We start from the raw sequence: 144,179 nt of genomic DNA on the forward strand, positions 1-144,179 counted from the left end.
CAGCATTGGTTTTATAAAATAAAATTAAATGCATTTGCTAATGTGAACACTTTCTGTCAACAGATCTATTAAATAATTATTTTATGACCCACATTCTTTGAAAAAGGAGCTCTTGGAATGGAAAGAACAATAAGAAGGGACTAATAACAGTAACTGCATATATAATTTTCTTTTCAAGTACTTGGTAATTTCTTTTGTAGAAATAGTTGTGGTGCACCACTTTAATTACATAGACATTAAGATGTGATTATACATTTCCTTTATCTGCATTGTTGTCTTTAGTGTTCTATTTTTTCTGCTTGAGCTTTGTCATGCTTAGGTATAAATTATAGCATTTACTGCTGCTGTTTGCCAGGCATAGTGCTACTAAATTTCACTCTGTATTACTCTGTTAAGCCAGTTTTACTACGGATTTATTTTTCTTGTTTGCTGCGCATTGCCTTATATTAGTTGTAATATTGCATTTGCTTTGCTAATTTATGCTGCTTGCTTTGCCATTTGTATTTTTTTATCATTGCTGTTTGTGTTAATTGTTTTGTGCTGCTGCATTGCCTCGTTCCTTAGTTTAGCATCTGAGCTCAGTAGATTTAAGTTAGCTTAAGATGGGGTAGGCTATATAAGAGAACGAGTTGTGATGAATTGGAAGAAATGCATTGAGAAGCTATAAGAAAATGGTTTGGCCAAAAAAGTATTTTGAAAGAGGATATGAACAAAAAAGTAGGGTTTAGGGACAACAGGTTTAGGTAGGATTTTGTTGGAAATAAATGATGAGGTAAGATAATGGAAAATAAATAATGAGGTAAGACATATGTGAACACATAAATACAGAAAGCATGCTTGGATAGGATTTTTTTTTTTTTTTGGTGGAAACAAATGTTGAAATAAGACGAAAGATCTATGGAATGAAGTTTTGGGTTGGACTGCAGTACCAAATGTTACACTGAGAACAAACCCTCCCCTTTCCTTTAGTGTTATCCCACTATGTGTTTGTGTACCCTTGTGTATTTGTTTTCTTCCTGTCTCTGTGTACTGTTTCATAGAATTTTTTCTCTTCTAATACTATGCTACATTCACTATGATGAGGAATACTGTTATCCTCAAATATAATTTGCATTAATAATATGTTACTTACTTCGTAAAGATGTTTAGACATTACTTATTCTGTTTTGTTTTAATGCTCATGTGTGAAGTTGATGTTTCAAAAGTTATTCTGATCTTTATGTATGTACTTATGTCATAATTCCTGTAACAATGATGTATCTGTTTATTTCTATTCTTTTGTAAAGCCTGTACTACAAATGTTATCTGTATTGTTATGTTCTTTAATGATGTATTTTGTACCTTTGTAATTGTATTCATATGTTATAAAATTGTAATTGACACCAGTTCATCATATTATTAACTTGTAAGTTCCATGTCACTGCACACGTTTCTGTTGGTCATGGTATATGGACAATATGTGAGAGGTAGGGACTGTTAGTGTTTGCACATGTGTCAATAATTCAGCAAGGGACTGGATAACAGCATTGATGGTTCTAAGGACAATTCCAAAAACTTTGTGAGTGCACAAGTGGTGGTCATTGACTTGCTATATTGTCCACAAGACTCTTCGATGGTGATTGTGGCACCTGCACAGTCGCAACAGATGGCTGTTGGTTTCTACAAGGACTACAGTGGGTCTGCATCTTTGATGGCCTACCAATACCATTATTTCTACAAGGAATACAGTGGGTTTACACCTTTGATGACTCACCAGTACCATTATTTCCACAACGACTGCAGTGGGTCTGCACCTCTGGTGGCCCGCCAATACCGTAATCTCTACCAGGACTACAGTGGGTCTGCTCTGTGATGACCTACCTACCAATATTCTTCAAAACGTCGAATGATTCTGCTGTGGGTTTGCTCTGTTGTGGCCCATTACCTGTCAGCATGTCAAGAGTCAGCACTGTCTTTCCGTTGGAAGGACAACACTACTTCTTCAAGACTGCATGGAAATCCACTACTTCCGTGTGCATTTTCTTTTACTGTTCAAACTTTGAGAAAAACACTGCAATTTTACTGTGATGAATAATCAGGACTGTCGTTATTGACTGTGAGAAAATTTTAGCTTTTGGACAACATTATATCAATAAGTTTGTGCATTTCATTTCTTTGTTATTGTAATTATGAAAATTTTTTTTCAAATCTGTATTGGCCACTGCCCAAAACAATTTGTAAATTTTTTTGTGGGGAGCATGGGGGCTATGTAAGTAGGCTGTTTATGTTTTCTTTTTGGCAACGTTACGTAGCGCTCTGTATGAAAATCACTGGCTGTGCTGTGTGCTGTCTGTGGCCAGTTTGCATTGTTGTCTGCCATTGTAGTGTTGGGCAGCTGGATGTGAACAGCGCGTAGCGTTGCACAGTTGGAGGTGACCCGCCAGCAGTGGTGGATGTGGGGAGAGAGATGGCGGAGTTTTGAAATTTGTAACACTGGATATCATGAATTGCTATATACATTATGACTTTTGAATACTATTGAGGTAAATACATTGTTTGTTCTCTATCAAAATCTTTCATTGGCTAACTATGCCTATCATTAGTTAGTGCCTTCCGTAGTTTGAATCTTTTATTTAGCTGGCAGTAGTGGCGCTCGCTGTATTGCAGTAGTTCGAGTAACGAAGATTTTTGTGAGGTAAGTGATTTGTGAAAGGTATAGGTTAATGTTAGTCAGGGCCATTCTTTTGTAGGGATTATTGAAAGTCAGATTGCGTTGCGCTAAAAATATTGTGTGTCAGTTTAAGCACAGTCATGTATAATTCTTCTAAGGGGACGTTTCAATATCAAGAAACAGTTACAGCAGTTGGGCCCAACTTGCATCAGGAGAGCATGCAACAGCTCCATGACGCACGTCTTAATAGAGTCGGTGCATGCACCCAGACCAGAAGGGTGGCTCATACTGCCAAATCCTTTGTAAATTTGGCACGATTTTGTAATCACCGAAAAAACATCACGTACTCTCAACCTATTAAGTTTTATTTTGTTTTCTCCTTCCCTTCTGGGTGTTTCACTTTTTTTGTGAGACAGTGTAAATTATCCAACTAAAGCACTTTGGTGAATCTACCACTTTCTCACAACTCAGTCTCTCGTCAGTGCATCATATACAAACTACTCCGCGAATTTCTGAGTAAGCAAATTGACAAATTTAAAAACACTAATAATTTGGTATCTGAAACTATTTGATGGACACTTGCCGAGACAAAAGTGGTTCTGTTGACTGGGTAGAGGTGCCCTGCGGTGATGACCAGTTGCTGCTGCGCCCGTAATATGACGATCGCCAGGGAGCGCTTGAAGCACTGGCTGGACTCCACCCACTGGCAGCTGTAGGCCGCCATAGACAGCCCCTCCGCCTGTCAACAGCGAGCAATCTGTCTGCCTCGCAGCGAGTACAGAAACTGTGGAGGAGCTGTGTATGCTGAGCAAAATGTCAAATGAAGTGAAACCTTTCGTAAGTTATACCATGTAACAAAAAAATTCTTCTCATGTATGTACGCAGACTGAAGCGCAAAATGAAAAGGTCGGGATTCGAACCTGTGTCTCCTGCTCACTAGGCAGATGCGCTACCCACAACGCCAACCTCGCACGGTGGCTCTGGAGACTACCACAGCACGTCTCCCACCTCAATCAAAATTCCCATTCACGCCTCAGCACACTGGGTATTCCTTCTAAACTCAAACAGCATTGCAGAGGCTCTCCATTTGTATTGGGCCAACACCTCAGCACCGAATAAAACTGGGGATCCTGCCGTAAACCCAGGCATAGGTGCTTTAATCATTCGAAACTATTTAATTCCAGAGCTCTTTTCAAGCCTCCGACATCTACGATGTATATATGCAGACCGAAGCACCTGCGCGTGGGCTTCAGGCAGCATCCCCCATTGCGTTCGATGGTTAGGTGTAATTCCAATACAGTTGGAGAGACTGCAATGCTGTGAGTTTAGCGGGAATATCAAGTGGGCTCAGGCGTGAATGGGAATTGAGGAGGAAGACATGCTGTGGTAGTGGGAACAGTTGTGTGAAGCCTCTGTGCCAGGGTGCACCTGTATGATCAGCAGGAGACTCAGGTTCAAATCCTAGCGTTGGTACCAATTTTCATTGGTCATTTCGGTCTGCATATACGAGGTGCGACAATAAAGTAATGAGACTGATTTTCTTTGCAGGATGAGGCAACCCTGCAGGCTTTGTGATAAACCTTTTGCATTTCCTTTATGTTTTCGTCTTCCTTAAAGGCAAAGAGACAAGATGAAGCGGTAGCCCATCATAGAGCCTATGCCTACCGTCATGTATTTTTTGACTTTCAGTTGTTAATAAACAGAGGATTTTTTCTGGTACTGGTAGGAGGAAGGAGGGATTCGCGCTCAGCTAGTGAAAGAGTGAGAAGCACGTCAATTTTTTAGCGAGTAATTGTAGACCGCCATTTTGGGGTCGCTATGAATAAGTGAGGAGTGTGGATTTCATATGTGCACCGTTTAGAAAAATACAGTATTGTTTTATTAACAGAAAGGTCGTGTGAGTTGTTATTTCAAATGGTACAATAATTACAATCACTGAAGCCCACCTGTGTACTTTGGAAAATTACGAAGATCCGATAAGCTTAATAGGAACACGGTCAAGACTTCAAAGGTGAACGCGGCGACCAAACATAGTATTATAAAGAATGGTAAGCACAAATCTACAGCGGCGAAAGAAACTACTCCGCCCTGCAAAATAATATGAACTAATACGGACTTATTTCCAGGCACAGCTCAGCTTATTGTGCTTGTCATTCACGCCGAAAAATTAATCTCATTAATTCAATACATTTTAAGAAGCCACGCATTTTATTATCATCTATTTCATTATTTTATTATACTATAAAGTGGCGACAGGTGACAGGCACGATACGCAGTGGGCAAAACTGTGAGTACTAGTATTGTTAGGAAAATGAATATACATGTATGTTAACGATTTCTTTATGTTCCATGTACGCTGATGATGTGACGGAGACGATGATGTGGTACTGAAGAAATGCTATAAAAAGGAAATAATAAATAAATTAGAAGGAAAAAAGGCGACAGTACCGAGAGCACACAACAAAGCACAATAGACGAAGTACGATTTACAAGACAACAATCAGGTAGGACTGCGCAATGCATATAGAGAATGCGTTCCCAGTAGACCTATTAGAAAATCCATCCACCTATTTCCTAAATTCCAGAACCTAAAGCTTCAGATATTAACGCTATTGTAGTCAAGTGGAGATAATGACATTTCTTTATTAGTATAGAAAGTATATTGACTAAAGAATAGCTGAGACTATAATTACATACAACTGTATATGCATTTTTTTTTCGCGTGAGAAGTAGCGCGGAAGTAAAATCTTAAAAAAGAAAATTTTTATTTTGATAACTGCAGTGGTATAAGGATTTCTATAATGGAGGGTCAAAACAATAAGGAAATGTCATTCGAAAATCATAATGCGAATGTAGTGGATGTTCATTTGCAAAATGCAACAATGAGTGGTTTGGAACTGTTTAACGGTGATTATTTGGATGCTGGGCGCGACATGCCATTGTTGCATTCGACGCCCGTGAATACAGAACATTTAATTACAAGCAATACGTTAATTACAGTAGACGTAACTAATGGCACCTCGAGGCACGATAATATTTTAAATGAGAGCAGTACGCGTAGTACGGACGCAGATGCTGACAGGCGTAGGCCGGAAGTGAATACGGAAGATATGCAAGCCTTATTTCGAGCCTTAACAGAATCCATACAAACAAGCATGAATGCAATGAAAGCAGACATAAATTCAAAAATGTCGGGCTTAGAGACTAAAATGTCAAGTTTACAAACGATACAAGCAGACATGACTAACATGAAAGCAGATATGACCACAGTGAAGTCCGAGATCGAGAAGGTTAATACAAACATGACACACATTTCAGACGACGTAAAAAATTTGCGCACAGAACTCAATAGTCTGGACACGAAGTTCACACAGCAGATTTCACAAATCTCCACGGAGGTGGATCGTAAAATTAATGAACAAGTACAAATTTCGGTTCACGATATGGGTGAGAAGTTAAAAGGCATAGTGGGCGAAAAATTTGAAACACTAACACACACGTATCGACAGGAGCTATCCGGAATTAGAGAAACCCAAGAGAATTTACAGGCAATGCAAAAGAATACGCAGGTCAACTTAGACAATGTATAATCAGATGTAGCGAAACTACATTCTTTCTGTAACGACTTGCCAGAAAATGTAGAAAAAATCACATTGGAGGTAGGATTACTTAAGTTAGAACACAAGAGGATCAACTCAGACATTGTGCACCTTTATGAATCGGTAAAGAGCAATGCAAAGGACGACAATACAACGTTCGCAGAAAAATGCGTACGTGAACAGCGTACCTATGTGGAAGCAGTAAAGGAAGTAATGGGGGACAAGGAAGAAGAAATCTTAAAACGCGTAGAACATGATATCAGGCAGTTAGAACAACGGTTAAGAGACGAAATAGTTAACAAACAAAGTACGGTAATATCATCGCCTGGGGCGGTAAGCGGAGCGATAAACAGCCATCCGCCAATGGGAGGAATCAGTGGCGCGGACAACAATGCCCAACCCACGCCGCGCGACCGCATGTCGACGCGCGACGCGAGCAGCGGGCAAAACTTTGCTGAAACAAATATACCATCACCGCAGGGAAATGCTGTTCCGCCGTGCTGGACAGCGTTGTTAATGGATGAGAGCTTAATAAAACATCGACAGTTTCCCGTATTCTCAAATGAGAAAAAGCGAACGCACCCAGTGGTGTTTGTCCGAGCCTTTAGAAACGTACTGCCCAGGACTTGGACAGAAGCTCAAAAAATTAAATATGTAGTAGGACACACCGAGGGTGATGCCCTTTTGTGGGCTACGGAGATGTCAGAACTTTGCGAGACATATGAGCAGTTTGAGAATGCATTTTTAGATAAATACTGGTCAACAGCTATCCAGGAGAGGTTAAGACGAGAGGTATTTAACCCAGTACCATATCATTCAAAATTCGGGGGGCTAAGAAGCTATTTTGAAAAATACCTAAACAAGACCCGTTACTGGAATAATCCGATATCTCATGTCGATGTACTGAAAATCTTAAAGAACAAGTTACCTGCAAATGTTAGGGAAAAATTAATAACTGTTCCCGAATATGATCTGGAGTATTTTCTTTCAGTGCTCGACTCAATAGATCTGATTCATGAGGATGGGCAAGCCACACCTAGTTATCGTAACGGTAATGAGCACAACCCAAACGGGAAGAACTACGGTAACGGCAACGGCTTTGGAAATTATAACGGTCGTGTGCGTATGAATGAATGGCATCCGTATGTACCGCCGCGCCACAACGGAAATCCGTACAATCGGTCTACCTACCAGCCACAGAGTGGCCGAGGGTCGTACGAAACTAAATATCAGCCGTATAGGTACGGTAATGGCAGAGACAATAGAAACTCGAGGGAAAACTTCGACAATGGGCGACAAGGAAATGCAAATTACCAGGAACGGAATATGCAACACAGGGATCCGAGAGATAACAGGCAGCCCGTACAGTCAAATCTCATTCTGTCCTTATCTGTTGCATCAGTAAAACGCAAGAAGGTAGGAGGTTTGTCGCTCTTTGACGAATAAACCGACTGGCGCTCGGTTCCTCTCCAGGTAGGGGGTACAATATTTATATTTCCGGTGCCCTCTCCCTCTTCTGCTATCCTGCTTAATCAATAAGGAATGTTCAATCTTCTTTTACAATCTAACATGCAGAGAGTGAGATTCAGCCTAGTGAAAATAAACTTTTCTTGTATTTTGATATTGTACTTTCTTAAGACTTAATTCACAGCGCGCGAGCTTTAAGCGAGAGGCAAGAGCGAGGGGGTATACTGAGCCGTGCTGCCGCGCTTAAAGCAGAGCGTACTTCAACAATTATATACGGAGCGGCTTAACAGCTGATCGTAGGGGCCAAGTAGGCAAAAATCAAGGTTGAGTTGTGTCCCCTGTACGATGCGCAAAGACACACTGCGCACCGCGACGGAAACCATTCTAGAATTTAAGCTAATCGGCATCCACACCGCCTAACCAGCTGGACAAAATAGGAGCAATAGGAAATAGAGTACCTATCAGCTAGTTACTCTGACGTAGGTGAGCAACACAAACTAAACGAACAGAGACATTTATTCCTAAGTCGGTGACTATACTGTAAAGAGCATTAATGTTAAGAGTAAATCATTAGTTTAAGCATATGCAGCTTTAAGAAAATGAGCACATGGACGCAAGTAAGCTATAAGGAGAGTAGAATACGCTAAATTTGTGAACTCAGCATATTCTATTGAATGTACATAGCTAGGAATAAGTATAAGTATTCGAAGTAGAAGAGAATATATACAGGAAATGACCTATCCGACTATATACAACAGGACTAAGACAAGTTGAAAAAGGAAGTAACAACATGTACACTTGAAAGAACGCGATTAGCACATAACTTAAGAACTAAGCGACTTACATACAACACATACGCGAGCGACGATGTGAAAGGTAGAATGAGACATAAACATAGAAAAATGCGTGTGACTGAGACGTGCGTGTGACTGAGGCATAAACTATAAAATAACATATCGTAGAACTACACTTCTTTACAGACAACATTAGAAGTAGTGAGCTTAATGTACAGGGAGAATACATATCCACAAATTTGTTATTACAAAGCTCACCTATGTTAGTTGCTATTAATTACACGATACCTTATAGTATAAGCAGCAAAATAAAGCTGTAAACATGAATTGAACAACACGCGGGAGATAAGCTAAGTAAATACAAACACCAACCAATACGCACACAACGTAATTGCATGAACTTAAAACAAAAGAACTGAGGTAAGTACTGTATGTTTACAAAAGCGATATGGAGAAATAAATGAAATTTCACTGCTGGATAATATTTTGAAGTAGAGAGAGTGAAAGGTTTTATTAGATTCGATTGAAGGTATTAATTAGTTAACCTACGTTTGTGGTGACTTACCGTGCATGGAGTGAATCTAGGAAGAGAATGAAAGTGTATTAGAGTAATACGAGTTTATTTATATTTGTGGAAAGAAATAAATAGTGCGGTGGTTCTAGTGTGAGAACCCGGTAGGTAGTACATGAGTATAAATGGCGATTTATGTGGAATATTTTTAATGAATAATTATATGGGTATACGGCGACGAATATGAAGATTAATGTTACAAGGGTACCTAGGAAAGGGCCACGAAGCTGACGTAAGAAAGAATACACTATATAGTTTTAAGTCTTAGAATGAATGGTTGTGTGAGTGGGGAAAGCAAAGTATGATGATGCATGTACGGTAAGTAATTATGAAAACGAACATCACGAAGAAGCAGTGAGTAGTATAGGAGAAACAGTGAAGTCGATAGTAACAATGGTACATGGTAAACATTTAAAACACACCACAGCACAGTGATTTGCTACACAGACATCAGAATGTAAAACCACCCAGTATGAAAAATATTTCCTTAGCGACTAACTGTTACAGCTCGAGAAACTATAAGGTTAATATAAATGAAAATATGATACACGATTCGTATGAGGAATGAACACAAAATGCAGCGAAACAATATTTTCTACACTGAGTTCTTGCACGCAGAAGCGAAAGCATCATTTTAGCACGTGCGCGTTCTTATCTATCGGTAATGAATTATGAGTGGAGCAACACATGACAAAAATACGGTAAAATTATCGGTCACACGTCACAAAGGTAAACATGTACATGTCGTCGAATCAATAAGGCAGAAATATGGCTTGAAATATATATTCACGAATGTGGAATATTACGACGATTAACAAGCAGTGATGAAGTCAGGTTTGTCAAGGGATAAAACATTCACCACACTCGCTCACAAACGAGCATTTGTAAATATTATACGTAGTATGAAGATTTATCAAATGCCAAGGATAGAATAAGTACACGACCGACGCACTACAAATAGCAATCCTAGAAGTAGCTTGATCTCTGAAGCAGACCTTAGCAAATCCTGTTTTCCATGTAGTGAGTAGTGCTGGAACGTATTTTCTATGTGTATTTTTGATGCTAAAAAGACGCAGGAGGTTGGACCTGCAAGTCAAGAGAAAAACAAAAATTCAGAACAAATGAGAGATTCCTTCTAATTTACTTATTAGTGTGTAAGATGGATGATGCCTAACATGGAACCCATATAGGAAATGTGAAGGTGACTTGTACATTTATGTGTCAACTTTGCTATTGTCAATGTCGATGTCTATGAAAATATGTATGTAGTATTGGATGTAAAAACGCGCAGGAGGTCGGTCCTGCAAGACAATAACAAGAAAGAGCAAACATTCAGAACAAATGCAAGATTCCTTCTAATATACTTATTGCTGTGTCAGATGCTGCTTAACATAGAGTCCATATACGAAATGTGAATGTGAATTGGACATTTATTTGCCAACTATATAATTGTTAATGTCGATGTCCATATAAAATGTATGTATGTACTCTTTTCTTCTTTTCTATGTGTATTTGTGGACGTAAAAACGCGCAGGAGGTCGGTCCTGCAAGACAAGAATAGAAAATGCGAATGTTCAGGATAAATGAAAGATACTTCCTGATTTACGTATTAGTGTGTAAGAGGGTGCATGTCATGGAGTCAGTACATGAAATGTGGATATGAATTGCAAATTTATGTGTCAACTCTATTATTGTCAATGTTTATGTCTATGTATGTACTATTATCAATTTTATGTGAGATTTTATACTTGAAGAAGAACAACTTATGTATGTATGTGAAGTGCAACGCGACGGACGAGTAAAATACTCGCACGTGTGAAGTGATACAAAAATATTAAGGCGTAATAATATTGAAAATAACGGCTCAGCCGTAATATGAGTAAACGCTGCAGTCTAGCAAAGTGAATACAGAGAGTGTGATGCGTGTGCGACGGAGATATCAGAGGAAATCAGTATGACCACGAGTTGAGGTGTGAGAACCGCTAACTATAATGCACGACGGAAGATAATGCCGTATCCTGCAGTGCGGCTCTTACCTTCAATGTCACTGGCCGAAATCCTCGCCCAGGCGCGAGATGAGGTATTGGTGTTCTTCGGTTGAGCGTTGGAGCTGAATCCGTCGTATCCAGTCTCCGGACTGGAGGGCAAATACAACACCGACTTCACGAGGCTGGAGCGACATTACAGTGTGTGCGCGGACAGTGCTGCTGCTCGCGTGGCGTTTGCGTCACTGAGTAGGGCGCGTTAAACAATGAGCTGCTGCTGGCCGTAAGTGCAGCGAACAATGAGATAACGTGTGTCGAAAGGGCAGCTTATCAGAATGGCTAATAAACCAAACACCAAGGAGAAAAACAATTATTAAAATATGGTGAAAGGACAATGTAAGAAATGTAACATTTTCCTCCTGATAATACTACTTAATAAATGTAAGGAGAAATAAGAGACTACGACGTTAGCACGCCATGGACGTGCGATATGTAATATGAATATATGTGAATGTAATTACGTGATATAAGTATATGTGAATGTATTTATATGTATGAATTTGTAATGGCCAAGAAAATGAGCTTTTTAGATATATTTGTAGTAACATAAGGGTATTAAAACTCCATTGACGTGCACCAAGTGACTGAACTATGAGCCCCAAGGTTAATAAGACTACTGTATACTGTCTCCCTAAATAAAGAGACTTATTTCCGACAGTATACAGTAGGGGGGCATTTGTGATAAACCTTTTGCATTTCCTTTATGTTTTCGTCTTCCTTAAAGGCAAAGAGACAAGATGAAGCGGTAGCCCATCATAGAGCCTATGCCTACCGTCATGTATTTTTTGACTTTCAGTTGTTAATAAACAGAGGATTTTTTCTGGTACCGGTAGGAGGAAGGAGGGATTCGCGCTCAGCTAGTGAAAGAGTGAGAAGCACGTCAATTTTTTAGCGAGTAATTGTAGACCGCCATTTTGGGGTCGCTATGAATAAGTGAGGAGTGTGGATTTCATATGTGCACCGTTTAGAAAAATACAGTATTGTTTTATTAACAGAAAGGTCGTGTGAGTTGTTATTTCAAATGGTACAATAATTACAATCATTGAAGCCCACCTGTGTACTTTGGAAAATTACGAAGATCCGATAAGCTTAATAGGAACACGGTCAAGACTTCAAAGGTGAACGCGGCGACCAAACATAGTATTATAAAGAATGGTAAGCACAAATCTACAGCGGAGAAAGAAACTACTCCGCCCTGCAAAATAATATGAACTAATACGGACTTATTTCCAGGCACAGCTCAGCTTATTGTGCTTGTCATTCACGCCGAAAAATTAATCTCATTAATTCAATACATTTTAAGAAGCCACGCATTTTATTATCATCTATTTCATTATTTTATTATACTATAGCTTGCGTAGGCACAATATCTTTGACCTTTGTATATAAGCTGCTTCTAGTCCAAGCGACACGTCGATGCAACTACTCAGTCGTGAGTTGTGCTGTAATAAGTTAACACGTGTTTGTGTCTCTCGTCACGGAAATGGAACCGCATAATATTACGCAATGGTGTGCCGTTTCTTTTCGCGCGTTAAATTTGGTGAAAACGCGACGACAACTTACGGTAAGCTTCAGAAGGCTTTTGGAGAGGAGGTTATGTCAAGAGCTCAAGTTTTTCGTTGGCATAAAATGTTTAGTGAAGGCAGGACAAATGTTGAAGATGAAGACCGCAGTGGACGACCATCAACCTCACGGACGGATGTCAACTTGGCCAGGTTGCGTGAACTCGTATGATCTGATCGAAGATTATCCGTGAAAATGATTGCAGAAGAACTGAACATCAATCGAGAAACGGTTCATCTAATAACAACTGAAGATCTTGGTAAGAGAAAGATTTGTGCAAAAATGGTCCCCAAAAATCTCACACCACAACAGCGAGAAACACGGAAAAATGTGGCAGCCGATCTGTTAGCGTAAACGGAAATCAATCCAGAATTGTTGAGCCGTGTTATCACTGGTGAAAGTTCGTTTTATCAGTAAGATACAGAGGCAAAACGCCAAAGTTCGCAATGGTTCTCAGCGGGATCACCCAGACTAAAAAAAAGCTCGCATGTCAAAGTCAAAAGTGAAATGCATGCTTGTGTGCTTCTTTGGTTCCAACGGAAATGTTCATAAAGAGTGGGTGCCTCCTGGACAAACAGTTAACCAATATTACTGCAAAGAAATTTTAGAACGACTTCGTAAATGAGTTCTTTGTGTCCATGCCAACATTGCTGATAATAATTGGATTCTGCATCACGATAATGCGCCATCCCATACTGCTCTGCTAGTGTAGCAATTTTTAACCTCAAAACAAATTTCAGTACCACCACAGCCACCTTATTCACCAGACATCGCTCCGTGCGACTTTTCCAAGAGTCAAAACGGCGGTCAAGGGACACCATTTTCAAACAACACAAGATGTCCAAAAAGTTGTGACGAGGATCTTGGGGGATATTACAGAACATGAGTTTCTGAAATGTTACCATCAGTGGTAGAAGCGCTGGAAAAAGTGTGTGGAATCAGAAGAGAACTACTTTGAAGGAGACAACACTAAACTTGACTAAAACGGTACGCAACATGTTTTTTCACATCAGTCTCATTACTTTATTGTCGCACATCGTATACATCATAGATGTTTGAGACTTTAGAAGGTCTCTGGAATCATAGTTCCAAGTGAAAAAAGTCTGACAACAGATTTCTATTAGTTTCAGGTTATGTCGCTCTTAACGTGCTCTGAAAATATTAATACTACAAGTTGCTTGGTTTTTATAGAAACGATAGCGCATTTCAGAAAAGCCTTCATTTCCTTATAAATAACTATCCATTCCGCTCAACAGGTCTTCCGAAGTCCTTTGCTGCTCCTGACAACTACGGTATTATCCACAACGTCAATGTTTTTACTTTTTCTACTTTACCTTCAATTCCCTTTCCAAATTTATTCCTGGTTTCCTTCACTGCTTGCTCAATTTACAAATAAAATAATGTCGGACAGAGCTTCCCTTTCATGTCTTTAGACCCATAACTGCAGTCTGGTATGACCATCCACTCCCTATACTTAAAACTTGCTACCTTCAGATTTTCGAAGTGTATATTACGGTGACCATTGTCAAAAGCCGTCTCTAAATCTACAAATACTGTAAAGCAGATTTGACTTTCTTCTGTTTCAGGTTACATCACTCTTAAAGTGCCCTGAAAATATTAATATTAGAAGTGTCTGTTTATACGGAAACAATTTTTATACAAGCGGTAGCGCAAAAACCTGTTCTTCCATTTCTCTGGAACCAACACTGATCTTTCCCGAGGAAGGATTCTACCAGTTTCTCCATTCTTCTATAAATAATTCATGTCAGGGTTTTGACATTAAACTGAAAGTTCAGTTGACAAAACTGAAAAATGGGTAAGAAGGAACTGCTAAGAGACATCTCCAAGTCTGTGGAGGCATGCCTAACTAGGAGGAAGATAGGTAAAGCCTAAAGGAAAATTAGAGAGACTTTCGGAGTAACAGGAAGCAGCAGTATGAACATCAAGAACTCAGGGTCAAGCTAGTGCAGAGCAATGAAGAGAAAGCTGAAAGGTAGAAGGAATGTATAAAAGGACTGTACAAGTGAAATGAATGTGAAGGCACCTGAAATCCCTGGGCTAGCAGGACAGAGCGGATGAGGTTACATTTGTGGAAAGGGGGCAAAATAAATTACTGTCAGTTGCATGCAACATATAAACTTTATTTGTTAAAACACACAATCACACAAGCAAGAATGGAAAAATCTCAAGGTTTTAACGAAACACCTCCTTTGATTTAATTTAATCGAAAATCCAAGGTACAAGGCCTAAGCAAGGAATTGAGGTACAGGAAGGCTGGAAGTCTTAGCTTAATTTTTTCCCCTAGAACTCGGCTGAAGGCCGCATATCAACAAAACAATTTAATGGCTTAAGGCCTAGGAAGAAGAGCTTTCAATTTGAAAAGGCTGAAAACCTTACCTTAAAATATTTCGTGTAAAACTCGGCTGAAGGCCTCATACTAAAGAATGACAATCTTATCACTTAAGGGCAAGACAAGGATTTTGAATTTTTAATTCAAGAGAGATTAAAACTCTGCTGAAGGCCACACACATTAGAGAAAACAATTTTACGGCATAAGGCCTAAAGGGAAGAGCTTCTAAATTTCAACTAAAATAGGCTAAAGGCTTTATCCTAAAATGCTTCAAATAAAACTAGGCTCAAGTCCGCATACGAAACCCAAACAATCTCACGGCTTAAAGCCCACACAAAGAAATTTCTAATTTTTAATTTAAGCTAGAAAACTCGGCTGAAGGCCCAATACAAACTAGAAAATATTTCTTACAGCTGAAAGCCTAAACAAAATTTGATTTGAAAAGGCTGAAAACTCGGCTGAAGGCCACATACCAAACAAGAAACTTTTTTTTACGGCTTAAGACCTAAGAAGAAAAGCCTTGCAATTTTAATAAGCTGAAACTCGGCTGAGGGCCACACAGAGTACTTAAGACTAAAAGGAAATCACTATGTAAAACACAAGGAGCGGCGCTCAGAAGGTTCCTAGTGTCAGCCTGGGAAGGTAACACTAACACACGTTTAGGTGAGACAGGCAGCCAGACCGACAACCTCTTAATCGGAAGGCAACCCAATCGAAAGCCAGCCGACGAACCAACCAACCAACCAACAAGATCAGTTCTGCTCCACCCAAAAAGCAAAACGACAACAAGAAGTCAGTAGCACTACATACTGGATACTGGTGCCCAATCCAGCCAAGTCAGAATAAACACCCAAAAGTACCAACAATACCCCAGCTGTCGAACTACACACCGTGCTGGACAGTATCAACAAGACAAGGAAAATACACTGTCAAAAATTACGTCAAGGACCAGGGCAGGTCACCGGAATATCAACGGTCACAAGGCAGAAAATACTGCTGGTACACTTCATTAATGAAGGAATGAATTAAATTAAGTTAAACAGCACACGAGAAGACAGCTGCAATTCCAGCTGACTTCAATACGTTGTTGCTCGCAAGAATCTCTCAGAAAGTGACAAACAGGATCAAACTAAGAGATGTGATAGCAGTTGAGGCTTGACAGTAGGGTAAGTGAGCACTCAACTTTAGTGTCCAGGATCGTTCGGCGACGAACTTCGTAACCCTCACAAGAAGCGCCTCACAACTCCAACCACACGTGCACGCCGCCAGCGGCTCCGGCCAGACTGTGCGCCACGGAGACTCCCTCACTGCTATGCCCCAAACGACCAACTGCCTAGGCCCGGAAACGGTCAAAGGACCAAATACACGTAGGCCGATTAGACTACCGACCGAAAGACCAAGCAACGGTCGTTCCCGCTCCAGTCTCCTTCCGTCGGACAGCTCAAGTGCGTCGCCAGCGGTCGGCGAGCACTAGCTGTCCGCGCCTCACCTTCGCTCCGTCCCTGACTTCACTGCTGCTGCGTCCCGACCAAACTCCAGACACACGACGACCCAGTAATACTATCGGTCGCTCCAGAGATGTTACTACAGTGCACTTTTCGATAAGCGCTGCTGCTGCCACTCACGGCAGGTAAGGCAGGAAGTTAGCGACGCCAGTAAATGGAATAAGAAAACGAGGCGGAGGTACCATAAGAGAAGATGACAAACAATCAGCGGCACGAACACGAGCCGCGCACGGCTCAGCACCATTATAATAAGGCAGGAGGAAGCGAATAGAGATGGGAGTTACGATACTGCTGGTAGAATCTTAGAAGATGGAAGGCGAGCCTACTTTTAGAGAAGGCTTTAGACAATATTGAGTAGAATGCAGTCTTCGCAATTCTAAACATAGCAGTGATAAATTACAGGGGCGAAAGGTTATTTGCACTTAGTACAGATAGTTATAAGAGTTAATGAAGACGAAAGAGAAGCAGTAGCTGAAAAGGGAGTGAGAAATGGGTGTAGCCTCTTACCGATGTTATTCAATCTGTACACTGAGCTAGCAGTGAAGGAAACCAAGGAGCAATTTGGTTAAGGGAATGAAAACTCATAGGAAGGAAATAGCAACTTTATCGTAGTCGATGATATCTAATTCTGCCAGAGAATGAAAAGGACTAAGATCAGTTGAACAGAATGGATAGTGTGTTGGATCGAAGGAATAACATGAATATCAACAAAAGCAAAACAAGAATAATGTAACGTTGTCGATGTGGAGGAGGTGTTTCTGAAAGAATTAGCTTCTGAAAAGGGGCACCAAAAGTGGTAGATAATATTTTATGTTTGGACAATAAAATAAAGGACGGGGGCCAAAGTAGAGAGTTAATAACATGCAAACTTGTAACAACAAGAAAGCCGTATGTGAGAAGAAAAAATTGTTAACATCGAGTATGAATTTAAGAGTTAGTAAGTGTTTTCTGAAAACGTTTGTCTGGAGTGTAGCCTTGTATGAAAGTGAAACGAGAAATAAAAACAGCTGAGACAAGTAGAGAATAGAAGCTTTTAAAACGTGGTCCAACAGAAGAATTCAGAGGCAAGCTAATAGCATTTCGTTCCCCCTCAGCAACTGAAGGGACTTACGTCACAGCCAAGTTTTCCCATTGTAGGTATTGTTCACGCTTTCGTGGCTTCTTCACCTGCTACGATCACGAAATTTGAAGAAACAGCTGGACTAGGTTGTGCAGCTGGGAGATGGAAGCGGTCCATTACCACGGCAGGTTTTGATGAAGTTGCTGTAGCTATAACTGACCGTGCAGCACATACCTCAAACCCTGCACCCAGTGCTAGAGCTGTGGCACAGGAATTGTCTCTCACCTGATCAACAGTTCAAAAGGTTTCCGCCTCATTTTACACTGGCATCCCTATAATAGAATGAGCGTCTGATGAAGACCTAAGATAGGCTACAACGCCGCGACTTTGCCCTTCATTTTTTAGCATACGTGGAAACGGGTACATGTGGCAAGGACGAATGAGGCATATTTTACTGTGCACAGTGCTGTGAATGCACATAACTGGGGCATATGGATCTCTAATCCGCCACATGTTGTGCAGGGGCATCCACTGCAATGACCTCGTGTGACTGTATGGTGTCTTATTCTTGGTCAGTTTTTCTTCGAGGGACGACACCTCGCCGGTGTCTTGGGTGTAAAGTGTCAGCTGCACGTTATAATGTCGGTCTTGTGCAACACGTGATTCCAGATTTGCAAAGAACGCAAATGTGTTCATACTACTATTTTCATGAAAGATGGGGAGACACCCCATGTCGCTTGCCAGGAGAAAGATTTGCTTCGACAAACCTTCAGTCACGACTGAATCATCTCTAGGTAATTTGAAGATGTGCGACCTTCCAGATCCCCCGACCTAAGCCAGTGTGCTTCTGGGTGTGGAGGTATCTGAAAGCCGAGTCTGTCAATGGTAATCCGGATTCTTCCTGATCTGAAGGATAGAATACGATGAAATATCGCTATGATTATACCGAATATTCTGGGAGCAACTGTCGACGATGCCGTGTTACGGGTGTAGCATGGTGCTGTGTCAAAGACCATCCTGAACATGTTGCAATTTACGTGCCAGAACAACATACTATAACTGTTTTAGAGTGACATTTTCACCTGGTGGCAGAAAGTGAACTTATTTTTCAGCATTCTCCGAGAGCGCGCCGATTAATGCACGTACATTCAATGTTTACTTTCTACACTGCAGCACTCGGAACATCGTCAGTACATTTATAACCAGCCGTTATCTTCAGGGTATCATAACATGACAGCCTGAGAACTGCATTTCACACAGGAAATAGACACATATGACTGGACAGAGCATCGCTGCAAGTTTTTAGCTCACATTGTAGATTGTCGATAAGGGCACCGTTTGCGGTGCAGCAAACGTTAATACATGTGTGCGATTCGTTGAAATCGCTGCTATTTGGTGCCTGCTAAGGCGGGACAGCAGCCTGCTTTGCAACATTGTTCGTTGGGTTGCGTAAATGCAGGCGCATACTAATTCGACCCAGCAGTACGGAGCGAATGATTTCTCTGCGTGTTGCGACACGCCACCTGGTGGTGCACTCTGCAGCTACGCCACAACGCGTTTCATGAATCAAAATTTGTTGAGATGCTCTTTCCATTGACATGTGTCGTTTTCTCGTATGTGTTGCAGTTTTTGATTCCAGAGGACGTTATGAATATCCCTGTATTTGCAATAATGTAGTGACGATGAGGAAGTCTTTTGTGATGGCACTGTTGTATGAAGCATACTCTGACTACGTCCCGCTCCAGTTCAGGATAAAACCCCGAGCTTTCGATGGTTACCTCCAGTGCGTTCGTCGGGAGCAGCAGACTGTTAAAACTCCTGCTGTGGTGGCCTTATATAGCCCACAGACAGCTTCTAATTGGTCGTTAAACTCACAGAACTTTCGCAGATGGTGCCAACGTCTGCCCTGATGGTGCCACCGCTCCCGTCGTTGCGCAAACATTGCGATGAATTTCTCTGGCTTTTCTCTGCATCGAGAGCTCGATAACATTATATCCGCTTTCATGATTGAAGATCTTCTCACACTTCCTTATTTCTATAGCCTCTTTAATTACAGAATGCCAGTATATGAGAGCCTGAGGCAAAACTTTTGTGTCGTGAAACAGTAAACAGTTTTTGATGTTTTTGAGCAACAGTCATACAATATTTTTTTAAAGGAACCTACCGCCATTTGACTGTTTTATTGTTTATTTAAGTGCAACCCAGTTTTCGATCTTTTGTGCCATTTTCAAATATTTGATTTTATGTGTTTAACATATATTTCAAGACACTCAACATTTTGTCATGCTCAAAGATGGCCATAAATTAACAAGGCCAATATTTTTCTTAATTTTCTTAATTAAACAATTAGTGAAAAGAATAATTAAGCTCTTTTTTCTGCTTCAAAGTAGTTGTAGATCATCGTTTTGTAACACGTTTACGTGAAAAACATAATTTCACTTTTTCACTTATATAGTCATGAATATTGATGGCAACTGAAGTTGACAATGGGCACTTAAGGTAACAAATTAAATACATTTATAGATTGATTACAATTTTTATTTTTCGAACTGTTTGGATGACACATTCTAACTTTATCTTTTTAAAAAAAAGGTATTTAAACAGTCAAAACACTTTTGAATCATCAGAAAAATTGTCATCTGAATCTTAGCTTAGGTTTTTCAAAATTTATGAAACCCCTCAAAACTATAAGGATGAAGTGGTACTGGGCATTTGGCAAATATATACACAGTTCGATTTCAGCATACTTGATATCTGCTATACTTAGCTTGTCCTTTGACGATGAGATGATCTTTTCTGTCCTGCCTTATATCATCTAATGAAAGACATCGTTATGATGGACCAGGTTTTGCTCTTGGGGCTCCCTGGGTTATCAAAATTTGAAGAACAACTTGCCTTCGAAACTGAAGATGTGGCAGATCATTTCCCAACCTCCGATATAACAACCATCGCTGTACGCAACATACGTCAATACTCCGCCCAGAGAGAGACCGCCACCATTTTTAATCGTCATTTTTGTCCTATACAGAGCTGTGAATTTATCACTCAGATCAACCCCTCCTAACTGCAGATTACATTGTTTCACAGCATCAGTCACCTTTATCGCTGCTCTCTATCCGTTCTGCTAAATCTTTCCACATTTCGTAAAGATTCTAAATAATCACAGTTGGAAAGAGCTGTCACTACTGCATTGTCATTCCATCTCATTGCCGTCGTCTGGCCTTTAGATACTGAAACACATTTTCCTCTTTCTCGTTTTCCGAACTCATTCTTCGACGGCAAATTCAGTTGTTTTCTAACTCTGTTCTCTCGCATTGTCCCTGCACCGCCCAGGTTTCTTCTCCATAGTTCTTCCAGCAATGGAACTGACATAAATTGTCAAAACAGATTTTTGTTCCACCTGGGATATTTCTTTGCTGAGTCAAACCAATCACTGCATCTCCATCCTCGCCAAGACTAGTTTTAGATATTTTGGGATGTGTGCCACAGTAACGTTCTACATGTATAATGTAGCCATCAAGATTTTCCAAAATCCATAGCTTTAAATCAAATCTAATTGGCTTGCCTTTGATAAACTGTGTAGCCCCATGCCTTCCGTAATATGGTACAGTACTCTCATCGGTACACACTGCACTGATACACACTGCATTGTCAGAGGGAACGTGCTTGATAGCGCCATTGAGAAAGTTGATCAGTGGCCTTACTTTACAAAACCCATCTTCCTTTATGTTTTTGTTGTCACTGAAGTGTATATATCACAAGAGTTCTTCAAATATGTCACCTCACGGATTCTGAAACTAAAGCTACATTGCAATCAGATTCCTCCTGCCAATACATTCTTTTATTTGGCAATTTATGGTAACCTGGGAGAATCCGTATTCCCAGGACAGTGCATGATTCATCATAGGAAACATTCATATTATTATTACCTTTCTGTGTAACATATAAATTTGTCTGAGAAACAATAAAATTTATTAATTCCTCAGAGAAAAACTTGTTAAAAGAATCCAATGGGAATTTTACTGTAGTTGAAATAAAATGTAATAAATGAGGACCATAAGAATCATTTACTTCTTTTAGTTTCCAGCTTGATTGCATTTGGTCCCAAGCTGAACTGATAGGTTTTACATGTGATTTGGCCCTCGAATGTTTGGATAGGGTTGGAGGCTCTGAAGAATTGTCAATATCTTCTACTGCTACTTGTCCTTGGCTTACACCCTCACTGCAAAATTTTTACTTGGCCTCCCATTCTTCTTTCTCTTCGTATTTATAATAGTTGGTGTAGTTGGAGACTCTGCGCAAACCTCAGCTTCTATCTCTTGTAGCCCTTGAATTTCTCCACTCACTGCAAAATTCTTACTTGATGTGCATTTCCTATTTCCTACAGTATTTGAAGCAGGAAGTGTAGTTTGAATGTTTGCGGGATTCTCAATTTCTTCATCTCGTTCACTTCCATCACACACTGCAAAATTTTGCCTTGGCATGCCCTTCTTTCTCTTTGTATTTACAACATGTTCATTTTCCTTTAACTGAATTTGAGCCTGGGCCCTTCTTATACGCACACGGAGAAGACATGGTTTTCCTTGAACTTCATAATCTGACAAATCAAAATCTTCGTCAGTATCTCCACCTTGTGCTTCACAAGGAGGGATGATACCAACCGATCGTATTTCTCTGTTTCGATCTGCTTCAAGAAAATGTTTTTATTTCTTCCACAGTCCACAAATTATCGTCACACCTGAAAGACAACACGAATGCCCAGTGGCAACTAAAGAGGTCAGACATATTTTCCCCCAAGTAAATCATGCTAAAAACAATTTACAAATTATGAAGAAATTGTATGTATAATTTAGACTGTTTATTACAATACAGTAAAGAAAATTCACTTCAAATACTCATACTGTCCTGTACTTACAGTTTTCATCGACGCGGTTTTTAACACGCATACACAACAATAGATTTAACATTCGTAAGCAATAACATTGGACTGAATACCGATCCTTCAAATGTTAAACAACAAAGGAAAGTGTCCATAACTGCTTCCAACAATTAAATTGAATACAGCATTTCATTGTTGCTAACATTAATTTTTAAATTCATTGACAACTTTAGTTGCCACTGGACATTAATGTGTGAAGAAACCAAGCTCAAAGTTGGCCATAAATTAAGAAAGCAAATATTTTTCTTCATTTATGGCCAATTTTGAGCTTGACAACATGTTAACCGTCCTGCAATATATGTTAAACACATAAAATCAAACATTTGAAAATCGCATAAAAGGCCGAAATCTAGGTTGTACTTAAATAAATAAAATACTCAAATGGCGGTGTGTTCCTAAAAAAAAGTATTTTGAGTTTGTTCGTGGGGCTTGCTCAGTAAGTGTAAATTTCTTCAGGTCTCGGTGTTTAATATGACGATGTTGTGCACAGCGGCGCGGACAGACTGACCGATGTAACTGCCCCCGCACTTACTCCTTCGTTTCTGCAGCACTACATCCAGAAAAACAGGAAGAGTTCTGGGAAGAGGAGGCATAAATTCTATTTTCCAATCTCCTAGGAAGATGAGGGTGGTACTTCGCCCTTTTAAGTGCAGTCTCGACCTCAGGATCCCTGGGATTTGCAACACCGTTTGTAAGTTTGCAGTTACTTTGGTCAGTCCATCTGCACCGTTTCCGTCCGCTGTGCGGAATGGCATAGTAAAAATTGATAACTGGAAGAATATGCAGTTGCTGAGCACAGCCTCACAAACAAACACAAAACACTGTTTTACGAAACGAAAGTTTCGGCCCAGCCTCTTAAATACTGGTATTCTGTAATTAAAGAGGTTGAAAAAGTAAGAATGTGTGAGAACATCTTCAACCGTGACAGTGGATATAATCTTAATCTTAGCTGTGCACGGAAGCGACCTTTCGATGCAAAGAAAAGCCAGAGATATTCGTCGCGAAGTTTACGCTATAACTGGAGTGGTGGTGCCACCAGGGCAGAGGCTGACATCATCTGCGATAGCACTGCGTAATTAACGACCAATCAGAAGCCCTCTATGGGCTCTAGAAGGCCGCCACAACAGCAGTTTTGACTGTCGATTGCTCCTGACGAAGACGATGCAGGTAATCGTCGAAAGCGCGAGGTTTTACCGTGAACGATCGCTGCAAGAAGTCAGAGAATGCTTCATACAGATAGTTAAGATACTATTTAACTGTCAAAATGGTCCCCATTTTCGTTGTTTTAGACGCTCAGACATTTCTGCGCTGCTAAATTACAATTTCATAGGACTTCTTACAGCCAAGAAACCCCTTGCATGATGTTTTGCGTGCTTTGCAACATAGGTCTTTGCCATGAAGTTTTCGAAAAGCTCGTGACATACACACTCACTACGACAGTTTGCTTGGTGAAATTTACAGTGCATAGAAATTACAACCGTCTACACAGCAGAGCATTTAAGTGAAAAGAGCTGCGTCAGTGGTGAATTACCTTCTCCGTGATGCGATGAGCGGCCCAGCAGTAGATGTACATCTGGCCGCCAGGTAGGGGCAGGAAAGCCACACACCGAAATACAGCGCTGAAGTCATCGCTCTGGAAATATAATGAAAGCAGTGCTTCAAAAGCACTACTTAAGTACCTAAGTCACATAACCTGCGATACAGAGTGTTCCAAAAAGGTTCTTCGTATTTCACAAGACCATATCTTTTTACATGAGTGAGGAAGTAACTTTCAGTTGATTTTGAACTTATGCATCAGAACTGAAAGGTTATGTTATGTTAACCGGGAACCTAGAAACGACGGAGAGGCTCTGTCCCCGTCGCAGCCTTAGTGGTCCGCAACCCCACGACGACTGCCGCAGTCCACTTCAACCCTCCGCCGCCCGACACCGAACCCAGGGTTATTGAGCGGTTCGGACCCCTGTGGACCCCCCAGGGAACGTCTCACACCAGACGAGTGTAACCCCTATGTTTGCGTGGTAGAGTAATGGTGGTGTACGCGTAAGTGGAGAACTTGCTTGCGCAGCAGTCGCCGACATAGTGTAACAGAGAAGGAATAAGGGGAACCAGCCCGCATTCTTTCCCTCAGCGCTGCTCAGCCGCTGGACTGGAGACATGTCATAAACGAACAATAGCATCGGTGCCCCGGGAACTCGACCAGTAACGTAACTTTCACACTGACAGCTCCTCACGCTATCTGTCCTCTTTCCTGCTAATGCCCGAGTCCCTGCTGGTTGCTCGAGCCCATTTTCTTCTGCACATCGGACATTGCTCTGCCTGTCCAAAATCCAGTGTACACCCTGTTTCCAAGCACTTTTAGAAAGCAAAGAAAAAGACGACCCATACCATGTTAAATACAGTTATGACATGAAGTTAATTAGAGATCAGTACACTGTCGCAGAACTCGAAATTACTTTTCCAAACTATTATTGTTGTATTCGGCCTCCTCACTGTCTTCTGAGTTGAATGTAATTGTCATATTAATTGACAAGGACCACACCAGAAGGCTTGCCGCTTTTCACTTTGCTGTGTGATTTTCTTTGAGAACACAGAAATGCACCTCCTAAAGCTCAAAGCATTCCGTGCTGACGCTTACATTTTCAAGACGCTCGTAGTTAATCACCCCCTTGTGCACATTGAAGACTTAAGTTGCTTTCGACAGTTTTGCATTTGATGCACAGAAATTTGCTTTCGTCATATGCTTGTATCTCTGGCTTGTTTTACGTCGCCATTTCCTTTTCAAATCACACAGAGTTCAGTTGCTACAAGCCCTTCATGATGATGATGGTGAATGAAAATGTGTAGAGGTTTGCGAAGTTATATGGATACAGGAGAATTAAGATAATAATTTGCTTTCACATTTAGTCTTCAGCGATAGTGTTACATTCTATCTAAGAGAACAAATGGATCGTTACAGTGTTAGAATATGGGGAACAGAGCAGCTATATACCACAGCAGAACGTAAGAGACCCTACGCAAACATTATTGTGTTTTTGCCATTTCCTGAGAAAAAATTTACGACATATATTTCTCACGGTATCACATAGTTGTTTACTTTGCAGACCTGGCTTTTTCGCAGTTGTGATAACATGCCAAAAATTCATTTTGCTACTCAATGGAGCACCATCACCTCTGCATGTAAGAGCCATCACATCTGCATTTAAGAGCATTTCTTAGCGATAACCTGCTGAACAATGGATCATCCGTAATGGGATCTCACATCGTACCATTGGCTTCCAAGGTCGTATAATTTCATGATATATGATTTTTTTGATGCAAGACTCTCTAAGTGTTTCGTATGAACTGCTAAACCTCGTAACAACAGCAGTGAATACAGTTATACCAGACTCGTTCGCAAAGGTACCAGACGAATTTGACTGTCGCCTGGATCTTTGTCATGCGTTCAGCAGAGGGCAGAATAAACGTTTTGTATAAAGTACTGGAAGATTTTATATGCATATATAAAAAGATGTTTCCTTCTAAATTTAGCCGGCCGGGGTGGCCGAGCGGTTCTAGGCGCTATAGTCTGGAACCGGGCGACCGCTACGGTCGCAAGTTCAAATCCTGCCTCGGGCATGGATGTGTGTGGTGTCCTTAGGTTAGGTAGGTTTAAGTAGTTCTTAGTTCTAGGGAACTAATGACCTTAGAAGTTAAGTCCCATAGTGATCAGGGCCATTTGAGCCTTCTAAATCTAGATTTAAAAAATAAAAATTTGGCAGTCCCATGCATAAGTTAAAATTAGTATGTTCATTCAGGTAAGTGATATAGTCTTTTGAAATCGGATGAATCCTCCTAAGCACCCAGTAGTGTACACAAATGTACTGTATACTATCCTGCAGTTTATCAAGTTTTCTCATAGTCATAAATTTATATCAAATACTGACACTGAAATGAACAACTGCCTTCGAAGACAGTACGTTTCACTTAAAAATTAATTACGTTAAACATAATTTTGGCAACTCTAACGTAAAATTTTATTAATATTGTTTCGGATTGCTGCATGTTGCGCAGCTTCATCACAAATTATTTTTTTTATTTTTGTAAGATTGACTATGAAGAAGATCTGGAGGAAAAACGGACACTACAGTAGGAACTTTCCACCATGGATAGGTCGACGGATGCCTGGAGAGTATTGAGCGTGGACTTGCTCTCTTCGACAATACTGACACGAAGGTTCCCTGCATCTTATTCTGGTTTCCATTTCAAGACTTTGGAAATTCCCCCATAGAGTGAAATCTAGTGAGTTTTTATCTCGAAAACGTGGTGGCCAGGGCATTGATCCATTCCTTCTTATCCACCAGTTCAAGAATCTTATTTAGAAACTAGTTTAGTAGCTTCCATATTTTACGGACCTAAACCTAGCATTATTTTAATTGTAGGAGCATTAGAAAGCTCCTGTGTATCGAACCTACGTAAAGCTTGCCGAAAAATGTCCATGTCCGTATTGCGTAAGGCTGCGAGAAAGTGCGCAGTGCTTCAGATCTCTTGAGAAACTTTTAGAATTACATTAGTACAAAAACATAAAATCACTTTGTCTTTACAACACACAAGTACAGACGTAGCTGTATGTGACTGTCTACCTTTCGGTTTCCTAAACCTGTAAACTGGAGTATGAAAAAACGGAGAACATTGTACGAAACGTTGCGGGGCTACAGGGTCAGTCGGAATAATTATCCACTAACAAGCTTGGCTTCCACCGTTCACAAGCGATATTAATCATCAAGAAATGAGCTCAACAACTGTGAAAAGTAACATTACAGGCAAAAAGTTTCATTGACCACTTTAGAACTGATTACAGCCCGTATATTATCATCACAGAAATGGTCACTAAAGTTGTCAACGTATGAATAATGGCGCACAAAAATGGCAGCCAGGATTGCGAACGAAATTGGTTAATGTTTTTAATAACATATAACAATTTTGGAAAAATTAGTAATCAAAACCAGGAAGAAACCCAAATTAAAGAAAATATTATAGACAATTGACACAGGGCTAGACCAAGGTGCAGGATTCCCTCAATATAGGATTACTGGTGAATTCAGAGAATATACGAGTCGGAAGCTAATGAGAATTGACGCAAAAGCAGAGGAGCGCGAATTGAAAATTAGTGACAGCTGATGCGGTAGCAGTGGAGTGCGAAGTTGTAATATTTTACCGACCAAATGCAGGACTAGGCTTCCTGTTTTAGGGGAGGAGATCTCTGTGTCTCATCTTGAAGTTAACAGATTCGAACGCATAATCTAAATTACTAAGAAGTAAATACCATCGGAGACAGCTTGGCTACCTCAGCTCATTCGACTTGGAATTTGCGTTCGCCAAGTCCATAACTAGACAATATGGCTTCTATAATTTTGAATGAGTCTTCTAGCGAGCTGAACTGAAGAAAACAACCAAATAATGTGAGTGAACAACAAAAATTAGAGATGTAATTACCGCGTTCTTCGCTTAAATAATCTTAACTCCAACCATAAGCTAACTATAAGCGAGGGGACCCTATTTTCTGTGTCTAACGTAGCGAGGTGTAACAGAAACCTCAGTCCCTGTCAAGTCAAGTCAAATGAAGAAATGGTATAAGGAAGTTAGCCAACTACTGCGACATTCCGTCGCCAGTACGACTCCGGTATTACAAATCCCTGTGCTGGAAAGGAAAAGTAGCCTTATAAATACGCAGTTACATCGATTGTGCATTATTTCGATAAAATCAGTACTTTTCAAGTCAGCAGCAACAGCATAAAACAGGAATTTTACAAATTTTCATCGCTACTAAAGGAATTAAGGGAATTGACGTCAGTACTCCGTTCTCATGGGGTAACACACAAAACTGATCTTAAAACCGAAAGTGTTATCTGTGTGCGTACAGAATTCGCGCGAATTAAATTCGAGAATTTTCCCATAAGCGTTAGTGATGTGAAAATCCCTACGTCACGGCAAGTGCCATAGGAAGTACGTGAAACGTACTCGCAGTTGCAAGTACGAAAAATGGTCAGCTGTATAAGGGAATGACGACAGCGAAAATTTCTGGCGGACCGGGACTAGAACCTGGATTTCCCGCTTTACGCGAGCGGTCGTTTTAATCGCTTTGGCTATCCGTGCACGACTCACGGCCAGCTCCAATCTTCCATATGTCGCCGTTCCTACGTCACAAAATTGTACTCTCACACGCATTGTGTAATTCCCGCACAGGGGTGGACATTTTAATTGAATGAAATTACAATGAAATCCAGACATTAGCTGCTTACAGGCCATGATAAATGTGCGCCCCGACCGGGACTCGAACCCAGGTTCTCCTGCTTACATGGCAAACGCTCTATCTCACTGAGCCATTTTTTTAATGACTTGGTACTGTCATGACACTTCAGTAGACCACAGTCAAATAGTCGTGAAATATAAGCTGCAAATGGGAGAAAAAATTAGGATAACAGAATAATAATAATAATAAATAATAATAATAATAATAATAATAATAGTAAACCAAGACTGTGGGCGACAAACCACCACCAAGCTCACATGATATGTATCCACAATTTTTATATGGTATTTTAGTAATTTTTTAATTTTTAATTTTGTGTTTTCATTTATATTTATAGTTTGTAATGTAATCTAAAGGTAGAAGGAAAACGAAACCATACTACATTCGAAATAGCAAACTAAGAAAAATCGCAATTTGATTGCAAGGATTGGAGACGCTCACGGGTGTCTACACTTCATCTCTACAAATTTCGCAATAGAACTGGAGCGATGCTGAGTCAATAAATAGAACAAAACGAACAGAGAATCCAGGAGAGGACAAGCCGAAGCAAATCAGATGGGGACATACATAACAAAGAAAAACACTTCTCAGAAAAATCAAATTAACCAACACCTTGCCGACGGAAAACAAGAGCCAACATGTTGGCGAAGTTGTCTCGATATCGAGGCATTCGCAAACATGTACAATAGGCAGTGATCATGTACTGCATAAACTTTGTGTGATCTTCTCCCTCGATTTCTACAACATAATGAACGAAGTGTCACAGCAACCATATAACGGCATGGGATTTCGACCGTGAAAAGAAAGAAGAATCTGCACGCAATATGATGTCCGTAGTGTATGCAGCCTCAGAAGATCGAGTAAGGAAGGCCAATTGTTTCCTGATCCGTGACGAGTTTTTCATATAACCACAAGTAAAGCGATGTCATATCTTAATGGTTCAAATGGCTCTGAGCACTATGGGACTCAACTTCTGAGGTCATTAGTCCCCTAGAACTTAGAACTAGTTAAACCTAACTAACCTAAGGACACCACACACATCCATGCCCGAGGCAGGATTCGAACCTGCGACCGTAGCGGTCTCGCGGTTCCAGACTGCAGCGCCTAGAACCGCACGGCCACTTCGTCCGGCGATGTCATATCTTATCTGGAGACGTACAACGCCTACATAAATCCGTGTCACTAAGCCCAATACGGAAAAGTCGCTCGTTCGTTGGAAAATGGTTCAAATGGCTATGGGCACTATGGGACTTAACATCTGAGGTCATCAGTCCTCTAGAACTTAAAACTACTTAAATCTAACTAATTTAAGGACATCAAACACATCCATGCCCGAGGCAGGATTCGAACCTGCGACCGTAGCGGTCGCGCGTTTTCAGACTGAAGCACCTAGAACCACTCGGCCACATCGGCCGGCTGTTCGTTCGTTGGAATCAAGTTATTTCCTACCTTATACCACGAGGACGCCGTGCGGTTCTAGGCACTACAGTCTGGAACCGAGCGACTGCTACGGTCGCAGGTTCGAATCCTGCCTCGGGCATGGATGTGCGTGATGTCATTAGGTTAGTTAGGTTTAATTAGTTCTAAGTTCCAGGCGACTGATGACCTCAGAAGTTAAGTCGCGTAGTACTCAGAGCCATTTGAACCATTTGAACCACGAGGACGCTCCCTGCATCGGCAAAAATCAGAAGACTGAAATTGAACCAAACTGTCGTGCAGGTTGTATGCGGTGATTCTCTTTCCACGAGGTTCGGGCAAGGGACTGCTTCCCATCGAGCCTTTAGGAATTTCGTGGTGGGGATAGGTCTCCGTAAGATGTCAGTCCCTAAATAGCTCACCGCAAGATAGAAGTCACGAATGTGTTTTAGCTTATAATTTATTGGACCAACATCAATAGGGGTGCAAGACTAGCAGGAAGGACACAGAAATATATGAAACGTGAATGTGTGAGTTTCTTGAGTCAGCGTCAAAACAGTACGTAGAACATATAGCATCCGCTTCTTCCATCTTGTATCATTCAGGCCCAACTCCCCCAAAGGAACAAGGCTTCGTGATCACCTCATACCGTAAGCGAAATATACGTCTCTTCCATAAGAAACGACTAGACAATTAATTTTGTAGTTTCTTCGTCACCATAGAGAGAAGCGGATAAACTTGGACCACGTAATAAGCTTTACGTAAGACATGTATCCATTATTCAGACTTTCTGGAGCAAAGTAAGAGAACGCCTTTTGTGCTCTAGTATCGCTGCCTGGATTTTTTTTCCGTAACGGACTTCCGGTTGAGCGTCACCATTTTGAGTGAGCCGCGATCAATGATGATACCGAGACGCGTATGCGAATGCACCAAAACCTCGCAAGACAAGAAGTTTGCATTTACCTTCATTAATTTTTGCTCCTGAACTCCGACAAAAATCACCGATTACAGCCTTCAACAGGATTGCGAAGTAGAACCACCTCTTCTTCCACGTATGCACTAACAGCTGTAATCTTGCCGGAAAGTGTCTAACCTGTCAACTGGGATTCCAGAGAAAGGACAGCGAACTTACTTGAGCTACTCCCCTATGGCAATTTACTGGGGACGTCAGTTGCCCTTTAACAACCACCGAAGGCGTAATACCCGTAAATAGATTTGAGAGAACTCGCCGTGTGTCAACAGTGAAACCAACTACCTCCAGAATCCGAGGCAAAAAGTCGTGATTAACACGATTAAATGCTTGATGCCTTATCGAAGTCTAGAAAAGCAAGGGTACAAGGAACGGATGTTACAGCAGCAACCGAAACCACGTCACGACACTCCACTATAGGGGTAAGAATGGAACGACCGGGTACGCAGCTTTGATGTTTTGCAACAACTATCTCCATCAAGGCCGACATCCTACTGTTAACTGCCCTCGTCACAGTCTTTTAATACAAGTTTAACAAAGTGGGCGAAAGCTATCAGGGGCAGCCGGTCCAGGGAGTTTCTGCATTAAAACAATTTTTCCCACTTGGAACGAGGTCGGCACTACTCTACCCTGTAAAACTTCATTCAAAAGGGAGGTAAAGGTAGCACCCAACAACGGCCAAAAGCACACGAAAATTCCTTTGGAAGTCCATCTAGACCTAGGGACTTTTGAGAAAGCGATCCCACAGTAAGTTTATAAACTTCCTTAGGCTGAAAGGCAGCTAAGAGCGTTGCATTCTGTTCAGATAATTGTCGTATCCAAGACGCTGACAAGTGGGTCGTAAAAGTTTTCATTGGACTCATCGATGTCGTAGACGTCAACATAGCATTGGTGTAAGATACGCACTGTATCAGCCTGCGCCGTTACGATACGTCCGTCATTTGTCGTTAGAGAATGAATACAAGAGCGTCGGCGACGGGTCTGATGCCGAAGCAAATGATATAAGGAAGTCAGTTCTTCTGTCACCAATGAACCCGGCTTCGATCGGATTTTCATACGTTCCATTTGTATTCTCTTCAGGGTCAACAATTCTGCTTTTACACCCCTAACATCCGCAATTCTGAGAGAGGCGGGATCCGAAGCAGCATAAAGTTCTCACAGGACGGAATAGTAATATTCATAATTTCTCCGAAAGTATCGCGCTTTGGCAGTACAGAAAAGTATCAAAGTTTGCCTGAGCCTTGGTTTTGCTAGCTGTGTCCACCAGTGAAGGGTGGAAAAGTATTTCCCAGTGGACCGTAGAGTACGCTCCCACATGACTCTCATCACGTCATCGAGAGAGGTGTCAGCTAGCTGAGCAACGTTTAACATCCACGGCGGGCGAAACAATTTGACTGGTTGCCGATTGAGAGTTGTGGCCACAGCACAGTGATACATAAAGGAAGCTGAGATGACTTCAACATTAAGAATACTATCGCTCAGGCAGTCTGATAAGTAAAACCTATCTAACCTGCTACTAGAAGTAGCAGTAAAGTGGGTAAACTTCATTAACGTCGGGTATTTACATATCCAGACGTCTTTTAGGCGTAAGGAGCTGACCAATGCATGTATTTCACAAGAGAAATTAAAATTAGGTGACTTATCTGCAGGACGCAATACACAGTTAAAATCACCATCCAACAGAATATCCGGAGAACCCTTAAAAAAACGCGAACGATCCACTGCGGGACCAGTGCCAGAAGAGGCATATAAAAGAACCAAGGTAAGACTAAAAAGGTGACAACCTATGCCCCTGCCAGAATCCAACATTTCCACCTCAGCAATAGGAATGCCTTCGCGAAAGAATAAGGCGGCCCGCGTAGACTATCATATGATCATATGAAGACCAGATAAGGAGAAATTGCTAAACATCTCCCGTAAGAAAACTATGTCTGCACATGAATCATAAATGAAGTGACGCAGCGAAGCCAATCGTAACTCTGATTCCACGCGATTAACGTTTAAGGAAAGGAACGTGTAGGCTTGGGTCACTGATCACAGCTGGACAGGGATGTACGGAACCTTCGTGTGGACTTAAGTAGACAGCTGAAAGTCAGGGTCGATTGCGGAACCCACAGAGAAATCAGACATCGGGAAACCAGAACCCCTGTCATCACAACGTTTCTTAGATTTCTTACGTGCCTCCGCAAGGTCAGTTTGTATATGCTGTTTCTGAGGGCTACGTGGGATGGCGGCCTCTGCAGACGGAGGAGTGGAAGGGTAGGGGTCATAGGCACGGCTTCTTCCTCCCCCCCCCCCCCCCTCCCCTCCGTGACTAGGTCATGTAATGCAGTTCCAGTCGCTAAGGCGGAAGCATTCTGTGGAACTGCCAATGAACAGGTGGTACTTGGTCGGTAATTTTATTATCCTTGGGAGTTTCTGTTGTCGGCAAACGCAGGAAACCGTCGGTGCCTGAAGACGAAGGAACAGGAGGACATTGCATCGTCTCAGACTGTAACGGAGGACACAAGGACGAAGGGGGGAATCCGCTCCCTCTCCACACACACACACACACACACACAGGCAGCTCAGAAGGAGCCACTTCGCGAGCAGGAGGGATGCTGGAAATAACTTCTTCGCCACTCACCGTACCACTGACGGGAGGTATAGCAGCATTGAGAGGAGCAGGGGACACAATTTACGCGCAGGTTGGCGCGGAAGGCACAGCCAAATCCTCACCATCATCATCCTGAGCGCGACGTCTCTTGTTCGTCGGCGTTATAGGATTCTGAATCTGTCGCGGAGGTAACGGAGGAAATTCATTGACATGATTATCGGGACTGTCTGTTCATTATAATCCGAAGCAGAAGTAGGGCCGACTGCGGCAGTAGAAGGAACAAGATCAGCAACCGTCAATTTGCAACGCTGCTCTAATGACGGCTTTAATACAAGAACCATACGCGGAGAATTAGATCGAACGTGTCCACTTTCATTACATAGGAAGCAGGTTCCCTCTTGACCAGTATACATGTCACGGGCGCGATAACCACAGACTTGAAATTGTGATGGATATTGCATTTGACATGCATTTCCACGGAACAAATTCCACTATAACACTGAAATCTGTGTTGAGTTGACCAACGTTCACGACGGACGTTTTTCAGGTTATCATAAGGAGTCAATGCGTCCTTTAAAAAGTTTGTCGTCATCCTCCGGAGGGAGGCTGAACACTCGAACATTGGTATATTCGGTTTCGGCGTCTGCGAGTGACACCGTACTAACGAAATTATCACGATGCTTGAACGTAACTTGAGAATCATGTCGCGACAGTAATCTTTCAACGTGAAGGGGATCCATAAATTTCGCGTAAAACACGCACTCGTCTGCATCAAAATAAGCGGTGTGGACCTGATCAGAGTTCACTTGAATTGTATCGACAAGCCAATCGTGGATTTCTAGAGACCCGGGCTGCACGTGTAGCTTTGTTTTATCGCAAGTAAGGCTCATAGTACCTTTTCGTGGAATACACGTGGAAACCATGGTAGCCATAGCGGAGCTGCCGACGCCGCTGTAAGTAGACGGACACAGACAATAAAGGTCGAGCGGAGGCGCTACGACTCCCTCGGCAGACAGAACAACACTAACGAGGGAAGCTCCACACAAGCGACGCTGCTGCAAGTGAGATAAACAAGAACGTTCCCGCTCGCCGCTCGAAGCGGAACTCTCCATCGAGGACACAGAGGATAGTGCGACTGCAGGGACTTATCTCTGGCACGCTCCCTGTGAGACCCACGTTTCCAACTTACTATCCACGTACTACAAATGTAGTGCCCCCACCCACTACACTAATTACTCGCGGCAGTCAATCTACACCGATTCTCGTAAGAGTTTGAGCAATGTGAGAGCATCCGCACTGAAGAAGATCATTGGCCGGTAAGCCTTTTCTATGTGAAGATGGTATCTGTTTTTTCAGACATGTCTGAAAGAACAGATAGCATCTTCGTATTTTAACTGCAAGTTGCTACTTAATGTAGGTGAATAAATACGATATTCCAGTGCCTGTTCTTGAGGGTATTTTCGTTCTGTCGTTGAAACTACAAAAATGCGTGATTTTTTTTTTCACCAGACGCGTTTCTCTTTATTGAGGTAAAGCGTCATCAATGGTGGTGATATTCGCTTGACTTCTCGCTTACATCGGGAAATGCCGTCTGCTAGCACATTGTTGTTTTTCTGCTTTAGACACTGATAATTGTGGTCTAATTTTTAGTTGTTCCGCAGAACTATGCATGTCTTATGTTTTTCGCAACACACTTTCATGCACACAACTGTATTCTATTGTGTATATAGTGGTGTGCATAAATGTGTGTCATGAAAAACATGAGAAAAGCACAGTTCTGAGGAACAGCTAAAAATTAGGCCAAAATTATCAGTGTCTAAAGCAGAAAAACAGCAATGTGTTAGCAGACGGCATTTCCCGATGTAAGCGACAAATCAGGCGAAAGTCACCTCCATTGATGACGCTTTATCTCAATAAAGCTAAACGCGTCTGGTGAAAAAAAATCACGCATTTTTGTAGTTGCAACGAGAGAAACAAAATACCTTCAAGAATTGTAAAGCAACTACGGACACTATGGCCACACAAATGAAGAATCCACTGCCTGTGTTGTTAAGAAGAACTATGTAATTTTCCTTCGGGTATGCGTGCATGCGAAGGCACTGCGGAGACTACAGCCCTTATGAAATACATAAAATGTATTCGCAGTTGAGGATACGAAGAACCAACAGTTGTATAAGGGAATGACGACAATGAAAATTTGTGCCGGAGTTGGACTCGAACCCGGATTTCCCTCTCGAACCACACGTTAGTATGCGCTTGTATGTAATAAAAGTTAATTGTCATTTATAAATTAAAAAAATATTTAGATCAATGAATAAATAAAGAATAAGAAATCACTGTTTTACTATGCATGTGGATCAGAATAAGCAAAATTTCGGAAAGGGAAGTAGCATTAATCGGAGAAACAAAAGTTGTCCGAAAGTTGATGTATATTACATGGTTGCTCTTTAAAGACTCCGCAAACGAGAAGGAACTTATCGAAAAGCAAATGCTAATCACTTTAGATTCCGACTCCGATGCTCAGAATCGCCTTTAAAACAAATATTAGCTTTTTGCAAAATGAATCTATAAACTGCTTCTGCTGGGATACCCTGTGTAAATCTAAATGTATCTAAAAAAAATTAGCAGTCCTACAAACCCGTAGAACTACGTACTGGAAACACCAGAAGTACAATAAACACCACCTCCAGTCGTAATTATTTATGTTACCTTGCATTATACTAAGCGTTTCGGGCTCTGTGGGTCTTTATTGAGGCGTAATTCGATTTTTACATTATTTTTGTCGCCGTTGAGCGACATGGATTCATGCACAAGTGTATTTCCATCATAGAAAGCTTAAATGTTACACTTCGCAAATTAAAAATCTAAGGAAAGCAAAAACGAAATGAAAATGAGCAACTAACGAGAATTTCGTCAGATAAGACAATGGTAACATTCTTTGACATTACACTACCGGCTAGTGTAGCGTACCCCATGTCAGTATAACCAAACATATCTCCTTGAGCGGAAGGAACAATCTTCAACACAGTTGTCTCACTCGAGGTCGAGAAAAGTAATTTAAAAGCGAAATCACACCTGGATGCATATACATGGCTCGAAAGGCATAGTAGAATACCATAAAACACGAATGATAGTTACTAAAAACTATCCGTGTGACGCCTCATGTTTATAAATCTCGAGTACCATCAGAAGTACGGCACATCTGATGTAATGCAAGAATGGTGGCTAGAATCCGTGGGTCTTGACTCATTCGGTAAGGTGGTGTTGTATCGCCCGTTCAGAGTAGAACGGAAAGTTGATTTAAAATGTCTAAGCAATTAAGTTAACGTAAAAGTTAATGCTTCTCATCTTAAGCAACAATTTGGGTAGCTGTAACGTAACATTTGTCACATAGGTTTCAAAATACGACAATGAATTGAATGTAATATTGCGTGATACAGTAATGAAATGTATTAAAGGCGGCTTACATATGTGGCCTGAAACAGCAGAACGCAGACAGACAGGACGCTGAACATGAATTGCGTCATTGCGATGGGACTCATAGTTTCTTCCAGGTATCTGGTAAACCTGTAACGCAAGTAAAACGAATGTATTAGTAACTGGTACTAGACTCTTCCGTTTAACATCGAGTGCTACAACAATTTTTATACTATTTTAAGAATCTTCTCATGGGTTTCCGCCGACTGTTGATTGTTTCTCAGATACTTTGCTACCATGAAGCAGCAAAGAGTCATCCCCCCCCCCCCCCCCTTGCGCGTAGCTTATTGCTTGTACTGTAATAACCTACAGTGGTGTGGTCCACAGGTCTTTCTCTGACATATGCTAGCGTGATATCCTGCTTGCTACTTGTAACGAAAGCTCACTGAGAGGGGAAAATCTATGGTTCGGGTTACTGATATATTTTGTTCAAGTTGCTGTACTAGTTGTGTATGTCACACTAGAAAAGGTTTCAATCCACTACCAGTGATTTAGGTTAAATCTTAGACAATACCAACCAGTCGGTTACCAAACCGTCAAAATAACTATAAAACAACCATCGTGTGGAGTAGCCGAAAGGAACAAATACAGGGTTCATCATGAAGCGTTGCTAGGAATCAGACAGGAGGTATTACTGTGAGCGAGATGCAAAAATAAGGCATATACTTTCAGCGACACAAAATAAAGGAGACTGCTCGAACCACTGAGAAACTATTTCACAAGGAACATTACAGCGCGACTTTTTCCTAACTTTGAATTATTTCCTACCTCTGTTACAATTTTTTTATCAAAATGTATCAACTTATATACATATACTATAATACAAAACAAGCCTCCCTACTTTGAACTTTTTCAGTATCATCCGTCAGTCCCACCTGATACGGATCCCACACCGCAAAGCAGTAATCCAGAATAGGGCGGACAAGTGTAGTGTAAGCAGTCTCTTTAGTAGATCTGTTGCACCTTTTAAGTGTTCTGCCAGTGAATCACAGTCTTTGGTTTGCTCTACCCACAACATTATCTATGTGATCGTTCCAATTTAGATTATTTGTAATTGTAATCGCTAAGTATTTAGTTGAATTTACAGCCTTTAGATTTGTGTGACTTATCGCGTAATCGAAATTTAACGGATTTCTTTTAGTACTCATGTGAATAACTTCACACTTTTCTTTATTCAAGGTGAATTGCCACTTTTCGCACACCCAGATATCTTATCTAAATCATTTTGCAATTCATTTTGGTCATCTGATGACTTTACAAGACGGTAAATGACAGCATCATCTGCGAATAATCTAAGAAGGCTACTCAAATTGCCCCTATGTCTTTAATATAAATCAGGAACAATAGAGGGCCTATAACACTTCCTTGGGGAACGCCGGATATTACTTCTATTCACTCGATGACTTTCCGTCTATTACTACGAACTATGACCTTTCTGACAGGAAATCACGAATCCAGTTGCACAACTGATGCGATATTCTATAGGCACACAGTTAGACGCTTGTGAGGAACGGTGTCGAAAGCCTTCTGAAACTCTAAAAATATGGAGTCAATTTAACGTCCCTTGTCGATAGCATTCATTACTTCGTGAGTATATAGAGCTAGTTGTGTTCCACAAATCCGTGCTGACTATGTGTCAATAAATCGTTTTCTTCGAGGTACTTCACAATGTTCGAATACGTATATGTTCCAAAACCCTACTGCAAATCGACGTTAGTGGTATGGGCCTGTAATTCAGCGGATTACTCCTACCTTCCTTTTTGTGTATTGGTGTGACTTGAGTAACTTTCGAGTCTTTGGGTACGGAACTTTCTGTGAGCGAACGGTTATATATAATTGCCAAAGCCGGTCCCAAGCCCGGTTGAAAAAGGAGGAGGGGGAGGAGTAACACCTCGTTAAAAAACCTTGGTTCACCTGGCCCGGGTGATAGTACCTCGTGAGGGTCCCTAGCCAGGGAAACGGTGAAGACCTCAACGGCAGTGAAGGCGGCGATGAAGATCATCAGAACGGCGGAACTGGCGGAAGAGGCAGGCTTTTGCATAAAAGCACCAGACTGTAGCGTCTGTTCCCACAGTGGGCGGCTGCAAAAGGCGTCTGTCCCACATGTTAGTGGCGGCCTCACTTATAATTCTAAGCTAAATGCTTGAATTTTTATCATCGAAAGGTTCAACTACCTTTCCCCAAACCAAACTTTAACCTAAGACATAATGGTAAATTTCAAAATGGAAACTACTCCAGGAAGTAACCAATCTTCCATCGCTATTCATGGCGGTGCAACTAGGCCTTTGGATTCTGGAGAGCCTAGAACATCATGTAAGGAAGAGTCGGAGCTTCCGAGTACTTCTTCAAAGATAAGACCCAAGAAAAAACATCTACTGGGGACTCTGAATATCAACACACTTATGAAAGTTGGAAAACTAAAACGCCTAACGGACGCTCTCAATCAACGCAACATACTTATATTAGCTCTTCAAGAAACAAGGTATCTGGATGAAAATGCATTTGAATCAGGTGGATACAGGATCTACAAAGGAAAACCAGCCATTAAAAATTCCAATAATACGACTATATTAGGGACCGCATTTATGGTCAAACAGCAACTTACGGAATCAATAACTAATTTTAGCTCCCCATCAGAACGAATTTCTTTTCTGACGTTCAAGTCAGGCAATAAACGCTACACTATTATAAATGCACATGCACCTATTAACCAACATAACAGAACAAATGTTGACAAAGTGGAAGATTTCTGGGAAATGCTTGAACACGAAACATCCATGTTACCAAAAGAACATATAAAAATTTTAGTGGGAGACTTTAATGCACAAGTTGGCAAAGAAATAAAATTTAAATCAGTAGTTGGAGATTATCCAGCACATGCAAGAACCAACAGAAATGGGGAAAGACTTATAGATTTTTGTAGACAGTTTAATCTAAAATTAATGTCGACATGTTTCAGGAAACTTGCAAGAAAGAAAAAAACGTGGGTATCACCTAATCCAAATCAAGGTGAATATCAGTTGGACCATGTGGCAATAACGACTCGCAACTACAAGGAAATCTTGGATGTCAGAGTGAGGAAGGGCCTAAACATAGACTCAGATCATTATCTGACAGAAATAAAGACCATGTTCCAACCAAACAAACCTAAACCAAAACCAAGAAGATTTCCAAGAGTAAACACTTAATTTCTCCTGCAAAAGCAGGACAAATTCTGTCATATACTAAACACAAGAAAAATGGATAATTGGGAAGAAATTAAAGAAACAATGATAGAGTCAGTTAAAGAAATGGGACAGCCACGAAGAATACCAAAACACAGATGGTGGAATGAGCTGTGTGATGAAGCAATTGACAATCGACTAAAGGCATGGAAAAAATGGAACAGCAATAAGAAACACGAATACTGGGAAGAGTTTAAGGAAGAAAGGAAAAAGACAGCAAAAATCATCAGATCAGTGAAAAGAAAATATGACAAAGACAGATTAGAAGAAATGGAGTCTGATTTCAAAAGGAACAACACTAGAGACTTCTATAAGACTTTCAGAGAAGTTTTAACAGGATTCCAGTCACCAAGTTTACATTTTAAAGATAAAAATGGAAAAATGGTTTTAAGCAATAAAGAGAACTGCCAAATCTTAGCTGAATACTTTGAAAATCTATTAAATTGTGAGGAGCCTAATGACAGGTTACAATTTCAAAAACCACAACATGAAAATCCACCGTCGGAACCACCTACAGTAGAAGAAATAGAAAAGATTATCAAAGCATTGAAGAATAACAAAGCACCAGGTGAGGATGGGATAGTGGCAGAAATGTGGAAACTAGGGGGCTTATCCGCATGTCAGAAAATTCACAAAGTAATTAAAGACATTTGGACAAAAGGAATCATACCCAGTGACTGGAAACAAGCATTGATCCGCCCTCTCCATAAAAAAGGAGATAAAACAGACACCAACAACTACAGGGGCATATCCTTGTTACCAGTGGCATACAAAATACTTTCTAAAGCACTTTTAAATAGAATAGAGGAACAAGCAGGACCTAATATAGGAGATTATCAAGCAGGATTTAGAAAAGGTAGATCATGTGCAGAACAGATTCTTAATTTAAAAACAATTTTGAGAGTGAGAGCTATACAAAATAAAAATACAGTAGTTACTTTCGTAGACTTCAAGAAGGCCTACGACTCAGTTGACAGACAAACACTATTCCAGATACTTTATGAATCAGGGATAGATGAAAACACCAGAAGACTTGTTGAACAAACGCTCACAGATACAACATCAAGAATTAAGTTCCAAGGCGAAATTTCTGAACCATTCAAAATCAAAACAGGAGTTCGACAAGGTGACGGACTGTCCCCAATTCTCTTTAACTTGGTTTTAGATAAAGTAGTAAAAACATGGGAAAACACATTAAAAAACAGAGGCACAAAGGGTATAAGCATGGGCCAAGGAAAGAACAAATTTGAAGTAAAATGTTTAGCCTTTGCGGATGATATGGCATTGATAACTGAAAACCGAACAGACGCAACAGTTATGCTTGATATGTTACACGAGATTGCTGAAAAGACTGGGCTAAAAATATCCTACGAAAAAACCAAGTATATAGAACACAAACATAATACAGAAAAGTTTATGAAAACAAAGTATGGAAAAATTAAAAGAGTTGATAGATTCAAATACCTGGGGGAGTGGATCCAAGCCAATGGACTGGATAACACAACAAATAAAGAAAGAATAAAAAAGTTGGAATTTGCATATAAATTAACGCAAAACTACTACAATAAGAAATCAATATCCATACAAGCAAAGATTAAACATTATAATTCAGTTATTAGGACACAAGCAACATATGGATCAGAGTGCCTAACATTGAATAAGAAAGGCGAATTAAGAGATTTAGAAAAAAGAGAGAGAAAAATATTAAGAAAAATTCTAGGTCCTGAGAAAAACAAGGAAAACAGGTGGATTAAAAGGAGAAATGAAGACCTATACAAAAATACAGAAAAGATCACAGACACAATGAGGAAGAGACGGCTAAAATTTTATGGACATTTAAAAGAATGGAAGAAACACGAATTACAAAGAAAATTTTTAATTACGTTTGTAAGCTGAAAAACACCGTAGGATGGATAGAAGCAGTAAAGAAAGACGCCAACAAAATAGGTGCTACAGAAGAAATAATACGTGACAGGAATAACTTTAGGCTACTTATAGAAAACGCAAACTATGAAGAAGATGCGCCAAAACCTCGACCCAAGAGAGTGTGGACAGATGAGCAGAGACGAGCAGTTGGCGAGAAAATGAAGAAGTACTGGGAAGAACGGAAGAAAAAGAAGCACCGTAAGTCTTAAGTTGTATGCGGTCCATAGCTGGCCAAATTCATAATTAAAAAAAAAAATAATTGCTAAATATGGAGCTATTGCATCTGCATACTCTGAAAGGAACCTGAGTGGTATATCATCTGGGCCGGAAGCCTTGCCTTTATTAAGTGACTTAAGCTGCTTTGGTACACCGAGGATATCTACTTCTATGTTTCTTATCTTCGCAGTTGTTCTAGATTGGAACTCTGGAATATTTACTTCGTCTCCTTTGGTGAAGGAGTTTCTGAAAACCGTGTTTAATAACTCTGCTGTGGTGGCACTGTCATCAGTGACTTCACCGTAGTTATCGCGCAGTGAAGGTATTGATTGCGTTTCCCCACTGGTGTGCTTTATATATGACCAGAATCTCTTTGGGTTTTCTACCAGATTCCGAGACAGAGTTTCGCTGTGGAAATTATTAAAAACGTCTCGCATTGAAGCACGCGCTATATAATGTCCTTCTGGTGACAAACAGACCCGAGCTATTTGAAACAGTTAACGCAGAACAGGGAATCAGCGATCTTAAAGCGGTTCCTGCATCGATGATTTCAGCCGTAAATAAAAATATTAAAAAAGGTAGGAAGATTTTTCTATTTAGCAAAAGTGTCAAAAAGCAGATTACAGAGTACCTGACGGCTCAACACAAAAGTTTTGTCTCAAGTACAGATAGTGTTGATAGTGTGGACAAAGTTCAAAACCATCGTACAATATGCGTTAGATGAGTATGTGCCAAGCAAGATCGTAAGAGATGGAAAAGAGCCACCGTGGTACAACAACCGAGTTAGAAAACTGCTGCGGAAGCAAAGGGAACTTCACAGGAAACATGAACATAGCCAAAGCCTTGCAGACAAACAAAAATTACGCGAAGCGAAATGTAGTGTGAGGAGGGCTATGCGAGAGGCGTTCAATGAATTCGAAAGTAAAGTTCTATGCACTGTCTTGGCAGAAAATCCTAAGAAATTTTGGCCTTATGTCAAAGCGGTAGGTGGATCAAAACAAAATGTCCAGACACTCTGTGACCAAAATGGTACTGAAACAGAGGATGGCAGACTAAAGGCCGAAATACTAAATGTCTTTTTCCAAAGCTGTTTCACAGAGGAAGACTGCACTGTAGTTCCTTCTCTCGATTGTCGCACAGATGGCAAAATGGTAGATATCGAAATAGACGACAGAGGGATAGAGAAACAATTAAAATCGCTCAAAAGAGGAAAGGCCGCTGGACCTGATGGGATACCAGTTCGATTTTTCACAGAGTACGCGAAGGAACTTGCCCCCCTTCTTGCAGCGGTGTACTGTAGGTCTCTAGAAGATCGAGCGTTCCAAAGGATTGGAAAAGGGCACAGGTCATCCATGTTTTCAAGAAGGGACGTCGAACAGATGTGCAGAACTATAGACCTATATCTCTAACGTCGATCAGTTGTAGAATTTTGGAACACGTATTATCTTCGAGTATAATGACTTTTCTGGAGACTAGAAATCTACTCTGTAGGAATCAGCATAGGTTTCGAAAAAGACGGTCGTGTGAAACCCAGCTCGCGCTATTCGTCCACGAGACTCAGAGGGCCATAGACACGGGTTCACAGGTAGATGCCGTGTTTCTTGACTTCCGCAAGGCGTTTGATACAGTTCTCCACAGTCGTTTAATGAACAAAGTAAGAGCATATGGACTATCAGACCAATTGTGTGATTAGGATTGAAGAGTTCCTAGATAACAGAACGCAGCATGTCATTCTCAATGGAGAGAAGTCTTCCGAAGTAAGAGTGATTTCAGGTGTGCCGCAGGGGAGTGTCGTAGGACCGTTGCTATTCACAATATACATAAATGACCTTGTGGATAACATCGGAAGTTCCTGAGGCTTTCTGCAGATGATGCTGTTGTGTACCGAGAGGTTGTAACAATGGAAAATTGTACTGAAATGCAGGAGGATCTGCAGCGAATCGACGCATGGTGCAGGGAATGGCAATTGAATCTCAATGTAGACAAGTGCAATGTGCTGCGAATACATAGAAAGATAGATCCCTTATCATTTAGCTACAAAATAGCGGGTAAGCAACTGGAAGCAGTTAATTCCATAAATTATCTGGGAGTACGCATTAGGAGTGATTTAAAATGGAATGATCATATAAAGCTGATCGTCGGTAAAGCAGATGCCAGACTGAGATTCATTGGAAGAATCCTAAGGAAATGCAATCCGAAACCAAAGGAAGTAGGTTACAGTACGCTTGTTCGCCCACTGCTTGAAAATTGCTCAGCAGTGTGGGATACATACCAGATAGGGTTGATAGAAGAGATAGAAAAGATCCAACAGAGAGCAGCGCTCTTCATTACAGGGTCATTTAGTAATCGCGAAAGCGTTACGGAGATGATAGATAAACTCCAGTGGAAGACTCTGCAGGAGAGATGCTCAATAGCTCGGTACGGGCTTTTGTTAAAGTTTCGAGAACATACCTTCACCGAAGAGTCAAGCAGTATATTGCTCCCTCCTACGTATATCTCGCGAAGAGACCATGAGGATAAAATCAGAGAGATTAGAGCCCACACAGAAGCATACCGACAATCCTCCTTTCCACGAACAATACGAGACTGGAATAGAAGGGAGAACCGATAGAGGTACTCAGGGTACCTTCCTGGCCGTGCGGTTCTAGGCGCTACAGTCTGGAACCGAGCGACCGCTACGGTCGCAAGTTCGAATCCTGCCTCGGGCATGGATGTGTGTGATGTCCTTAAGTTAGCTAGGTTTAATTAGTTCTAAGTTCTAGGCGACTGATGACCTTAGAAGTTAAGTCGCATAGTGCTCAGAGCCAAAGGGTACCCTCCGCCACACACCGTCAGGTGGCTTGCGGTGTATGAATGTAGCTGTAGATGTAGATATTTCGAACTTTTGCAAAACTTTGTCAAGCTTCGGGATTTTGAGTTCTTTTAAATTTGGCGTGCTTTTTTCGTTGCTTCTGCAACTGCTATCTGACCCGTTTTGTGCACCATGGGGGATTTATGTGGTACATGTCTCTCAATTGCCGTCGACACTATCTCTCTGTAATCATTCCACATCTTTTCTAAGCTTACGGGATCAGATCTGAAGGAGTGGAGACAGTCTCTTAAAAAGGCGTTCAGAGCATTTTTATCAGCTTTTTTTTAAATAGATGTGCTTTGCGTTTCTTTTTGATGGTTGTGGGTGTTGCGGTATTCAGCCTAGCACCAACTGCCTTGTAGACGCTAATCCCTGTATTCGTCATGATACTCGCTATTTGTCCAGGATTATTTGTTGCTAAGAGGTGAAGTATACTTTCGCAACCACTTACGCTTCGAGTAGGCTCATGAAATAATTGTTCAAAATAATTATCTGAGAAAGCATTCAGTACAATTTCGGATGACGTTTTATGCCTGCCGCTGGTTTTAAATGTATAATTTTTCCAGCATATCGTGGGTAGATTGAAGTCGCCACCGACAATAATTGTATGAGTCGGGTACCTTTTTGAAATGAGACTCAAGTTTTCTTTGAACTGTTCAGCAACTATATCTTCCGAGTCAGGGGGTCGCTAAAACGATCCATTTAGTCCGATAGTCCATACTATTTCGCAGGAACTATCTACTTCAATTTCACTACAAGGCAAACTACTTCTGACAGCAATAAAAACTCCACCACCAACTGTGTTTAATCTATGCTTTCTGAACACTGTTAGATCGTATGAAAAGAATTCGGCTGAACTTATCTCCGGCTTTAGCCAGCTTTCTGTACCTGTAACTATTTGAGCTTCAGTGCTTTCTATTACGGCTTGAAGCTGTGGTTCTTTCCCAACACAGCTACGTCAATCTACAACTACAACAACGATCTTTCGACAACTCCCTTTTAGACGGACGCCCTTCCTGTGGTTTCCTGAAACCCTCTAACCAAAAAAGACCGTCCAGTCCCTTCCACACAGCCCCCGCTACCCGTGTAGCCTCTTCCTGTGGGTAGTTAACTCCTGACGTATTAAGCGGAACCCGGGAACCCACCACCCGATGGCGCAAATCAAGGAATCTGCAGCCTACATGGTCACAGAACCGAATGGTTCAAATGGCTCTGAGCACTAAGGGACTCAACATCTGAGCTCATCAGTCCCCTAGAACTACTTAAACCTAACTAACCTAAGGACATCACTGACGTCCATGCCCGAGGCAGGATTCGAACCTGCGACCGTAGCCGTCATGCAGTTCCAGACTGAAGCGCCTAGAACCGCTCGGCCACTCCGGCCGGCGGTCACAGAACCGCCTGAGCCTCTGATTCAGGTCCTCCACTCGGCTCTGCAGTAATATAGGAACAGCCATCTCTCGATAGCCCTATGGAAGATTTGTACAAATAGCTTTAGCAAAAGGATTTGACATCAGTATCTGTTACTAACTGAGCTTTCTACCAATCATTCAGATTATTAAGAAAGTTATAAAAGTAGTTGTGAGTATTATTAGATATTATAGCGGAAGATAGCCTACCATCACGTCTGTGAAACTAAGACGGAACAGCTGTAAGGCAACTAAATAAAGTTGCGTGTTCATTTACGAACTAACAGCTAAAACAGCTGTCTACAGCAAGCAATTCAGGCACTTAGTACATCAGCTTAAGTCCGCTGGGGCAGCAGGTGAAGACAAACAAACACGCAGGCGATAGTAGCACAAGAGGCGAGCACACTCAAATGCAGTAGCATAGTAAACAACTTACATCAAAATGCGTGGATACAAAACCCTATGTCAAGATCGCTAAAACTGCTTTATTGGTAGTTTCAGGACAGAGACGAACCATCTTCAGATCTAAAATATAGAAAATTGCACAAAAGAGGTGAACAGTAGTATCATATACTTTATTTTTAAATTTCCATTCTGTGATACGTACCAATCAAAATTATTAATTAATTAAGTGTGTATCATCCATCAAGCATTACACATCGTCGTAATCTGTTGAAGTGAGTCGCTCCTGTTATCATGTACACACTGAAAAGTTTTATAGACCGAGACAAGAAAGGACATACCATATACATTTGGTAAGTGGTATAAGGCTATAATCTCCCTATATTATTTGATAGGTTTCATAATAACGACCACACGTAATGCTGATTACAATTTGCACCTACATCTCAAGCACATTTGTAACTTCAACTGTTCACTTCCTTTATAGGAAACACTAGAACTGAGTTATGTTCCTCAGTATGTATGGATTGTGTGTTTAACACCCAGACTTTACGTTCCATTTGATTACACATATGTCCACATCCTCAGGATGCTGGTACAAATATGACTGTCTCGCCAACATGTACTACAAAACAAACAGAAATAATGCTTATTGTTCATTTATTGACTTGTATTTTGACATGCATCATATGTGGTATTGTCTGAGGGTATAATCTATAGCAGATGCCTAGGTGTAAGGAACTATGATTATATTCATGAAGTTCGATCCTCGTAACCCTGTTTACTGTAACATCTAATGGCTCTGTACCACTTAGGTTTTATCCGTCTATTTACTCGCTTGTAACTGAAGCACTTGTAGCACTGAGTATAATTGGCACCTAGACTTCGGATTACAGTATTACTCGCTCTGTTATTCAATATTATGGGTTTATAATTTTTGAGCATTGGCGCTGTACATACTTTCGAGTATCCTAAAGTACTGTATTGCTTTCAATTGTAAGCATATTAATTTCCTTCTTGTTTACGATGTCCTGGTTTTGCATTATTTAACGAACAGCTTAATTCATTATATGGTTGTTACAGATTGTAGTTTAATTCGGTATATGGTTGTTAGAGATTGTAGAAACTGAATATAGTTCCTTGCATTATAAAATGCAAATCTAATAGAAATTTCTTACTTTACAATTCGTTACATGATTATAGAGGCACGACTTTGTAAAACTTTGTTAGTCAGCAGCGCCATCTGGCAGTTAGTGTTTACATGTAGCACTAACGCTAGATATGTGGTCTGTTTTCCAACAGATACTTCCTTGTTCTATCTTTGTGTTCACACGTGAATTGTATGATAGTTACCACTATCAGTCTCCTTGCATTTAAACACAAGAGTGGTAATATGAGCACTGGAGACATGTATGACTAACGTTGTAAATTATGTAAACATGACGACCTACTTTAGATAAGATCATATCTTTATACCACTTACCAAACGTGCTTTGTGTGTTTTCTTTTTGTCACGGTCTATAAAATTTTTCAGTGTGTACGTAACAACAAGAGCAATTCAGGTTAACATATTACGACTGTGTATAATGCCTGGTGGCTGATTTACACTGAATTAAGTAATAATTTTGATTGGTAAGTATCACTGAATGGAAGCTTAAATGTAAAATGTATGATACTATTGTTCACTTTTTTTAAGCAACTTTCTGTATTTTAGATTTGAAGCTGGCTCATGAATGAGCTGAACTTGTAATCAACAAAGGAGTTTTAGCGATCTTGACATAGAATTTTTTATCCACACATTTTAAGACAACAGATCACCTGTCTTCCGATTTGAGAAAGTCAAATAACCTACAGTAAAGATTTGCAGACCAGCTCTTTTCAAAAGGCATAAGATACCGCTGTACAATGGTGTGCAAAGAATTAGCTCTGGACTTAGTTCCAGGGGCACACAGAACGATACATCAAGACTTTCTTCCACCTTGAATCCAGTATATAATAATGATAAAATGACCATTAGCTCCCCTGCATCGTACAGACTGCATTAATCGTAGTAGCACTAAACGAAGGAAACACATGCAGCAACCAGAGGGGTAACGTTGGTGAACACAGTAAATACAAATGCCAGTAAATTTTTGGAGCAATTACTCGACCATCCATCTCCCTAGACTGTATACAATAATGGAATTTATACAGACATAAACGATCCACACCACTCAACAGTATGACAATTTAATGCCAAAATGGCCAATACTAAATTTAATGATCTGCCCACGTTCGCCACAAGCCGCGAAACGTGCTCATAAAGTCTAGAGACAGTCTAGTACACAAACAAACAAGTGCATACACGCCCCACAGTATATCAGGACAGCCACAGGAAAATTACTCACAATGTAAAACGATAACCAGAACGTCCGGAGCCACAACACTTGTTCATCAAATTCAAAATTGCTGTCCATAGCTGTAAACGGGCCCTCACCATAAACCCCATAGTCCAGAGGAGCGAAAGATTGACAAATCAAGATTGCTGCCTCCATATGCTTCACTGGCTGAAGACATCCAACTGACGTCTCGGTGCCAACAACACTCCAGTGTGCCAGGCTATCGACACTACGCCATATTCAGCCCACAGGGTTGTCATCACGTCTGCAGCGCAGCAGGCCCCGAACTACACGAGCTTCCACCGACCATGCAAGAGTTAACGAGTATTCCACGCTCTTCCATACAGTGCCGCTCGGCGCCAATTCCCTGCCACCTGAGGGGAAGACCTCCTTCGGTTACCCAGCAACTGGTCAGAGACAACTGCTGCGAAAGGTTGCTGTCGATATAAGCGAGCAGCAGCGATATGGAACACGCACGTCTCAAAAAATGTTTCAAATGGCTCTGAGCACTATGGGACTTAACTTCTGAGGTCATCAGTCCCCTAGAACTTAGAACTACTTAAACCTAACTAACCTAAGGACATCACACACATCCATGCCCGTGGCAGGATTCGAACCTGCGACCGTAGCGGTCGAACGGTTCCAGACTGTGGCGCCTAGAACAGCTCGGTCACTCCGGCCTGCTCAAGCACGTCTCAAATATCAGTACAAATTATAGGCTTATAAAACTGCTACTGGCAAAAAGAGCAAAAAGTTGTGAATATACAGAAGAAAGAAGAGCTTCATTCCCTACATCTGCAGAAACTCACAAATGAAGACACACGGAAAAGAAGCGGGACTATTAAGGAACGGAGTACAACCCGTCAGCTTCGGTAAGTCCTTTTAATCAGGAAATGAGTTTACGGCACATTCTGATGGCTAGTCGTCGGTGCTACAAGACAGTTGGAATGACCCAGAAATAAAGTGGCAAGTCACCGGGGTACAAAAGATTTCACATTTAGTTATAACAGAACGAATGCTCTAAGTCGGTCTTTTTACGGAAAGAGTGGGGCAATTCCATGGTTTCGTTCCACTGTTCAAGTTACACCTGTTATATCAGCTGGGTTGGAACTGCAAACGTGATCGGTTGAGTTTTTACTCTATGTTGTTTCCTTATAGTATAAGTGTTTAGTTTGAAGTATAATAGTAGTGTGGTCCTCTCAGGAATTTCAAAATGTGTGGATCATTGCAAGACAATGAGAAACCATCTTTTAATAATCGGCCGGCCGATGTGGACGAGCGGTTCTAGGCGCTTCAGTCCGTAACCACGCGACTGCTACGGTCGCAGGTTCGAATCCTGCCTCGGGCATGGATGTGTGTGATGTCCTTATGTTAGTTAGCTTTAAATAAAGTTCTAAGTTCTAGGTGACTGATGACCTCAGATGTTAAGTCCCATAGTGCTCAGAGCCATCTGAACCTTCTTTTACTAATCAGCCAAAAACGGATAACTTATGGCAGCATGAGTATTGTTTGTAGGGACCTTAGAGCAATGTCTCCAGAGTTAGGCAGTGACTCCAAATGCTGATTGTTTGAGTGTTTCAAACAAATGAAACCCCATGAAAAAAACCGCTTATCAAGAATTTTAATTTGTTATGTAACTGAAATAATCACTCTTCCTATTTAACTAGCTTCATTTCTGTGACATTAATTGTAAGGTATCACGGTTCCAATGCCAGAGACTGCTTTTTCAAATGTTCAAATGTGTGTGAATTCCTAAGTGACCAAACTGCTGAGGTCATCGGTCCCTAGACTTACACACTACTTAAACTAAATTATGTTATGATCAACACACACATGCTCATGCCCGAGGGAGGACTCGAAACTCCGGCGGGAGGCGCCGCGCAATCCGTGACATGGTGTCTCAAAGCGAGCGGCCACTCCGAGCGGCAAATTGCTTTTTCTGACACATTGTGAGAATCAGACGAAATTGTACTATGAGTGAAATACCTGCTTGCTTTCTGTACTTTGTTACTTCATGAAAAGCAACGAAGGGCTTTTGGCTGACTATACTGTCGAGTACGACGAATGTTGGAATACCTCCCAACGACAAAAGAGGGATACATGTTAACCGCCCTTGGAAACTGTCCAAAGAAAAATAGTCAGCCATTATAAACTACATTGGTGCATTTAATGGAAGAGAGACTTACTATGACAAGGGAATGACAGACATAACGTACCTTCAAGAAGGCCTATCAATACGAAATATGTCCCTTGATTTATGTAAAGAAAAATATCCTGAAATTCTTATTCTATATGGGACATGCCGGAAAATATTTAACAGCAACTTCAACTTCTAATTGGGCTACCTGCATACCAATACCTGCCTAACATGTGATAAAGTTCAAACAGAATTGAAAGGTTTGAATTCTATGCCTTCGCAAAATACGTCTGAAAAAGAGAAATTGCAAATTAGAAACCAAATTAAAATACTTAACACTGAAGAACAGGTTCGTAAGCTAATGGCTGTTACATTTTATTCAAGGTAGCGGAAAGCAACGCAAGAAAGTTAAAAAATCCTGGAAAATGAAGCAGTATGCATGAATTATAAAAACAAACCTTCCCTTGCCAAGCATCAGTTTTACTGATGTTTATTACAAGCGTCAAATATGGTTTGACAGTTCCAATACCCATCAGATGTCCAAAAGTGATGCAATATTTTATACTTACACTGAAGAGGTAGGGAGTAAATGAACGAATGAATTTATTAGTTTTTTGCAGAATTATGTGAGTGAAATCCTTGATCGAAAATTAAAGATTCTTGTAATGTTCTGTGATTCGTGCTGAGGGCAGAATAAGAACTATTCAGCTTTTTACATCTTCACTATGTCGTTAACACCACTAAGAGATTAGGTAGTACCAAAATAGTATTTCCAATAAGAAGACTCTCTCACGTGGAAAACGATAAAAACTTTAGTTTGGTGAAACAGAAAATTACTGCAGAGTTACCAAAAGATAGGATTAAGGCTTTTGGAACCACAAGAGTGAATCCAAGATCTTACAAAGTCATTCCTGTTCAACAAGAAATTATACGAGATTGGACGATGTTTCTAAAAGCGTCTTACACACTCAAGTGTTCTTTGAAGATACGACCGCTGATAGAAACTCTGGCCGTGAAAGAAGAAAAGTCGTTCAAATACAGGATTGCTTACAATGGGGCCTGGACACCAATAGATTTGGAATATTCTGGTAGTATGCACTCACACGTCAAGCCTGAGTATCAACTGCATGGAGCTGACGAATTCTTATGGTCTCATTGAGGATATAATGATACGTGCTTTCTAATATGAAACTTTTTTAAGACAAATCATGACTGTTCTACAGATAACTAATTCTAGGGGTATACTTTCAGAGCTCCTGCCTATATCTTTAAAAAAAATATGCAGATCTTCAAGAACTTAAACAATTTTGTGGCCAAGACACAATAAATCTCCATTTTTGTGGTCAAGACGCAAGAAATTTCTATTCTAATCTACTACAGATTGAACCAAATTTAACACCAAGAAAACAAAACTTCTAAAACTAAACAACACAAAGAAGAGATGAAATCCTACCAAAAGGTGATGGGTTTCCGCGTTCTTATCGTGGTAAACATGAACTTTCTTTGCCTGCGTTGTCTTTTTTATCATATAATTACAACTAATGTTTTTTCCTAAGGTACTTTCTCTACAGTTATTAAATTTGGCATCGTAGTTATATTGTTTCCACTCGACTGGAGTGTTTTAAGTACTTTTTGTAGCCTTGAAAGTTTAAATTTCCTCTCCTGAATAATATACTAGATGTGACTTATCCCATTTTGCCGTGGGCTTTTTAAATGTATTACATAAAATTTACTCATCCTGATAATTTTATGATGTTTAAGAATACTTGATGTCTTAGGAATCACAGTAGATGCGTGATCTGCAGATTGTTTTTAGTCAACCGGTATCAGTTAACAACCAGCGACTGTGGAATTCTGTTGCGACCACAGATATTAAAATTTGTAACTCATAAAAATAATTATCATTGGTGTTGAAAAGGAGTTGATGCAGTTGAAAACTAGTAACGTGCCGGGTCCTGACAATTCCTACTCTATTGCACAGAGACTATTTTGCAGTACTAGACTCATTTCTTAGGTCGCATTTATAGTGAACTAGCGATCCGCCCTATCTTTGCTAGGCTCGTAAAACTATAATAACAACTTATGTACACAAACCTCCTCATGAATCAGACTATGTGTTAGTAAAATAGTATCAAAATCCGAACAATAAGTCCCGGGTTAGCCTACACTTACAGACAGAAAAAGAACTTGGGGGACTATAATTTATAAATGTAGATAGAGGATATGCATAGATTCTGACCAAATCTCATAGCCCTCTGGAGTTGTAATGATTGTTAACTTTACTGTATTTCCTCCAGATACCGCCTCCTCTATAGTTTGCCGGCTCTCAGCTACCATCATTAGCATGTTACTCCAAACGTCAAATAATTATGGAGTTGACAACAATATATGTACACTCAAGATTGCTACAATTTTAAATTACATACACTGATTTTCTTAATCAATGAATCCATCTATTATTGAAAACCATATCAAATTCTCTACAGTTTCTTAGATTAGTCTTACAAGGGAACCTCCCCATCGCACCCCCCTCAGATTTAGTTGTAAGTTGGCACAGTGGATAGGCCTTGAAAAACCGAACAAAGATCAACCGAGAAAACAGGAAGAAGTTGTGTGGAACTATGAAAAAAATAAGCAAAATAGGCAAACTGAGTAGTCCATGCGAAAGATAAGCAACATAAAGGACTGTCTGCGCTTAGGAGCGCCGTGGTCCCGTGGTTAGCGCGAGCAGCTGCGGATCGATAGGTCCTTGGTTCAAGTCTTCCCTCAAGTAAAAGTCCGATGCGAGGTAACTGCGTCGTAATATGAGGACGCTACACCTAAACAAACATCGAAACAGACGACGTCAGTCGACTACAGCGCACATTCTTGCTAACGAAGCTCCCTGGCTGGCAGTTGACTGTTCGCTACTTTGGACGAGAGTTTCATCACTTATTTGGGAGTGATTATCACATCCACAAGAAAACATAAATCGGGCAAGGTAGAAGAATCTTTTTACCCATTCGCCAAGTGTACGTGTTAGCTGGGTCGATAACATACTCCTGTCATGTGACGCACATGCCGTCACCAGTGTCGTATAGAATATATCAGACGTGTTTTCCTCTGGAGGAATCGGTTGACCTATGACCTTGCTATCAAATGTTTTCGGTTCCCATTGAAGAGGCACGCCCCTTCATCTACTAATCGCACGGTTTTGCGGTGCGGTCGCAAAACACAGACACTAAACGTATTACAGTGAACAGAGACGTCAATGAACGAACGTACAGATCATAACTTTGCCCAAAAAAAAAAAAAAAAAAGAAAGTAAACTTCTCACTCGAGGGAATACTTGAACCAAGCAGCTATCGATCCGCTGCTGCTCACCCTAACCTCGGGACCACGGCGCTCTTGACCTGACGTTGTCCTCGTTGTTGCCTATCTTGCGCATGGACTACTCAGTTTGTATATTTTGCTTATTTTTTTCATAGTTCCACACAACTTCTTCCTGTTTTCTCGATTGATCTGTGTTCAGCTTTTCAAGGCCTATCCACTGTGCCAGCTTATAACTAAATATGAGGGGGGTGCAATGGGGAGGTTCCCTTGTTAGAAACGCAGCAAGGGACTTCATTCAGTTAATAATACGTAGGGATATCTCTTACAGCTAAGACACCTAAGCGACGAGAAGAAAAAAATTCAGAGGCTTTCCACATGGAAAAAAGACGGAAATGTTAAATTGTAGGTCAACAGCTTCAACGTTTGTTTGCTGCGGGATCCTGGGAGCATTTGCTAATATCGAAATCGATAACTTTACTAAAGAGAGAAAAACCTTTTGTACATAAATCAGCGTGTATGTGAAAAGCGCCGCTCGTGCGAAACAAGCCTTGCACTTTTCGACCATGATACCTTGCTAACAACCATGGCTGTAGACTAATGTGATGTTTCTATGTTGTTAGATTTTCGGGCCGGCCGTTGTGGCCGTGCGGTTCTAGGCGCTTCAGTCTGAAACCGCGTGACCGCTACGGTTGCAGGTTCGAATCCTGCTTCGGGCGTGGATGTGTGTGATGTCATTAGGTTAGTTAGGTTTAAGTAATTCTAAGTTCTAGGGGACTGATGACCACAGATGTTAAGTCCCATAGTGCTCAGAGCCATTTGAACCATTTTTTAGATTTTCGAAAAACATTCGATGCTGTACCGCGCCATAGACGAAGTATACGAACAGTCTCTCAGATATGTGACTGGTCGAAGACGTTTTGCGTAATAGAATCCAGTTTGCACTTCTAGACGGCGAGTGTGTGTCAGTGCCTCAGGAAAGAGTAAAGAGTGTTAGGTCCGCTTCCCCACTTTCCTTGCACATAAACAGTCTATCGGATAGGGTGGGGAAAAATTTGAGACTGTTTGCTGGTGAAGCGGCTGTGTACGGAAAGATATAGCTCATTAAACGAGCTGTGTGGTCATTTACGGTGACTGAGAAAAAATTTTATTTTGGGCACTGAAAGGCCGCTTGTCTTAAATTTAGCTAAAAAAAGCATTCCTGGAAGTAGTCTATGTCTGAAGGATATTTCAACCTCATTTGGGAACATTGTTCTCTCATACTAAGGTCAGCAGTAAGATAAACTCCCTCTGTCTCCTCTGCTCTCTCCCAGGCATCAGGCGGGGTCATCCATTCACAGTGGAAGTTATGGAACAAATGAGCTATTGCTCTCGTACGCCGAGGTCACAGGATCTCATCCCCTCTCATCTGGGGCGATAGTAATCCAGTTTCCCAACCCTCGTCTTTTTTTGATTTAGTACTCCAGTTGTGCGAGTTTTACCTTTCGTTTGTGTTCTTTAGTCCATAGTGAAAGGAGCATGTTTGTTTTGGGGATAGTTCTAGTAAACAATAATAACCAATTAATTTCAGGTTTATTATTAACAATAACTTATCGCAGCCCCTCTCCTCCTCCTCCTCCTCGTCAGTCGAGGTCTGTCCATCACGGCTATGCTACTTAGAAAATGGCGGTTAATATTACTGAGATAAGCCACTCCGGCCCTCCAGAATACAGTAATAAAATGACGCCACGACATTTTCTGACCTCCAGTTGCTATCTATTGCAATTTTCCGTAATACCACCACCTCCATTCTAACAATAACAACACATTGCTACGGACGGGAAGACGTGGATATCGTACAGCAAAGCGGAATGAAAACAACAGCCAATGCAATGGCGGCATTCAACTTCGCCCAAACTAAAAACGTTGTAGCATTCTCCGTTCTCGAATCGAAAAATGATGGCTACCTATTTTTGGAATGAAAAGGGCGTAACTTTGATTGATTTCATGGGCCGTAGGTCAACAATCACAGCTGATGTATGCTGTAAAACGCTGACCAAACTGAGACGTGCGATCCAAAATCGACGCCGTGGGAAACTGTCGTCTGACATAATTCTACTTCGCGACAACACCGATGCCAAAACCAAGGAGAAGATTCAAGATTTTCGTTGGGAACTGTTTGATCGCCCTAAGTACACTTACTATCTTGCTCCAAGTGACTACTTCCTCATCTTGCATTTGAAAAAGTGGCTGAGTGGACAACGATTTCAAAACGACAGGGAGCTCAAGACAGGCGTTACCAACTGTTTCAACTACAGGCGCTAGACTTCAGTGTAGAGGGTTTAAAGAAGCTGGTATGTAAATGTGAACGCCGATTATGTGGAAAAGTAAAGTAGATATGTATTAAAATATTACTGTCAATAACAATCTTTTTCCATGACCGTATTTTTTTATGACCAAACAGGCCGTAGTTTGGAATATACTTCGGAAACCATTATTCATGAGAGACAACATTATAATTATACTGCCCCAACTTTTGTTTCCTATAAGGGTACTATGTACGAAGCAGGGAACAGTAGGGTTGGTACTATAAGGGGGTTGTTTGTGTTGTTGCCCCGGATGATAATTACAGGAAATATTTTGTCAGTATTTGTAGGCAGTGGGTCCTTGAGGTACGGCAATACGTGAACACCGAGAAGTAAGTCTAAACAGTTTTATTAACAAAGCAGGATTATAAAACTCAGACACTACGCGCACCCATCATCACTGTATCTGTCGTCCTAACAACGGCTAATTACTGTCGTATCTAAAGGCTCCATGGTGAGCTAAGAAGAGACACTCTAGTTAATATGGCGCGCTGCGAACGGCGGCCAGTGACTTACTCACTGCATCGCACTGCGGCCGGACACACGTGTACTGACCAAGCAAATTGTCAGCATTCCAGATAGGCCGGCTGGCGAGCGCCTGTTACGTAACGTACAGCTGCCTGCAACCCATAGACCCTTACAGTACAGAGGCATATAGGCCATCGAGTTTCCCTCGCTTCATTTGCGAGTATACGCAGAAGTGGAAGACTAGCAGTGGCACGAAGCATCCTAGATCATGCACCATTGGCTGCGTAGTTGATTGCGTAGCACTCATGCAGATTGCGTAGGCGGACCAAAGGCTTACTGTACCCTCGAGTTTTGGGAGTTTCGGCGCTGCAGCTCACCACTAGGATTATGCCAGCCACATAAGGCGACCACCGTTGCTACTATTCTCCAAAATCTGAAGAGAGATGGCGGAATCACCCCGATAAACGCTCCAAGAAGCTTTACCTGTTACAGATAACATTTCCGCAAACATATAAATAAAATTTCGTTAGTCTAGTATCAGGTCCACAGAGAATCCTGCGACACGACCACGAGCGCCACATGAGTAATTTGTGAGCATGCTGCACGCAATTGCATACGTACCTTAATGATAGTTGACATTAGCCCAACAACTCTCTCGTCTCGTGATTGCAATAGCTTCTGCATACGGATTGTCCGTATCGTTTCTAGTCGCATTATCTTGAGCTCTGAGTTGTAATATTTGCCCTCATACTACAAGTGACGTCAAAGACAGACTGAAAATTGAAACACGATCACGAAATAACACACATACTTTGATCTCCTTGCTCTCCAGATTTCGGTATTAACGGATCATTACCATTAAATTTACAAAACAATAAAATTCATGTTACGCTTTCCATCAACCTGAAAATGAAATAATTTCCTTGCAGGGAATTGCGTAACATTACCATTTTCATCAATCCATAAGAAAATCCAGGCAGCACCTAGTGCTAAAAGTGGCCCTGCACCAGTTACACCATTTATCTTTGGTGCTTCTCTATAACTGTTGGTTATACCTGATGATCTCTTGATGCCTCTCAATACAGAGACACAGCTCCCTGTAGGCGCTGTCGTACCCTTTCGTTGCCTGAACTGCACAGCCACGTCCGTCTTTCTGCTCGGTGGTGCATAAGGCCGCATCCAGTCGGAGGCTTCTGAGTCGTAAGGTTAGTAGGTCGAGCTGCGCTCCCAAGAACTCCATGATGCCCATGAAGAGGCAGTCGAAGCCTAGTGTGACGTTAGCGATGGTGAAACTTGACATGCACTGCAGTACGTATGATAACTCGTACACTGGCACCTAAAAAAGAAACATTGACAAGAAGTTCAGGGATTCACCTTTCTTGTCTTACTTAACCAACTGCAAAGAGTACATCATATTTGTTAACGAACACTAAGCAGGAAAAGCAGATCACCTGTTTTTCGGTAATATTAGACATTGATAATGGGGTCTTTTTTTATCGAAATTACAGTCATCGATCTGTTACAGATCATACCCCCGAGGGCTCTCATCCTCATCGTACAAGTCCCAATATTAGTTCCCAGGATCACGTTATAAGTTCTGCTTCGCTTTCTACTTTTCCTCTTGTCTTTATCTTGTATTATAATTATCATCTAATAAGTCTGATCATTACTATTATTTAGATTGATACCAACTCTCATTCGTCGCCGTTAATGGCTGCGAAAACATATTTATCTCTGTGACGTAAAGTTGAAGGTATCTGGACCGATAACATTTTCCGTTGATTCTACAGTAATGTATCGTAATGGTGATGGTAATTATTTGAAATTAACACATAGCTAAGATTCTTTGACAGCATCGACGACGTAATAAAACAGTGTCATCATTGGCCTCAAAACCCTTTTCTAAACCAAGGCTTTCCAGATTCTATGATGTGACACTAAAATCGTGTTTCTTTAATTTTGGTCGGTGTACGAGTGTACATAATTTGTTAGAGATCGTTTTATCGTATAATTATGCAGATTTTTTTGTTTACTCCACCACAGGATCTCTAATGAAAAGTAAACTATACGGAATATCTGAAACACATCTTCTATGTCGGAAGTACCATGAGCATGTAGCAACATCTTGGAAACCATTATTTTTTCTGCACATCAAGATATGACAGCTCTTCTTTATCAAATACAGACATCTTGAATCCCCATTTCGTATTCAGATTTTTTCCCATATTTTATATATCTTTCTACACTTTCCATATTACTCCGTAATCTATGTATAAATGTACGACAATATTTGTGCTCTTACTGCTTACTCTACCATGTTTCTTTAGCATCCAGTAAGTGATTTGGGTTCCCCACCAAACCTGAGAGAATCTACAAGGCGTCTGCAAGGTCAACTGTTACTCTTTGTCTTCTAAATGCAACCCCAGATAAAAAAATTTTGTCTACACACAGTTCTAACTGCCAATGCCAAACATTGTATACTCTAAAACATTACTGTACAACAGTGGAGGTGGAGTGCTGCTTTAAATACAGCTTGATGTTTACTGATTCTTACAAAAGATCTATCTCCTAAGAACGTAAAAGAGAATAAGAGGGTCTAAAAAATGAGAAAATGAGACTGACAGGAAGAAATGGCTAAGAAGTAATGGCTAGAGGACAAATGTAACGATTTAGAAGCATATTTCACAATGGAAAGATGGATACCACGTACAGTAAAATTAAAAGAGGCCTTTGGAGAAAAGTCAAGAAGCTGTATCAGTATTAAGAGCTCAGATGGAAACCCAGTCCTAAGCAAAGAAGGGAAAGCTAAAAGATGGAAGGAGTAAATACAAAATAGATGAACTTGAAGGCAGTATTACATACACGGAAGAGGACGTAAAGGAAGATGAAATGGGAGGTACAATACTGCGGGCCGGCCGGAGTGGCCGAGCGGGTCTAGGTGCTACAGTCTGGAACCGCGCGACCGCTACGGTCGCATGTTCAAATCCTGCCTCGGGCATGGATGTATGTGATGTCCTCAGGTTAGTTATGTTTAAGTAGTTCTAAGTTCTAGGGGATTAATGACCTCAGAAGTCCCATAGTGCTCAGAACCATTTGATTTGAACAATACTGCGAGAAGAATTTGACGCAGCACTGAAAGACCTAGCTCGAAACAAGGCCCCAGGATAAGTTGACATTCTGTCAGAACACTAAGAGCCATGGGAGAGACAGCCACGACAGAACTCTTCCATCTTGGCAACAAGATGTATGAGACAGGCGAAGAATCCTCAGAGTTTAGGAAGAATGTAATAATTCTAACTCCAAAGAAAGAGTTGCAAACAGGTGCAAAAATTACCGAATTATCAGTTTAATAATTCATGGCTGAAAATACTAACACGAATTAGTTACAGAAGAAAGGAAAAACTGGTAGAACCCGACTTCGGGAAGATCAGTTTGGATTTCGCAGAAATGTTAGAACACACAAGGCAGTACTGATCCTAAGACTTACTTTAGAAGACAGGTTAAGGAAAACCTACATTTATAACACTTGTAGACTTAGGGGAAGACTTCGACAATGTTGACTATAATACTCTCTTTGAAATTCTGAAGATATCAGGGATAAAACATGGGGGACGAAAGGTATTTACAACTTGTTCAGAAATAAGACGGCAGTTACAAGAGTCGAGGGGCACGAAACGCAAGCAGTGGTTGAGAAGGGAACGAGAAAGGTTTATAGGCTATCGCCGATGTCATTCAGTCTGTACACTCAGTAAGCAGTAAAGGAAATCAAAGAAGAATTTGGAGTAGGTAATGAAGTTCAGGGAGGAGATATAAAAATTTTGAGATTTGCCAATGACACTTATTCTGTCAGAGACAACCAAGGTCTTGGAAGGGCAGTTGAACGGAATCGATAGTGTCTTGAAGGGGCGGGGTGGGGGGGGGGGGTGGGGGGGGGGGGGTGTTAGAGGAACATCAACAAAAGTTGACTGCAGTGGAATTCAGCCAGGCAATGCTGGGAGACTGGCAGTGACAAAAGAACGCTTTGTGAAGAAGAGAAATTTGTTAACACTGAAAATAGACTTAAGTCTTAGAAAGTCCTTTCTGAAAGCATTTCTCAGGAGTGTAGCCATGTATGGAAATGAAACATTGACGATAGCCAGCTTTTGAAAGGTGGTGCTACAGAAGAATTCTGAAGATTATATGGGTATATCATGTAAGTAATGAGTAGGCACTGAATAGAGTTGGGGAGACAGAAAATTTGAGGCAAAACTTTACTAAAAGAAGCGATTGGTTGATAGGACACATTCTGAGACATCAAGAATCACCAGTTTAGTATTAGACGGATGTTTGTGGGGGGGGGGGGGGGGGGGGGTAAAAATTGCAGAGTGAGACCAAGAAATCAGTACAGTAAGCAGATTCCGAAGGCTGTAGTTTGCAGTAGTTATTCAGAGATAAAGAGGTTCGCACACGATAGAGTTGCATGGAGAGCTGTAGCAAACTAGTATTCATATTGAAGACTGCAACAACAACAACAATCACCACCTAATAACAATGAGATCGATTAATACTTTCTCTTACATTGATAAAACACTTACTGTCCAACTACAGTTGTCAAAGCCCCGTATATATTCTAAAGATGAAAGATGTATGTAACACATGAAAATAATGGTCAGAGTACTGGTCACAAGCTACTTTCAAAGCTTCTATATATGGATCGTTGCAACCCCTGGAGCTGAGACCGCATTGTGTGCAGGGGGCTTGGCATGGAGTGTGAAAGAGTGGTTACAGTTTATGCTGGAGGCGTTAGTGACACAGAGGTATCTGCAACAACATTTATTTCGCAATTCATAGAGTTAGAAAATGTCATGGGGCACTGGACGGCATGCCTCATCAGGAAATCAGGACATAACTGCTGCAGTCAGTGAGCCATAGCCATGTGCTGTGCTGGTGGCAGCGTGGGGACAGGAAAGTGTCACCCACCCAGACATTCTGCAGTGCTGTGCAGCTTGTACCTGTGTTATGAACAGATTTTTTCGTATATCCTCTAACGCAGTAAACATAAAATGAGTTTACTACTTTATTCATTAAAGTTGCTGATGTTTGTAAAGGTTTAAGTCAGTCCTCTGCAGAGTCCAACACACTGGTAATTCGTAACCACACTGCTCTTTCCTTGATAGTTACCTTGCTTCAGAAGCCATAGTTTGATGATACACATCCCCATTTCTCATGTCAATGGCAGAGAGCAAGTAGAATGGATATAACTTATAACTGGTCATAGAGAGAGTCTGTAAGCATAAAGCTTCTTCTGTACTATAAATATCCAAGACGTATGTAACATCTGGAAATGATGTTGTTTTGAGAAAACATGGAAAATGTGTTAAATATGGGAAATAAAAGTAGATACGAAATGTGAAGACAGTGGTCATATGATGATGGACAGAAGAAAAAATGATGGTTTTGAAGGTGTTTCATACACGTACATGATACTTTACACTTACAAAATAATTATGCGATTTCAATATTCTACAGAGTTTAAGCTGCCTTAGAGATACTAGGATGCAGCTAGCATTCTCAAATGGTGTGGGTGATTTCTGTTGAGTCACCACACATCGACAGTTATTTAATACATAGAGACAGATAGCATGTAGATAGGATAATTCTTAATATGATTACACTGTGATCTTAACATCTCGTTCTACAGTACTACTAATAAAATCATATTCAGGATTGGTTATGGCTACTAGGATCGAATTAGATAGGTATACTTCAGTCTTTATCTTGCAACCCCTGGAGCTGAGACCGCATTGTGTGCAGGAGGCTTGGCATGGAGTGTGAAAGAGTGGTTACAGTTTATGTATTTTTCATACTAACGAGTAGTATTTTGGGTTACGTTCTAAATGCGACCAGAATAGCATACATTTAGAGGTTGGGAGGCAGTCTGATAAAGTACCCTGGCTAAAGCAGAAACTTCGATTCTTAACCGCACCATACGAAAAAGAAACGGTAATAAAGTGCCAGATACAAATCCAACCAGGACCTTCAAGCATCCAGTCACGTCATTATAGCGAGATGCTACACAGAGTCCTGTGCCAATCCATATACGGGAGGGGTTTTGCAACACAGAAAGTAAGTTGGATGTGAACAGCGCTTTGCGTTGTGCAGTTGCAGGTGAGCCGCCAGCAGTGGTGGATGTGGGGAGAGAGATGGCAGAGTTTTGAGAGTGGACGATCTGGACGTGTGTTCCGCAGAAAAAGAAAATTTGTAAGACTGGATGTCATGAACTGATACATATATTATGACTTTTGAACACTATTAAGGTAAAGCCATTGATTGTTCTCTATTAAAATCTTTCATTTGCTAACTATGCCTATCAGTAGTTAGTGCCTTCAGTAGTTAGAATCTTTCATTTAGTTTGCAGTATTGGCGCTCCCTATATTGCAGTCGTTCGAGTAACGAAGATTTTAGTGTGGTAAGCGATTTATGAAAGGTACATGTTATTGTTAGTCAGGGCCATTCTTTTGTAGGGGTTATTGAAAGTCAGATTGCGTTGCGCTAAAAAAAATATTGTGTGTCAGTTTAGTGTTGATGAGAATAAGTAAAGAAAGAAATGTCTGAGTACGTTCAGTTTTGTTCAGCTGCTTGAAAATCAAATAACTTAGAGGTTTTCCAGAACTGTCATTTACAAATTTTTCTGAGGGGGTGTTTCACATGTTCCCAAATAACGATGGAAATTTTATGAATGACAATGCGCCATGTAACTGGGCCAAATTGGTCGCGATTGGTTTGAAGAATGTTCTGGACAATTCGTGGGAATAATTTGGCCCCCCAGATCGCCTGACATGAATCCCATCGAACATTTGTGGGGCGTAATCGAGAGGTCAGTTCGTGCAAAAATTTCTGGACCAGCAACATTTTCGCAGTTATTGACGAATATAGAGACAGCATGGCCGAATATTTCCGCAGAAGACTTCCAACGGCTTGTTGATCCATGCCACATCGAGTTGCTGCACTATGCCTGGCTAAAGGAGGTCCTACATGGTGTTTTGAGGTAGCCCAAGACTTTTGTCACCTCAGTGTATCAACATAAGATTATGATTGTTAATGAGTAGCTTGTGACAATGTGAGACGGCGTGGTCTCCTGACCTTCATTGCTTACATATTCCGCCCTCACAATCATATTCTGCACATCAAGACGCTTCGTTCGAACACAAACTCGATAATATAAAGTCAATGTTGTATGAATGCATGTAAACGATTGCAAATAACAAGTAAGCTCACCGTGGTTGAAATACTCGAGGCTGGCATACACACATACATTCCAGACACGACGGTCACAGGAGCTTTTAGTTCGAGGGAGTCAGACCACACACCGGGAGGCGGTCCCTTCACAGGACGAGTCAACCTCGAACGCCCGTGGAGCGGACAGCGTTTGCCTGAGTGAAAGGAAGAATGACCCCGTGTTCAGCTTAAAAGCAAATTCCACTACATTGTGTGGGAGTGCCCAGCCTACGCATTCTTTACAAATATAGCATGCAGTTTCAGAGATTTTCACAGGGAGACAGCAAACGCCAAACGCCGATGCTACAGATTTCTGGATTGGTCGCCTTAAACGAAACGTCATTCTTCCATTTTAGAAGGGCAATGCTGATTGGCAGACAATATTTCTGATGCCTTGAGCTGAAGGAGTAATGGAAGAGACTAAAAGATACACCCCTTCACGTCTGGCATGGAGAGTGGCCATTCCGTTGTCGCTCTTGGAGTGAGAACACGTAACGAGAGCGGGCGCGCTCGTACGTGTACTCAAAGAGCGAGGAGCAAGTCTCTTCTCAGTACTTCACTGGGAGAGTACCTCTGTCAAGAGCGAATCGGAGTGCGACTCTATATTGAGTCCTTGCGATTAAGCGTTGTTCACTGTGTTGGCCGACACACTTATTGTGCAGTGTGAATGGACAGAGTTATAGTTAAATGCCTGCAAGCGAATTTTTGAATGGCATCACGGTGGACTGGTTATCTGACCGGTGTACCACGCCAATAGTTAGACTAGTGGCGAATAGGAGTCCTTGACCTCATCAAGGCGTAGGGAGAGTTTGATTGGCGAATGACAATCCAGATAGAACGAGAGTTATCTTATTTGTCAGCAGTGAGCGGCGCAGACAGCAGTCATCGCAGCTTACGGTATTGTGCGCTACAGCTCTTGCGAGCCCCATATTTCCTCCACAACAGTACACTTCACTGCATTTCACACGCGACAGCCTCGACTGTAAGTAGCAACATTCTAATGGATAATTATTCAAGTTGATCAGGCACGGCTCTCAGCCATTCTGCTAAGTCAATAACAATCTTAAACTTTGTATAGAAATTTCATTAGCGACTCCTATCCTTAAGAGGTAACTTCACATTCCGGAAAGAACCTGGAAATAACTTGTTCAGTTCATCACTAAAAGTGCCATTGTGATTTCTCAGAATTTTTGCAAAATAAATAATAATTTTCGTTAGTTTCATGTTTTTCTTACACTAACTAGCACTACTCCAGTACCCAAGTATCCCACTAGTTGCGTAAGAAATTTTGTGAATTTTTGTGTCATTTCCTTACAGCGGACGACTCCAGAAGATATTTATTGTTGAAAGTTTTTCAGGCATTTCTCATTAGAACGTTAGGAGCGTCTGACTTCTGTAGGAGTGTGGGAGTGGAAATTGCAGCTAGCAGGAGCCACAGGGTAAAGGGTACATCTCAGATTAATCCGTTGCACAGAATGGCAGAATAGCACCCACACGCTCCCAACAACATTTTAAATTTTTCATGTCGGTCAATAATAATATGAAACACTAAAAACCAAATTTTTGTTGTCGTTTGAAACCGTTAGAAGCCGACGGCCTTGCCGCAGTGGTAACAACCGTTCCCGTCAGATGATCATAGTTAAGCGCTGTCGGGCTGGGCTAGCATTTGGGCGGGTGAGCATCCGGCCTGCCGAGCGCTGTTGGCAAGAGAGCTGTACTCAGCCCTTGTGATTCAAACTGAGGAGCTACTTGATTGAGGAATAGCTGCTCTGGTCTCGCAAACTGACAAAACGGCCGGGAGAGCCGTATGCTGACCACATGCCCCTCCCTTTTCGGATCCAGTGACGCTTGGGGCCTGAGGATGACATGGCGGCCGGTCAGTACCGTTGGGCCTCCGTGGCCTGTCCGGGTGGAGTTTAGTTTGAAGCCGTTAGGTGGGCAACTTGCAAAAGGAATCGGGTCATCGTTTTAGCCATTTATTGCTGTAGATGCTCTGTAACAAACCAACCTGCGTGTAATTGGTGCTGGGTAGCTGCCCAAACGGCAGTTTCCTCTCGCCTGGGTAGGCGATAAGCGGCATGGGGCACCAGACGGCGCCCTGGACGCAGATGAGAGCGACCACGAACAGAGCGAAGGCGCGCACGCGGCGGCTTACGTCACGTGCACAGGCTTCAATGGCTCCTCCTGCCACTTCCTCCTGGGACATCACCAGTCGCTCCGTTCGTCGCACCAGGGCGTAGTAGTGTCGGTGGTCGCGCAAGAAGAAGGCCAGCTTGACCACACCGCAGGCCGTGGTCAGCGTGTTGGGCAGCACCAGTGTGATCTCTTCCATGCTGCCCTGTCCGAAGGCGATGCCCACGGCGGCTTCGGCCATGTTGGCGAGGCTCGCCAGGAACACGGCTGCGGTGTAGACGTAATACAGGGCGGACTCTGTCAGTGGCCACGCACCACTGAAGAACAGTATACGAATGTTCACTTTCAATAGAGAGCGCGCAGTCTCGCTCCAAGTAAATGTTGCCGTCTCATCACTGATTAGTAGCTCTCTCTGCTGCAGGCCGCTTTTCACCTGAGAAGTAAACGGAATGTCTGTGAATACACTGCTCTAGGAAATTTAAGCAGGAGCTAGATTAAGTAACGTTGAAACGTCGCCTATGAAAAATTAATGAATTACTGTGCTGATAAACCTCTTACATTATTTGATTTTCAAACAGCTGAGCAGAACTGAACGTACTCAGACATTTCGCTCTTCACCTATTCTGATCACCACTAAACTGACACACAATATTTTTAGCGCAAAACAATCTGACTTTCAATAATCCCTACAAAAGAATGGCCCCTGACTAACATTAACCTATACCTTTCACAAATCGCTTACCTCACAAAAATCTTCGTTACTCGAACTACTGCAATACAGCGAGCGCCACTACTGCCAGCTAAATAAAAGATTCTAACTACTGAAGGCACTATCTACTGATAGGCATAGTTAGCAAATGAAAGATTTTGATAGAGAACAAACAATGTATTTACCTTAATAGTGTTCAAAAGTCATAATATATATAGCAGTTCATGACATCCAGTCTTACAAAATTACTGTCTCTGATGGACACACGTCCAGATCATCCGCTCTCAAAACTCCGCCATTTCTCTCCCCACATCCACCACTACTGGCGGCTCACCTCCAACTGCGCAACGCTATGCGCTGTTAACAGCCAACTGCCCAACACTACAATAGCAAATTCCAACAATGCAAACCAGCTACAGACTGCACACAGCACAGCCAATGATTTTCATACAGAGCGCTACGTGGCGTTACCAATATAAAAACCTAAGCAGCCTACTTACAACGTAACATATTAACTACTCGGCGTAAACAAACCAAAATGCGGGAGTAAATTTCCACAGGTCTCCCAGTCCTACATAGAAAATTTGGCGTCAGGTGGCGTGAGGTCAGCGTCACTATAATACCCAACAAGAAGCAGATGACCGAACGGAAAAAGACTGTGTATCAATCAGCGAGCAGTTACGGCGCATTGTGGTAGTGTTCATTACAACATGGTCCAGAGACAGGAGACAACACTGGAATGACTTCGACCTGGGGAAGAGTCATCGGGAAACTGGAAGAAAGACGAAATGTAACGAGAGTAGCCCAGGAGTGTGGTGTGGTGTGGCTCACGGTACTGTTTCATGTGCAGCGGGAGCATTCTAAACCACAGCCGCTGCTGCCCAAATGAGAAGTTGTGGTCGACTGCGGTCAGCTACAGCAACAGACGTGGGCTACGTTGTAAAACAGGCAAAAAGGGAGACGTGTCAAACAGCGGGTGCAATTGTAACAGCATTTAATACATCTGCTAGTTATGCCATCTCACGCTCCACAGTGACACGGCGACTACATCGGAGTTATCTGTTTGCCTGACACCAACTTATCGGTGGCACCATTTGCGATGTTTTCAAGAGCACAGGGACTGGACTAATGAGGCATGGAGTCACGTGCTCTTCTCATATGACAGCAAATTCAGTCTGAGTGCTGATTCTGGATATACTCTCATAATGTCAGAGGTGTCTGCATGTAGTGCACTCACAATAACATGATCGTCTTATGGTGTGGGGAGGCACTATTTTGCAAAGGCGTATTGACCTCCAAATCCTTGAATATGGCACAGTCATCGGTGAACGTTATTATGCACTGTACTCCTTCCTCAAGTGCGTCTTTTCACGCTCGCATTCGTGCACGACTGATATGTCCATTCCCTCGACTTAAATTCCGTCAAGCACGTATAGGGTACGTTGTGGAAACATATTGAAGCAAGTTTACTTGCACCAGAGATCATCCAGCAGTTGTGAACGGCGCTGGTTGAGGAAAGGAAATCTCCACCACAACTATCTATCGGTCTTGTGGGCACCACGGGAGCACGCGGAGGAACATGAACTGCCGTCCATGGTGACCATACACCGTATCAAAAACAATGTCCCGACATTATACAGTCCAGGGGACAATCATGAATCTTGGTGACTTCAGTATCATTATTGTCTTCAAATAAAAGCGTCATTTCTGCTCGTCTCACTGGGTATTCTTTCAGTGGATGTTCCAATACTCATCGAGCTATTTACTTGGCAGTGATACGTCATGGGAAAATTACTTACGTCCCTAAGTTTTGCACAACATTGTACTTTAGCAGCTACAGAATCCATAGCTGTATCACTATATAAATGAGTATTTTGTTCATTCCACTGGTAGACAACTGTTAGAATTTATAACTGAGTGAATTCCTGTCAGATTCACAGCGAGTATTGTGCGGAGTCGACCTCTCACACGGCTCCTCCCAGATTACCAGAGACGGTAAAGATTACTGCAGTTTATGAGACAAGTCGAAGAACGGCTAGGTGCATTGGTTGACGGGTAACATCAGTTTGTGTTTTTCTATTCCATAGTTCTGCACCATATATATAGCACGGGTATAATGAGCTTTCTAGATAAAAAGGGAAACTCCAAACAAAAACCTGACACGAATTCAGGCAACATCTTTCACGAGGACGTAGCTGCGCTTTTCGCACATTGGCAGTCCATCCTGATCGTAAACAAATGGAAAATAATCTGCGTAAATTGTTGAATAGATCTATTTCTGTTCGATTATGCTGTTGATGAAAATCACTGGAAACAGAGAAGACCATAAAATACAGCTGTGTAAACGTCCGGAGCGACCTTTAGTGGTATGACCATGTGACACAAATTTCAGATTCCAGACTGAGGTTCAGTCGAAGAGTTTTAAGGAAATTTAAATCATCCACGAACGAATTCCCTTATAAAAGCCACTTGTCCGACCGATTCTTGAGTATTGTTCATCGATATCATCGTATATGCAGGGTGATTATAATTAAACTTTCAAACCACTGCAGAAATAACACCACTGGTCAGAATGACGTCAGATTGCAACGGAATATTATCGGAGAAGGGGGAAAACGTATGGCAGAAGAAAAATAAACAGTTACAAAATTTAGCAATAGATGGCGTTGTAAGCATCATAATTTAATAGTGGTCGACCGCAAATGATAAATGAATCATACAACAATGCCTAAGGTGAACGTTTTACGTTAATCAAACTGTACTACTCAGTGTATAGATGTGATACTGTTAGTTGCGTAAGCCCATCCACCACGGCAAGGTCATGTCACATCGGATGGGAAAAATCGGTTTTTAATTGTCCTGAGACCAAAAACCGCATAAAAAGCATCAATCAAAATCCAATCGGATTATTAATTTCCCTGTGACTGGCTCAAAACATGTTCAATATGCTATCCACCGTTTTCTGCAACAAGCTGAAATCGAGAAACAGCATGATCCACAACTGATCGAAGTGTTTCCGGAGTAACGTTCAGGATGTAATGCGCAATGTGTGCCTTCAATGCACCGAAGTTTGCAATCGGAACACTGAATACGACATCTGTCAGGTAGCCCCACAGCCAAAAGTCACACGGATTAAGATCAGGTGATCGGGACGGCCAGGCTGTAGGGAAATGGCGGCTGATAATCCTAGCATTTCCGAAATCGCGCTTCAGCAGCTGCTTGACTGGATTTGCAATGTGCGGAGGTGCGCCATCTTGCACCATCCACACATTCACGCTGTTGGAGAGCTGGAATGATGTGGTTGCGCAAAAGTCACTCATAGCGTTTACCAGTGACAGTACAGGTAACAGGACCGGCCTTGGAAAAAACATGGCCCTATTATAAATGATGCCGTAAACTCGCACCACACAGTGACCTTTTAAGTATGTAGTGGTAGTAGTTGATTTGATTGTGGATTTTCCAAGCCCATATTCGACAGTTCTGTGTATTGACACATCCTGTCATATGGCAGTGGGCTTCGTCGTCTGTCCACAAAATCTTCCACCGCCAATGATTGTCCACTTCCCTGAGAGCAAGAAATTCTAAAGCAATGTTCTCTCTTGCTGTCTGGTCAACAGGAAGCAACTCGTGCACATGGGTAATTTTGAATGGATACCAAAGAAGGATGTTTCGTAGGATTTTACGCAATGTGCTCACGGCTATGTCCAATGTTCGGGCAATTCTCCGTGCACTAAACGTTTACACACCACCATTCGTCTCCTCTTGCATTGCTGTGGCCACTGCTTCCACTGATGTCGAATCAATTCGTTTTCTTCCTCTACCAGGTTGCACACCAGTCATCGGATCAACACCTTTCTTCAAACTCTTCAGTGTCCAGAACTTCTGCAGGGTGACGTGTGCACAGACATCATTCTCGTAATACTGCTTTACAAGCAGAGCGAGATCCTACATTGAGGCAGTCGTGGTGAACGTCGCAGACGCGAAAGGTGGAAGAGCCGTCTACGTGGAGTGTTTATACCAACTTCAATGGATCGTGCGCATGCCAGGTGTTTTCATTTACGTATTCTGACACATACAGCGCCATCTACTGATCCATTTTAACACTTTTTTTTTCTACCATTCGTTTTCCCCTTCTCCGATAATATTCCGTTGCAATTTGACGTCATTCTGACCACTGGTGTTATTTATACAGCCGTTTGAATGTTAACTTTAATTATAATCACTCTGTGTACATCGTAGGATCAACAGAAGAAACAGGGAACATCCGACTAAGAAGGAACGTTACGTAATGGAATCGTTTATTTAGTGCGATAGCATTACGGAGATCCTCGGCAAACTCCAGTGGCACTCCCACAAGAAAGACGTTGTGTACCTCACAGAGCGTTACGGTAGAAAGTTCGACAGGGTATGTTCGAAGATCAGAACGGTAACATGTTATTTCGACCGATATTTAAGATTTGATAAATAGTAGCCGACAACGTATATACAGGGTCAGTCGCTAACTATAGCCGCCAAGAATAATTCCGAAAGTATGAGAGGAGCTGAAAAGTTTGTGGGACAAAAGTTGCATGGGACAACGGAGGTTATAATATGACGGTTTTTTGTTGCTAGGTGGGGTCACTTCAGAGATAAAAATCGTCAACTTCGTTTTTGAAATGGGATGCTATAGTTTGGTACTTATTTTCTGATAGCGGCTATGGAGACGAATCCAATGATGTGTTCGAAGTTATGACCACTGGCATCAATGCAGTGTTGCAATCTTCTTATCATAGACTGAGTTGTATTCCTTATCACATCGGCACTTATCGAAGCACATGCTCTGACAATTCTCTCTCACATGTCTTCAGGTGTAGTTGTAACGTCTTTATAAACAATGCCTTTTATGAATCCCCACAAGAAAAAATCTAGAGGCATCAAGTCAGGCGAACGAGCCGGCCACGACACATCTCTGCATCCAATCCAACGATTTGGGAATTGTCTCTGTAACCTATATCTAGCCACCAGCGAAAAATGTGCTAGACATCCATCGTGTTGATACCACATTCTGTTCCTTGTTCCCAAAGCTATTTCTTCCAAAGACTTAATGTTTCTTGCAGAAATTTGGTGTTCTTCCTCCCATAAAGATTTTCTTCGATGAAATAGGGTCCTATGATTCTGTCCTTCAGAATCCCACACCATACATTCACCGACCACGGTTTTTGGTGGGCAACTTGCCGCAGCCAACATGGATTATTCAGTTGCCCAATAATGCATGTTATGCAAATAAACATTTCTATGGTTCGTGAATGTAGCCTCGTCAATAAATAAAATCAAATTAATAAATTTGTCGTCCCTCTGAATGTGAAATTGAGCCCATCGGTAGAATTCAATGGGACGCATACAGTCCAGTATATTCTTGGTGGAGACTGATATGGTAAGGATGATATTAACAGCGATGCAGAACACGAACAACACTACTCTGGCTATGCCAGATTCGCTTGCGATTTGACGCGAACTAGCACAAGGATCTCGAACCACAGTGGCAAGAGTACCAATTTCTGTTTCCTCGTTGGTAACTTTCCTTTGCTGAACATGTTCCCGATGCGTTTAAGATCCGTTTATTCTCAATTTATCATACACGTATTTAAATGTACGATGTGTAGGGTGAGTACGTTGAGGATATCTTTCAGCGTTAAGTCTCTAGTTCTCATTGAATTTCGTTGGCAATCTCCGTAAATGATAAGCATATCGACTTGTTCTTCGAAGGAATACATCATTCACATTCGCTTGATTCGGCAGTACTAGTCTTACCGTTTCTATTAGTGTTGTGTTGGGAAACCGTCGAATCGTGTTTACATGTCGATGGCAAGTTAGATGGATATGCCGTATTCGGTGAATATTTACTATCTGCACAATATACGAGAGAGAATTGTCAGAGCATCTGCTTCGATAAGTGCCGATGTGATAAGGAATACCACTCAATCCATGATGAGAAGATTGCAGCACTGCAACGATACTAATGGCCATCACTTCGAACACGTTCTGTAAATGGACGTTCATGCCACCTTTTGACCTTCATTGGCCTTACTGTAACACATCATTGGATTCGGCTCAATAGCCGCTATCAGAAGATAAGAGCCACGCGGGGCAGCCACGCGGTCTCGGGCGCCTTGTCACGGTTCGCGCGGCTCCCCCCGTCGGATGATCGATACCTCCCTGGGGCAAGGGTGTGTGTGTGTTGCCTTTAGTGTAAGTTAATTCAAGTTAGATGCAGTAGTGTAAGCTTAGGGACTGATGACCTCAGCAGTTTCATCCCATAGGATCTTACCACAAATTTCCAATTTCCAAAATAAAATAAGTACCAAACTATAGTACCCCATTAAAAAAAAACAACAGTTAACCTTCATATCTCTGACGTGACTCCCACCTAGCAACAAAAAACCAACATCATATTACGGCTCCCGTTGTCCCTTGCAACATTTCTCCCACAGACTTTTCAATTACTATCATAATTTCGGAGTTATTCTAGGTGGCAATAGTTACTGACTCGCCCTGTATAACGTGGAATTGACACGTAAGTCCTCCCGTCGGAGATTTGAGTCCTCCCTCGGGAATGGGTGTGTGTGTTGTTCCTAGCATAAGTTAGTTTAAGTACCGATGACCTCAGCAGTTTGGTCCCATAGGAATTCACACACACACACGCACACACACGAGTAAGTGTGGTGAGAGACGATTCAGCCAGTATCAAAGTAGGCGGGGAATAAAGTGTTCCCAATAGAATTAGTAACAGCAGAATGGATCGGTCAGATGAGCTCCGTAACTTTGCAAGCGGTCTAGTCACTGGATGTCTCCTGAGTAACAAGTATGTCAACTACGTTTCAACCCATCTAAGGCCGCCAGAGCTGACTGCTGGTGATGTGACTGTGAGGTAGGAACAGCAATAGCTAAACCAAGACTATACTGACCTCGTGTATTATTGCGGGGAGTGGTTGTACAAAATTGCATGAAATCGGCTGAAGGAATCGTTCGTGAGTTCCAAACAGCTACCAGCAGACCAGCTAGCACAGTGACTGTGCGCGGGGGGTTAAGAACAACGGGGTGCAGTTGTCGAGCAGCTCGTCATACGCCACACGTTTCTCTAGTCAGTGCTAAGCGACTATTAAGGTATTGTGAAGGGCGAAGACAATGAACATTGGATGGAAGCGACTGATTTGGAGCGATGAATCGGGCTACAAGCTGTAGCAATGCGATGGAATTGTTTGGGTTTGACGAATGATCAACTCATCAGTGGTCACTTTTCCCAGCTGCTAGTACATTCCTTTTACAAGTACTTACACAGACACATTTCTAAGGCCTTCATCACACTCCAGTTTTAGACTCGTACAACAGCTAAATTAAATGGTTCGCACCACCAACAGTTTGCAAGAGCATCGGCCTATCTCAGCAGTGAAGTCTACCCCATACCGAACTCACAGTTATGAGGCTATTTGCAGTCATTAGGAATGCAGCAGTGTAGAAATGCGCTAATCTCTGATTATTGGCAAGCTATACTCTTTCCAACAATACACAGCCCCAAACCATCCCCAGAACGCACAAGCATTCAACATTGCAGCGAGACACTCAGACGAGAAGTATTAGCATTAATTCAACAACTTTCTGGCGATACACAACACAGTTATTCATAGCAATACACACGGTCAAGTTGACGACTCTATTAGCTATTTCATGAGGAATGTCGGAAATTTGTGCTGTTTCCGTTAAGACAAACACAACACACATCGCAATGCATAAGATAGGCGTTTTCTGAAGTATTCTGATGGGAAATCTCGTAACCGCATGCTAGCCGTTTTCATTAAATCCATATACATAAGGCCACCACCCTTGGTGCTTATACATCACACACTGGAAGACCGAGTTAGCACACATCAATTTTCTGAATGTAAATTCTTGAAAGTGTGTACACCTTGGGTATTCTCGTTACTGTGTGTTTTCTCTCTTCTTAGGTAAGCCACAACACAAACTGTGTGGCGTCAAGTAACATCCCATATGTTTGAGTGTTGAACATGACGGTGATCCATGTATAATTCTGACGTAATTGATACCATTCATAGTCTGGTAGTATTAATTACATTCCACTAAATCGCAGATTTTCAAAAATTGCTACAACATTACTAGTAGGACTAGTCTACAATGATGCACTTATTGTCACTCGCATTCATGTTCTACGCTGCAGATATTAACTCCACATTCATAGGTGCACTATGCTACACACTAGAGCTACAGATGTTGGAGATAACGACATATTCACAGTCTAGAAAGATTTCTGTATATTGATTTCATTGTTACAACAGTGTATCAGTTGCATTATGCAGTGCTGCTGGCTCAGTGATCAATGCAGATATTGTATATAGCTGAAGCTCAAAGACGGTAAACGTGCTGCGTCCTGCTCAGATATCTCACCGCTGCTTTATGTCTGAAATTAGTTCTGCATGCAGCTCCAGTGTATCAGGCACCGCAACAGAACTCCTGTCTGTGTGCTGATTTGATTTCTGCTCCAATTCAATCAGGGGGGGGGGGGGGGAGGGGCATTGCACTGACGGAGAAATAATGAAAACCTTGAAAAGATGTACACCAACACACAATGTGTGTGTTTATAGTTTAAAGGCACTCAACAGCAAGTTTATCACCTACAACAATGAAGAATAATAATAATAGTGATAATAACAATAATAATAAACACTGAATGCTGGGTTTTCCGGATGAATGGACGGGGCAGAAGAATCGAGGGGGTACGTGACTGCAGTACCACAAAAACTGGAACAATTATTTTGGGCTGGCAGTGTTTTGTTAGAAAAGTAGGACAGCTATAAGTAGCTTCCACATCACATGACCCAGGAAGATAAATAGTCATCTTGTATTTTTTACTTACAAGTAACCATTTTGGATGTCAGGGATAAACCCAGTAGGATATGACTGTGTTAGAGTTAAGATGTCTTTGTTAACAGCACCGAACACAAAGCTGTGATGTTGCCTCTTTTAATACCCCCATATCGGCATAAACGGTATGTAAGTGACGCAGAACTTGAACCGACATTGTCTGTCCTACACCTCTCGCAAATCTCTGCAGCTTGGAGGTGTGAAGCGACATTTACTGTAATATAATGGTGTATTGGGTAATTTGTTGCAACTTTTGTTCTGTTCTAAAAGTAGAGTGTGATTAAGGACATAGCAGCGCACCTGTGACATATATGCACCAGGAGTGACTACCGAAATGTTGGCCTGTGACATCACATGATGTACGGAACTGCCTGCATTAGCCCATGGCACTCACACAGGTGTAACTCATATAGGGACTTCTAATAACGCGAACTCTGTTTGCTGCCAGTCCACTTGAGTGCTGTAGAGTTACCAGTTAATCATCATCTTGTTTCCTTATTGGGTGACTTAAAATCCTACGTATTTGTTTTGATTTATTAATATGCAGAAGCTAGTTTCAACACTTTATTTTTCTGGTTACAACTTCTTGGACACATTGCGCTCTTTGAATTGCATTGCACTGTAAATATGTTGCTCGTATTCTGCTTGAATACTTCTTGCATTGCCGGTCACGGTGGCCGTGCGGTTCTAGGCACTTCAGTCCGGAACCGCGTGACTGTTACGGTCGCAGGTTCGAGTCCTGCCTCGGGCATGGATGTTTGTGATGTCCTTAGGTTAGTTAGGTTTAAGTAGTTCTAGGGGACTGATGACCTCAGATGGTTCAAGTGGCTCTGAGCACTATGGGACTTAACTTCTAAGGTCATCAGTCCCCTAGAACTTAGAACTACATAAACCTAACTAACCTAAGGACATCACACACATCCATTCCCGAGGCAGGATTCGAACCTGCGACCGTAGCGGTCGCGCGGTTCCAGACTGTAGCGCCTAGAACCGCTCGACCACTTCGGCCGGCGACCTCAGATGTTAAGCCCCATAGTGCTCAGAGCCATTTGAACCATTTTTTTGTTCAAGTCCGTTTTTTGTACTTTCCTGCATTTGGTGGGAAGCTTTATTTTGTCATGGAATGAATACGTAATTCAGTTTTGAATAGTTACTTCTTGCAACTGAGTGCCATGGACTTCACAGTGGTTTACAGGGTACGGACATAAATGTAGAGTAGTGAGACTGATAGTCTTTGTGACTGGAGCATACTTCCTTGCAAATACTAAAAATGGAACAGCAGATGGGCAGATGTGTTCACATCTATTTAACAGGTACTACGAACAATACATTTTAGGAGAAAACAATGTAATAGAATTATCCTCTCCAAAGAAAATTTCGGAGGCATCCACTGAACGCAATAAATTTCGAAAACAGGACGCGAACAAAAGTAACGTAGAATACGATCAACATGTTTATCACGAATTTGAATCGAGCAGTTCATACACGGATTTGTAAGCAGTGACAAACAGGCATGGATCCACAGAATACCATGTGACAGAACCAGCTTCTGTTAAATGTGAAACAAAAACATACATGGAATAATTTACCCCACCTAATATTACAGATGTGAGCAAAAATGTAGCAAAATACGAGCAGCGTACCTGCTATACAATTCAGAGAGTACAATACGGACTAGATGTTCGTAATCAGAAACACAATGCTATGTAACCAGCTTCTGTGCCATGTTATTTCATATGGTTATGAGGTTCTGACATGTGCTAGAGCGTTCAAAATGTTCAAATGTGTGTGAAATCTTATGGGACTTAACTGCTAAGGTCATCGGTTCCTAAGCTTACATACTACTTAACCTAAATTATCCTAAGGACAAACACACACACCCATGCCCGAGGGAGGACTCGAACATCCGCCGGGACCAGCCGCAGTGTCCATGACTGCAGCGCCTCAGACCGCTCGGCTAATCCTGCGCGGCTGCTAGAGCGTAATTATTTGCACATTCTAATGGCTACACGGTCTAAACTGTAATAATTGATTTTACAAATTAATAATTTTGCTGTAAAAAGCTGACCACGATATAATTTACAACATTTTACCCGACTGTGAAGTCCAGTTGCGAGAAGTTATCTTAATTTTTGATTGCGATTTCTCGAATGTATTACCTTGCAAGGTATCAGAAGTATTTCTAGGTGCACACTTTTACCACCAGACTACCAGGCCACCCACGAAGAATAAATAAAAGGTATTTTCGTGGCAAATTTTCCCTTATTAGAAGTTCATTGCGAGGCCGCTAGGAGCGCTGCTGTCGATCTCTGCTTGCGTATCATAACATGAATGTAGCATTTCTTATAATCTGGTGGCCGACAGCAAGAGGGTGCAGTCACCAGTCGGCGTGGAGGCTGGCGCGGTGCAGAACCGCGAGAGAGTTCGTAGGCGGTTGCCGGCTTGGCGGAGGCGGCAGCACGGCGAGGCGTCTGGACATCTTTCGAGCGGATAGCCGATGGGTCTCTCCATGTTCGTCCCACATACTTTAAAATAAAGACATAAGTATTCCTATCCTATCCCATCAACGGTGAATTGTTTAAACAGTCCACAGTTCTAAACCTAAGCCAAGTTAGCTGTTGAGTTCCAAACTAAGGGCGGTATGCACTGAGTCGTGAAATAGCGATATGCACACGATCTGTCTTTCGTATTGAGGTGATTTATGCGAAAAGGTTTCCGACGTGATTTTGGCCGCACGACGGGGCAGACTTTGAACGCGGAATGATAGTTGGAGCTAGGCGCATAGTAAATTCCATTTCGGAAATCGTCAGAGAATTCAGTATTCCGAGATCCACAGTGTGAAGTGTGTGCCGAGAATAGCAAATTTCAGGCATTACCTCGCACCAAGTACAACGCAGTGACCGATGGCCTTCACATAACGACCGAGAGCAGCGGTGTTTGCGTTCTGTTGTCAATGCTAACAGACAAACAACAGTGCGTGAAATAAGTTCCGAAACGGACGTACAGCAAACGTATCCTTTAAGACTGTGAGCCGAAATTTGGCGTTAATAGTCTATGGCAGCAGACGACCGACACAAGCAACTTTCCTAACAACACGACATCGGCTGCAGAGCCTCTCCTGGGTTCGTGACGATGTCGATTGGACTGTAAAACTTTTTCCAGTTCATAATGGGGTTGTTACAGCAATTAGTATGTTTGATATGAAGAAACAAGCAGTCTTGATTACAATGTTACTGGGAAGTAATAAAAAAAACTTCAACATTGCAAGCAAGACTGCTGGTTTCTTGATGCCTACACGACTGGGAAAACGTGGCCCGGTCAGACGAGCAACTTTCCTAACAACACGACATCGGCTGCAGAGCCTCTCCTGGGTTCGTGACGATGTCGATTGGACTGTAAAACTTTTTCCAGTTCATAATGGGGTTGTTACAGCAATTAGTATGTTTGATATGAAGAAACAAGCAGTCTTGATTACAATGTTACTGGGAAGTAATAAAAAAAACTTCAACATTGCAAGCAAGACTGCTGGTTTCTTGATGCCTACACGACTGGGAAAACGTGGCCCGGTCAGACGAGCCCCGATCTTAGTTGGTGAGAGCTGATGTTGGGGTTCGAGTGTGGCGCAGACCCCACGAAGCAGCTGACCCAAGTCGTCAACAAGGCGCTATGGAAGTTGGTGGGGGTGCCTGTGTTTCCACGGAGTGGACTGGGTCCTCTGGTCCAACTGAACCCATCATTGAAAAGGAAATGGTTTTGGGTTCGGATACTTGTCCGCAAACAGCGACGGAATGTCACCGGGTCACAGTTCTTCACGATTGGTTTGAAGAACTTTCTGGACAGTTCGAGCGAATGATTTGGCCGCCCTTATCACCCGACATGAATCCCATGGAACATTTACGGGACGTAATCGAGAGGACAGTTCGTGGACAATATTCTGAACCGGAAGCACCTTCACAATTATGGACGAGTATAGAGGCAGCAAGGCTTAACATTTCTGCAGGGGATTTCCAACGTCTTGTTCAGTACATGTCATGTCGAGCTGCTGCAATACGATGGCAGAAAGGAGGTCCCACATCAAATTAAGAGATTTCCTTTGATCTTTATCATCACACTGTGTCTTTAAACAGCAGATACACTTTTTATGACAAGCTCTCACGTTTTCAGCTGGGTGGCAGTATTATAAAACCGCGACGTTTCGACTTCTTGCTTTTCATCAACTGTCTACATCACGTATAAGCAGATATACTGCTGACAGACAGCACTCAAAATACGCTACAAGAAATAAAACAAGCAAAGCAACGACGAGAATCACATCTCAAATGATGATGGTATCAGCATAATGATGATCACGTAAGTTTCGGACCGCCTAGTATCAGTCTTCACACCCACATTTAATTTGTGCCTCCCGAATAGGGTACGCAGGACCGGTTCGAGAACATTTTCCCAACACAGTGAATTTTCATTTGCCGCCACTTCTGGCCCCGGCACCCACCCCCTCGTCCACGCCAGTTTTCGATGGTAATTCTGATGTACAACGTACACAAATCTCGTACTTAGGCTCTCCTTGCACCCCTCTCAGCCTGGCACACCAATAACTTGCCAGTCGGTGTCCAAAGTCCTAGAATCATGATCAACTGATAATAAATTCAACGTACTCGTAAATTCAACTTACATCGGTCCGTGCACGAGAGTGCACAGCACCATTATGTTCCAAAAAGCCACGCGCAAAAATGCAGATTTTCAGGGGGCTATATTTCGGATTCTATTGGTCACAGAGATAATGCTTCAAAGTTCTGGATAGCCCTTCTTATGACAATTTGTATGCGTATCAGAAGAAGGGCCATACAGAAGCTATCTTACAATACAAATTTAAGTATTACACGCTTCCTTCAGCCCAGGCAAATTGAACAAATCGGTTAGTTCTTTTACTTGAGGGGTGACATAGTGGACCTCATGTAGCTTGCAAAAGCGACATTTGTTCATTGGCGAGTCCTAAGTAAACCTCGGAAAATCATAATTCTCGGGTACGAAAAGTACCAATTGTGTGAATTCCCATTTCTATGATTTCAGTTCATTACGGGTCGTCGAAATTTTTACCATATGTTCTTGAGATGATATTCTCGGGCAGCTTAGAAAACTTTCTCCATATAATTATTAGCTACCGAGATCCAAAGTTTCAGAGCTACAGTACTTATGCACGTAAAATATGTGCGTAATATTCGGTCCGAAGCATAAATGTAGTTTTAAATGATGTAGTGCTCCGTGGCAAGGGTTCCACATGTACATCTCGGATCATCGCAAGCTTTCTGAGGCCACCAAATTATTTCTTCACCAACAATTTTCTGACGCACTGTCTTTGTATAATAGGCACTTCACGCCTATACAAATTTGCCCAAAATGGTATTGGAGTGACAAAAAAATTGAATAAGAAGTGTCTTAACATATCTGAAAAGAATTTAAAGTAACTGCCAAAAATTATGAATTACTTAAAAGACTGCAAATCCAGTAAGATATTTCTAATAATACTTTTACTCTTTTAAGATATAAATCATAAGCCGGGTCTTTTCGATGAATTGCAATCGATTAGCTAAGTATCCAGAAAAGTAAAGCAAATGCTTTTGATTTAATCTTATATTATGCGTACATATTAGCTGTTTATAATTGTGTCGAAGTATATAAGTAATTGTGAAAATTTACTTACCTATAGAATCCGTTTTGTGTAAGCACCACACCCTCCTGTAGGAGTAAAAATAAGGGAACAAGCAAAGCACAAAAAAGGCAAATATGTTCCTTTTTAAGAGACTCTGACAGGAAATTGGGAATCAGGTACCAGGTACCTCGCCAAAAATTTTGGTGGGCGAACATATTCGCGATTTTGTGTTGAAAGAGCAGAGAGAAGTAATGGTGGAAGTGAGAGGAGACAGTGGTGGTGGGAGAGAAAGGAGACAGATATGGCGGTACAGAGAGAGTGGCAGTGAAAGAGAAGACCGTAGCATTGGAAGCCAAAGAGAGAGGAGATACTGACTGTCAGTGAGAGACTGTCACAGTAAAAGAGAAAGAGAGATGGATGTAGATAGAAGCAATGGAAGCAAGAGAGAGAAGAGACAGTGGAAATGAAAAGTACAAATCAGTGGGGCCAATAATAGAAATAGGTGATGTGGACCCTTCCAAACCGCCGACACGTAGGTATAGGGAAGGACTCATTTTGAACGGTATTTTTAAATACATTGGTGTAGGGGACAAAAATAAGTTGGATCCGCGGAATTTCTGATTTGCCACAGTGTGGAGACAGTAGCAATGGGAGAAAGAGAGACGCAAGGAGACAGTGAGAGAGGGGACAGTGGCATGGGATATATAGTAAATCAACAGAAAAGGGAAACAGTGGGAAAGAGACATATTTAGACAGTGTCAGTGAGAGAGAGATGCTTGGTATGAAGGTTTAACTGCAAAGAGAGACTGGGTAAAATAATTTAAAATGTCTTTGTTAAAAGAGTGGGAATATTTCCTCATCCCAAAATTTTTGGTGATGGACGTTGAATGAGAATGGCAGCTGGTTCCCCGCTTTTCTTTCAGGGTCTTTTAAAGAGGAACATATTCGCCTTTTTTGTGCTCCAACACAAGCATTTTTCTGCTACTGACAAAAATACACCGAAACACAAACACCGTATCATCTCCATTGCTGCTGTCTGCCTCCAGGGCAAGTTACCCTGCACTGTTTGCACAAGTCAATGCCATGCTCCATTTAGAAGTTGAAGCACTTCGTTTTACAAGTATGATAACTTTTCCCTAAAAAAATCAACATATGAATCTCTGAAACAGTAAAACAAACGTTCACATTTTCTCCCAATTGTGATTTTCGTTTCTCAGACGCTCACGGCACTTTCTTCCCTCCTCTCTCCTTTGCCTGTGTTCTATCACCTGTCCCGATATTCCATCCTTTTCTCTCGTAAATTGCTGTCAGTGTCCACAGTATAAATCTATCAGCCTATAATTTGTCTCTGTTATTCACTTTTCGCAAACGAATAGTAGCTGTTACTTTTCTACTATAGGTATAAATGTGTCCATGTAAGGTACGGCCTAATCGTCCAAATGCTGCCAGGATAAATAAAAACTGAAAAATAAAAGGTTCCCCATATTTTGATCTTCCCCCAAGTAACAGGTTGTAAGTGACTCCGACTCCATATGCAACTTACCCTTCATCTCGAGGATGATGAATTGCTGTAATAGGACTTATCGTTATTAAGCAGCTATTCAGTATATAAATCACTTTCTGTAATGATATACTTTTCAAATCAAAGTATTTCGGAGCTACCTTTGTTAACATGCTGAAGACAGGGGTAAGTCCAGATCACTTTCCTCCTGAGAAAGTCGTTACTGGTCCGACGACGTCCTTCGGCGCGACGTCTGGATTTGAAGTGCCGCTAGTAGCCCATCTAACGTGACTTTCCGCCCTTCTTGCACGGAAACGAGGACATGAATATTGTAAAAACCAAAACGTTCCTACTTACCCTGCCGCTGTTTCTTTTAGTTATTTTTCTTCCTTCATATTAAAGAGAATCTTCAATGACCTCAGAATACACAAAGGCTCTTCCAATTAACCATATCGTTTACTTTTATAATGAAACAAATTTTTGTATTTAAAGTAGCATGCGAGTCTCACCTAAACGTGGGGTCTACAGTGTACACATAAAATCTTAAAGAGGAACTATTCTTCTAAGGAAAAAGTAAATAATAGAGTACGTCAACGGATGCGGATATACCAAATGTCGTTCGTTCACTAGATAATTCACCGAATGATAAAGGGAATAACTCTCAAAAAACAATGTTACTTCCTTTGAGTGCAAGACATAAAATTTTACAAATTACCGCTTATGATAATGACAATATTCTTAAAATAGCGCTGCCAGGTACAACTACATCCACCCAATGAATAAAGATTAAAGAGGAAAGCATTTACTCTACACTCCATAGTTTTGCCTGATCATTTAAAAAAATACAACTTTCTCTTTATTAACGAAGCAAGCAGAAAAAAATTACACTATTATCACCCCTGCTAATAACATATTGTTTAGTTTCCTCAAATAGTTATCTGCGCATAGTGTTATACTATAATGTCCTGAGAGGAAACAGTACAACAGACGAAGAAAGACTACCAAAAAACGTTCGATTCCATTTACAGATCAGACTTGTTTCCACACTTCGTGACTCTGAAGTAGGCAATATACTAATAAATTTGATCAAGAAGCATCCCATAAATACTAAGCCAAAAGAAGATATCACATCCATTCAAAATTAAAGGTGGCGCCACTAACAGTGTTTCGGAAAGAATAGCTCAACGATGAGAAAACGTACTTTGAGAAACTAGAATTACTCAAATAATTTTCAGGAAAAATAGCAGTGACAGCGAGTTTGCAGCCGTTCACATCTTAAAGAAAATAAGTGATCAATATATTTTATGTATCCGAATCACTAAAAACATATTTTTGAAAAATCAATTAAGTCGAAAAGTTTAAATAATAGACTACATTTTTTCACGGTACACTTACATCAGGAAGGTTTTGGAGACTAAGGTAGAACTCTTCTCTCATTTAGGTCCACATGCTTTATTGCTTTGTTATTGCAGAACAATCTCTCATTAAATGTGATAATGAATATTGGAAACAATGGATACAACTTCACAGGGTGACCCAGGAGGAATGGTCATATGCAGAGAGATAAGAGGAACGATCATTCGAATAAAAAACGTCAGGTAAGCATGAGCTTTAAAATGCCTACCTTAACTGCTAGATGCACTTCTTCATCTTCTGTGAAATAGAATCTCTTCTACTGATATCTCTTCGCTTTTCATATTTTGGGAGGAGGTATTATGAACTAGAACAAGCAAATATTGTCTAACAAACATGGGCTCTAAGATGCATACCTTAAAGCTATGAGCACTTGTTCAGTAAACGAAATGTTTTTCACAGTATCAAAGATGAACAAGGGCTCATAGCTGTTAAAGTATACAATTTAGAGCCCATGTTTACTGGATTTTGTTTTGTTCTGGTCCATACTACCACCTCTCAGAATATGGAAAGCAAAGAATTTGAAATAGAATAGATTGGTTTCGCAGTGTCGAAGATGAAACAGTGCTCCTGGCCTTTATAGTGTGTATTTCAGAGCCCATATGCACAAGACTTGCTTCGAATGTGTCTTGATTTTTCTCTAGTCTTGCATCCATGATCAATTGCGTCACAATTGCCTCTCTGGAGCCTTTACCTTTCCTAAAGCCAAACCGATCGTCAGCTAACACTTCCTCAATTTTCTTTTCAATTCTTCAGTATATTATTCTTGTCGGAAACTTTGATGCATGAGTTGTTAAGCTGAACCTGCGATAATTCTCGCACTTGTGAGCTCTTGCACTCTTCGGAATTGTGTGTATGATATTTTTCCGAAAGTCAGATGGTATAGCACCACATTCGTACATTCTACACACCAACATGAATGGTCGTTCTTTTACCACTTCCCTCAACGATTTTAGAAATTTTAATGGAATGTTATCCACCTCTTCTGTATTATTGGTCTTAAATGCTCCAAAGTTCTCTTAAATTCCGATTCTAATACAGGATTTTTTTAATTATCACATGATTTTCATGTAAACGAAATGTCGCTGGGGCTGTAAAACATCCTCTCGATTAGGAGCACATGTTGGACACGTTCTTAAATGTGAGATAATACGGCATAGAAAGGATAGCAAACTCAGCAGAGCTCCGTACCCATGCTCCAAGAGGAGAGACCCAAGTTGACGGTCTCTGAAGAGGGGGTCGCCCATATCACGAGGCTCCACTCCGTTATCACCAAACTAGGCCATCCGCTATCAGATATGCAAGAAACAGACCGCAGATGGATGGTTGTAATTGCTGACTACGCTTCTATCGGGTGAAAAACAGTTTACGCGCTGACGTTACTTACAGATCGTGTTTTGCAGTCTTGCGTGATAGCCAAGTGGCTGGGACAAAGGTTCTTGAATTTCTACATAAACCAGTGGTCTTGCCAAAGGTAAAACACCGTGTTTCCCTTTTCTAATAGAAATTTCATCTGAATTCACGTGCCAGCAACTGAGAGAGAGAATGCTTCGATTAAGACAGACATAGGAACTATCAATTAGAACGCAGTGGCGTGAGCACTCTGTGGCGGTAGCTGGCAGACCACAGATCACTATTATGGTCTCCGCTAAGGTACCGTTCTTTAAAAAAAGAATGTGGAGAATGTAATAACTTTACTGTTAGGAAAAACTAGTCGTGTTAGAGAAATTATTGTTTAAATACAACACAAAGTTCTTCGACATTTGTTCCCTTTTTGTACCATCTCCTTGTCTATACATAAGTACTAGAGGTTGCGGTCGCCATTATTATCTTCCATCAGGACCTAGTATTTTTGTAGGGGTAAGCCGAGAGCGATGTCGGCGCACAGAAGAGGGAATATCCTTACACATTTTCAGCGACACACTATCATTCTCACATGTACTCAAGTCTTACGCGAGATTTTTAAGCGGTAATGTATCTCGCTACTTTCACTGTCAAACGTTTGCTGATAACACTGCAGTCCTCTTCAACGAAAGACAAGAAGCAATTCAGTCTACAGGAAAAGTATAGACTATATGTTGTCGTGGTGGAAGTCATATCTGGAAGCTGGAGTGATCTGTAGAGATTGAATAAGACTCCCTAACCGTTCTTTCCACCAGCCTGTCGTCTTCTAAAGTTATGTCCTTAGCGCAGAAGACAGGTCATCGGTCTCAGGATGTTCTTCACCGGAGGCTGCTATGCTGTCATCTCGAAATAACCTGTGTTTGTGCTTTTTTTTGTGGGATACCGTTTGCCTAGATTATTCACTGTATCTACAGAGGGCAACATCTGTAGTACTGATAATGATGGTAAGCGACACCTCTCATGTATCCTGTTTGTTTACATTTTAACATATCACTTTTTACACTGTCTTCTACAACACTCGACATAGCTTTCTTAATAGTATGGTAACTTTGCTGACAACTTCCGATATAGAGTACGACATGTCTGTTCAAAACAGAAATACACGTCCGGCTCTGAAGAACACCCCAAACAGAGTGAGTAGCACAGCCTAAGTACTTAATCTCCCAGGCGCGCCAAAGCAACCCGAAGATGTCTTATTTCATTGCTCTTATGTTTCTCAAAACTAGTGAAACTTAATAAACAAAAACGGTGGACTCATAGTGTAACCATGAGAGTAGGTCATACTGAAAAGTGGGTTAAATACAATTAAGCGTATATAAACAATTCATAAAAGAAGTTAGGCGTTTTGTCGCCTAACACCCGAATGTGCCTACCAATCAGAAGCAAGTCCAGTGCAATTGGTGGACTCTCCCACGGGATCTGCTAGTACCTCACTCCACTTTTGTACCATATGCTACTTGACATGTATCAAGCTGCATCAAGGCGAGCTTCCAGCAAGATAAACTACTGGCGGCCACAGCCAGGAATATCACACATCCCCTCCCTTCTTTGATTTCCAAAATTGGCCTGTTCTCGAAGTCAACTAACAAGCTTGGAAATGAGAAAATTTTGCCGCAAATTAAAAAAAAATAATGGGAGTTTCCAATCTCTCAGTAGTTCCCCTACTCTCTCATTCATGGAAATTCTTTAAAAAAATACTAGAAAATCGTTGTTCCTAAAATATCATCCCAATTAACCAAAACCATTTACTTACTAATGCTAAACATATACTTTCTCATCTTCATTCCATCAAAAAACCTTAACTAAACACACTTTAGATAATGATCTTCTTCTTGCTACAAATTATCATTTATTATTTTCAGCACATAGCTGTCCTTTAAATTTTCTGTAGTCTTGTTATTCAACAGTAAACATCGGCATGTGGGCCATTAAATCTCCTCATAAACACTCACTACACTTATTGATGTTCATATATGATAGGAACTAAACTATATATCTTGTCGGCGTAATGTCTTCTGTCTTTACACATCACAATTTTTTCATCTAATATCAGCACAGTGCCGTCCACTTTTACCTAATGACACTCACTTTTTTTGTTTTACTTATGCCAGTACTAGGCCGTCCATATATATTGTTTACTATCACTTAATTCATAAATACTCTACATTTTATCAGTATAAACATAAAATTCATACATTGATATTACATAGTTTTACAATATACACAATGTTGCATTGATCATAATACAATAATATTCACAAAGTCTTCGTTACTACTGTGTTGACTGCACGGCTTTCATTTGAATTGTCTCCTCGCGCGTCTAGTGTTTCTAATATTGACTCGTCGGTCAGTGCACTCTCGCACCACCTGTTAATGTTTTGCCGTTACATATCTCACTCGAGTTAATAATGGCGCTCAACGCACCGCTATTTACGTCTACGTATTGAACATGCGAATGACACGAGGAAAGCTCTCATTTCATATTTCAGGTTTTATTTTCATTTCATTCGATAACTTAAGTAAGCATTCAAACAAGATTCACAGGTCTTTTGAGAGAACCGAAGATAGCCTATATCGTGACAACAGAGAAAAACAGCGAAGATAATCCTGCTTCTTTAATTCGCTCGTAGCTTATTATGGACTTTGCTGCTCAAAAATGTAAACACTATGAATATAACAAAAATTTCTCATGTGCTTTATGCATTTGTATCTCAGTACTTATTATCGTCTGAGTCCTATACGATATTCATGTTTTATGTTCATTAGCTGAGTGAGTAACAATTCTGTGTCGTGATACAATTAATAGTAATGCTTCGGCGGAAATGCATCGCCTACTAATCTCTCTCACGTCGCCTATTACCTTCCTATTTCCTATCATCATATACGAGTGGTCGACTTCTGTTGTCAATCCAAAACTCTTTCATCATCATTTTAACTGTGGCTGGACTCATCCTAGCCTAAATACACTACCAGTCATTAATTTCAATACACCCTGATATTTCAGATTTACAACACAAATCAAACGTTATTTCTCACAAAATTGAAAAAGTATAAATTCCACACATATAATGCAATCACAATCATTATATTTTACTTTCATCAAAGTATCCTCCTTTGGATTTAATGACTGTCTCACAAACTTGAGGCACGCAGTCAATCAGTTTTTGTAGGTATCGCGAATCTAGATGATTCCACACATCCTTAACAATATTCCAGAGATGTTCCTTGCTGGATATTTTAACTCCCCTGATACGTCTGTCCATTTCATCCCAGAGCATTTCAACGGGATTACAATCGGGGATTTGGGACGCACATACCATATCATTCAGTACTTTCTCTTCTTCCTTTGATGCAGTGTAGTTTGTACAGTATGCCGACCGATGTTACGGGTCATTATCCTGTTCTAAGGTGAGCCCTTTCCCTGTTATGCGCAATCCACTCCGTATCGCATGATATTGAAGTATGCGGTGGTACTGCTTCTGTTCCATACAATCTTCTATTTTCACAATGTCGTCAACTCTATCTCTGGCAAAACATCCCCAAACCACAATAGAACCTCCACCGTGCTTAACTGCAGGTAGAACACACTACTGGGCTACCGTTTCCCCTACAAATCAGCGAACAAATATTCTACTTCTGGTTCCAAAAAATCTCCGATCCATCGGTGAATAACACCTTCGTCCACTCTTCTAATGCCCAATTACGATGTATTCTAGCCCATTCAAGTCTCTTCTGTTTATTTATGTGCCTTAGAAGGGGTATCTTGCTGTGATACATCCTTTCAAGCCGGCTTTAGACAGTCTCATTTATACTGTTGCAATAGATATTGTTGCCGTGTTCATTTCTACCAATTCTGCACGAATTTGGGGCGCTGTTTTGAATCTGTTTCTCTTATTGGTAATTCTGATATATTTATCGTCACTTTTAGTTGTTTTACGAGGTCGTCCTGGTGGTGGCACGTCCTCTGGCGATGAAAGGTGTATTGAACCCCCCTATAAACACACTACACTGTTTCGCAATTTGGCGAATACATAATCCTGCTTGGCTAAGTGCTACAACTGCAGCACACTTCTCTATGGAGCCATACTAGCGATGTGCACACTTCAGTGTCACGAAGGAACTGACGTTCAGGAACCACATGTTATGTATCATAACAATGCTTGCCGTTCGCAGCGGATATTGCATCACTATAGGGGACAACACATGTGCACCAAATGCGGCGTCCGTCGGCAAATAGGAAAAACAAACATATCAGATAGGTACATATCGTTTATGCACACAACATTTTTTGTTGGATACTATTGTATCTCGATGACCTAAAACAAAAGTCATGAGATGTGTACAACTATTGTACTATTCCTTTGCTTCCTCAACACTACCCACAGTATTATACCTTATCTACAGAGAACTAGACGTCATTTATTGGGTGTGCTGAAATTAATGAGCGGTAATATATATTCCAGCGGAAACCTCATCACTTGTTGTAATCACTCGCAGAACATACCAATTGTTGCTAATAAAGTTAAATCTAATCGTCTCAGGACCAATCCGTACTGTTTGTGCTCATTGTGTCCACTTACTTGGTTTGCCACCGTCCTCTTCGTCTGTGTCAGCTGCATGCTAGCTAATAACGAAATATAGAATATTGTTTTCTCTGTATATATGCATATTTAATTTCTTTGTGTTGCATAACATTTGTAAAAAGTTTCTGTACGTAGTTTATAGGGTGTTCCGCTGCCTGTGTGGGCGAGGATTTTAGTTCTTATAGCCTAGGTTCTGTACTTGGTTTGCAAACTTTATGCTGCATTTTATCTTTTGTGATACGTAAGTATAGTCTATGATCGGTTGCTTAACTGTTCAATTAGTACATCTTTTGTTTCAATTCATCCCTTTTTGTCTCTTTTTTAATAGAGAAGAAGGATAGATGACAGATTTTAGTTCAGAATGATGCAGAGGGAAGGACTAACAGCGTGAAAAAAAGGAAGTAAACTGTTAGTTAACTAGGGTACCTGGTAGGCGTCAGCTACCTAGCAATGCGAAGAGTGCTATTGCCCCCTGAGGTTACTCTGTTTCTGATGAAATCTTTTGTTATCAACACTATTATACAATCCTTCGCTCTGTCTGGTCTTTGGGCGAGGCAACTCCGCAGCACTAGGATGAGCCAGTCTAATTATCCTAAAGGAACCCTCAAAACGACTGGATACAAATTTGATTTTCTGTTGATCTGTCAGTTGTTAGGTATGACGCCCTCAAACTGACGAATAAAGTCAACACAATGTGCACTACCTTTTCTAGAAAAGTTATGAAATTTGTAAGCATCGGCATTACTGACTACGTCATTAATATGAACAACACTCTTAAGTATTTCCTGTTCAATTCATGTTTCGAGTTTCTGTTTTTATGAAACTTTCACATCATCTCACTTAGTTGAGGTATGTTTTCTACCTTCTGTTCTATTTCTCTCAAACGACCCTGAATCGTATTTGTATTACCACTACAAACAGATTCTATTCATGATACTTTACGGCTTAGGACTACATTTTCGTCCTTCAAGTCTACGATCGTTTCTTTTGCCTCTCATGGGTATCTTTGCAAGTTTTGTTTATTTTACACTGATCATTACTTAATTTAATGACTTCATCCCTAACTGACAATACCAAGGTATCTTGAGCCTGCATGAGATCATTTATTTTCACTACTTCATCATCAATCTTATGATTAGCCTCTTGCTTAAACTTATCTTATTTTTTACCTCATTCCTTACCCTCATGCTCAATTCTTTTTTCACAAGCCCCTATTCTAGCTTCATGAGAATCAACCCTGGTCTCTAAACGTTAAAACGTACGATTAATTTCTGCTTTCTCCTTCTTTGTTGCTTCTTTTTTATCAGCAAGTAATTTTTGCGCGTTCTATAATTCGTTTGAATCCTTTTTATTTCTTTTTGCCCACATACTAACTCCATTAACATTTCAACCACACTTTTATTATTATCTTGTGTAGGCATTGTATCAGCTGATGCTGTTCCATGGCTTAACCTATTTGTTCTACTTGTTGATTCAATAGCAATGATAGTGTCAGAGTCCCCACCTCTGACATCACCATTCACCTTATTTAACTTATTGTTAACATTCATGTCATTTACATCATAATCTACCTCTCTAATTCCACTATTGCTACTATCTAAAATTGTGTTTCCTTGCAAAACTTCCGTTTCTGCATCAGATGATTCTGGTAAACAGCTATCATCCATTTGATTTTGTACACTTTCCTCTTTACTTATAATACTAATTCCATCTGGCATTCCTTGTAATTGGCTTGCCTCTTCCATTTCGTTATCCTGAGGCTGCACTGTCTCTGTACTTCTAAGACTGTACCGCATTTTGCTTTCCCCCGACATTTTGTTATTAAGGAAAGTATTACGAAACAATTTAAAAATATCCTTAAAAACCCCTATGGTTGTTAATACTAGCTTCCTCTCGCTAGCTATAAAGTGATTAGCGTACACGCTACCTTCCTCCCCGGCGCGATGCTACTACCCGCCGCATTCTATTTGTTGTGTCGGGTGTCTTCAGCTGCCATAGACGACCACAGACGTCTGTCCATGCCGTTCGTCGCTCTCTGACGTTAGACTGCAGCTGGTGGAGGCGACAGTTGTTGCTTCCAATTCATTCGCCTCGCCTGCTGTACGCTGCTCAGCTAACTGCTGCCCGAATCGTTGCTTCTCGTAGCGGTGAAATGAAAATAATCCGTTTGGACCGTGCACACACTTATAACTTAACCCTTCAACTTGCGTTTTCACTTTCAACTACGCGGAGCCATTTGAACCATTTGAAGCAACTTTGAAATGAAATGGCACCCCACACCATCGTTTCTGCTTGTCGAGTCTTACAGGTTAGTATCGCACAGCTGTCCAGGGCGTCTTCAGACACGTCTTCGGCATGGTATCTCATTGACTGGAATAGAATTGTCTTCCGTGAAGAGTTCCTCTTTGAACTGAGCCCCGATGACCAGTGAAGACGTGCTTGAAGACGTCTCAGGCATCCGTAGGGTACCAACCTGATTTGTCAGCCTCCATATGGATCGACAGCCAAGAGTAATGGTCTGGAGTACCATTTCATTTCAAAGCAGGACCCCTTTGGTTATCATCCGCAATACCCTTACAGCACAGCTGTACGTCGGCGATATTCTATGCCCCGTTTTGTTGCCCTTTATTGCAAGCCATCCTAGGTTTATATTCCAGGAAGATAATGAGCACCCAGAAACACGTCCTATTGCATTGATGCATGCCTGTATTCGTCGTGGCATACTACCCACAAGTTCATCAAGGCACCGTTGGTCCAAATTGTCCCACCCCTCAACGGCGATTCGGCATAGATCCTTCAGAGTGGTTGGTGGGCCACGTTGTCCATAAACAGCCCTTTTCAATCTATCCCAGGTATGTTCGATAGCGTTCATGTCTGGAGAACATGCTGGCCACTCTAGCCGAGCGATGTGGTTAACCTGAAGGAAGTCATTCACAAGATGTGCACGATGGGGGCACGAATTGTCGTCCATGAAGATGAATGCCTCGCCAATATGCTGCCGATATGCTTGGAGGATGGCATTCACGTATTATACAGTCGTTACGGCGCCTTCCATGACCACCAGCGGCGTACGTCGGCCCCACATGATGCCACCCCAAAACAGGAGGGAATCTACATCTTGCTGCACTCGCTGGACAATGTGTCTAAGGCGTTCAGCCTGAACGGGTTGCCTCCAAAGACGTCTCCGACAATTGACTTGCTGAAGGCATATGCGACACTCATCGGTGAAGAGAACATGATGCAAGTCCTGAGCGGTCCATTCGGCATGTTGTTGGGCCCATCTATATCACGCTGCATGGTGTCATGGTTGCAAAGATGGACCTCGCCATGGACGTCGGGAGTGATGTTGCGCAACATGCAGCCTACTGCGCACAGTTTGAGTCGTAACACAACTTCCTGTGGCTGCACGAAAAGCATTATTCAACATGGTAGCGTTGCTGTCAGGGTTCCTCTTAGCCATAATCTGTAGGTAGCGGCCGTCCACTGTGGTAGTAGCCCTTCGGCGGCCTGAGCGGGGCATGCATAGACAGTTCCTGTACCTCTGTATCTCTTCCATGTTCGAACATAATCACTTTGTTTCACTCCGAGACGACTGGACACTTCCCTTGTTGAGAGCCCTTCCTGTCACAAGGAAACAATGCGGACGCGATCGAACTGCAGCAGTGGCGGTCTAGGCATGATTGTATTACAGACAACATGAGCCGTGTACCTCCTTCCTGGTGGAATGACTGGAACTGATCGACTGTCGGACCCCCTCGTCTAATAGGCGCTGTTCATGCATGGTTGTTTACATCTTTGGGCGGGTTTGGTGACATCTTTGAACAGTCAAAGGGACTGTGTCTGTGATACAATATCCACAGTCAACGTCTATCTTCAGGAGTTCTGGTAAATGCGGTGACGAAAAAAATTTTTTTTTATGAGTGTATGATATTACTTGTTTCGATAGTTAGTGGTCACTCATCTATTTTTAAATTCCAGAATGAAATTTTCACTGTGCAGCGGTGCGTGCGCTGATATGAAACTTCCTGACAGATTTAATTTTGCAGTTCACCTTAAGCTAACTTTCCGATGAGCTAGATACTTTATTCTTTAAACGTAGCCGAGAAATGGACGACCTGCATATTAATTCGCTTTCTTATCTGGTGTGTCGCGGAGGATCCTTTGGGTACCACTGCTATTTCTGCCTTTTACTGCTCCACTCGCGAATGGTTCGCAGTAGGAACGATTACTAGTAAGCCTCCGTGTGTGCCCAGTTCTCCTCAGTTTTTACCTTCACGAGACATACATTGCAGGAAGATACATATTGAATGACTCAGAAGAAAAGAAACAGAAATAAACCTGAAATGTAGCACAAGTTTCTGTCGTTATCAAATGAAAATATTTAAATCAACAGGACAACATTGGACACACAAGGCCAAAAAGGAAAAAAAATAGTTATTTAAATAAAAATCTTTTCAATATAACACCATTTTAAAACTGACTAAAAAGTAGAAAATAATTTCTCCTAGAACAGATTCCTAACCTTACACAGCTAGTCCTGAAATTATGTGCTAGTGGATTTTTAACGGCTATGAAAATACTTGTAAAATTTAAAACGAGAAACCTGTGTTTCTGTTTCCGGTCCTCTGTCCATGCTTCTTGTCAGCTTCGTGTCTTCGGCTTCATCTTGATTGCCTTTTTGGTTGCCCGTATTTCTTTCATCTTCTGGCTGTGATCTTGCTTGCGTTCTTCGGTCCATTTTATGCCTGTTCGTTTGTCGCATTGTATCTCATGTGCAGAGAGCAACTGACTTTGAGAAAAATCACACAATTCACATCGTTTGTAGTGAAATAAAATTATAGTGGCGTAGGTGAACTATTCTGGCATCAGTTATCTGTTGTATGCGCCCCACATTTTCAGTTTTAAATTTCACAAGTGCCGTCATAACTATCAAAAATTCACAAGTAAAAGTTTTCAGGACTACCTATATGGGTTTAGGAATCTATATAGGACTAGGCGATATCATTTATACCTTTTAGTCCGTTTTAAAAACGTGTGGCATCAGATAGTTTTTATTTATCTAATTTTATAAGTTAAAGAATATGTAGTCAAGTCTTGTAATACATTTATAGCTCTGTCTGTAATCATGTTTCAGCTTCCCATATATTGTATTCCTCCTCGTGAGAGAGGACCCAGATGAATTGTATCTCAAAACTGTCTCTTTTCTGGTATTATTCTTAAGTTTAAAACAAACCACACACATTTGAATTATATATATATATATATATATATATATATATATATATATATATATATATTATTGGTGTTTTGCCCTTAAAGAGCGCATTTGGACTAAACTACATGGCCAGTTCCTTTTGCTGCCTTCCTTGCTGCCCAAACTTCCCTCATTCGCTCGCTGTGTTTCTGTTTCCGGTCCTCTGTCCATGCTTCTTGTCGGCTTCGTGTCTTCGGCTTCATCTTGATTGCCTTTTTGGTTGCCCATATTTCTTTCATCTTCTGGCTGTGATCTTGCTTGCGTTCTTCGGTCCATTTTATGCCTGTTCGTTTGTCGCATTGTATCTCATGTAGTTTACTTTTCTTAATGATGTTTCTGAACTTTATTCTGTCGTTTATTGTGTCTGCTATTATGTTGAGCTGGTTCAGGTCGTTTTCTACCTCTGCCACCCATTTGTTGTTTCTAGTGGTTACCCAGTCAAAGATCTGTTTGGTCAGCCTGTGTGATGGCATTCTGTATAGGTGTCCATAGAATTGTAGTCTGCGTTTTCTAATTTTTTCTGTGATTGTCTCCGTATGTTTGTACAGTTCCTCTGTAGGTTTCTTGATCCATATTCCATTGTTGTTAGTTGCGCCAAATATTTTCCTAAGTATTTTCCGTTCTACTTTTTCTAATTGTCTGATACGTGTATGCCCTCGGATTAGTGTGGTCTCTGCTGCATATAGTGCCTCGGGAAGAACCACCGTGTCGTAATGGCGTAATTTGGCTATTTGTGAGATAGACTTCTTGTTGTAATGATTCCACACTACTTTGTATGCCTTGTCCAGTTTAGTCTTTCTTTCTTCATTTGAGTCTCTGTTATGTCCACTCATTTGTAGTGTTTCACCGAGGTATTTGAAGTTTGCTGTTTTGTAAATCGTGCCATACTTTGTGTTCAGAGATGGGAGTTTCTTTGTGCTCATAAACTGTGTCTTTTCGTAAGAGATCTGTAGTCCAGTTTTGGAAGCGATTTCGTGCAGTTTTTCAATAGCGTCTTTTGTTTCCTTTATACCTTTCGTGACAATCGCCAAATCGTCTGCAAAAGCCAGGCATTTAATCTGTAGGTTTCCTAAGGTTATCCCCTGTTGTGATGTTTCCCATTCTTTTATGACCTTATCTAACACCAGATTGAAAAGGAGAGGTGAGAGGCCATCGCCTTGTCGGACACCTGTGCGAATTTCAAAGGGCTCTGATAGTTCCCCACAGAACTTTACTTTGGAGGTCGTGTTGGTTAAAGTTTGCTCTATGATAGCCCGTGTTTTGTTGTCTACTTTGTATTCTGCTAGAATTTTGAAGAGAGTTTTCCGGTCGATAGAGTCGTACGCCTTTTTGAAGTCAACAAAGGTAATGATCAGGTTCTGTTTGTGTTGTAAAATCATTTTCAGGTTCCAAATTTGTTCCGCACAAGACCGCCCTTTACGGAAGCCTGCTTGGTATTCCCCAATCAAGTGGTCGGTTTGGCATTCTACTCTGTTCAGTAAAGCTTTAGAGAGGATCTTGTATGTGACCGGTAGTAGGGATATTCCTCTGTAGTTGTTCGGGTTAGTCTTGTCACCTTTTTTGTGTAGTGGGTGTATCAGGGCAGTTTTCCAGTCGTCAGGAATTTTCATGGTCTTCCAGATGTCTTCCAAGATCCTGTGGATGTCTTTGGTGAGTTCTGGGTCTTGTAACTTCCAGATTTCCGCGATGATGCCATCTTCTCCTGGTGCTCTACGATTCTTGAATGACTTTATTATTTCTTTAACTTCTTCTAGAGTTGGAGGTTCACTATCTGGATTGTATGTGCTCTTTTCTGTCATCGTTTCTTCCATGGGGGGGTCCGTGTTGAGCAGGTTTTCAAAGTACTTTGCCAGAATGTCACAATTGTTTTTGGTATTGGTTTCTAGGGTTCCATCCGGTCTTCTGAAGCACAAGTTGGGTGGTTGATATCCAGTCATATTTTCTCTGAACGTTCTGTAGAAGTTTCTTGTATTGTTCTTCATGAAGTCCGATTCGATCTCTGTCAGTCGCCGTTTGTCATACCGTCGTTTTTCACTGCGAATGATTTTGCTTGATTGCTTCTGTGTTTTCAAGAAGTTCATCCAATTCTCTTGGGGTTTATGGCAACTAAATTTTTTCCATGCACTGATTCGTTGGTCAATAGCTTGGTCACATGTGTGGTTCCACCAACGGTGTTTCCGTGTTCGTGGTGCTTGTGCTAGTTTCATGGCCTCTCGGATTCTTCGTGAAAGTTGTGTCCAGTCTGTCGTTTTCTCCATTTTAATTTTGTGTAATATTTGTGTCTGGTTTAAAGTAACGTATTCTGGGTCTGGTCTAACAATTTTGTTCTTCTGGAGCTTTTTCTTGGGCAAAAGACGAATCCTGATCTGTAGTAGGTGGTGGTCTGAGTCGAAGTAGCCTTTACGGGTGTCTATGTTCAAAATTTCTTTTTGTGAGTCTTTCTGCACTATTACGTGGTCGATTTGTAGTTCTTGCTTTCCGCTGGGGAATTTCCATGTGGTAAGTTTTCGTGTTGGTTTCTTGAATTTTGTTGACATAATGGCGAGGTCGTGGCTTTTGCAAAAGTCTATCAGATGTTTTCCGTTTTTGTTGGTGTCCTTGTGTGGAGTATGTTTTCCTGTGATATGTCTGTATATCTTTTCTTTTCCAAGTTTGGCGTTGAAGTCTCCCAGTATTATTTTGACTCTATGTGCAGGAATTTTTCTGATAGTTTCTTCCATTGTCGTCCAGAAGTCATCAATTTCGTCCGGGTTTTTCCTGTTGTAGTCATTAGTCGGTGCATGTGCGTTGATTATTGTGTAGGATTTATTGGCTGATTTCGCTGTGATGGTGCTGATTCTTTCGTTTGGTGACGAAAAGTCGATTATGCTGTCCGTGATGGACCTGTGTACTGCAAATCCTGTGCCAAAAAGCCTTAGGTTTTTCAGTTGTCTCGATGGTTTTCCTTTGTATATTCTGAAATTCTCCGTGTTGAAATGGTCTTCGTCTGTGAATCGTGTTTCTTGCAGTGCACATATTTTGATTTGAAATTTTTCGAGAGTGTCTGTCAGTTGTTTCATCTTTCCTGTCTTCATCAGTGTGTTCACGTTGAGTGTGCCGATGTAGTGTTTACGTTTGGTCTTGAGGGAGTTTGAGAAGCTCCGATTCTTCTCATGATGTCCGTGAGCCCCCGGAATCCGATGCTCACGACAATCCCAGTCTATTGACTGGGGCCCAGGGTAATGAGATTTTTCTCGTTGTACGATCATGATGTTTAGTAATTGGATGTATGGCATGCTGCCGAGTACAACCTGACTTTCCAGATCAGGAGGTTGGTTGAGGCCGCCACTGACATGTGGAGCAGACGCCTTTTGTAGCCGCCCGCTGTGGGAACAGACGCTACTAGTAGTTTTGGTCCGCCCCAAGTAGTTCATTTCCTCGGTACCACCTATATCTAGGAGGCATTCCCCTATCCGCCACCTGGGGAGGCGCTCGGTTGCGGGTCTACTAACTGCCCCGAGATATATATATATATATATATATATATATATATACAGGGCTATTACAAATAATTGAAGCGATTTCATAAATTCACTGTAGCTTCATTCATTGACGACACACTGCAGATACGTAGAAAAACTCATAAAGTTTTGTTCGGCTGAAGCCGCACTTCAGGTTTCTGCCGCCAGAGCGCTCGAGAGCGCAGTGAGACAAAATGGCGACAGGAGCCGAGAAAGCGTATGTCGTGCTTGAAATGCACTCACATCAGTCAGTCATAACAGTGCAACGACACTTCAGGACGAAGTTCAACAAAGATCCACCAACTGCTAACTCCATTCGGCGATGGTATGCGCAGTTTAAAGCTTCTGGATGCCTCTGTAAGGGGAAATCAACGGGTCGGCCTGCAGTGAGCGAAGAAACGGTTGAACGCGTGCGGGCAAGTTTCACGCGTAGCCCGCGGAAGTCGACGAATAAAGCAAGCAGGGAGCTAAACGTACCACAGCCGACGGTTTGGAAAATCTTACGGAAAAGGCTAAAGCAGAAGCCTTACCGTTTACAATTGCTACAAGCCCTGACACCCGATGACAAAGTCAAACGCTTTGAATTTTCGCCGCGATTGCAACAGCTCATGGAAGAGGATGCGTTCAGTGCGAAACTTGTTTTCAGTGATGAAGCAACATTTTTTCTTAATGGTGAAGTGAACAGACATAATGTGCGAATCTGGGCGGTAGAGAATCTTCACGCATTCGTGCAGCAAATTCGCAATTCACCAAAAGTTAACGTGTTTTGTGCAATCTCACTGTTTAAAGTTTACGGCCCCTTTTTCTTCTGCAAAAAAAAAAAAAAAAAAAACGTTACAGGACACGTGTATCTGGACATGCTGGAAAATTGGCTCATGCCACAACTGGAGACCGACAGCGCCGACTTCATCTTTCAACAGGATGGTGCTCCACCGCACTTCCATCATGATGTTCGGCATTTCTTAAACAGGAGATTGGAAAACCGATGGATCGGTCGTGGTGGAGATCATGATCAGCAATTCATGTCATGGCCTCCACGCTCTCCCGACTTAACCCCATGCGATTTCTTTCTGTGGGGTTATGTGAAAGATTCAGCGTTTAAACCTCCTCTACCAAGAAACGTGCCAGAACTGCGAGCTCGCATCAACGATGCTTTCGAACTCATTGATGGGGACATGGTGCGCCGAGTGTGGGAGAAACTTGATTATCGGCTTGATGTCTGCCGAATCACTAAAGGGGCACATATCGAACATTTGTGAATGCCTAAAAAAACTTTTTGAGTTTTTGTATGTGTGTGCAAAGCATTGTGAAAATATCTCAAATAATAAAGTTACTGTAGAGCTGTGAAATCGCTTCAATCATTTGTAATAACCCTATATATATATATATATATATATATATATATATATATATATATATATATATATTCAAATGTTTGTGGTTTGTTTTCAGTGACATAGCTTCGACTGGAGGTATGTTGCTATATGGACGATCTGAAGTGGAACCATTTCATCGATCATCGATGATTTCTTTTGTCTTTAGCTTTGACATTTTTATATTGCACTTTTTTCACACTAGACTTAATTGTTCGACCGCGATTTCAAGGTAATCTTGGCGTTACAGTCTTCAGAAACCTCATTATACACGAAAAATCTTTCAGATAGGGTCTTGAACTCTGTATTGCGTACACTCCCAGTACGGTTAGTTGTAGGGAAGTCTCAACTATTGAAGACTGCAAGGAAATAGGATATGACAGATAGTTTTTCTTCCATATGACATATAAAAATGTACTCCTAAAATGTGAATAAATACGAGATCAAAACCATAAACAAGCGCAAGAACTCGACAGTATAATTTTTGAAGAAATTTCCACAATTTTACTGTAGATTTGTGTTCATTTACGTCACACAGTCATGATTTCGCCTTTGTAGCCATTCTCAAGTGCCATCTGAAATTTCAAAAAGTCTGACCTGTATAAAATAATATGTCATCGTTGAAATAACCTTCATATCATAGCTATGCAATATTTCATCCATATCACGCGTCTTTGGTATGTTCTTTAATACTTTAATACGATGCCTGGTTTATAAGACCAAATAAATATTATTTCGACTATGAAATGTCATTTTAGATACGTCTGACGTTTTTGAGACTCCAGATTGCTCTTGACAATGATATAAAGCCGCAATCATGATTGTGTGAAATAAATGAATACAAATCTACAGTCAAATGGCGGACTTTTTTTTTTTTCAAAATAATTCTACGTGACTGATGTCCTCCATGAATAAAAAATGGATAGTAACATAAGCGTTGTAGCTATTTTTTGATAATTTTTTTTCTCTTGTTACGAGCCAAATCTCTGACACTACCAAAGAGTGAGTATATCATGTCTGGTGATCCATTTCCAATTTTTTTTCAATAGTTTTCAGTTCTGTTTTGTAATAAATTGTGGTTTGTATCCTCCATCCTACCACTTACACCAATTAATATTAGTCGCCGCCCAGCCCCTATCATTACCCGCACTCGATCCATGATTCTGCGCGCGTTCTTGCAGACGTATATGGCCAGATCCTTGAGAAAGGGACACATTTCAAAATCGCATCTTGGATGTAATAGCAGCTGCCAACGAGAAAGAAACTTAAACCAAAAACTTTGTATGTATTAGCAAATACGTGACCCAAGCAAATGTTATTTGAAAAATCGGACATCAGTAAAGAGCCGCATCAAATTCTACAAGTTAACTGTAGTTCCAATGGTACTTTACGGAATAACAACTGAACTCTCTCCGAAACAGACCAACCAAGGTTCCCGTCATGCGAGATGCTATTTCTGAAAAATACTAAAGGGGTTTCCAGCTTACATTCACGACAGAAATGAAGAAATTCGGCGGTGATTAAAATTTTTTCCGTGAGTAAGAACATCACGAAATACAGAGAGAAATAAAAACACTCTATATTAAATAACAGTCACAAATAATTTTTGAAGTGCTGTGAAACTCCAGTTGAAATAAAAAGACTATTTTCTACGATTTAAATAATTAGTGCAGCAGTCACAGTGAAATTTCTCGCAGCTAAAAGTAAGCGCAAGTGGATTTAATTTAGCAGACAAATTTGATTAATCAAATGATGCATAAATTTATACCAGATTATGAGTATCTGCGGTACATCTTTATATTCTATGTTTTCGGATTAACGCTTATCAGGAAGACCATAGCTGTATTAATCGCAGTCCGTTTAGTGTGGCCCACACTCCCTGACAAATATGAAGACTCGTTACACTCGATTGTAAGAAATATGGATAACGAGATGAGAATATAGTGTTAAGCAAACTATTAGGGAAGTAGTTTTCATTCACAATACTAATATATTCCGTGGGCTACACCTTCTTCTAAAAACACTCCTGTTCCAATCGAATTAAGTATACTATTACAATATACATCGAAAAATTTTAACCAAACGTCATTTACTTTGTAACTCATTTTGGTACTGGAATAGAGTAAAACTGGTGGTTGGTCTCTCTTATTCTTTTTTGCACTTGGTTCTTTTTTTTACTAAATTTTCAACGCATGTCAAACGTAGTTACCTCATGACACGTAATAGACGTCCTCACTCCCCATTGCCAGTACCCGTAATGGTATCCGTTCCTAAAAATAAAGAATCGTTTTAAATGGACTGTAAGTTATAAAAACAAAAAGGTAAATTTTTAACGTATAATTTTCCTTGTAAAATTTGCCCCCTGTGTCTATGGTTCTAAGGGTGTTTCTGTATTCTGGTGCGAAGTTCTACATCAAAGGCAAGAAAAGCAAGAAACTGTGAATCTCCACAACTAAAAATATATCTTATTTGTCATCCCAACGCATCATCTATGTATCTAAATCCGAGGACTGAAAATTCGTTCTAGCTGCAATGTTTATTGTAAACAGTTCTTTGTTCTTGCAATGGACATTCTTTCATTATACCAACTGTACTTTCATCTTTGGCGAAGACTACATACCTATAAATATTTTTACCTTCTTAAGAACTCTCTAACGAAATATATTTGTTTGTTTGAATGTGCATTGTAATGCCTCAAGAATCCATAACAACAATCAACATGTAGATAAAAATTAGTTGTCTCAAGTAACGTTAATATATGTATCTTGTAGTTTCAAGCATCCTCGCAATTAGCAAAATTACGCAGTGGAAATTCAGTTGTACAAATTCGAAGCATTAATTCGGTAAATAATGGGGCACTCACACAGAAACTCCTATTCCACGATGGATAAAATTTAGTGTAAAATATGATTTTACATCTTCACACATTTTACAAAAGTGTTTTCGAGGTAATTATGTGTATCTCGTTTATCTCTCTGTACACACTCGGCAGACCACGGATTCAGTATTCGACATACGTGTTCCTTGCGATATCACGACTTTAACTGTGACAGGCTTTCTCGCACGAAAAAAAGAAAGGGTGGTCCACTGAAGGAGTCATGGAGATCAGCCATAGTGTATGTCATACCTTGGATTCATTATCTCTGCTCACTGGCATTGGAACAGTCCCCTTCATAGGCAAATTGCCGTTAATATATGAAGAGCAGACAATGTATCCACTGGAACAGTAAATACGTGACAGGCCGTGGCCCGTTGCCGTGCCAGACATAATCGCTGACAACACTGCGTCCGTTGCTCACGATCTCGTCCGAACACATCAGCGCAGTCGACCATTTGGTTAGTGAGTTTATCATGACTTTCTCCGATTTACATTACATATATTTACAGGACACACCAGGAAGAGGAAGAAACAAAAGTTGTAAAGAAGAGTGCTTTGTGCAGCAAGATAGTAGGACCCTGACTGGTAACATTTTTATTAATAGTACTCAGGATGATACAGTTAATCTGTACCCTATTATTAATGGACTCTCTGATGATGATAAAAGATTAAAGTAAATAAAGTAACAACTATAAGACAAGTTCATGCAAAGCAGCTAAGCTTATTAGTGAGACCAGGATGCATGATTGTAAGAGTAAGGTCAAAGACGTGGTACGGGATGAACAGTTTACGGAAAGAGATGCTAATGCCAAATTCAGTTTATTCCATAGTCAATTCGTGTCAGTATTCCAAAGTAGCTTTCCTAAATAGTTATTCAGAAAATCCATTAAAAAACTGTAATCTATAAATAAGTAATAGCATCAATATCTTACGCAAAAGTTAAAGGAAATTTACGTAAAGGCCAGAATAAGTTAAGGTCCGACATTACGCACTTACAGCAAAAAATATCGTAATATTTTAAGGAAAGGCATTAAAATATCCAGAAGTATGCTGAACTTGACAAAATTACTGATGCAGGAAGTAAGATTAAAAGTATGTGGGATTTTGTCAAACAGGAAGCAGGATACCCAGTAGGTGTATAAGATACCATAACAGTTAAACCAAATGACAGCGTTGTGACTGGTAACACTGCACAAACACTTTTTGCCCTCTGCAAAAAAAAAAAAAAATAGCTGGCTGTGACTATTTCTCGTATGCTGAATTAAGATTAGTTTTTTTTTCCTTCACAACCAGCTTTTTCTGGGTATCAATTTTTTTCTCTGTCACCAAAATATGCTTCATTTTGATTGAAACAGGTTGTAATTCACATGCAATAAGGAAATTTTCTTCTCTTTGTGTATTGGATTTCTGTGTTCGTCCATCTAGCGTTATCTACCATAAGCACATGTCACTATTCTGCCTTGGGCTATCGACTGATGAGTTTTCATACAGTTTCGAAGGAAGAGTATTGATTCTACTCTATAATAACAGTTACTACCGTTGTGTGTGTTGTACTTGTGCGAAGATCGTGATATACAAGCATGTTCTGCCAGAAACATCTTTACGAAATGTCTAGGTAACGTGTAAAAAACGTCCGCAGCTCGTGGTCTAGTGGCTAGCGTTGCTACCTCTGGATCACGGGGTCCCAGGTTCGATTCCTGGCTGGGCTGGGGATTTTCTCTGCCCGGAGACTGGGTGTTTGTGTTGTCCTCATCATCATCATCATCATCGTCATCATCATCAGTTGTTACCGTGGCTAGACTGGACAGAGTAAAAATTGGACTGTGGAAAAATAGGGACTTTATAAGGATGCTGATGATTATGCAGTTGGGCGCCACACAAACCAAACATCATCATCAACGTGTAAAATAACTCCAGTGTGTTGTTTTACACATGTGGGAAATGCACAGTGCAAAGTCCAAGACCAAATCTTACTCCTGTAGTTAAGAATGCATACGAACTGTATTTTGGCTGCATAGTTCGGGACCAAGATAAGCCTTTTTCTCCTCATCTTTGTTGTGGCACATATGCTAGTAACTTGCATAAGGGACTGCAGGATTCTGGAGTATCAGCGCTATTTACGGTACGAATGTTGTGGCGCGAACAGAAGGATCATGCCAATGACTGCAACTGTTGCTTGACCAAAATAAAAGGGTATCCTGCAAAATCAAGACATGCTATTCGATATCTATACCTGCCCTCAGCCGTGCTGCCAGTTCCTCCTGATGTTTCTCCACCACCTAAGCCACCAAGTGATTGAACCGTTGATGAAAGCTCAGCGTGTTAAAATGACTTCATGTAGGAAGCGCCAGGTTGAGTCTGAAATCTTTGTCTCATTCCCCATCGAGTTTTTGTATCGTAGTGATACCAATGATCTGTTTGAAGCACTGCATCAGGACTGGAGACTCTTTATTGGTTTCTCGAAATCAAGTTTAAAGGCAGTCCCCGTTCACAATGGTAGCAGATATTCCTCGGTTCCAGTCGGATACTCGGTTAACAAGAAAGAAACTTACGAAACCGTGCGAAGTTTGATCAGTTACTTAGAACATATACAACTGGAAATCGTGCGCAGATCTGAAAGTAACAAAGCTACTGACTGGTATCAATTAGGTTGCACGACATAATGCCGCGTTCTGTGCAAATGGGACAGTTGCAACAGGAAAGAATACTACCTACATAAGGAATGGCCGAAATGAAGCGCCTACATTCCAGGTAAAATGAGAGCGTCATAGACTGTGCGGCTGGTCCCGGCGGAGGTTCGAGTCCTCCCTCGGGTATGCGTGTGTGTGTTTGTCCTTAGGATAATTTAGATTAAGTAGTGTGTAAGCTTAGGGACTGGCGACCTTAGCAGTCCCATAAGATTTCATACACTATTTTTTTTTTTTTGAGAGCGTCATATGAGCCGTTAGTAAACATTGAGAAGATATGTATCTCCCACCCCTTCATATTTAAATGGGGTTAATGAAGATATATTTAAAACCGTTGGACAGAGAAAGGGAATCACCACAACATTGATACAATGCAAAAACGGTTTATGGGCAGTGGAACTGCAGCATGTTGACAGAATATTGTTGGTCCTTAGCTAGAGACACTGCAGAACTTGAATACAAAAAAATAAAATAAAAACTAGTAAAAATATCCTTCAACACTCATCCATCGATCAAAATTTTGTCTTTCCAAGGTTTCAAAATTAAGTATTTTTCATAAACAATAAAACCTCTATAAAACCTCTACTTTCAGAAAACAGTATGTGACAGGAAATTTTTATTTTCAAATCCTTATTCCCCATAATCATGACAAATGTAAAACCACAATATTATCCCGAGGGCAGACAAAATATGAAAATGTGTTGTAAAATGGTAATTTACAAGTTATGAGTACTTTTAACAATCACTTTCTTGATCTAGCACCAAAAATAGGATCATATGGTTCAGTTAAAGAAGCAAGAGAATATACTAAAAATGCCATTCCACAAAATATTAAGCAGCCAAAAGTAGCACCAATATCATTCACGGAAATTAATAGAATTATAAAAATTCTGAAACAAAATCTCGTTTGGAGCCTACGGAATTCCAAACAGAATTCTGCAATGTTTTTTTAACTTACTAAATAATATCCTTAGTGACATATGTAATGCATCACCAGCATAGCAAATTTTTCCAGACAGACTAAAGTATACAATTGTTAAACACCTTCGTAACAAAGGTGACAAGACAGTCTTAAATAATTATTATCAATTTTCCTTAATGACAATTTTGCGAATACTCGAAGAATAATATTCTGAATAGCAGTATCACTTTTAAGTAAAAACAACTTAGTAGAGGCCGTCGGCTGTCGCCGTATTCCCGCTCGCTCTCGTAAGCGGGACTGAGCAGCGAGAATGCTGTCTGCGAGATTATCGTGTTCCGAGAGCGCGGTCTCGATAACGAGGCGACCCGACACTCTCGGCTGGCCACACGCGGCGCCGCCGTTCGCATGGGGCCGTTCCAACGCGGGTCGTACTGTGTGCGGCTATCAGACTCGTCTCGTCTGGCTAAAATCACGGACATCCTATGTCCGGAGACGGGGGAAGCTAAGCAGCAGTGCTGCTATTCCTCCTTTATCAGCTCTGTTGCCATATGTGGCCTCTCGTTGGAATGGGCCTCTGGCTACCCCGCTGCGTTTAAACTAGTGAAGTAGTTGATGGCTGACGCCTGCCGGTGCGCCACTCTTCCTTCACCCACTTCTCTGTGGCCTGGTAGATGTGCTCCCAGTCCGAAGGGGTGAAGATGGGGCGCCTGTTCAGCAATACCAGCTCCTTCCTCGTCACCGCCTCGCGCAACATGCCACGCGTGTGGCGAAGGTAGCACGGTTCATGAGGGAGTGGTGGTTTCGCATACGCCTGCGTGAAGGGGCACGGGTTGTCCCCGTGAGGGTACGTCCCGTCCTTCAGCGACGCCACGATCTTCTTCAGGAACGGCTGCACACTCCGCTCGTCTGGAAGCGGGAGGGGCAGCCCTTCGTCGGTTTCCACTTCTTCAGCTTGCGGAGAAGCGGTCGGCATCTCTTCCTCAGATGATTCTTCCGCGTCTGTCTCCAGGGGAGAAGATAGCGCAGGCGTCCCGACGTCGACTTCCATGCGAGACGCCGCCTGCATTGCTGCAGAGGGCGAGTCGGTGGACGTCTGGGTGGCGGCGTCTACCCCCACCGGCCGCCTCACAGGGGCGGCGGGAGCAGGGACAGGAGGCGCCTTCTTGAGAAGCCGCAGCTCCTCCCGCAGCTGTTGAAGCTGTCGGTGGACAGCCAGGAGTTCATCCTTCATTGCGGCCCTTTCGGCCGCAAAGGCTGCTTGTAAGTCGGCCAGCGCTTGGTCAGTGGCCGCTTCGACGCGGCACGAAGCGCGCCCTCGGCTATCAGAGTTACAAGGGTATTAGTAAGGAGCATGCACGTGTGACATGTCACAGTTGTGCTGGTATCTATGACTGCATTTTGGGAGATTTAAGACACATTTCGGTCGAACGAATCAAAACTGAGAAATTCGAACAAATCCAGTCCACGTTATTATAAATGTAAAGCTGCCAAAGTTTCCTGCAAAAGTGCTATCAGTGGTGGAATTCACGTTACTCAGAAACTGTCATGTAATGGAGACAAGGGAAATCGTGAAACCTTATGATAAAGCAAGAGATGACGACTGCAAATTATTTTCTACATGAAGATACGATTATCGTGGGGTCTAAGCTAAGCATTAACACAAAGTCATTCCTTGCAGTAGCAAGGAAAACTAGCCATCCACTTTCCTGCCTGCCATAGATATTAACGCTGAATTTTGTGTGTGTTCGTTTTGTACTTAATGTTGTTTTTAAAGTGACGTCTCATTTTACAAATGCTTCCTATTTCGTGTGTAACTGCGCATACGCAAGATTTCCTTTCGCGGAATTCTTTTTGAAGTTCATTGCCTTTATGCTTGTGTTTATTTCTTCCTCTTTATTTAGCTACAGGTTTATTATCCCACTGTTTCTTCATTCTTCCACGACTTAATACGGTTCATTGTATTTATTACGACCTCCGTTAGCATTAAAGATTGCCGTCAACTAGGGCAAGGTTGTTAACATATTATCTGTTTCAAAGTTAATTTTATAACCCTTGCTATTAAAGCTATTTGTGTAACTTTTGTGTTTTATTTTTATTTTGTTGTAGGCCCTAGTTGTATAAAAGATATTTCACTTTTGCGACAAAGCTGTGCAGGTAGAATGTTCGAGAAGGCAGGTGCTTTGGACTTACGAACAGTCGTTCGCAGACTCTGTAGCTACATACTTGGAACACTTGAAGGAAACGACCACCTTTTGAGGTGTTCCACTTTTCAGGTCAACGGCGCTTAATGTATTAATCACTGTACGTAATAACAGTTTATTATCGTTTGATACCCTTCTGTTAACCATCACCGCCTTGCAATTTTGTTGTGTATGTTGTGTTTTCTGACTAAAAATATACAAATCACAGCAACAAACGTAACAAAAATTACAAAAAGCCAGATCCATCTGTTGCTAAAGCTGAAGGAATCTTAAGATTACGATGCCTGAACTCAACAAAAAGAAGTGCATTATGGAATGATGTTCTGAAGGTAACTCATCACTTGGAAAGAAAGTCTTGATAGCACAAATGAGAACAATAAAAATAATATGCGATGTTCACTCACGGAAATCATGCAGGCACAATAACCTTCAAGGAGGTTGACATTTTATCTGCGCCGTCAAAATACATACATTTGCTAATGACATTCGTCATAAACATCCCATTACAGTTTGAGTAGAACAGTGATGTCCATAGGGAGAACACTAGAGGGAAAAAAGATCTTACCCATTATTAAAGCTGTCAGTGGCTCAGAAAGGAGTTCAATATGCAGCAACAAACATCTTTGATCACTTGCCCAGTAACATAAAATGTCTGACAGATAGCAAAGTAAGTTTAAATCGAACGTAAAAACTAAAATGTCTGGCAGGTAGCAAAGTGAGTTTCAAATCGAAATTAAAAATCACTTCTCCTGGGCAACTCCTTCTGTTCCATTGATGAATGTCTATTCAAAAGGTGGTGGCCAGAGAAAAAGAAACGCTCTTCCCACATCATTTCCATAAAAGAATCATTCAAATGATCTATCGAACATTGAACAAACTAACTGATCAACCAATGACTGTTGTACCGAGATTGTACAACAGCACCCAAAAGAAAAACGATTTAAAGCAGCAGCTGAGGATTTGATCCACCTGCAAACAGTACCAATTGTCTTCTACTCAAGCTATGTAAACGACCGTAGTACACAATAACAAAATCATTTAATTAAAAGAAAGTGTACATAGCCAAAATGAATAATGTACAATATTAATCTGAAACCTTAATTCAGCAGTCCCATTTCTGAAGATATTGCACTGCAGTTGAGTCTGTTCTCCTGTTAGTACCATAGTTATACAACAATTTACATTACTTAGTATGAATTATATAATATCCACGGCACTGCTTATCACTTCTCAATGTCATATTTCTTTACGTACACACCTCAGAAAACAAGTTGTCAGTTGCCTTTGCTTCTGTGCTTCAAATTTAGCTTATTTGGGTCTCTTATTGTTATAGATGAGAATATCATTTGTGGTGTCACCGCCAGACACCACACTTGCTAGGTGGTAGCTTAAATCGGCCGCGGTCCATTTAGTACATGTCGGACCCGCGTGTCGCCACTGTGTGATCGCAGACCTAGCGCCACCACAAGGCAGGTCTCGAGATACGGACGAGCACTCGCCCCAGTTGTACGGACGACATTGCTAGCGACAATACGGACGAAGCCTTCCTCTCATTTGCCGAGGGACAGTTAGAATAGCCTTCTGCTAAGTCCATGGCTACGACCTAGCAAGGCGCCAATTGTAACAGTGCATGTATCTTACGAGTCTCATTTGTATAGTCAAGAGAGATGTATCACAAGGAGTGATTAAAAGTTAAGTATATTCCAAAGCTACGTATTTTCTTTATAGCAGTCATAACGTATCCTGTTCCAGACTTGACGCCAGTCGGCGTGTGTGTATGCGTGCCTTTCTTTCGGCTCCCTTCTCAGAGTGGCGTAACTAGCTTGTTACGCCACAACATCATTAATGCGATCGGAATCTAGACAACTTCTTTTCTGAGTCAATGCCATCCCTGCCTTTCTAAAATTTCTTTCACTGGAGGCACTACTGGCAGGTATACAGAAAACCTCTTTGCTGAGTTTCGACAGGGCACCCGGATTTGTTTTCCACCATGAAAGAACGTCTGTGAACTCATCGTTTGGACTCTTAATGTTCATATATTTCTCAACCTCATCTTTCGATTTTGAGGCGGATATTCGCCAATTTTGAAATTTTTTGTGGGAGAAGGCATGACATCTTTGGTGACGTTCGTATTAACAACGTTATTTAACATTTTTCGCACATCTTGATGAATTTTTTCTCTTCTCTCTTCGGGAAAAAATAATAGTTCCTTGAAACAGGGATGCAGGAACGTTGCCACGTAATGAATGTCATGTAGTTCATTTAGAAATTTCTGTTTTATAAACAGTTCTATCCTTTCCTTTAGCTTAGACATTGTCACATGGTCGGCTCCAGCTTCCCAGGGACCTATCAGTTTGAAAATCCACGGCACTACAAATGGTAGTGTTGGCTCATTGTCTCCTTCCAAATCGTCCGTGGCCACTCTGAAAACCTTCAGAAATTGAATAACGCTTTCCACAGTCGCATTCTGATACGACGTGGTCATCTCGTGTTTGTTGGAATCACGAAAAACGGTCTCTATTTGGTCTTTCTGTGAATGGGATGAGTCTAACATCATTTGCACACTGTTTCACCAGGTTTCTACATGATGATGTAAGGTTTTATCTAATCTCGCAACAAAGCCAGATCGTTTCATAAAGCCTTCTAATTTACGTCCAGTCAGGATGGAGTCATACACTGCAGGAAACTCATCCATTAAGAAACCTTCATTGAATGTGTGCCTCAGTGCTGTATTAATACAGTTCATCACACATGGGAGTCGTTTGTGTGCTTCTAGCGCTTTCTTGATGTTAGCTCCCTGATCTGTAACGAAAGGAACCTGTCTTAGTTCCGAGGACGTTATCTGCAACTATGCCATTTATTCATATATTTCCGTAATGATATGTTCACCAGTCTTGGCAACATCAGGAAACCTCGTAGTTAAGAGTGCACTGTTTTTCAGTTTCCGTTTGTCCGTCCACTAATCAGTATACCTGCACGTGACAGTCAGGTAATGGGTCTTACGATAACTGTCTGCCCACACATCGCACGTCATTGAACACTTGAACACTGGTTTTTACCCACTGCGTCTTTTACTACTGGAATAAGTTCACTCCTGACTTGATCAGCCAATTCCTTAATATGTCGTGCTACAGTCCTTGGGGAAGGAAGCACGTCTTGGGTGGTGATTTGTCCATATTTTACTCCCGTATTTATCAGTTCTTGAGCAAAGCTTATGAATCCTTCACCACTTACCATATTAAATGGTCGGAGGTCTGTTGCACACATTAAAACACATTTGTCCCTAATAGTAGATATTTTATCAGCACTGGCAGCTGCAACGCTTGACAAGTGTCGATTATCCTTACATTTATGTCTGTTCATTCCAGCTGTGCTTCCTTTGTAAGCAAGCAATGCTCCACAATTTCCATTTTGGCACTGAACGTAACCAGCTAGAAGATGTGTATCTGTTTCAACAACCACCTGAAACAGTCGTAATAAACACCTTCATGTATGTTTCACGAAGACGATTTTTCCTTTCGTTTACAGACACAAGAAACGTATCAATTCATTAAAAAATCCTACACAAACGAAACGATCCGATTAATCAAAAACTATCACGTCTCGAATTCGAAAGCTCTATTCTGTAATCACTTAGTAATAACTGAAGGGCTTACCTTAAATTTTTTCCAACTAGAACTGCCACACCTTACTCCCACTTTATTTACCAGAATGTACGTCCCATCAGTAAGTTTCTTCAACACAACATCTTTTGTGATGGTAGTCATTGCACTGTTCCCGGTTTCACAACCACTCATACTAAGTCCCGTGACAATGTACTGCCTACCACTGCGTTACGATAATGCGAGTCTCTCGGCCAGCTCGCGCCCTCGTAATCTCGGACCGGCGCGTGTCCTATTCGACAATCTTCGTCTCAGCTCAGTTTCGTAGTGTGACGTCAGTCATCTCCACCTCACGCGCCTGTGTCAGCGATAATGAGCAGCGTACTCAGCGAAGAGCGAGCGACACTGACCAGCGTTTTGACGTTCTCTACAACATAGCTTAGTTTCCAAAAGGGGTACTCAAGTGAGAATGTCATTTATACATTCACTCACCAAACATTATATGCTGCGAATTATAAGATATCGCCCGTTGATACTTTTTGTGATCTTTCCAAGGCATTTGGTTGAATAGATCATATGACACTCTTAGAAACACGTAGCTTTTATGGAATTAATGGCCTTACACACAGATGATTTGAATCACACTTAACAAACAAAATAGAAAGCAACAGACGAGATTTTTAATGATAGTTTTTCAAAAAATTGTTAAGTGGTTCTCTGAAATTGAAGTCTCCGTTAGTTTTGAGGGAACAAACTACTCAGTTCTGTACAGCAAATAGTCAAACCAACAACTGCTGTAGCACATGAACGGGAGTTAGGAAACATGGTAGAGCGCTCAAAATTTTTGGGTGTAAATATTGTTGAAAACTTGAAAAATCGTATTACTGAGCTGCTCAAACAGTTACGTTCAGCTACTTCTGCTCTTTGTATAATTGCTACTCATAGAAACCAAAGAATAGGGCTCGTGACATGTTTTGCATAAGCCGCTCAACGCTGTTTTAATGAGTAATTTTTGAGGTAACTTCTCACCTAGAAAGTCACCTAGAAAGAAAGTACAGATTGCACAAAAGCGAACACTAAATATAATGCCTGTTCACTAGAGGTGCCATGTGAGCATCTCTTCAAGGAATATTGAGTATGCTCAGCCCAGTTGTCAATAGAGTGTTTATTGCCATAACATGTTTCGGGACAACATTATCCCATTTTCAAGTGCTAAAACAAGGAAACCAGATAAAACATCCTCCTTATTCCAACAGACAATAAGGATTACAGCCTTCCTGAGTTCTAACCTACCTTAAATTTTTTATGCCATTAGACTTCGTCACAACCTCAAAAAAATCTGCATGGCTGCATTGTCAACTCTAACAATAAAACATAGCAAGCCATTGCATCCACCGTTCCCGAGGTACAGTTGCAAATTGAAAGCCGCTGCCATTGCCTATCAGCGATGATATTTACTTAATGCCTAATCATCAGCACGAACGATACTGCTGTCTGTCATAAAATTTTTGAGAAATGCCTGTCTGGTTCTAGCCCATACTACCACTATGCTGCAGTCTGAACGGAAATAGCATGCAGAAGTACTACGTCACTAGGTAAAATATGTTTACGGCTGCTCTTTAAAGAGGATATCGCTAAAGTGTGCCCAGAAGTGCACTGTAGACACTTCCGTCTTCTCATTTAAACCGCTGACGCACTCCTCTTTCAAGGCACAATAAATCTCTATCTCCTCAAAATTTGATAGCAATCACCCCGTTTCCTTAACGGCACCACTCACGTGCTTTCCGTTATATCTCCCTCCGTAGAGCAGTGGAAGCATTACTGCCTACCGTGCATGGGGCCTGGGTTTGATTCCCGGCAGGGTTTTGTGTGTCCTTCATCATTGTTTTCATCATCATTGACACGCAAGTCGCCGAAGTGCCGTCAACTAAAAAGATTTGCAATACGGCGGGCGAATCCCGAAGGGGATATGCCGGGCAATAAATGCCATACGATCATTTCATTTCCCAACGAATGCTACTCATTCTTGAGATGCTTTGCCACAGCTGACGAGCTGTTCTCTCTATTATTACGACCTTTAACTTAAAATTCCGCCCCGTCTGCCCAACATGTCTCGCTTCACCATCCTGAAATTTTACTTCATACACCCTTCATTTCATCATCCAATTCACATCTGTGTCGATCTTATGCCTCACCCTTCGTCATAATATGTCGTCCGACTTGAAACCAATTTTAACCCTTTCTTGTTAAACAACCTCGCTAATTTGTGTAAGATGGTCCCCCAATATGGCATGACTCTATACTTTTCTGGATTTGTATCGTTTTGCTGCTTACCATGCGTGATTGTTACATCCAAACGATTTATCATACCTTCGTCAAAACCATTTTCTAGCGCTATTTGTCTATGGGTTTCATTTCCTCAGTTTTGTTTCCCAGGCTTAGAGATAAGGAATTAGCCCTGTGCAGAGCATTTCTGAAAAATGCTAATTTTTGTTTTTGGGGGTGGAATGAGAACTTACCAATAACCGTCCCTGCGAAGGTGTTTCCTAAAAATTCCTGTATCGAGCTTGTTGTTCATACTCTCAATCCTCAGGTCCAGATAATTTAAGACTCGATGTTTCTCTTGCTGTGCTATAAAAACCACACTGAAGCACAAAAGAAATTGGTATAGGCATGCATATTCAAATAAAGAGATACGTAAACAGGCAGAATACAGCGCTGCGGTCGGCAACGCCTATATAAGATAGCAAGTGTCTGGCGCAGTTGTTAGGTCGGTTACTGCTGCTACAATAGCAGGTTATCAAGATGTACGTGAGTTTGAACGTGGTGTTACGGTTGGCGCACAAGTGATGTGGCACAGTGTCTCCGAGGTAGCGATGAAGTGGGAATTTTCCCATACGACCATTTCACGAGTGTACCGTGAATATTAGGAAGCTGGTAAAACATCAGATCTCTGATATCGCTGCGGCGGGAAGAAGATCCTGAAATAAAGGGGCCAATTTCCGTCACTAGGCACGTTATCTGCTGACTGATCGCTACTCTTGAAGTCAACTCTGGAGTCATCGTCAGTGTTTTGTTCAATGTACAAGTTGGATTCGGTTTGCGTCTGTTGCCTGTCGTGTCCAATTTTTGCTAACTGATTACGTGTTACCACCATGCTACACGTAATGTCATCTTCAACTTTTGTGGTCCTGTCCTCCTCAGTTGCGCGTAATACTACGGTATATTGATAATTTTCACTTATGGACCGTCTGACAGCAACTGAATAAAACACAATTTTAGTGCCATACGCGTTTCGCCTTTATTTTCTGCAAGGCATCATCAGTAGCAGGTTGCGTAGACAGTTTCTTACATATTACGCTCCTGTTGCATTTTTGGTGTTGTTCTTCTTCCTATGAGCGCCAATTTGCTGTTTTTTTCACATTCCACAGCACTATGCACTGAACGCTTGTTTTAATAGGTTCAGTGCATAGTGCTGTGGAATGTGGAAAAAACAGCAAATTGGCGCTCATAGGAAGAAGAACAACACCAAAAATGCAACAGGAGCGTAATATGTAAGAAACTGTCTACGCAACCTGCCACTGATGATGCCTTGCAGAAAATAAAGGCGAAACGCGTATGGCACTAAAATTGTGTTTTACTCAGTTGCTGTCAGACGGTCCATAAGTGAAAATTATCAATATACCGTAGTACACGTAATGTGTATTTGCACTAAGTATCTCGCAATCGCTTTTACAACTAGTTGGATATTTATTATTTTCAGTGCTACTATAGTGTTTCTTTTCTTATTTTTGCTTGTCAAATTGTTTTTTTGTGTGTTACTGTGTAAAATATTGTGATAATCAAAGCGAGTTAAAAGCGTAACACTAGGCTGCAAAGGAAAATGAGAAATGACAGTGACGACGAGCGTAGCTTGTTAGCACCACCTAGTAACGAATTGGCAAATGTTCAAGACAATAATTTGGTAACAGTGCATAGGAACATGGACCAGGCACTAAATAACGGGGTATAAATTGAAACAGTCAGTGAACAGGGAACTATTGATGATCGATCGGTCGGTAACAGTTCACCTCAGGAATTTGAGATAACAGAATAAAATCTTGCAAATACCGTAGATTCAGGTTTTGCATCAACAGACTTTCCCCAATTAAGTCAAGACACACTCACTGTTTTTCAAAATACGAATATTGCCGGGGCGAACGTACTAACGAAAAACACAAAGGAACATGTTACAGACACTACTGCATTGTTATTATAATTAATTCAAAAATTTTATCAAACGGACCAAAAGCTTTAAAAGTTAGACGCAATTGACGAAATTAAACAAACACTTGAACAAACATGTGAAGATTTAACCGCTGAGATACACAAAATCGAATCGAAATATCAAAACATTTCTGAAGTAAAAACACAAATCTGTGAGCATTTTCAGCCTTTTTTCGCGACATGAAGACACATTACAGAACCATGAAGCAGCAATAAAAGAACTGCAGACCATTGTACACGGAAATCACGACACCTTGCAGGCTAAGGTTGGGTTGGGTTGTTTGGGGAAGGAGACCAGTCAGCGAGGTCATCGGTCTCATCGGATTAGGGAAGGATGGGGAAGGAAGTCGGCCGAGCCCTTTCAGAGGAACCATCCCGGCATTTGCCTGGAGCGATTTAGGCAAATCACGGAAAACGTAAATCAGGATGGCCGGACACGGGATTACAGGTTAAAATTGACTCTGTTGCATCTACCCATATGGTTGTGCAAATGTAAAAATTCAGGAAAACTTAAAGGATATGGTAGACATGATTACGACACAAATGGATACTCTAAAACTTGGCTCAGAAAAACACACGGAGGAAATCAGCACATTATTGGAAAAAATAGCTGAACTTTCGGATCAGTTAACAAATTTTTGTACGAAGATAGATGATGATTTGAATGATACAAGACTGGCAGCCTTTAGTGACACAGAGGAGTACGAGGAAATTAGAAAATTTAAACAGAATGAGAAACAAATTAATATGCAAAACAAAAGAGAAGTATGGCAAGTACAAATCAGTCGGCACAGGTGATACGAGAATTACATATTTCAGAGGATACTCGTGCTCCGACTCGGTAAGAGGGATTTAGAAAAATGAAAAAGTCGCACGATAATAATACATGGTATTTTCCGGAGATGTTGAAAGGAGGAGTCGGCAGGGTGCAACGAGTCTTGAGATGGAACCGCCGACACGACGGAACAGTCACCGATTTGTGATTCGCCAACAAGATGACTTTGACTATAAGCTCTTCATCACAACGCATAAATTTAAAACATTCAAGAATTCTAGTAATGACATACATCCAAAAGCTTGGCTTCATCAATTTTCTCATTGTTTTCCTCATTAGAGCATATATTACAATCTCTGTGTATGGCTATTTAGAAAATGAACTAGCTGTAAGAATGCGATCGGTTATTCGCGACTGTCACAGTGAAGATTTTTATCATGCCTTCCTTTCGGCATACTGGTCTCAGACTACACAAGATCAAGTAATACATAGTATTATAATGATGAGGCATTTCGAACAGTCTGAATTTTCCAGCCCTGTAAAGTATTTTGAAGATATGTTACACAAGAATCAGTATTTGTCAAAACCATACAGCCCCTCGGAACTTATTCGCATTTGTTTAATTAAATTGCCTGAACGCTTAAGACATGTTGTTTTGGCTGGACGTTGTAAAGATGATATTGAAGCTTTTCAGGGACTTTGACAAGAAATGGAAATCGACACCGACAATCGCATGATGCGAAAACAGGAAAGCAAAAACACTTACAGGTCACATCCGTCACAGTTTCGTGACAACAGAAACAATAACCACACACAACAAGTCTACCGCTGTAACGCAAATCGTGACGAAAACGGACACCACCCATATGACAACCATTGGCAGAATACCAATAATAACAGAGACTGATCACTTTTCCGTGTTAATGACTGTGACAGAGACAACCGTAGAAGTAGAGAGAATAATTATTATCAAGGGAGACCAAATGACTTCAGACACAACAGTCCACCTCGTAATTACGATTCCGGGAGAAATTCTCCAGCACTTAATCGACAAGAAAGAAACTACAGAAATTACCGACAAGATAACAGACGCTATAGTCATGACAACAGACCTGAATTTAACCAGAACTGGCGTGATTCAAATAGGTCAGTGCCCTCTCGACAAGTTGAAATCCATGACTATCAATTATGTGAAAATGGGATACATTAGGGACATTTTACTCCAGGAATATGACATGAACAGAACAATACTGCATATCCTGTAATGCACACCATAACAAATGACATAACATTTACGGCATTACTTGACTCCGGTATTCCTATTTCGGTAATCAGTGACACAGCTTTCAGTAAATGCAAAAAATCGAACGATTGCCCCCATTTCCTTTATATAAAATTAAATTACAGGGTCCAATTTTTGAAAAAAGTGAAGATGTACGCCAACAAACTAACTTAGAATTCTTTTGTCAAAGCCACAGATTTATTATGAATTTCCTTATTGTTCCACTGTTATCGACGAAGATTATATTAGGTGTAGATTTTTTGAGTGGGTATAAAGCAATTTTAAACTTTTACCATGCTGAAATAAGTTTAGAGAAAGAAGGTAAATCAATAGCTTTGAAATCTGAAGATTGGCTTTCAAACCATGACGAGGAAATCAGTCGGCTTTACCTTTTGTCACATCACAGTTCGAACTTTCGACGGAATTTGACACTAATAATCATATTGCAAGTACTGACATGGACGATATTGATGATATATTATATACAAACGTTTTCATTCAGAAAAAAATCGAACAACTGAGAACCGTAATAACACTGATAGGCAGGACCTTTCTGACATCTTACAATCACGTTCCACAGTTTTTACTCACAAAACGGGAACAATTAAATGATTTCAGTACAAATTTCGTGTACGTGAGCACGCAGAATTTTGCCTCAGACCATACATAATTCCGGCACATTATAGGGACTGTGTTAGAATGGAAATACAATCTATGTTTGTCAAGCGCATCACTGAACCAGCGGTAAGCTCACAAAGTAATCCATTACATTTTGTTGAGAAGAAAAACGGATCGATCAGGCTTGTATTAGATTCCAGACAAATAAATACCATAATCATTCCTGAAACAGACAGGAAAATGTTGGAAGAACTTCTTCAAAATTTCAATGGCATAGAAGTGTTGTCTTCTATTGATTTCAGATACAGCCTTTGGAAAATTGAGCTTCATCCAGAATGTAGAAAATATACGGCTTTTCTTTGTTTCGGCATTTATAATCAGTTTCGGAAACTTCCTTTTGATTTGAACATTTCTTGGACAGCATTCATTCATGGGCTAAATTCCATATTATCTGAGTTGTTAAAACGACACATCACCTCGTACATGGACGATATTTTAATAGTAGAATCCTCTTGGGAACTACATAATCGTATCCCGAACAGTTCGTTACGTATTTTTTTCTGAATCTGGAATTACAGTTAACTTGGAAAAATGTGAATTCGGTAGGACAAAGGCGAAGTTTTTGCGTCACATTATTTCTTCTGAGAGCATTCAGCCAGATCCTGAAAAGTTGGAAGCAATCAGAAAGACATGTTCGCAGTTTCCTAGGCCTCGTGAATTTCTACCGTTGTTTCCTGAGTGTGAAACTTCTAGTATCTCTAAAACTTTGTTATCTCTCTGGCAAAAACACTATTTGGAACTTGGACGAACAGGCACGGTTGAAATTGAATTTTTTGAAAGAAGTGCTACTTAACGCACCAATCTTAGCTCACCCAGATCTGTCGCAGGGTTTCTGTCATGGCACGGACTCTTCTAAAGTAGGTCTTGGTGTCCATTTACTTCAAGAAGTTATAGAAAATGACATTACTGTTCAGAAAACCATCGCTTTTGCTAGCTGCATGCTATCAAAATCTGATAAAAATTATCCGTTACTGAATTGGAAGCTTTAGCTATCCTTTGGGCATTTGACAAATTTCGTTTCTTTCTTTCTGGAAAACATGTAGAAGTTTATAGCGATCATCGACCATTGCAATTGTTTATGTCTTCAAAACGAAATCATGACAGGATGAAACGTTGGGCATTATTTCTGCAAGAATTTCGCTTCACAATAGTCTACATTCCTGACACAGAGAGCTGTGTTGCGGACATACTTTCACGTGCACTGGCCGGCCTTGAGAAGAGCAACACAGAATCTAACCTCAAGATAAATTTCTGTATTCTTTACATTCAAAAAGTAGCTTTTGAAAACTTCGTCACTAGATCTTTAAAGGACATTGCTCATAAGCAAGGCAAGGATCTTATTTGGGAACATATTAAAAGTAAACGGCATGAAAAGACACAAACGCAGATTCGTCATTCTTATCTGGTTAGAAATAACTTACTCTTCAAACGTTGAACTGTTGACGACAATCTATGGGTACTTTGTATTCCTGACGGTTTTGTTAATAAGCTCATCTGGTACATTCATTTGAGCTACGCACATTTTGATCCTTGAAAATGGCATCTTATACTGTGGACGACTTGTTATTTTAACAACATGGAAAAGATAATTAGGAGAGTTCTATCTATTTGCAAACTTTGTCAGAAAGCTAAACCGTCTACCATCTCACGTCGATCTCACGTCGTGCTCCATTGTTTCCTATTATTCCTACTAGATTAAAGGAATTAGCTGCAGTTGATCGTCTAGGTCCCTTGTTAAAACATTGAATGGATTTTCGTATGTTTTCGTCGCTGCTGAACTTACTTCAAAATTTGTTTCTTTCACACCGTTACACAAAACCACAGGACGTTCTGCATCCCAAGCCTTTGTTAAAAATTTCTTACGTGAAGTTGGACACGTTGACAAGGTCATTTCAGATAACGGACTGCAATTCAGATCTGCTATTTTGTCACTCATGCTTCGGAATCGTCAAATGACACCTGTTTTGATTTAATTGTACTCTCGACATTGTAACCCGTCTGAACGCGTTAATAAGCTTTGCAGACTATATTGTCACAGAAAGCATCAGTACTGGGACAAATGCTTACATTTATTTCAAAATGTATTCAATGAAATGCCTGCCTCCATTGCCTTACCACCTATTCTTGTACTGATCAATGAGGAACCACCCAACAGAGCTTCTACCCTTTCCGAGAACACGTAAACTTCAACATAAAGACATATTTGATTTGGCTATTAAAAATATAGATTCTGCTGCAGACAAAAGGAGAAAATTACACCGTAAGACGAATGCAAAGAATTACGCATTGGTCAAAAAGTTCTCATTAAATCTCATTCACTGTCACACAAGAAGAAATATTTGAGTCGCAAATTCTGTCTGATTTACAATGGACCTTACAGGATCCGACGTATATCGCATGATAATTGCATTGAAGTTGAAACTCTGTATACTAATAAAAGTAAAGAATTACACGGCATTTCTCATCTAAAACCGTTTATTGAGAAATAATTTGCTTTCTTAGTCTTTGCTATAAAATTTTTCTCTTTAAGTTACTATTATGCTTTGTCACATTTAAAACTGCTAACATGCAGCGATGTTTTGAAGTTAACTATCCAGTCAAGAACTTATGGAACATATTAATACAGTAATTTTGGAGAACTTTGCTTATGAGCGATGATAACTACGACAGTTGGAACATTTTTACCCCTAAGCAGTGACAGAAATTTTCTTACAGCAAGAAGTACAGGTTAGCGCTACATAACGCGCATTTGAGTGATTACTTTTTGTAACTGAAACATTATTAGAAATATTTTTGAACTGCAGTGATACAGAGAAGGATTTCGGTGATACAATTAATTCCGCAGTTTTAATCTGTAACATCTGAGGTATAATTACTTTATCCCTCAAGGGGGTACTCCTACTTTGTGTACCATGTATGTGGCAAGCGCAAGGAGCCCTAGCTAATATGGTATTTGTTTATACAGTTTTATACGGTACATCAGTACCATATTTCTCCAACACAGAATTACACAGCTATCTGGCCATTTAACAGAGAGCAATGAATATTTTTTATTACGTCTCTGGCACATGTCTAGGTAATTACACAGTTGGATTACTTTGCATTTATGAAATTGTACTTTGCCTGCATTTTGTGAACTGTTCACATATATTTTAGGAGCCGTTGTGATGTATATCGTATGGGATCATGATTTTCGAAGTATGTTTGAGGTAGATGACACTATTGAAACGACCAGAGAGCATTTTTAGAGGTTTTGAGATTATATGAGGAAGATACGACGATTTGGAGCTTTGATTGATGTGTTATGATGATATTATTAGAACGATGATGTGTATTATGACGTCAAGATATGGTTATTATCAATATGAAAAGTGAGTATATATGTGAATGTGAGTACCAGAATTCTGATGGAAATTTTTAGACACTGTTATTGATAAGATTTCTTTTCTACAACTTCTTCCGTGATTTTCAAAACTGTGAAATTTTTTTATTTCCAGAGAACTGTCACTGCAGCCACAACTAATGTAAATACTTTGGTAAAGAGTATGTGACCACGTAACGCGCTGCTGTGATGGGCTGCGCACTAGCCTCCTTCAAATATACTCATTGTTGTGTTGCCTTTCAACTTTACTAGTGCCGCTTCAGCCACTTTGAAGCTCGCCACACTCCCGCAGGTGCTCGCATAATGGTAGAAAAGAGACGCCACTGACCTTGATATTGGCATTTTCTTGCAGAACACACCACAGAACACGCATGACATAAACTAGTGCTTGTAAAAGTATAATTACACTTTGGAGTTTGAACTTTGTGCTACTTACTGAAATGCTTATGAATTGATGAGGAATATTCCTATGTTTACTCACCTGATTATGACAAGTGTCTCACTATGTGAGTTGAAAGAATATCTACTGACTTTTGATATGCCACATGGCTATTGATTGATGTTATTATGCTTTTCTTTGTACGTATTTGCTTATTTTATTTGATATCTGGTTTCTAGCTGCGCTGCAGCGTTGGTTTTACAAAATAAAATTTAATACATATGCTAATGTGACCACTTTCTGTCAACAGATCCATTGAATAATAATTTTATGATCCACATTCTTAAAAAGAGCACTTGGAAAGGAAAGAACAATAAGAAGGAGAAGGGACTAGTAACTGTAACTGCATACACAATTTTCTTTTCAAGAACTTGGTAATTTTTTTGGAAGAATAAGTTGTTGTGGTGCACCACTTTAGTGTTAAGATGTGACATAGAATCATTGCATTTCACATTGGAGATAGTATAGATCTTGTTCTCTGTTGATGGTGTTGGGACAGCAACCAGCCACAAATTTACTTTCAGTTCCTTTATTCAAAGGGTACTGGTGCCCGTTTCGAATCGTTGTGATTCATCTTCAGACGGTTTACACGCTATCCTTATAACATGTGGTGAGTTTTTTACAGATTAATGGTCCTAAAATATAAATAATATATAATTATAAGCACGCCATACACAGATGGTTGCGTTACAGAGTTTCGTTGGATGTGACTTACGTGAAATGTCGGTTTGGAGTGTTTATTTTCATAACATTAGTCCAACAGATGTGAATACATTCCCACTGCATTCTTATTGTTGCACACGTAAATTTTTCTCACTGAGCACTTTAGATTTGTCGCTGAAAAGATTTCTACGTGTGCAACAATAAGAATGCAGTGGGAATGTATTCACAATTGTTGGACGAATGTTATGAAAACAAACACTCCAAACCGACATTTCAAGTAAGTCACATCCAACGAAAATCTGTAACGCAACCATCTGTGTGTGGCGTGCTTATAATTATGTATTATTTATATTTTAGGACGATTAATCTGTAAAAAACACACCACATGTTATAAAGAAAGTGTGTAAACCTGTCTGAAGATGAATCACAACGATTCGAAACCGTTAACGATACTCTTTGAATAAAGGAACTGAAAGTGAATTTGTGGCTGGTTGCTGTCCGAACACCATCAACATTTGTCTTCAAATAACAGCCACGATATCCAACCATGTCATCATATGACAGAATTGCATCTTGTGCTTTGTGCTGGTGCTTTGCACAATTTTGATGATCACAGAAGCACACATGCTATTGTAAGCTTACACCTATAATATTTTTTCTGCTTGCAGTTTGTCATGTTTAGGTACAAGTTATTGCATTTGCTACTGCTACTTCTCAGGCAATGTCCTAATGAATTTTACTTTGTATTACTTTGCTAAGCCAGTTCTACCACTGATTTATTTTTCTTCTTTGTTGCATATTGCCTTATACAAGCTGTAATGTAGCATTTGCTTAGCTAATTTAGATATGTTGCTGCTTGCTTTTCCAAGTTGTATTTTTGTATTGTTGTTTGTGTTAATTCTTTTGTGCTGCTGCAGTGCCTCCTTCTCTAGTTTATGTATCTGAGCTCAGTTGATTTAAGTTAGCTTAAGAGGGAGTGCGTTATACAAGAAAATGAGTTGTGATGAGTTGGTAAGAAATACATTAAGAAGCTATAAGGAAAACGTCTGACCAGTGAGTATTGTATAATGAGGAACAATTATTTTGCAAGAGGAAATGGGCAGATATAAGTACGGTATAGTGACAACAGGTTTAGGTAGGATCTTCTTGGAAACGAATGATGAGGTAAGAAAAATATGGAAGTATAAGCACTGGTTGAGAGTATAAACACATACAGTATGCTTAGGTAGGATTTCTGGGGAAACAAATGTTGAAGTAAGAGAGGTCTGTGAGAATTAAATGAAGTTTTGGTTGGAAATGAAATAGTTTTGGTTGAAACTAAAGGAGGTATGAGCATGAAGTATTTTAGGTATAAAATGCACGCCACAAGTACTGCAATATCCAATGTTACACTTACACTTTGACACATTTACACTTGAAAACATATGCTGTATTTTCCTTTGTGTTATTCCGCTATGTTCATGTGTACCCTTGTGTCTCTGTGTTCTTCCTATCTCTTTGTGTTTACGTGATAGGGTAAATTTGGTAGAATTTTTTTTCTTTCTAATACCAGGCTGTATTCACTATGATCAAGAATAGTGTTATCCTCAAACCTAATCTCTGTTTGTGTACCATGTTCTTTACTTTAGGAAGATGTTCAGACATTATTTATTTGTTACATTTTCTTTTAATATTCATGTGCCAAGTTAATGTTTCTACTGACATTCTCATTTTTCAGTTATTTACTTATGTCATAATTTCTGTAATACTCATATATATATATGCTTATTCGTATTCTTTTTGTAAAGCCCGTATTACTACAAATGTTATTTGTATTATCATGTTCTTTACTATCATGATGTTCTCTTTACATTTGTAATTGTATTCTTATGCTGTAAAATTGTAATTGTATACACATCAGTTCTTAAAGTTAGGTAAATAGTAGGGATTCTATTTACTGCACGCATTTCTCTGTTGGTCGTACTACGTGTATCAAATCTCAGAAATTATATGAGTATGTTAGTGCTTGTACATGTGTTGATAATTCAGGAAAGGACTCGTTAAAAGCACTGCTGACTGTTAGAACACTGCAAAACAAATAGTGAGTGCACAAGTGGTGGTTCAGGGACTTGTAATATGCATCAGTATTGACAACACAATGGTGGTACATGAACTTTCTATGTTATCCTCAAGTCTCTTCAATTGTGAATGTGCACCCACACGGTCACAACAGGTGACTCCTGGCCATCTATACAAGGACTACAGTGGGTCTACACCTTTGGTGGCCCACTACTATTATAATCTCTACTATGACTGTAGTGGGTCTGGTATGTGGTAACCCACCAATACTATCAATATTCTTCAAGACTTCGATTGATACTACTGTGGGTCTGCTCCTTGGTGACCCACCAGTTCTACCAATATTTTTCATGACTTCGACTGATACTGCTGTGGGTCTGTTATGTTGTGGCCCATTACCAGTGTTACGATACCAAGTGAAATCTTCATGTCAAGAGTTAGCACTGTGTCTCTGCAGGGAGGACAACACTACTTCTTCAAGAATGCATGGTTGCCCACTACTTACTTGTGCATTCTCATATACTGTTCAGCCTTCGTGCGTAAAACTGGCGTAGACTTCTCTTCTGATAAATTATAAGGACTGTCTGTAAGGACTGTGAGGAGAATTTTTACTTTATTGACCAACAGCATATTACTTAAGATTTGTGTACATCTGCTCTATTTTATATTGTTAATATAAAATTTTAACAACTTAGCCTTGGCCACTGCCCAAAACACTGTGTGAAAATTTTTTAGGGGTGTAGGGGGGGCTATGTACGAAGCCTGTTTGTATGTTGGCAGCACTATAGACTGTGTTAGTATCGCTGACAGCGCTCTGTGGCCTCGGCAAGAGATTCTATGGTTGGATGGAGTAGCAATTAGCGAGTGGATAGAGAAGTGTATGGACATGTTTTTTCTTAATGGAGACTCTGTGTTGGTGGGACACACAGTGTAAAGTAAAATGAAATTTCTTATGATAAAAAATGCAAGGAAGGGTATGATAATGGAAGTATGGTTGGTAATGTTTGGGTAGAGGAATTATTGGCAACTATATAATTTTTGGAACTGGTGTTACATGAATAAAGTAAACTTTTCTAAATGCATTATTTGCTTCTTTTGCTGGCTGTTGCTACTTGCTGTAATTGCTGTAGTTCGTGTTATGAAGATTTTCTGTGAGGTAAGTGACTCATGAAAAAGAATGGAGTTTCCACTGCCAGTATTCGTGATTGAAATGAGTTTAGACAATTAACAGAGTTGGAGGTAGTTCCATATTTCTTTAGTTCCATATTTTTTGGATCTGTATTATTATTAGTATTTCCGGCAATTCAGGCCTTTTATTTTGTGTTAATTCTTGGAAGTCATGTTGTCAATGTATAGCAGTTAGACTGCGTTGGGCTTGTATATTGTGCTTAATAAATGAATAGGTTAAGTTTGAGTTGTCTTTGTCAGAGAAAATTCTGTTGGTCAGTGTTTAATAAATAACAAATAATAAAGAGGCAGTTTCAAAGGCGTCGTGGCGTGGCCAGAGGATTCCCGGTCTCGTTCGCTCGCCACCCTGCTGTTGTGGCAGTTATAGTGCCAACTAGGAGTGTTGCAGACTGATATATTTCTGATACACTCTCACCTACTGATAAAACTACTTTGTCAGTTTATTTGTGCTGTAGATTTATAAGGGGCATTCAATAAGAAGAAGAAACACTTTTTTTCCCCTAAAAGCAGGTTGGTTTTATTGAGGTCTCCAATACACTACATTCCGCACTGTTTTGTCTGCAAAACCCTATTTTTCAACATAATCTCCGTTCAGTGTGACAGCCTTATACCCCCTTACTGGGGAGGAGGGGAGGGGGCTGTATTCTACTGGTCGACGTCGGAGCCAACTTCTTCCTGCAGCAGTAACCTCCCAATCATCCGCTTCCTGCGAAGTGCATTCTTCACTGGGTCAAAAGGATGGAAGGTGCATGGGGTGTAGGGAAAATTAGGAAGAGGAGTCAAGTGAAATTTTGTGAGCTCCTCTCTGGTGCGCAGACTTGTGTCCCTGCACTGTCATGGAGAACGAGAAGTTCATTTCTATCTTTTTGGCAACTAACACGCTGAAGTCGTTTCTTCAATTTCCTAAGGGTGGAAAAGTACACACCAGAATTGATCGTTGCACCACGAGGGAAGACATCAAACAGAATAACTGTTTCAGTGTCCCAGAAGCCTATCGCCATGACTTTACCAGCTGAAGGTGCGGTTTTGAACTTCATCTTCAGGGAAAGACAGTATAGAGCCAGCACATGGACTGCCGTTTTCTTCCCGGTTCGAAGTGGTGGACCAGTGTTTCATCGCCTGTGACAAACAGAAAATTGTTACAAGCAGCCTCGTAACGTGCAAGCAATTCCGCATAGATGTGCCTTCGTTGCTCTTTATGGTCTTCTGTTCGACGGCGATGAAACCAGCGGGCACGCACCCTTGAGTACCGCAACTTGCGGACGAGTGTGTCAGCACTACCAAAAAAGACGTCCAGTTGTGTGTTTCATTGAGATCTGTCGATCACCTCGAATGAGAGTGTCCGTACGTTCCAACATTGCAAGAAACACAGCTGTGTGCGGCCGGTGGGCACGCGGGTATCGGACAGATTTGCGCGACCTAGTTGCGATGATGGCAAACGTCTTGCCCAACGACTCACCGAGCCTTTGTTCACTGCCAGGTCTCTGAGTCTATTCTGCAGGCGCGTATGAATACCTGCAATGCTGTGGTTTCTGCCAAAAGAAACTCAACGACAACTCTCTGCTTGGAACGCAGCGCCTTACAGACATCATTTTGAAGGCTACATACAGCGCCACCACCTATCAGAACTTTATGAAACTACAGTGGCTGAAGGGGGAATATTCCACGATGTTCCACAACAAATTCAGCATTTTTTCAATCGAAATTGGCCGAGTAAAAAATGTGTTACATTGCCTATTGAACGCCCCCCGTATATTCTTGGAAGGTAGTGTCTAATGGCGAGATCATTATGATCCATAATGGAAATAGCTAGCTTTACTCAATAACGAAAAGCTGGAAACTCCAAATTTTGTAATCATGGTCGGTCTCGGAACAAACAATCACATTGCTCTTTTTTTATAATGCCATCTGCTTTATTGATTCATATGTACATATGTGAATTTCAACATCTAATCGAAATTTAACATGGACGAAATTGCTCCCATGTGTTATCTGTTAATGCGCAGTTAATTAATAACCTTAAATATGCGGTTTATCAGCAACAGGAAAACAAAATCACTTTAGGTTTATATTTATTAACAAAATCTACATGTTCTGAAAACTACCTCAGCAGAGGTACTGAACGTTTCAAAATTACGAAACACCTACCCTTAAGCATTTAGCAAATGAAACAAATGAACGCACTATCACCCTCAAATGAAGAGCACTGTTCGTGCCACCACCTTCCAAAGTTAATGCACTAGATTCAGTCCTCAGGAAACGACAACGTTCTCTACTCACAGCTTTCCGTCTTTTCCTTAAAGCAGACTCCTTCGTACCAAGAGCAGCGGCAGCCTTTTTATGCTTCCTCCAATTCGTTGTCTTGCCTCCGATTTTCGTAGTTAATTTGAAGCATTCAAAAACAAAACCTGCCCTACGGACTCCACATCGCACTCAAGAGGTACAAAATTGCAATTATGCCCTAATCGCAGACCGAGCGAGATGGTGCAGTGGTTAGCGCACTGGACTCGCATTCGGAAGGACGACGGTTCAAACCCGCGTCCGGCCAACCTGATTTAGACATTCCATGATTTCCCTAAACCGCTTCAAGCATATTCTGAGATGATTCCTTTGGAAGGCAATGGCCGGCTTCCTTCCCCATACTTTCTTAATCCGATGGGACCGATGACCTCGGTGTTTGGCCCCCTCCCCCAGATCAACCAACCAACGAACCGTAGGCCCGTTTCACGCTGGTACACTGGTGACGATCCCCAGAGACGGTCACCGGTAGTTGTGATGAACAGTCCTGGATCACCAGTGTCCGACACTGAAGGTATTGCCAACTGAAAATGGCTCTGAGCACTATGGGACTTAACATCTGAGGTCATCAGTTCCTTGAACTTAGAACTGCTTAAACCTAACTAACCTAAGGACATCACACACATCCATGCCCGAGGCAGGATTCGAACCTGCGTCCGTAGCGGTCGCGCGGTTCCAGACTGGAGCGTCTAGAACCGCTCGGCCACACCGGCCGGCTGTTGCCAACTGATTAGTTACTGAAATGGACTCGAGCGAGGAGGAATTTTTGTTGGTACTTCTAAGGAGGAGGAGGAGGGGAATGAAGACAAAACGTTTATCAGACGTACATCCACTGCTGCATGATCGGCTGGAGAAAGGATTGTTTTATACTATTTATGTCGTTTGATGATACGGTAACTATTCAGGGATTTCAGGACATGTCACCTCGCTTAGTCCGTGGAGGAAATATTGCGAACAGTATCAGAGATGACTTAGCAAACTACTTCGTTAGCGCTGAAGGTGAAGTGGCTTGACATCAGCAAAAAATGTAATTGCTAGAAATGTTACGTGAATGTTAATGCGTTTAGGCCTCATTGTTCATCTGGCACTGTATTTTTGATGTGCATTGTGCAATTATTATTATGGTAACTGTTAGAACTCATATTATTGTATTCACTGAACCGATTGGAACTTATAATTAAAATTATAGTGTGTGAGGAGCTTGTACCACAATAATATTATAATACATAAATAAAATTCATTATTGTACTAGCCACATATGCGTAAATAATTGTAATTAAGAATAATATTTTAACTCTATTTTTTGGTCCATAAGGCGGAGAGCCTTAAGACGCAGAAGGGGGCGAGGGATGCAAATGTGCTTGAAGGTTACTACCCTCAGAGCCACCACTTTGTTGCTATAGTCATCGTTTTTGACGTCTCAAATAGCGGCACGACTTTCTACTTCACTTACAAATTCTTCCGTGTTAATGAAATCTAAACTCATGGCTACAAAACGCCTTCATCACTAACTCCTATTTGCTGAATTACTCCCCTATACACATCTTCGGTTATCTCGTTACACATCCCAGGTATCAGCACTCAGAGTTCCATCACTGAACGAGAATGTTTAGGGAAAATCCTTTGACTCAGAAATTCCCAGAGAAAAAAGATCTCACGGATTCAAATCAGGGATGTTTGGAGGCCAGTTTTGTCCACATGCGAAACGATTAGGAAATTGTCTGAAACGACATTTTCTTTAAAAGTTTCAAGCAGGAAGTCTAAGACAACATTAGCCGTCCGTGTTTTGAGTCCAGTCTGCATGAACAACTGGTTGTCTAGTAGAAACCCTTTTGCCAGAAGTTGAGGAACAAAATTTCTAAGCAGTTTGTTTAGATATCACTCAATATGTGTCCAAAGAAGAATAGCCCTATTACTCCAAGACTTGAGATAGCAGCCCATATAATATCTCTTGGAGAGTGCTGCACCTTTTCATGAAGCACGTTTCGATCCTCGGAAACCGAAAGTGCTCATTTTGTTTATTAACAACGCCTCCGAGCCACTACTATACACCTGCAGCAACAAAGCCTTTATTTATTTATTTATTTATTAAGCCATCCATAGACATTTTAAAATGTATGGATGTTGTCAGTTTGTGTACATTCACATAGTTATACATTTTTCGTTACATGTAGATAAACAATGTCAGACATAAGTTATTTACAATCATTTTTGCTCCTTATCAGAAGATTACATATAGTTAGACGTTGTGAGACAAAAAACGAACCACTTCAGATTTTTAGCTTTGTAAAAAGCTTGAAAGTGTTTTCACTGATTTGACAACATAATATTGTCATGAATTTTAATCATATTTCAGTCATTATTAGCCTAAAATATCATTATCTGGAAAAAGGATTGAGTATCATATTATGGATGCTAAATTTGATTAACACTTAGGACAATCTCTTTCACACAAAGTAAAAATAATATTTTTCATGAATTTGAAAACTGATGTTGCTAATTAAATAGAGATATTAACAAAAGTTTCAGGAACAGCAATATCGACTAACTGTTGCAGTTAACGTTCAAACTGACTGTCTAAACTACTGAATTTGTCAAACTACGCAAAATTTTACTTATAATGTAACTATTTTAATCTTCGGTGATCTGGTTAATATATTGTATCGATGTCTTGGCTGCCGTATTCCAGTTTTGTCATTGTGTTTTACTGTTGTTTTGTAGTGATTAACTTTTAAATGAAGTAATACCGAGAGTGAATATTAAGTATATAGAAACGTTTCTTAATCAAGATACGTGACAACAAAGATTTGAGTGAGGTTTTGCTACATCATTATTACCACATCATGTACTATTACGATCCATACAATATTCATTTTGTTTGTCATTACATTAAATAATGCCAAAGTTCTGAGTATGAATTTTATCATAACTAAGAATTTGGTGATCAACTGAGTATGAGAAGTTACAATCTTGCATCATCAAGACACCTGTAACTGACTGTTACACGAACTTAAGCTCAGTTATAACCAGTTGATTTCAGAAAAAATTGTGTGCTTTGGGGAATTGTAACCGAATCGTCCTATTGTATGACTGAAATTTTACTAAGAATGTAAATACAATGATAAATTCGACTCACCAATCTAACCTAATCTGTGTCGTTAACTTTCGTTACACTCGGTTTTTACTATCATAGTGTACACATTTGCCTTATTGGTGGTTAGGTGTACACTTTACTAAAGCGTTTCAGGCAACTTGGAACTTTGTGCAGGGGATGCTGATTCAGAAGCCATAAACAGAGGGTATAATAAGTAGTAGATAAAGCTGACACGGATGAAAGTAGACAGTAATAGAACCAAAAACTTCTATTACTTAAAGGTCCACAGAGAGCCAGTTGCGAGATAATTGTGAATGTGTGGTTATGATCCGCTACTGATTTCTGTGTCAAATGTTATTTCAATTAGAATGAATGAACATTTGAAGAGGCCAGGGAAACCACCAGGTAAGCCCAAAATTCCAGAGTGTCTGTTTTTTTCATAATTTAATATTTCATCCAGTGTAGTTTTAGATAGTTTTGCACAACTGGTCAAAAACATGGCAAGTCGATGAATATTTCGATATCTTGTAAACGTAAGCAGAGGAAAAACCTTACAAGTCCATACAGAACAGAAGAATATCCTGACAAGTCCAGGGAATGCAATGACGAAATGTTATGAGGTAATGGTTCCTAGCCTCTGTAGGTTTGTTTCTGCTGGTATTATCATTGTTGTCACAATCATTGTTATGTACAATTTGACCATTGTAGTTGGCATTGTGGAGATTGTGAAGGAAGTTCGACCCAGCGTTGTGCTGTGTCGATGTAATAATAACAAAGAAGACAGTGGCTCTTCCATTCGTGAAGAAAAATATAGAATTTCATCGGTGAAGTTGACGCAGAAAACTCATTGGTGGCATTAGTGATGCTTCAAAATGTTTAAGACTGCAGTCACATGAAACAATAGAATCATGTAAATGCTAAAACAGTTGTTTTGATAGTCAGCGAAGAAAATAAAAGGGTTTTTTAATAACATGAAACAATTTGATTATCATGATGAAATGAACCTCTCTTTAAATGATTTAATCACAGTGGTCCCTGTACAGCGTAGGCATGCTAGAAGAGAACAGCAGGAGGCTCAATTTCATGGCGCATCTTATAAATTCTGTGTTCATATTACCCTTAATGGAACTGTCCAAAAATACATGTGTACAAGGAAGCATTTATGTTATTACGTGGAATAAAGAAGGGCAAAGTAGATCATTTACTCAAGAAATTTAAATCTGAAGAGCAATCTCTGACAGACAGCTAAGGAAAACATAAAACCCGCCCAGGGGGTTTAACGGATGAAACACGTGAAATAATTAGAGGGCAAATTAAATCATTTAAAGCTTGCAACAGTCATTACAGTTTGACAAAGGCAGAAAAAATTTACCTGCGAAGGTCTTTGAAAAATAATGTTTGGTGTGTTCAAGAAGTTAAATCATCAGATTGTATTGCATGAAACATATTGCATGATATTCAATTCAGAATTCAATATAAGTTTGGTTATCCACAATCTGATACTTGGAGCTCCTGAGATGAGTATACATGCGAGAAGAAAAAGTTGGAACTGACTCTAACACCGTCTGCTGAAAATAAAGTAAGGCTTCCATCTGAACTTCGATCCAATGAAACAGCTCATGAATTGCATCATAGAAATCAAAAAGTGTTCTATGACAGGAAGAAAAAGGTAAAGAAGAAATTTCAAAAAAACCATCAAAGTGTGCAATAACAATAGACTACAGCAAAAATTTCACTTGTCCAATTATGAAGAGCTTTACTGTATGGTTAAATGATGATGGCGTCCTCTTGGGTAAAATATTCCGGAGGTAAAATAGTCCCCCATTCGGATCTCCGGGTGGGAACTACTCAAGAGGACGTTGTTATCAGGAGAAAGAAAACTGGCGTTCTACGGATCGGAGCGTGGAATGTCAGATCCCTTAATCGAGCAGGTAGGTTAGAAAATTTAAAAAGGGAAATGGATAGGTTAAACTTAGATATAGTGGGAATTAGTGAAGTTCGGTGGCAGAAGGAACAAGACTTTTGGTCAAGTGAATACAGGGTTATAAATACAAAATCAAATAGGGGTAATGCAGAAGTAGGTTTAATAATGAATAAAAAAATAGGAGTGCGGGTAAGCTACTACAAACAGCATAGTGAACACATTATTGTGGCCAAGATAGACACGAAGCCCATGCCTACTACAGTAGTACAAGTTTATATGCCAACTAGCTCTGCAGATGATGAAGAAATTGATGAAATGTATGGGAGAGAAGGAAACATAGTAGGTGAATATGGATTGGGGCTAAGAAATGAAAGAGGAAGCCGTCTGGTAGAATTTTGCACAGAGCATAACTTAATCATAGCTAACACTTGGTTCAAGAATCATAAAAGAAGGTTGTATACATGGAAGAATCCCGGAGATACTAAACGGTATCAGATAGATTATATAATGGTAAGACAGAGATTTAGGAACCAGGTTTTAAATTGTAAGACATTTCCAGGGGCAGATGTGGGCTCTGACCACAATCTATTGGCTATGAACTGCAAATTAAAATTGAAGAAACTGCAAAAAGGTGGTAAATTGAAGAGATGGGACCTGGATAAACTGAAACAACCAGAGGTTGTAGAGAGTTTCAGGGAGAGAATAAGGGAACAATTGACAGCAGTGGGGGAAAGAAGAACAGTAGAAGAAGAATGGGTAGCTCTGAGGGATGAAGTAGTGAAGGCAGCAGAGGATCAAGAAGGTAAAAAGACGAGGGCTAGTAGAACTCCTTGGGTAACAGAAGAAATATTGAATTTAATTGATGAAAGGAGAAAATATAAAAATGCAGTAAATGAAGCAGGCAAAAAGGAATACAAACGTCTCAAAAATGAGATCGACAGGAAGTGCAAAATGGCTAAGCAGGAATGGCTAGAGGACAAATGTAAGGATGTAGAGGCTTATCTCACTAGGGGTAGGATAGATACTGCCCACAGGAAAATTAAAGAGACCTTTGGAGAAAAGAGAACCACTTGTATGAATATCAAGAGCTCAGATGGAAACCAAGTTCTAACCAAAGAAGGGAAAGCAGAAAGATGGAAGGAATATATAGAGGGTCTATACAAGGACGATGTACTTGAGGACAATATTATAGAAATGGAAGAGAATGTAGATGAAGAGGAAATAGGAGATACGATACTGCGTGAAGAGTTTGACAGAACACTGAAAGTCCTGAGTCGAAACAAGGCCCCAGGAGTAGACAACATTCCATTAGAACTACTGACGGCCTCGGGAGTGCCAGTCCTGACAAAACTCTACCATCTGGTGAGCAAGATGTATGAGACAGGCGAAGTACCCTCAGACTTCAAGAAGAATATAATAATTACAATCCCAAAGAAAGCAGGTGTTGACAGATGTGAAAATTACCGAACTATCAGTTTAATAAGTCACAGCTGCAAAATACTAACACGAATTCTTTACAGATGAATGGAAAAACTGGTAGAAGCCGGCGACCTCGGGGAAGATCAGTTTGGATTCCGTAGAAATATTGGAACACGTGAGGCAATACTGACTTTACGGCTTATCTTAGAAGAAAGATTAAGGAAAGGCAAACCTACGTTTCTAGCATTTGTAGACTTAGAGAAAGCTTTTGATAATGTTGACTGGAATAATCTCTTTCAAATTCTAAAGGTGGCAGGGGTAAAATACAGGGAGCGAAAGGCTATTGACAATTTGTATAGAAACCAGATGGCAGTTATAAGAGTCGAGAGGCATGAAAGGGAAGCAGTGGTTGGGAAGGGAGTGAGACAGGGTTGTAGCCTCTCCCCAATGTTATTCAATATGTATATTGAGCAAGCAGTAAAGGAAACAAAAGAAAAATTCGGAGTAGGTATTAAAATCCTTGAAGAAGAAATAAAAACTTTGAGGTTCGCCGATGACATTGTAGTTCTGTCACAGACAGCAAAGGACTTGGAAGAGCAGTTGAACGGAATGGACAGTGTCTTGAAAGGAGAATATAAGATGAACATAAACAAAAGCAAAACGAGGATAATGGAATGTAGTCGAATTAAGTGGGGTGATGCTGAGGGAATTAGATTAGGAAATGAGGCACTTAAAGTAGTAAAGGGGTTTTGCTATTTGGGGAGCAAAATAACTGATGATGGTCGAATTAGAGAAGATATAAAATGTAGACTGGCAAAGGCAAGGAAAGCGTTTCTGAAGAAGAGAAATTTGTTAACATCGAGTATATATTTAAGTGTCAGGAAGTCGTTTCTGAAAGTATTTGTGTGGAGTGTAGCCATGTATGGAAGTGAAACATGGACGATAAATAGTTTGGACAGGAAGAGAATAGAAGCTTTCGAAATGTGGTGCTACAGAAGAATGCTGAAGATTAGATGGGTAGATCACATAACTAATGAGGAGGTATTTAATAGAATTGGGGAGAAGAGGAGTCTGTGGCACAACTTGACGAGAAGAAGAGACCGGTTGGTAAGACATGTTCTGAGGCATCAACGGATCACCAATTTAGCATTGGAGGGCAGCGTGGAGGGTAAAAATCGTAGAGGGAGACCAAGAGATGAATACACTAAGCAGATTCAGAAGGATGTAGGTTGCAGTAGGTACTGGGAGATGAAGAAACTTGCACAGGATAGGGTAGCATGGAGAGGTGCATCAAACCAGTCTCAGGACTGAAGACGGACTGAAGACCACAACAACAACAATTATGAAGAGAAGTGAAGTTTATTATAAACCTCAGTTTTCTGTATTTACTTTCAATGTTCATGTTTTGGCAACAGCTGATAGTTATTTTTATATACATCCAGAGACCACAGGCCAAAAAGGGGCAGACGAAATATCATTGTTCCTTCTTTATCTTGCGCACAGTTTTCTACATCCAGAAGTCAGACATGTCAGGACCTTTTCCGACTCCTGCGGAGAGCAAAACAAGAATGCCAGAGTATTCAGATTCCTTTACCGTCTAGTCCATACAGAAAAACGATTATACTTTGTGAAGATGACATTCCTCATAAGAAGTCATTCGTACCTCGAATGTGATAAAAATATTGGTATGATTGAAAAAGCTCAGGGATGTCAAATGCCGAAGGACTGGTGTCAGATTGTCCAGAATTCACCCACACATCCTTCACCACTTTTTATCATTGATGTTGAGGAACAGCCAGAAATAATCAAAAGGATGGACAGTGCATCTGGATGATACAATATACAAGAAGAAACCACCCTTTCCGTCCAGGTAAGTGAGAGAATTGAAAGTCAAACAACATAACGCAGTACTGGTTCGGCTTACAAGCAGCTACAATGGAGCGTATGGGTAAGCTTTGTTACTTCTTTCAGGAAAGAAAAGGAGAGTAACCAACCCAAACAAGGCAAATTCAACCTGCAGTCTGCTCGATATGAAGGTACGGTAATTCCTTTACTTTCTTAAAGTAAGTTTTTTTTAGTATTAGGCGTATAACTGTTTCAATTTAGGTATTCTGATTACTTTACACATACTGAAAAATACAGGGATTTTCAGGTCTTAAAAGATTTTGCAGTAGTGAAGCGCAAGTGTATTTCGATAGTCTTTGGCATTAGCCCCAGCCATTGAAAAAGGACAGTATTTCATAGTGTATTATTAGAAGACCACACTAGATAATTTTTTATAATGAGAATTTAAATAAGTGTAAAGTTATTTAAATCTTATAGCTACATACAATATGTTATGGACTTGTTATATTTTTGCTTTGTACGAGATATATACATGATAAAAATGGATCGTATAGTCGTACAACTTAATCAGATGCGTATAATTTCGGCAGTACCATTTCTCTGGAATACGTGTTATCGCCTTACACAAAAATAAAGTATATAATTTGAAAAACCAAAATTTTATGAGTCTTGAAAAATGAGATTTCTGATTTACCGGTTCCCCTTGACTCTTCATTCAGAAATGCACAAATTCACGCAGTAATGTAGACAGAGAGGTAAAACTTGATACACGTGCCTGAAATGCATGGGATTTTGCAGAAACAAAGACGAGTGAAAAAATCGGCCAGCTTTTCGGCTAGATATTCATCTAATTGCGCCAAAATTTCACTCAATGCCTACCTTAGCAAGACATACAATACCACACAATCTGAGCCAAATACACAGACACCCCTTTGTCATATGGAACTGACCACTACATGTCAAGAGACGCAGACGCGTTAGTATAGAAAGAGGTGGACAAAATTGTGTTGTCAGTACAGAATGGATCGGTGAGGAGAGTTCTGTGATTTTGAACGTGGACTAGTCATTGGATGTCAAATGACTGAGCACTATGGGGCTTAACATCTGAGGTCATCAGTGCCCTCGAACTTAGAACTACTTAAACCTAATAAACCTAAGGACATCACACACATCCATTCCCGAGGCAGGATTCGAACAGACTGAAGCGCTTAGAACCGCTCGGCCGCCATCTGAGGTCACCTGAGAACAAATTCAACAGGTAGATTTTAACCCTTCTAGAGCTGCTAAAGTCTACTGTTGGTGATATGAGTATGAAATGAGAAAGTGAAGGAACCATCGCTGATGAACCAAGACTTTAAGTACTGTCATACAGGGACCGTCGAGCATTGCAGAAGGAATATTTCGTGATTTATAAAGTGCTATCAGCAGTCCAGATAGCTGAATTGGGTAAAATGTGCTCAATTGGTTGTTTGGTTGATTTGGGAGTGTGGACCAAACATCGAGGTCATCGGTCCCATCGAATTAGGGAAGAATAGGGAAGGAAGTCGGCCGTGCCCTTTTGAAAAGAACCACCCCGGCATTTGCCTGAAGCGAGTTACAGAAATCACGGAACCTAAATCAGGATGGCCGGATGTGCGTTTGAACCATCGTCCTCACGAATGAGAGTCCAGTGTGCTAACCACTGCGCCACCTCGCCCCGTCCACTGGTGAGTCAATGCCTAGACACAAATGATTTGGAGTGATGAATCATACTATACCCAGTGGCAATTTGTTGAAAGAGTTTGAGTTTGGCGAATGGCTGCAGAGCGTTGTCTGCCATCACGTGTACTACCAACAGTTAAATATGGAGGGAGTGGCATTACGGTATTGGGATGTTCTTCGTGGTTAGGGTTTTGCCGCCGTACTGCGCTTAAGAAAAAGCTAAATACTGAATGATATGTCCTCATTTTACGTCGTTGTGTACTGCGTACTGTAGAGGAGGAGTTCGGATTTGATGATTGTTTGTATCAGCTTGACGATTCACCCTGTCATAAAGCAGAATTTGTGAGGCGTTGGTTTGTGGACAATGACATTCCTGAAATGAACTGGCCAGCTCAGAGTCCCGACCTGAACTGAATGGAATACCTTTGGTGTGAGCTAGGAAATCGACTTCGGACCAGATCCTATCGTCCAACATCACTACCTTGTCTGGTTCCGTCTTGTGGAACAATGGGCTGACATTCCTCCACGGGCAATCAGATACCATATTCAAATTGTCCACAGCAGAGTTGAGGCGGTAATAAAAGGAGAAAAGTGGCCATACTCCATAGTAATGTCACTAATTGATTTCCCGACACTTTTAATCAGATAGTGTAGTACAGCACATTACACATTAGAGTTTATTGATGAGATTTCTTTATGTATAACTTACAGCTCACAGTTATGCGATATCCTATGTTTAAAGTGTGAATATAAAATCAGATGATATCTTTTTAAATTACTATATTACTTTTTATTGATATAAAATTAGATGATATGTTTTTAAATTTCTGTCCTAGTTTTTACGATGGAAATGATTTATAAATTATGAAAATAAATAGTTCCATTATTAAATTAAAAAATACCAGAATTTTCTATTTACACCCTTTACACTCAGTTTAATAGGTAGCACATTATTACTGAATAGGTCGAATTCTTTCTGCTTATACTAAAGTCTTTAACAGATATAAGGAATTAATTTAAAAGAAAATTAATTGTTTCTTCTTTTAATATTTAGCTCCGGAATAAGATTCAGAAACTTATCTGTGTAATTAGAAGAATCTCTATGTATCACATATTTCAAAAGAAACAACAATCTATTTCCACGATCACCAGATTTAGATTCATTTGTTATGTTTCCACCAAAATCCCAATGAATGGGAACTGTTGTCTGAGGGAAGGGAGGGGTAGGGGGAAGTGCCAAATGGTATGTCGCTTCTGTGGCAAAATGTTCTCGAACCGGCCGTGTTCACAAAGGCAGCATGTATAAGAAACAAAGTTTACTTCGTTTTGCGATTCTCTTGAAGCAGAAGTATCATGCGAAGGAAACGATGTCTTACATTTTTTATCCAGACGAAACTGAAGTCTCATTGCTAAAACTTGCAAAATACCGCACATAATTTTTTTCCTAACTAAGGTTACCACTGACCAGAAACAAGGCAATACAGGCCAAATGCAGTCTATTCCTGATCTCCCAACAGCCCCAACGAGAAATGTCAAGTTATTTCGTGTGCTAAAGTAATACTTTAATTTTTGTCTAAACAGAATTTCAGTTTTCGGTTTAACCTACAGCATTCTTTAGTGACGGTTCTCATTGAAGTTAAAATTTTGTAGGACGTTAAATTGCGTCTTACTGCTTTTCAGTTTCTTCTACAAGATTCGACCCCTCTGCTGGGATTTTTTTCAGCATCTTCTATTGCCTACGGTCAGTAAACGGTCTAGAAGATTTTATCTTTAACTGTCAGTAGTTCGTTATCTCACACCATTCTAGTATTTTAAGAGGATGAGTTACTATATGGGCAACAAAGAAAATTAAATGACTCCTGAAAGAAACGAAGCTTAAAGTCTGGTTGGCGTTAAGATCACGCAGATGGAACGCTAGAGCACATGAATAAGGCGAGAGGCAGAAGTGGGCCTTGCTTTTTGAAGTAAACACCCCGGAATTAGCTTGAAGTGTTTTCAGACAACCAGAGATTACCTAACGCTAGAGGACCAGGCGGGGATTTGAACCCACTTCTTCCAGTTACTGTAAAACGAAGTTTTTCCAAAAACGCCGGGGAAAGGGCGTTAAACAAGAACACGCAAATGTTTATACAATGCACAGGATCTGACAACCGCTTCATTTTAATATGGAAGTAAACAAATCTTCTTATCTAAAATAGTTACAGCCATATAAGTGATAGAGACAAAAATGTGTTAAATGTTATTCTTCATTATTCATGGCACAACTCATACTTGAAAGAAAGTAGCGCATCTAGAACTATTCCATTTAAGGAAATATTCATAACTGGAAACCCTGTGCACTTAAAAATACGATTACACTAAATAATTATCTTTTAATAGTTATAGCTTATTTGAGAAGCCCCATTTTCCTCTTTATGAAGAACATCTTGTCCTCCTGGAAACTTACGTGATTCAAAACTAGTGTTGTAGCAAGAATTCCAGAATGTTCGAATCTTAAAATGTAAAGCGTTGACAAATCCAGTATTTACCTCGTAGCTCTAATGTTTGAACAACTACAGCGTACTGGGTATAGTGGGATAGCACCTCTTTTTGCACGCAATCTAATTTTACTGTATTCAAAACTACATACTTTTACTACGAAAACATGCAAGTGAAACATATCAAAAATAGAATTTGTGTTTTTGGAAATTTCTTTGAGGGGTTTTAATAACAGAACGGATGAAAAGTGTACGCCCAAAAGCCCGCTCATAAAAGTAGACCCTACCGTAAAAACAATTTCAAGAATATGCTACCTTTGGTCAAGGGGAGATTCTGGTCCCCAGGCACGAAAAATGGGCAAAGCTTAGGATTTTTTTCTTACAGATATTGTTTTTATTAAATATCGTTTAGCATTTTATTATACATAAATTCACGTATGGAAACCATTTTTTTATCCCATAACAAATTAAAAATGGCGGCTGCGATCCTTGTCAAAGTATGCGCCTTGCGGGCGTCCTAGTTTGCGCAAAGCGTTGTACAGATTCGCGGTTATTCCTGAAACCCACACAAAGTAGAATGATTTGGAGGGGCATCGCGATAGTATTTTGAAAAATACCTAAAAAAATAGCAGTTATCTGAAAAACTTGTTCGTCTCTTGGCATTCTTTTCTAGGTTCAAATGTTTTTAAAAAAACATTTTTAATAAAAATTTAAAATTCGAACTAAAACAAAAGCCCTCTCCGAGGACCTG

Source organism: Schistocerca americana, chromosome 8 (genome assembly GCF_021461395.2).
Source record: "Schistocerca americana isolate TAMUIC-IGC-003095 chromosome 8, iqSchAmer2.1, whole genome shotgun sequence".
Lineage (NCBI taxonomy): Eukaryota > Metazoa > Arthropoda > Insecta > Orthoptera > Acrididae > Schistocerca > Schistocerca americana.